The sequence below is a fragment of the Culex pipiens genome, chromosome 1 (assembly GCF_016801865.2).
Source record: "Culex pipiens pallens isolate TS chromosome 1, TS_CPP_V2, whole genome shotgun sequence".
Classification (NCBI taxonomy): Eukaryota; Metazoa; Arthropoda; class Insecta; order Diptera; family Culicidae; genus Culex; species Culex pipiens.
In genome coordinates this window covers 95363936-95485831 of record NC_068937.1, presented here as the reverse complement: position 1 = coordinate 95485831, position 121896 = coordinate 95363936, and the positions used below count along the sequence as shown (strand labels likewise).

General features: G+C 36.0%; 6 protein-coding genes across 12 annotated transcripts in view; 3 read left to right on the top strand and 3 right to left on the bottom strand.

Moving 5' to 3' along the window:
- Nucleotides 1–5761: 5761 nt before the first annotated feature.
- On the bottom strand, nt 5762–64898 carry LOC120426007 (torso-like protein). 4 transcript variants are annotated; one of them, XM_052708026.1, is made up of 4 exons: nt 64641–64898; nt 48042–48286; nt 10318–10804; nt 5762–8110 (listed from the first exon to the last, which is right to left on the bottom strand). In XM_052708026.1, exons 3-4 carry the CDS (start codon nt 10570–10572, stop codon nt 7280–7282), a joined length of 1086 nt encoding a protein of 361 aa, XP_052563986.1. In that variant the 5' UTR covers nt 10573–10804; nt 48042–48286; nt 64641–64898; the 3' UTR covers nt 5762–7279. The 4 variants fall into 4 exon arrangements, with proteins under 4 accessions (XP_052563986.1, XP_039446613.1, XP_039446608.1 ...); XM_039590679.2 differs by having other exon boundaries at nt 48042–48267; XM_039590674.2 differs by having other exon boundaries at nt 64659–64898.
- On the top strand, nt 37976–42840 carry LOC120426008 (uncharacterized). 2 transcript variants are annotated; one of them, XM_039590680.2, is made up of 3 exons: nt 37976–38728; nt 38790–38969; nt 41962–42840. In XM_039590680.2, the coding sequence occupies exons 2-3, from the start codon at nt 38967–38969 to the stop codon at nt 42505–42507; spliced, it is 549 nt and encodes a 182-aa protein (XP_039446614.1). In that variant the 5' UTR covers nt 37976–38728; nt 38790–38966; the 3' UTR covers nt 42508–42840. The 2 variants fall into 2 exon arrangements, with proteins under 2 accessions (XP_039446614.1, XP_052564197.1); XM_052708237.1 differs by having other exon boundaries at nt 37976–38969; nt 41962–42839.
- Nucleotides 64899–80810: 15912 nt separating the features above from the next.
- LOC120425996 (uncharacterized) lies at nt 80811–81658 on the top strand. The gene is made up of 2 exons (XM_039590655.2): nt 80811–81012; nt 81134–81658. The coding sequence occupies exons 1-2, from the start codon at nt 80979–80981 to the stop codon at nt 81622–81624; spliced, it is 525 nt and encodes a 174-aa protein (XP_039446589.1). The 5' UTR covers nt 80811–80978; the 3' UTR covers nt 81625–81658.
- A 160-nt stretch (nt 81659–81818) lies between these two features.
- LOC120425994 (peroxisomal membrane protein PEX16) lies at nt 81819–83758 on the bottom strand. 2 transcript variants are annotated; one of them, XM_039590653.2, is made up of 3 exons: nt 83600–83758; nt 83115–83538; nt 81820–82633 (listed from the first exon to the last, which is right to left on the bottom strand). In XM_039590653.2, the coding sequence occupies exons 2-3, from the start codon at nt 83495–83497 to the stop codon at nt 81967–81969; spliced, it is 1050 nt and encodes a 349-aa protein (XP_039446587.1). In that variant the 5' UTR covers nt 83498–83538; nt 83600–83758; the 3' UTR covers nt 81820–81966. The 2 variants fall into 2 exon arrangements, with proteins under 2 accessions (XP_052562813.1, XP_039446587.1); XM_052706853.1 differs by lacking the exon at nt 83600–83758 and having other exon boundaries at nt 81819–82633; nt 83115–83556.
- Nucleotides 83759–91104: 7346 nt separating this feature from the next.
- LOC120425993 (glutamate dehydrogenase, mitochondrial) lies at nt 91105–117911 on the top strand. 2 transcript variants are annotated; one of them, XM_039590651.2, is made up of 6 exons: nt 91105–91265; nt 95759–96208; nt 111326–112080; nt 112143–112347; nt 115642–115680; nt 116831–117911. In XM_039590651.2, exons 2-6 carry the CDS (start codon nt 95773–95775, stop codon nt 117100–117102), a joined length of 1707 nt encoding a protein of 568 aa, XP_039446585.1. In that variant the 5' UTR covers nt 91105–91265; nt 95759–95772; the 3' UTR covers nt 117103–117911. The 2 variants fall into 2 exon arrangements, with proteins under 2 accessions (XP_039446585.1, XP_039446586.1); XM_039590652.2 differs by lacking the exon at nt 115642–115680.
- Nucleotides 117912–121313: 3402 nt separating this feature from the next.
- LOC120426011 (uncharacterized) overlaps nt 121314–121896 on the bottom strand; it is an 11370-nt gene continuing 10787 nt past the window's right edge. The window contains exon 3 of the mRNA XM_039590683.2: nt 121314–121896. This exon is cut by the window's right edge and continues 353 nt beyond it. Coding sequence (XP_039446617.1) covers nt 121708–121896 — 189 coding nt within the window. The 3' untranslated portion in view covers nt 121314–121707.

Here is a 121896-nt window from a genome sequence, read left to right as displayed (position 1 = left end):
TATCAATGTTAAAATCCCCAGACACAACAATCTGGATGTCCTGCTTTGCATACCAGAACAAATTCCGGATCAAGAAAGAAATTTTCTGTTTGTATGTTGCACTTGGCGAAATATACACAACAACAAACAGTGTTTGAATCCCATTTTCTGAAACTTTTGTGGCACAAATATCCCCAAACGAATCAGCCTCGAGTAAAATTGGATCATGTTCCTCACTTAACTGCTCAAGATCGTGAGGCATGGCCGTCGAAGAAGACGATTTTTTCTGGAAAATTGCAACCCCCCCGGCCCTTACATTGGCACGTTTAAACTCAGCGATACAATGGTACCCCTCAATGCCCACATTAGAACAATTGTTCAACCAAGTTTCACTCAATGCCAGGAAATCGACTTTGGTGAGCAAGAAATCAGTCGAAACATCCAAATGATGAGCGTTTAAACTTTCAACGTTGAAACTGATAAGACTGGAGCTATGGTCCGTCGAATCCAGAAACTCCTCCAAAAAAATCGCTGTGCGTTACAAGTTGGTGATTATTCAGCCTTTGCTGTTCCGTCCTCAGATCCACCATTCGAGGTGTGTTGCACTGCTTGGCATGATAGAATTTATGTTCCCCTGATTAGGATTAAGTGTTCAGAATTGATCAAGGATAACTCTTTCGTGATTATTTTGGGTGGTCCTAAAAAGGATCAAATTTCTGAAAGAAAAGTTGAAGATTATTGAATTTCTGAAAAGAAGATTAAGTTATGAATGGTTATAAAGTTCTACGCCCTGGCATCCCAAGAAAACAAACGCCTTGGACGACTTACAACACTGGAGGAAACCATTTATAGACAACTTACAAACCCAAGGCGACAAAATCCTTAGACAACTTGCAACCCGGGAGGAAATCATTTATAGACAACTTACAATCCCAAGTTGACAACATCCTTAGACCACTTTCAACCCACCCAAACGTTTATGGACGACTACTCTACCAACTTACTTTTGAATTTGCGCTTTTGGACGACCCTTCAAGACGCACAACCGAATTTCAAACGCTGAACCCCCGAACACGACAGACTGGCGAACGCTGAGGGAGCCAAGCCTAAGAGCAAGAGATCTTCCCAGATTTGTTACTCTTGCAAACTTGCTGGTTTTAAATCTGGGTTGATCTCTTGCTCTTAGAGCCAAACTCCCCAACCCAACAGAACTTACACACCCTTAGTGCCAAGACCCGTGCCGACCCCTAATTGGACGGAACACCCATTCGAACGGCAAAGAGAGAAAAGAAAGAGACGAAGGAATTTTAGCGAGCCGAATGGGGGGAGGGGTTGGGGGCGAGAGCAGCCTCAGAAAGCTGTGCATTCCGTCGCCCCCCCAGACCAAAATTTGTTCCTGAAATTTAAATTCAAATTAGCTCGCTGCCTCGTCCCGGGTGGAACGAGGGATGAGGGCAACTCTTTCAACAGTTTGGAATTGGACACGACGAAATTCTTTCAGAAACGCTCGCCGCGAATGCGACGAGCTAGTTGTTGTTTCACAATCACGGCTTGACCCACGAGAGGCTCTTCAGCGGAAGGCAGCAGGCGCGCGCCTCATCTCGTTGATGCCTCGTCCCGGGTGGGACGAGGGACGGGGAGTGAGGCAACTCCGAACCACGGCAACCACGAAAGATCCAAACGGTCCGGCCATCGAGAGGCAACTGGCTGACGGTGACGTCGAGAAGGCGATGCGCGCTTCTTTTCCAGTTCTGGTCCCTCTCTCCTGCTGCTCTGGTCTCTCCTGCTGCTGCTGCTCTGGTCTCTCCTGCTGCTGCTGTTCTGGGCTGAGCTTTCCTGCTGCTGCTGCTGCCGGTCCGACGTCTGAGACGTGAATGATAGAATGGGCTCTGGCGCGCGTTCTTATATAGCCTTTCGGTCCGCTACTTCCCCTCCTTTTTCGCGGCCGACACTCGGTCGCGTTGCTCGGATGATTTTCCCCTCAAAATAGGTACTTGACATTCCCGTCCGTGAGTGGGAAGCGCTCATTTTGCTTGCAAAATCTGTGCATTTTGAAAACATTTTAAAACATTCAATTGTTTCAATAGTTAAACTATTTTGCCAACAATGAAAGTTTTATAGCAAATTGCTGAATAATTTTCGAATCGAATGGCACATAAATCGTGTCGATTCGATTAGAGGGAAGGAAGATATAAGCGTTTGACGGATGACGCAGTAATCCAGGGCCTTCGGCCCGGGTTTTTTGGAATGACACCCCAGTACCTTCGACAAAGACGTAAGTCTACGTCAAAAATCGCAATTTATGATAGAATATGCAATGGGGGTAATTTGGACATGGCTTGTGGGGTAATTTGGACATACCTGAAAGTCTACCTGTCAGGCAACAAAAAAGTAACTTTCATGGTTGGATGAGTTTTTAAAGGGATTTAGATAAATTTAGAGGGATTTAATATGTCAAAACAATCAAAAATGAATGTGAGCAATGAGAACTTTCACAAAACCCATATTTTTAAATTTAGATAAATTTATTCCAATATTCGAATTGATGAAAATCTGATTACTGCACATTTGGCGTTCAACAAGACTCTAATGTTGATTGCTTTTAATTAATTTCTTTGACATTTCTAATTTCTATGCTGGTTTACAATAATATTTAAATTTGAAGGGCTACAGAATATAAAATTAAAAAAAATATGATATTTTCAGGCTAATAAATTCTATATAAAGATTGATTTATATAAACATAAACGATACCTTAATCACTAAAAACAAGTATAGTGTGCCTGATCCAGAATCAATGTTTAAATCATTTCAGTATTAATGATTAAATTATGTATACTACACTGAACTATTTGTTATCTTCCTATTGAATAATAGTTCTATCACAAAATCATTATTTAAACCTTTGATGAAATATTGTGAGCAACACTTCAAAATATAAAGCAATTACAAAACCAGGTTGAAGGATAAAAAACATGCTCAAAAAATCAAATGTTAAACTTATTCTTCAACATGTGTCCAAATTACCCCACAAAAGGTGTTCATATTACCTCACAAGGTATGTTCATATTACCCCACAAGGCATGTCCAAATTACCCCACAAGGCATGTCCAAATTACCCCATAGGGGTGTTCATATTACCCCCACACAAAAATGTGGGGGTAATTTGGACACCTTTTAACTTTTGCGATAAAAATGGGTTTTTAATCAAAATTTATCGAAATGAATGACATTTTTCCATCAAATATGGTCTCTATTATCCTCTGGTGTCATCCACATTCCTTTAAAATATCCATACAGCCCGTAACAGAGCAATTTCCTTAGGGTGTCCAAATTACCCCACACTCCCCTAAGCTTTTGAAATCTTTTTCCAGATAAACTTTTTTCTCGTTTCCCAACAACCAGTGTGATTAGTAATAGACCAAGTGACGGAAGAAATGGTCGCATGTTGATGGAAAATTAATACATGATTTTCAAATCACCACGAAAAATCAATTACCCCAAAATTGGTCAAGCGAGAAGAAAAAAAAAACTCTAGTCTCAATATTTAGTTGTGAGGTGATTTTCTCCTCTCTTGCTAATTACTATATTTTTCGTCCATATTAACATGGATAGCTGAAAAAAAAACACAGTTAAAATAAACAGAATGGCTTGAGTAGGAAACGAACGGAGTGAGCTTGGTAGAGAACTGTTCAAAGTTCCACAAAAAGTGTTTTTTATACATTTGTTTAAAAATTTAAGTCTAGGGTATTTTGTAATGGTCTAGAATTTAGAATCTAAAATCTATAATGGCTAAACTTTTGAGATTTAGCAACTCTCAAAATGTCGTCAATTTCTTAATAAAAATGAGATAATATTAGAGAACGGACTGTCGAATTCGTTTGACAAATTTCTACCTTTTCCATGTTTTTTTTTTTCAATTTCAGGTTTCTACTGTACTGTTCTAAAATATTTTCAAACTAGGCATTTTAAGTTTACCCCTAAAGTGTCCACGTGGTTTATGGATGGTCCCTTTTGGCACGGAAACAACTAAAACCAAAGGATCCCAAAAAGTATATCATTATCACTTAAGTGGTCATAACTTAAGACAGGGTTGCCAGATCGTCAATATTGAGTCTATCCAACAATAGGTCGGATGATTATTCCGGACCTATTTTTCATACAGACAATTGAGATCCGGCTTTCAAAAAGTACATAAATATCATTTAAGTGGTCATAACTTAAGCCAGGCTTACCAGATCGTTAGTATTTTGGACTCATTGGGAAGGTCTTTCAACCTATCAAACGATACATAACATAATTATATTTGGTACGATTTCCGGCCATTTATCAAACATCTGGATATATGCGAAAACTTATTTTCATACATAACCTTTGAACTACAGTGTATCAAAAAATTGTCCGTACAGCCCTTTACGGAAACATTATTCGCTGTTATACTTCCTAAATTTTTAGGTAAGTTCCAATTTTTATATATCAATCGACGCGGGAGAATGTCCTCATTACGACCCTTACATTGATTTGTCAAAAAAAATTAATCAAAAAAATACAAAATCAATTTACTAATAAAAGTCCCAAATTTAGGCCAAAAAATTGTTCGTACACCTCATTAATCTACTAAGTTTGATTGATTTCTGATAATCATTTAATTAAATGTTGTCAGTTTGACATTTTAAAGTGCCTCCAACACACTTAAAGTGATTTTGAACTTTTGATAACTTTGTACAGTAAGTTTATATGAAAATTTAGCATAAATTTCCTTATTTATTTAAAACTTTAAGAACATGAGTATTTCAAAAAACATTTTTTTAAATTGTTTTTTAGTGTAAAAGGAAGATCAACTTAACATTTTCCAACAAAAACCGTCGAAAAAACATTCGAAATTTTAATGAATGGTGACTGGACGCTTCACTTCACTTCATCAACCTGACAACCTGACTAAGCGCAACGCAAAGTCACTCACGCGGTCTTGGACTCTCATTCGGCACTACGCCCCCCGGGGCATGGCCTTCCTCTAACGTGGGATTTCTGCTCCAGCGGTTCTGACGAGACAGGAGAAACCGGGACCGACGTTTTACTTCACCATCCGATAGAAGCTCAGTGGATAAGGCGGGAATCGAACCCGCGTCTCATAGCATCATCGGGATCGGCAGCCGAAGCCGCTACCCCTGCGCCACGAGACCCACGTTTGCATTCTACCGAAATTCCGATCACCTTCCCAATGACTGCACTCAAGTGATTGCTGTCACCACGCAGCACCGCAACAGGCAAACAAAAACGAGAGAAAAAAAAGAAAAAAAAAAAGAGAAACAGAAACAGAAAGAGTGTCGAGTTCCACATTCGTTCGTTTCAACTTCGTGTGCGTTCACTGACGGGCTCTTCGGAATGACGATAGTAACAGTATTCCTAATTCCAATTATAGCTCACCAAGTCGCGATGGCCTAGGCTAGTGGTTAGCATTTTTGCTTACCGATCCAAAGGACGGGGGATCGAACCCCGACTCGAGCGACTTTGATTTTTCGTTCATGTTCAGAGTTTCAAGATTTTATATTTCCTATACTTTCTCGTTGGGAGCAGATGGGAATCGAACCCAGGACCATTCGCTTACAAAGCGAACACCGTAACCAGTCAGCCACGGCCGCTCCTTGCTTATTTGTTTTTTCTAAAGTTCTAGTAAAAACTAGCTGATGAGATTCGGAAGGAATTCGTTTGGTGGTATAATTAATGAAATTATTATGGGATTTTTTCTTTCATGAAACCATAAAACAATGTTACTATACAATTATATTATTAAAGCTTGTTTTTATTATGTTTTCCATTAAATTATATTTACACTTATTTTGCTGGCGACTAACTGAATGCATAATTAAAATTGGTCTTAAATATCTATACACTACAATCTACTCATGATCCACTGCTCATCCTTCTCTTTTGTTGTTTATGGTGGCTGCGGTGCAAACTAAATGCTCATCCCCAATTAAAGAGTGTTGTTCTACCTATTAGAAGACTATTCGTAAACCTAACCGCGGTTCATGTGCTTAAGGTCTAAGTCGGGTGAGGAACGTTTCATTATTTGTTTTGTCCAGTTGCACTTGTTTAAAATTGCACGATTCTCTTCTACTTATCCGTCGTCTGTCTTGTTCCGTTCCAATTAGTGTCAATCTCGGAAGTGGGAGACTCTTCTTCCGGCACCCCGGAAGGTGTCCCCTCTAACGTCATTAGATAATCTTGTCATGCGCCGCACACACGAAACCCAAGGTCGTCGTTTTGGTCAGGTGGCGGGGGAGAATCTTACCTTTATACATCAGTTACTATCTAATCTATCACAGCAGTGAAGTAGTTGAATTGATTGCTCATATGTCCACACGTTGTAGTTTGTAGTTTGTTTTTATTGTCTAAGTTAAATGTTAACCTTGCTCCGTTCGATTGTTCTGTCTGTCTCGGAGCTTTGCACGATTTGAACTCGGAGATTTACCTTAAAAGACTGCGGCTCGCTGCGCTACAAAATGGCCAATTAGTTCAATTAGTTTAAATGCTCTGGATGGGTAATGGTAAAGGTTTTAAATGTCGGTAAAATTGATTTATCTTCAAATTTAAAAGGTTATGAAATCGTGGGACATCAATCTAACGTCACAGCAAATCATTTACAGTCAAATAAAATTTGAATTCTATGCAAGTCAAGTCGAACTATGTCCATCGATTCCTTTGTTCAAATAATCAATTTTGCATCATTGGTTTCTCCATACAAACTAAGAATTCAGAAGTTATTTCTATCTCGAAAAATAATGTGAAACTTTTGAAGTGAAACATCAAAGACGTCATAAAAATTTTAAATCTTGAAAAAGACATTCAATCCAAAAAGTTTATTTTTAAGTTGAAATTTGAGCTTTTATCCAATTAAAGCACTTTAAAAAAGGGGATTCACTAACATTACCACTGCTCTTGAGCACGTGTCGTGGAAATTTGTCTTTTGTTTTTGTTATTCGCGCTCGCACACGTGCCCGGCTTTCGACTTCCAATCTCAGTTGGCCAATTCGTTCCGAACGAGGAAGCCTCCTTCGACCAGTAGCGATTTTTCTTCACATTCTTTTGCATTCTTCGGCCCATTCTTCAAGTCTCACTGGGACTGGCCAAGGTTATTGTTGTTGTTGTTGTTCAGCAACTCTTCTGGTCTAGATTAGGGATTATCTTGGCGTGTTGGCCACTTTAGGCCTTAGCACCGTCACAGTTCAGCTCTGTCTTTGAGTCTTTGAGTCAACTACGTTACACCCCGAACTTCCACTCCCTCCCCCCATTCCTTCTACATGTTCACCTCCCACAGTTTGAGATAGTTGTCGAGGATTTCCTCGAACCAGGCACGTTTCGCCGGTTCCTTGAAGATGACACTGAGCGATTTGAGGTCCAGCTGCAGGATGGCCTCGTTCTGGAGCAGTTCGCTCAATATTCGCAACAGCGCACCATCTCCGTGCAGCTTCAGCAGACTGCTGTACGTGAACACGTAGTACGATAGCCGCAGCTTGCGCGAGGCCCACGCTTCAACCGTGGTGTTCCCGCTGGCACAGCGGATCTTGCCCATGTGTTCCACGTACCACGGGGCAAAGTGGTCGTACAGGTCCACCTTGGACAGTGCCAGCACTCCCCGGGACTTGAGCTTCTCCTTGATGTGGGCGTAGTTTCGCTTGTTGAACACAAACACCTGGTACAGCGAGTTGCCCGTCACGTACGAGTTGATGTAGTGCGTGCCGTACTTGTTCATGAACTGCACCGCCGACGTCGTGTCCCCTATCGTAACGCCCTGAACGCGCCTCGCGACGTCACTCTCCAGCACCTGGTTCGGTGGAATGACGCGGGCGAACTTGGCGCTGTCCCGAAACCGGGACACCCGCACCAGCACGTAGCAGTAGTCGTCCCGCTCGAGGTACTTGCTTTGGATGCCTAGCTTTTTGGCCGCGATCTCCGTGTGCCAGCCCTCGGTGTACGCCCGCCAGGGGCTGTCCAGCCGCTCGATCTGGAAGTCGCGGAAGTACGCCTGGAACAGCTGCCGCTTGTTGTCGCAGAACTCCATGTGGAAGTCCCCGTTGAAGATGCCCGGTTTCACCTCGTACTCTTCGGTTTTTAGTAGATCGAGGCCCTGTGGGTGGAGAGAGAAAATCGCGGTTAGATTACTTGATACGGTAAGGGCATCTCCACCGCAAGGATTTAATAATGTCGGGAATTTTCCAATATCCTCGAAAAATCGAGAATGCATGATTTTTCGTAAAAAAATCGAGACACTTTGGGAATCCCAAGCATACTTTTTCTTAGGGACTTTTAAAATATTTTCTAAACCAACATCACATTACTTACTTTTAGGTTTCTTTCACTATTATCAACGCAATAGATTTGCAATAATTTATATTTTAAAGTGTCAAATGATATTATTCAAGTTTGGTAACATTTTTGGCAAAATTTATGATTTCTTTCAATGCAGATTAAACTTGTTCATGAACATTTCTAGGGTTTTTTGAATAGGTTCTATACACATATGAAACAGAATAGCTTATAGGACCATTAAAAAAAAACTGATTTATTAAAAAAATAACAGCTAAATAATCAATCAATTTTTTATCTATTTCAAATTAAATCAAACGTCCAAAACAGGAATTTTAGGAACTTTTTTACTCGACACATTTCCGATTTTAATGAAACAGTGTAGAAATATCGAAGTCCTTGAAGTTAAAAGGAAGACACTAGTGGTTGGTACTAGCAATGGTGGCCGACAGCTATAAAGTCAACTTCGTTCGTCTAAAAATATTATTCAAGGCTTATATAAGCCATTTTAGTGCAAATGGAGCCAGTTGCACGCGAGCATTACTTTTGAGAACCGCTTATGTTATTTTGTGTTGTATTTCTTAAATTAAATATTGCTGTATATCGAAGCCGTTGCACCATATTTAAAAGTGGTCCGAATTTGTGTTTTTGTTCATTTCTGTATCTAAACTTAATTTTTCACTCCCGACAATGTTTTTACCGGGAAGCTCGTCTTATTTCCCATAAGTTTGGCAGCATTTCAATTAAACTCGTTTTTTAGCATTTAAGTACAGTCCACATTCGATTAACCGAAGTTTTGAATATCCGAAGTGTAATTTTTCCGAGGCCTTCGGATTATCGAGTCTGGACTGTATTTTAGTATTTGGGTAATTCTCCGCCAACTCACACAGCAGTTGCCCCGACCCCTCTCCGATTTGCGTGAAACTTTGTCCTAAGGGATAACTTTTGTTCCTGATCACGAATCCGAGGTCCGTTTTTGATACCTCGTGAAGGAGGGGCGGTATGACCCTTTTCATTTTTGAACATGCGAAAAAAGACATGTTTTTTAAATTATTTGCAGCCTGAAACGGTGATGAGATAGAAATTTGGTGCCAAAGAGACTTTTATGTAAAATTGTACGCCCAATTTGATGGCGCACTCAGCATTCCGATAAAACGTATTTTTTCATCGAAAAAACACTAAATTTCTTTTAAAGACTCTTACTTTGAAGAACATTGTTACACTCAAAAAAATAACCCTGCAAAGTTAGAAAAAACAAAAAAATTTAAAATGAAATTTTTTGTTCTTAGTGAAGAAATGACCCTTCTGGGTTAATGTAGATTCGAAAAGATACATTAAATTTCCCTAAAAATGAAATGCTCCAAAAAAATTTACGGTTTAGTCACGGAAAATTGCGGAAAATAAAACTTTTTTAGTGTTTTTTTCGATGAAAATACGTTTTGTTTCGGAATTCTGAGCACGCCATCAAATTGGGCGGCTAATTTTACATAAAAGTCCCTTTGACCCAAAATTTCTATCCCATCACCGTTTCAGGCTGCAAATTATTGAAAAACACCTCTTTTTTGGCATGTTCAAAAATGGAACGGGTCGTACCGGCCCTCCGTCACGAGATATCAAAAAACGGACCTCGGATTCGTGATCAGGGACAAAAGTTACCCCTTAGGACAATGTTTCAAGCAAATCGAAGAGGGGTCGGGGCAACTTTTCCCGATTTCGTGTGAGTTGGTAGAGAATTACCCATCTGAAAATTATTTTTTTAATGATGTTTGACAATATTTTTCTGGGCTATTCACCCTTCTGTGGACCCCCTTAAAGTGTCCATGTGGTTTATGAATAGCCCCAATTTTTCATAAAATCATATGCCTTTTTCGTCCCCTAAAAATGTCAATGAATTTCTAATATTAACAAAGCCCATTTTGACATAGGGAATGCATGGACAAAAACTAAAATTGTGTACTTAATGCTAAAAGTCCATGAACCTTGCGTCTCCATAAGTCTTCATTGGGACGCTCGGTACTCAACACCAACCTTGAAGATGTTCTTGGTCGGCTCCTTGAACAGCCACGTCTCGCTATCGTTGTACGAGATCACCTTCATCGAGATCGACAGGTAGCCGTACCGGATGAAGATGTTGATCGCCTTCCCGAGACGCAACTGTGACTCCCGCTGACCATCGCAACTGTCCGGGTGGGTCGTCAACAGCAGCAGCGCCAACAGTGTGGCCACCAGCGACGGCCCCAGCAGTGTGCCCAGCACGTTCGGCCATCCGCCGAGCTTCGTCATGCCAACTTCGGCCGGGCACGCCCCCGTCGTCGTCCTGCCTGGGGGGTAGATCGTTCAGAGGTATCGCCGGTCCATTGGCGTTCACCGTGGTCAAGAAGAAGGGGCACCGGGTCACACCTTCATCGACGTCGTCGTCGTCTGCGTCGTTTTCAAAGTTGACGAACAGGTCTACAAAAAAATGGTCGACCTGTGTCAAGGTGATGACCACTCGCCGGGCTCAGGTGGTGGTGCTCTGAAAGTGGAGAAGAAGAATTCGAATTAATTATGAGAGGAAGGTGAAGATGAAGGTAAACCGATGACGACGAGTTAGTGCTTCCAACCCTACGCCGATGACGATTGCTGCAGTGGAGAGCATGAACAACAATAGCTTGTAGCATTCGCCTTAGTGTACCGTGTATCTGTATCTGGAGTTCAAGATCATGGTCACGAAATGCCGGCAAACCGGCCTGCAGGCAATTCAATGCTTGCGCTCATAGCTATTATGATACGTATACACAGTTCCTCTTTCAATGGAACATGGTGGTGTCAACAAGTCTAAGCAATATTTGCAATGGTGATGATTAGGCTTAGTGATTTTTCACGCTCCAAAATTGCAAATTTCACGGGGACGGTAATATCAAAACACAAAATTTCACGGAAATTTCGCGGAACGTGAAAAATGTAAAAATAAGTCTGAAAATCTTATGTTTATATCACATAAACTACTTTTTATGCTTTAGTTTATATTTTTCTTCAATAAACTAAATAAAATCTTCACTAAATTTGAACCTGACACAAAAATATTTTTTCTTAATTTCCAAAAAAGTTTGCATCTATTTTATCTTTTTACATTTAATTTAATTTTATATCAAAGCAAGATTTATTAATATTGTCCAGCCAGAATGATTGAAATAAATTTTATTTTCTGCGACATTTTGCTCAGTGAAAATATTTTTCAAGGTTTTCATCTCACTTTTCAAAAAGTAAATTAAAAATCAATGGGCGAAATAATTTATTCTGTAACGAGATATCCAAAATTTTATTCAAAATCATAACAGAAAACAAAAAAGGTGGGTTTTTGTTTAACTTTAAACGGAAGCCATCCACCCAAATAATCAAGTATCGTTAAAATTAAACAAAAAAAAATTAACAGAAAAATATGATTTTTTTTTAAATAAATCAATTCAATTTAAAAGTAAACTTTGCAATCTTCACAAAAATCTCAATGTATTTGTTCATTCAATTTTCACAAGTCTGGTTGAAAAAGCCAACATTTGTAAAAAATAAAACTGTTTTGATATGAGAAAAGCTGAAATCAAATGATTGATGGTATCTTCCTTGGGGTAACTTAAAGATTTTGAGAATATGTTTTTACCTTGAGTGATTTTTGTTAACATGATTTAAGTATTCTCAGCATTCACGCTTCAATTGAAAACTAATAAAATTTACTTTAAAAGTCTTTTTAGATGAATTTTCAAAAGGACGTAAGAGCATTGGTAAAAAAGCCCTTTTTTCATCGGTCGAATACTAAATACAAAAAATCAATTTCTTTGAGATTGTTCATCTACACGTCCTTCACGTGCCCTGAACTAAAAACAAAAGAAATATTGTTTAATTTTAAGAAAAACGAATATTAGTGTCGGAGGTCACGGTGGCTCTTTCGGCAATTGAAAACTCATGCGAGAAATATTTATTATATTGTTATTTTAAAGAAGTGATTTGAGAAAATTGATAAATTTCACGGGATTTCACGGAAATCTTCAAATTTCACGAATTTCACGCTGTCCGCGAAATCGTGAAAATTCACTAACCCTAGTGATGATGATGTGACGATAACTGAACGATCAAACAGGGGATTAAAAGCGTGATGACAAGTCACGCGGAATTTACTTAGACGACTGTAAGTAGCTGCAACAGCTGTTAGGAATCGATCTCCGGTTGTCGAGTGGAGCAGGTAGTTTGAGGAAAAGTCAACAAGCTGCACTTGAACGGTAGCAGAAGCAAGTGGTTGATGATAATATAGCACATTCGATGTTTGTGTCGTACTTTGAACAAGCAAGAAGGAAAATATTGTTCTGTACAGCAAGAAATAAATTTCAATCCACACTTGAAAATGCTTTACGTGGAATATCTGGGAGAATCAGTTGACTTTTATGAGCCTTCTGAGTCTCCATTTTTTTGAGAAGCTTAATAAAAATAAAGCCCATTGCCAATATTTTTCAAATGTTATGTCACCCTTCCTTCAAAGGTTACTCTTAATTCTCCGATTAAAAAAAATCGTAGAAAAGAGCGGAAATTTTTCCAAAAAATAAAGATAAATTATGTTGAAAAATGAGGGCTAATTAGATGACACTTAGAAAAAAACTCATGAAATAAAAAAAATATAGGCAAATTTCCCAATCTTTCATGTTTTTAAGAGTGCTTTTCCTTCATAAGGTATTTTTAAAAATGGAAAAATAATCAACAGTTCTCGAGATCTCTCTACTACTATTTTCATTTTAATCTGTGAAGTAAATTTTGACTGCATATTTTTACTTTGTTTGCAAAAATTTAAGATTTTTTTCCAAAAATCACGTTTTTAATCACAATTCTGATACCAGATTTTGCACCATTTAAAATTGTAGTGCAACATTTGCATTTTTAATTCGCTTTACCCTTTTAGGCCCGGTGGGTCATATATGACCGAAATATCAAAATTTCCAAAACTGGCCTAACATTTTCGTATGGTCATAATAATCATTTTCTTATCATTTACTACAAACATTCAATATTACGCCCTTTTGAAATGTTAGTCTTGATTAAAAAAATGAAAGTGTTTTTTCGAAAAGATCAGAAAATTTCACGAATGTTTCATATTTTAGCATTGAAAATCGGACCATTAATTGCTGAGATATCGACATTAGAAAATGGTGGGTTGTTTGGGTGAAACTTATAAAACAACAATTTTCCTGTTTTTAAGCCTTTGCATGGCAATATCTCAGCAACTAAGTGACGTATCAACAAAGTTCAAAAATGCAAAATATAGAGAATTTTCTCAGCTTTTATTTTTTTTTTCAAAAGTGGGCAAACATGTGCACTAATTTAAAAATTTGAAAAACTGCGACTATTTTCAAAAAAAGTTACCTAAAAATGGCTTTAACTTGAAAACGGCGCACTTTATCAAAAAATGAAGTTGAATAATGTTTGCGACTAATATTTCATTTTTTTGAAAAAATCATCATTGATTCAAAAATTCATAACTCGGTCAAAGATTTTTTGCCTATTCTGGAAATTTCTGAAATGTTGGCATTTGATGTCCCCTAAAACATATCAGAAAATACAAATAAAAAAATAAAAATTGTGTTTTTTTTTTTGCAAATCAAGTTTTAGTGACAAAAAGTAAAATAAAAAATCACCAATTTTTTTTACCGTGTATCATTTGTTTTCAGTGTAGTCCTTATCCATACTTACAACTTTGCCGAAGAAACCAAATCGATCAAAAAATTCCTTCAAAAGAAACAGATTATTGAATTTTCATATATCATTTTTGTATGGACAGCTGCCAAATTTGTATGGAAAAGTATATGGACAAACAAATGATGCAAAATGGCTTCTTCGGGCATACCGAAGGCACCAAAAAAGTTTCAGCCGGATAAAAAAATACAAAAATTAAAATTAAGAAAAAAAGACCGATTTCGTAGATAAATGCTCAGATACAGATTTTTAAACATTCACATGTCCATTTTGTTGGACCAGTCCGCAAAATTGTATGAAAATTGAAGACTTGTTTGAAAAAACGATTTATGAAAAATGGGTTCTTTTGACGTAGAGAATGCAGGGACAAAGTTTCATCCAAATAATAAAAAAAAAACAGAGAGATGTCGATTTACTAAAATATTCAACTCTAAAATATTGAAACTATTCCCTCGATTCGCTACTTTGGGTGTAAACTGAAATGATCTGGCAACCTTTCCTTATATAAACGAGACATAAAAGAAAATTATGGAATCTTAAATGACAGTTTCTTCCGAAATCGGGAACTAATATTCTTTTTCAAAGATTATACAATAAGATGATCTGGCATCCCTGTCAAACTACAATTGATGCTTGCCATTGTCATTGGCTGAGAATTTTGACAAAATAAAACCAAAAAAATCACTAATTTGGCCTATTTTCCGTAATTACTTTTCAATAAGGCGTACCTACCCTCTGTCAAAAAGGGCAAAGTTACACCCTATTGAAATGTTATAACGGACTTGAGGAAATCAGAATCGAGAAAATCATTTCCAAACTAGTCAGGTTCTACGGTGCATAGAGTTCCACTGACCCAGTTCTGCTCGTGCGGTACTCCCCGTTTAAATGACCAAATATTTTCCCCCACAAGAATCGAAAGTGGTGGTCACCTGCACGGTGTTGGTCGGTCAGTTGCAAAGTTGCGCTTGATCGCGTGCCCCTTCTGTTTTTAATTTTTATTTTGTTTTGCATTTTTTTTTGCAAGATTCAATTTCGCCCAATGAAAGGGAAAGGCTGAGCAGTGTGCAAAATGGAAAGGTGTCCCAAATTGGGCCCAATGGGTCGTAACGAAATTGTGACGCCACCCGAAGGCCACTCGACGGTGGTGTCTCAAGGTCGGCTTGATTGGCCAACGGGGTAACGTCATGATTCGAAATCCGGACACTTAGTACCATATTACTTTTGTTATAGCTAGAAAAAAATCATGTAATAAGTTGGAAATGTAGAAATATCATCAGGATGTAGTATAAACAGTCAGTTTCAAGAAAATGCATGCAAAATATGTCTTTTCAAACAATTTTTCATCAGAATTTCAAAATTAAGATGACTTGTTGTGCTTCGAATCCCGGACACTGATAAAAGCTGATTCGAAATCCGGACACTTTTGCTTCGAATTCCGGACACTCGATTTTACTTATGAATCGCACAAATTTGGACTGAAATGTTACTGAATTGCATTCTTTAGGTCTCAAATAAGCTGTTAACATCAAAACAATCGATAGTTTATATAAAAAATTGCTAGAATTTAAGGAAATCGTAACCATAAATTTCTGCTTTGCCTTCCCGGTGCATCGAACGCCTATGAAATATTTCAAGTGAAATGTTTCGCATTTTTGGTAAATTTATAATTTTATTGTATTTAATTGTTTTGGCATTAACTACAGCGTTCAAACAAACTTTAAATGAAAGTTGATGTTGGAGTTCATCAAATAACACCGTTTAGACATTCATAATGCGAACTTATATCCAAATAATTGATAAAACAAGATGAAGTGTCCGGGTTTCGAAGCGTCCGGGAATTCGAATCATGACGTTACGATGGGATGGTTTCACTGGTTTTGGGAGGGATCGTAAATGGTGGGATGGCATTCGAACGTGACACGTGATTTATTGTAATCTTTATAGTTGAAAGCATTGTTAAATACTATCTTAATTTAAGATTTGTAACATAAGTTCGTGTAATTTAAGGCTACAATATTGCAATATTTTTCCAAGTGCAACATTTCTTGACTTTTTTTTGATAAGGTCCTATAAACAAATGTAAACATTGAGTGTATCCCGCTTACTCCGATGGACTTTGACATAAGGTGTGAAAGGGATACACTCAATGTTTACATTTGTTTATAGGACCTTATCAAAAAAAAGTCAAGATTTTTACTTCGACACAGTTGTCAATTCAATTTTGTACCTTTTTTCAGTCTCGTCAACTTTGTGTCGAGTTGGAATTTTATGATACTACTTATTTGCGCAAATGCGGGTCATTTCAAACAGCTTTAGCGGGCATAGGTAGTAAACAGTAGGCTGTGGCGGCTCTGGCTGGCTGCCCGGCTGACAAACTGTCCCCAAGTAGGCGAATTTCAAGTGCATCTCGTGCGCAGCTGATCTACGCGGTCGGTCGGTCGTAGCCTACTTGATGTTTTGCCGTTTTGTGTTGACCTTGGCTTAGCTCTTTCTATCTCTGTGTTTTAGCATACGTATCATTTTTATGCCCGCACCGCGCAGGTAAAGTAGCGGTCTACTACACGGAACGACTAAGGCATTTTATTACCTGATGGACGATCTGTTTGTGTGCCGTTAGTAGCGGGGTTTAAAACAACTGAGTAATAGGACACTTTGGCCCGGCACGGGTGGCATTTGTATAAAAGCCGGAAAGGTCGCCGAACGACCGGTGAATCAGTGATTTGAATCAGCTTAAATTCCTGCTAAAACACAGTTATTCAAACTACACAACTGTGTTAGCAGGAATTTAAGCGTTATTTTTAATCAGAACAAAACCAAAGACGAATGACTGAAGGACAGCGAAGTTTATGATTAAAAATAATTTCAATTTCAATGAACATGTAGTTCTCGGTATAGCAATAGACCCAAAAAGTGTCCACATGGGTTATAGATGGTCCTTATCCAAGAATGAACAAAAAAGTTAATAGTTCCGAAAGTCATTTTTATCAAAATTTACTACTTCCAACCTGTTGAGGTTATTTGTTCCCGTTTTTCAAAGTAATTTTAAAATAAGCATAAGAGCAATTGGGTCCTAAAATGAAGCTTAGATTCCTGATATTATTGTTTACAGCGATTAAACTTATTTTTCTGAGTACACTGACCCTTTGTACGACCACAAAGGGTTTAAAATGGATTTTTAAATCAATTTGGAAAAAATAACCTCGCGGTTCTTCTTGACAGAAAAGTTCCTACTTGACAGCTCATTCCAAGGGGACCATAGTTGATCCATCGAAAAAATGTTGTCTTGTCAATTTTTTTTTGCATTAAAATTTAAAAAAGTGATCAGAAATGGTTTTTAATCGTGTTTTTTACCGTTGTACATAAAAATTGACATAGGGCTTTAGTACCCAATTCCAGCCCAAATCAGGATTTTTTCTGGTACTTTTGTACCCGACCCTCTCCGATTTCAATGAAACGTTGTACACATGTTATCCTAGGCTTGTATAAGCCATTTTTGGGTATAAGGAGCCAGTTGCACTCGAGAATGACATTTGAGAAGGTTGTAAGTTATTTTTTTGCATCGTATCAAAAAGTGCTAAACTGGTAGAAAATGGATGGGCTTTCTAAAAAAATTACACTGAAAGAAAAATACACGCCCCCTCTATGAGATTGTACAATTTTTAAGTTTAAAAGTTAAATTTTAAAAAAAAAATTTTTTTGAGAAAATAACCAAAGATGTTCACATAAATGTCCCATATGCAAAAAAGCAAGCTGAGAAAAACGCATTTGAAGTTTGTCCAACACATAAGGCATAACTCAAAAATGATGAAAATGCATATGGGACATTTATGCGGTCAGGGGCAGTACAGCGCCTTTAAAAATAATAATGTTGGAAAACAGGGGTTTTGGCCATTTCTATATGACAGACTTGATTTTTCAGTCTCGTACATATCTTTACCGAAAAGCTCTTCCTATTTCCCATAAGTTTGCCTTTGACAGCATTTCCATTGAATGTGTTGGCTCACAAATACAAGCCTTTCATAAAATCGTTTGGGTACCCAAGATGACAGAAAATCAAAACCTTGGGGATCATGTCCGGTACAGTCCGCAAAAATGAGCGATTTTGTTACAGTTTAATGCCTATATTCAAATCAATAGCTGAAAAATTAATCTTTTAGATATTGTTTTTGAAAAGTGCCTAAAGAATTAGCTTTTCATCACATCAAGAGTTTCAAATAAGTATTTTATGCAAAATGATTTTTTGATTAACACTTGTGTTACGTAACGAGGCTCTGTCTAGTTCGTTAAATTGACGAGTGCTGAAAAAAATAGGTTGGCAACTAACTGCGTACGATATTTTTTTTTGAAATATTAAGCTTAGTTTGCATATAAAAACATCAAAAATTACAACAAACGATATTTAAATACTCAGATTCCAAGGCGAACAAGAAAGATCACAAAAACCTGTCAAAATTTCAAGGTTTTTCCCCAGTCTCTTTCCGTAGCACCCTTAATTTTGCGCCATTTTTTTTTGCTCAAAACTTTTGCCAACAAAGGTCCACTGACCGCCAATAAATGGGGCTTGTTTACTTCGATTTTTCAGGTCTGTTTTTTTTTCTCTGTCGAGACGAGGGTTTGTTTCAATTTCAGCGCTAAGCTTTTGTCTGTGGTTACTTCGATGACGGTGGCGGTGAGCAAACCCCAAAATGAAAGTGTGTAGGTCAGGGGTGCTCAAAGTTTTTGGTAGCCGGGCCAAATTTGAAGCTCAAATGAGCTTGCGGGCCAAATGTATAAAATTGGATATTTAATAAATGAAATAACGTTATTTAAATTTAAAAGACTAAAAAATTCATGTATCAACTGATGTTTTTTTTTTTTAATTTCTGTTATTTTTTGGGAAATGTTTGGAAATTAAATATAATAGTAACCAGAAAATGACAGCTGTCCTTCAATTTTGTAGATTTTATTTGTATCTTGTTGTTTTATTGGGTACGATAACTTGTTAGTTAAACTATGATCAAGTCAAAGAGGGAACAAGCCGGAAATTTACATTTGATCCAAAATATAATTGTATAAGGTATTTGAAAAAACTTTATTTCTTTCTAAAACCGACTTAATTTAAACATAACATGTGAAAAATTTAAGAATATATTATTGAAAATCTAATAAATAAGTTTCAAAGTAAAATATGTACTCAAAATTGTTCACAAAATACCGTATTTTTTCGAAAGTACTCAGATTTTCATAATTTGCAATATGGGTATCAAACGAAGCGAATTTTTGTATGCTATTTTTCACAAATTACTGTATTTTTTCGAAAATACTGAAATTTTCAAAATATGCTATATTGGTATCAAACAAAATGAAGTTTTGTATGCTCTTTTCACTTTATATCAAATTACCTTTTTTTCAAAATTAGGCTGGTACAAATATTTTTAAAAGCTTTTGTCACCCCCCCCCCCCTTCAAAATTGGCCCTAAAAATCAGGGGGCAAAAAAAATATTTTTACAATAAACTTCAAAATTTCAATGAAAATTCAAGTGCAACCAGCTGAAATCAAATTAAAATACATTCTCCTGTGTTTAAAATCATTTTTAGCATGTTTTGGTTTATTAAAAAATCTTAAGATTTTTTGAAAATTTTCGATGCAAAATCTTTTTTTTTTCGATACAATTTTTGTTTTTGTCAGTTCTTAGATTTTTTGAAAACTAATGTAGCAAAACAACTGAACTAGTGTAAAATGAATTTTAAAAACTTTTTTCATTTAAATGTGAAGACTATGGCTTGTTATTTAAATTTTTATTTTTTTTTTATTTTTTTGCCCCCCCCCCCCCCCCTTGACCTCGGCCAGGGCCGAGGGACAAAAACTTTTTTAAATATTTGCATCGGCCTTACTGAAATTTTGAAATTTGCATATTTTCAAAATTTGAGTATTTTTGAAAAAAAAATTGGTAATTTGTGTAAATTTTAGTATTTAATTTTTTTTTAAATTGAAAAAGCATTCGAGATTTCAATTCGTTTGTTTGACAAATTATGAAAATTTGAGTATTTTCGAAAAAATACGGTATTTTGTGAACAACTTTGAGTAAATATTTATACTTTTAAACTTACTACATTTTAAAAAATATATTCTTAGTGAAAGCATTGAAAATTCAACATGATATGGTTTAATTATTCGATTTGGGAAATATTTCAAAAAAATCGTTATTCTTTCATTATCGGCGATAAGATTATCGTGGAATTATCGAAATAACAATAACCATTATCGTTATCGTCAGACGATAATATTATCGATTAAAATCCTTGATATTTGTGTCGTAAAATGAGGCTCGAAAAATCTATAAATCCTGAGTCTTTTTTATTTAATAATAATATTTAAAAACAGATAAGCATAAAATGTTTAAAATAAACATTCATTTTGAAAAAATATAAAAATATAAAATCATTTTACAAATAGTCAACGGGCCATTTTACATCATCATTCAAAATGGGTCTGCGGGCCACAAAAAATCACCAGGCGGGCCACGTTTGGCCCGCGGGCCTTACTTTGGTCACCCCTGGTGTAGGTCGTCGCGCCAATTGCAATCGTAATGGGGAGGGCGCCGTTACGAATTTTGCCCACGTGTTCAGGGCGTATGGCTGTTTGTGGCCAAGCAACGACATTTGAATGTTTGATTAATTGTAATAATAAAAAAGCAACTTCCAGTGTGTCAATGAAACGTAACTGTACCGTGCGTTCAAAATTACGATCGATCAGAACAAGAGTAAGATCTGACACCAGCTTTAAGAAGACAGCTACCAATTAAGAGCAGGTTCTCCGGACCGGATCCCGCGGTTTTCCTTGGGCACGTTCATTAATCCTTTAACCCTCCTTTTTTGTGTTGTGTTCCATTCTCACGTGTGCATGTAGAACAAATGAGATAATTATCGTATGTGACGAAAAATTGTTGAAAAAAAAACGGACGATGAAAAAACTGAACGAGTTTTAAAGTGATATTATACGCTATAAACTGGAACGACCCCGGCCAGCCCCAAGATGGGCTTGACTTTGTTGAATTATTATTCGTTCTGGTCCAGTGTAAGGGTATGAAGACTTTTGAAAAAATATAAAAATATGAAATCATTTTACAAATAGTCAACGGGCCATTTTACATCATCATTCAAAATGGGTCTGCGGGCCACAAAAAATCACCAGGCGGGCCACGTTTGGCCCGCGGGCCTTACTTTGGTCACCCCTGGTGTAGGTCGTCGCGCCAATTGCAATCGTAATGGGGAGGGCGCCGTTACGAATTTTGCCCACGTGTTCAGGGCGTATGGCTGTTTGTGGCCAAGCAACGACATTTGAATGTTTGATTAATTGTAATAATAAAAAAGCAACTTCCAGTGTGTCAATGAAACGTAACTGTACCGTGCGTTCAAAATTACGATCGATCAGAACAAGAGTAAGATCTGACACCAGCTTTAAGAAGACAGCTACCAATTAAGAGCAGGTTCTCCGGACCGGATCCCGCGGTTTTCCTTGGGCACGTTCATTAATCCTTTAACCCTCCTTTTTTGTGTTGTGTTCCATTCTCACGTGTGCATGTAGAACAAATGAGATAATTATCGTATGTGACGAAAAATTGTTGAAAAAAAAACGGACGATGAAAAAACTGAACGAGTTTTAAAGTGATATTATACGCTATAAACTGGAACGACCCCGGCCAGCCCCAAGATGGGCTTGACTTTGTTGAATTATTATTCGTTCTGGTCCAGTGTAAGGGTATGAAGACTTTATAGGGTTCTCAGAATAGAACAGGCGAGAGACAAAAAGCACCTGTATAGTTTATTACAGGTGACGTACGTTTAGGGGTTACATACATGTAGAAAATCAAAAAATTTCATAGATATGACATGATTAAACTGAGTTAGAGACGATTTTAAGCTCAAAATTTTGCCGTGCGCAAAGCGGACTGTCAAACTTTCTGAGCGTTTTTTCTCGAAATACCGAGTTGATTTACGAATGCCACGATATCTCGAGATGGGATGGACCAAATTGGCTGAAATTCGGGGTGAAGACTCTCAAGACATATCCCGTGTGCATGACGAAGCCCGATTTTGAAATTTTGCCTTTAAAAAAAAAAAATACAAAAATCAAAAACTGCCGATTTTTTATATGAAAAACACAAATATTTATTTTATATTTAAGTTTTTTGAAAATCAGCCATCGTTATGCACACAAGACCGATTTAACGAGTCTTCACCAAAATTTTGAGCCGATTTGGTAAAGGCAGTGTTGAGATATCGTGGTACCCGTTTTTTGAAACTGCTAACTTCAAATAGCTATATCTCGGCAATGATACAACCAAATGTCTTCAAAATTGTTTTGATAATAGACGAAAATGTATATTTTAATTCCCTGAAAACAGATTTTAAATAAAATTAAGTTTGTGCTCACACCAGCCTCTGACTTTTCTGTCGCTTTACATGTATGTAACCCCTTAAAAACAAACATTTTAATTTTTTGAAAAGTTAATTTGAATATAAGGATCAACAGTTTCAGCATGGTTCACGATTAGAATGTTTTAGAAGTTCAAACATGGTCCCTTTTGAAGGCAACCTGGCGCTTAAAATTTGGCCTGCGCTTTTTTGAGATATCTGAGTTTTATAATTGCATCTTCGAAACCTTAATACGTTTAAAGGATGCAATTTTAAAACTCAAATATCTCAAAAAAGCGCAGGCCAAATTTTAAGCACCAGGTTGCATTCAAAAGGGACCATGTTTGTATTTCAAAAACACCCTAATCATGATCCACTTTTCTGGAGACACCAAAGCTCCAGAACGGCACCATTTTCGGAAAATCCATTCTCCACTTTATTTGGCTATCTGGACCACTGTGTAATGATGCTGAGAAGCTTCTTTCATCAACTTTCACAAAGTTTTAAGCAAAAAAATAATAATAATTGGGTAATTCTCTACCAACTCACACGAAATCGGGAAAAGTTGCCCCGACCCCTCTTCGATTTACGTGAAACTTTGTCCTAAGGGGTAACTTTTGTCCCTGATCACGAATCCGAGGTCCGTTTTTTGATATCTCGAGACGGAGGGGCGGTACGACCCCTTCCATTTTTGAACATGCGAAAAAAGAGGTGTTTTTCAATAATTTGCAGCCTGAAACGGTGATGAGATAGCAATTTTGTGTCAAAGGGACTTTTATGTAAAATTAGACGCCCGATTTGATGGCGTACTCAGAATTTCGAAAAAACGTATTTTTCATCGAAAAAAACACTGAAAAACGCAAAAAGTAACTTTTTCAAAACTTTTTTTTGTAAAATCGCAATAACTCGTGATGTTTGTAAGTAAACCCCTTATGTCTATATATTATTTTTTTTGTAATTGTCTGCTCTACAACTTTGTAGAACATTGTTACACTCTAAAAAATAACCCAGCAAAGTTAGAAAAGACACGAAATTTTAAAATGAAAAATGTTGTTCTAAATGAAAAAATGACCCTTCTGGCTCAATGTAGATTCGAAAAGTACATTAAATTTCCCATAAAATGACAAGTTCCAAATTTTTTTACAGACAAGTAACGGAAAATGGGAGATTTTTTAAAACTTTTTTAGTGTTTTTTTCGATGAAAAATACGTTTTTTTGGAATTCTGAGTACGCCATCAAATCAAGCGTCTAATTTTACATAAAAGTCCCTTTGCATCAAATTTCTATCTCATCACCGTTTCAGGCTGCAAATTATTGAAAAGCACCTCTTTTTTCGCATGTTCAAAAATGGAAGGGGTCGTACCGCCCCTCCGTCACGAGATATCAAAAAACGGACCTCGGCTTCGTGATCAGGGACAAAAGTTACCCCTTAAGACAAAGTTTCACGCAAATCGAAGAGGGGTCGGGGCAACTGTTGTGTGAGTTAGCGGAGAATTACCCAATTAGGTGTCATGCAATTGGCCGATTTTGTAAAGGGATATTTATACATTTTTTTTTTTTGGTTTGATTAACATATAGTCAAAAAAGTGACCTTACCTTTTTATAACAATCAATCAGACAATTGAACGTGCACAATTTGGCGTTTTTATAACTTTCATAACTTGTAACTTGATAGTTTCACTAAAACTACAAGTTTTTCTTCTTCAACTATGTTAAGTCACCACGCTGCCTAAATTCAAATCAGAATTGAAGTGTTTTCGCTTCCACTTCAAATTAATAACTGTTGCACTAGAAGAATATTCGCTCTAATTAATACGAAATCGATCTTCTACTTGAATCACACTTTGTATTTGTTGAGTAATTGGAACTTCTTGAAACGCCAACATTTACCTCAAACACAATTATTCACTACCAACAGACACACCAAGAACCAAGAACTTTTCCGCCGAACGATCGCACTACCTGGTGAACGGTAGTTGCACGACTGCTGCCCGATGTCCGCCGTCGGTTATGATAAAAAGGTTCAAGGCTAGCGACGCGAAGTTCAAACCGACTGCCGCCGCCACCGCGTGGTACGTCAGCACAGAATTGCGCCAAGATGAGCAAACTATCACGAACTCGTTGAAGCACGCAGAAAAATAAGGCATATTCGAATCAACAAAACGTTTTGTTGATTTGAAAATCAAAATTTTTGTTGAATCAACGCTAAACGTCAAAGCAGCTTTTTCAAAACAACAAAAGACTTTTGTGGAATCGATAAAATCAAGGTTTGTTTCAACGCAAAATCGGCGTTGATTATATTCAACAAAAATTTTTTTGATTCAAACCTCGTACAGGCTGATTCTACAAAACTTTTTTCTGCGTGAGTAAGTGAGAGGAGATCAGCACACGGCGGCGGTTGCTGAAGAGGATACACTCGGACTTGGGCAGATCTCCGAGACTGATGAGATGTACCTGCTGCAAGCAAATCGAGCGAGCAAGCAAAAAAAAAAAGGCTTAAAACTGGTTACGAAGCGATGATGACAGACGCCAGGCAGGTTCCGTATATTGCCTCAGGTGACATTTTCACTGAGGCTAATCATCGTCATCGTCGGCAGCGGGCAGCAGCAGCCGCACAGGTAGAGTCGGCAAGCGTTCTGAGAGATGAGCACGTATTTGACGCTGTTCTTCGTCTGGAGAGGGGATAATTAGCATTGAACAAGCGGCAATTTTGTGCTGCTTGAAACTATCTTCGGAAACGTCGTTTGAAGAAGGTTACCTTTTAATTTGAATTAATCCTTATAAAACAATTTTAACAATCATGTTTGACTGTAACGCATTTCCGTTGATAAACTCATTTAATTTTCAAACATAGTATTATAATTTTTTAAAAATTGGTTATGTTTCAATTTAAATAACGTATTTAACGGTTCACATCAACCAGAACTTTTGCACCCAGATTTTTGTTACAGACATTTTAGTATCTTCAAAACCACGGGAACTATAGATATAACTTTTCATTCATCCCCTAAGCTACTTTTCCCATAAACATATACAACAAAAATTGTCAATATTTATAATCACATTATTTCAGGATTGGGTCCGTAAGTTCAACAATTTTGGAATGAGAAGATAACAACTTCCTTGGTTGCTGTGTACCCTTAAATGTTTGAATAACATGACAATGTTTGTGACCCTATACATCCTAGGGTTAGCCTAAAATACTTAACAATTGAATTGAAAACAAGTTTTTTTTTTTTTAATATATCCATCCACTTTTGGCAAAAACGAGTTATAAGCACCAGGTGGTAGAGGATGTTCCAACGCATCTTCTGAAACTTGAATTTCACTAAAATTGTGTTTAGATTTGGCTGCCGATGCGAAAAACCAAACGGCTAGTAGGGGAAAGTGGGGCAAGTGTAACAAGCTAAGGAAATGCACGTTATAACCCACTTAAACGTTAAAAAATCAGTTGGATTTTTTTATAATCATCTTATTCCAGGTCTTGACTAAGTCTTTGATAGAACAAGTTTTTTTAAAATCCTGTTTTTTAATGTAAAAATTGATTTTAAAATTTTTGATTTTCCGTACGTTCTAATCAACTAGTGGGGCAAGACGAACAACCCGTTGGGGCAAGAGGAACAACAATGAAACAACATGTTAATTTGCTAACTATTGAACTGTTATTACTTAGATACATCAGATTAGAATATATTTGAAACGTTTCTTTCATTTTTAGATTAAATAACAATAGTTTACTAAAAAATTGATCGTGTTAACGAAAAAAAAAATTAGTTAATAATAAATAGTAAATTTTCATAATATCACTATATTTTGAATGGACAATTTTTTTAACAATTGTTTATCAGTTTTTATGTACTTTTATGTATTTTTTCCCCAATAAAATATGTTGTTGCAGCTAAGCCGAGCTTCCGTGGCCGTGAGGTTACGGGTTTCGCCTAGTAAGCGGAAGGTGATGGGTTCGATTCCTGTCTGGCTCGGCAAAGTCAGATCCCTTAAAAGAGTAAATATGCTCACTGGGAATACTGACCGGTAGGGGATGGGTTTCGACTTGCGGCGTGCTGGGTTTCCAATCCAGAGGTCGTGAGTTCGATTCTCGTACCGGGATGATGAAGTTAAAAAAAAAAAAAATTGTATTGTTTCCATACTAAAAATCCATTTGGTACACTTGCCCCACCTTATCAAGATTTTTTAAAGGCTCTCAACAAAAATAACCAAGAGTTAAATCATACTTTATAATAGGTGCAAGTCATTGGTAGGGACACTACTGATCTAGGAAAAATAGCATTTTGATAAAATGAGCCTTAAAATAAACCCTAAGCCTTATTTTGTACTTTCCAAATATTATAAGAAAACAAAGGTTTTGAAAAAAAAACTTCATTAAATCTTATGTCCCATGGCGTTTCCGTCGTTTTGGCGTTATGGGATAGTAGAATCAGCTAATTGCATTGCTAGCAACAATTCCTCATACTGGAAATAATCAAAATTGCAAAAATTACGGCCGTACGAACGATTGTTTCTCTTGCCCCATATGGTCGTCTTGCCCCACCTTCCCCTATGCCACTCTTATGGGAAATTGCCTTGACGGAAATTTGGTGACAAACACTAAAACGTGTTTTTCTCGGAATACTTGATTTGGCATAATAGCCGAATTTTCAATTATGGGCAGAATAACAGCATGTAATTCTACTGAGCACCTATTCTTGGCATACAGCACTTTTACGTCCAGTTTTAAAAGGGGGTTTCAACTGAAAACGAGTAATAAACAGCTCAGCAGGAAGTGAGCAGGCAAGTCTGTAGATAGTGAAAAATAGTAAATTGGAAAGGACTTAGGAACTGCCTAACATATGCGAAAATGTTTGAATATTCCGAAGAAAAGTAAATACAAATTTGCCCGCTTATTTTTTGTTGTTTTTGTGACATTTTTATTATATTGACTTATTTTTTTATACAAACTATATGCGGAATCACATTATAAATGCATCTTCAAGTTTTTGGTCTGAAGCCCGGCTTCTCTAAAATATGATTACAGTTAGATTTGAGACAAAAGGTCAAAATACATGACCTCAAAAAGACAATAAGTATAATGACAAAAGATTGAAAAACAGAAAAGGTTAAAAGTGAGCAAATGTGAAATAGTCCACATTAAAACATATTCAAATAATATTTCAAAATATATTTTTCGTACCAGTTCTGTGAGTCTGGAGAATATTCCTTAATATTTTTTCCATCTATTGACATTTTTTCGAACCTGACATGTTTTTTTTTAATAATTTGAGGACTAAAAGTCCATTTTCAATAATTTTTGCCTTCCTCACTGAGGTAAGGCTATAATCCTGCTCTAAAAAAGAACTTTTTATTTAAAGCTCCAAAACCTACCTTAATGTACACATATCGACTCAGAAACGAAAGCTGAACAAATGTCTGTGTGTATGTGTGTGTGTATGTGACCAATAATGTCACTCAGTTTTCTCAGCACTGGCTGAACCGATTTTGACCAAACCAGTCGCATTCGACTTGGTTTAGGGTCCCATACGGTGCTATAGAATTGTTTGAAGTTTCGATAAGTAGTTCAAAAGTTATGTATAAAAATGTGTTTTCGCATATTTTTAGAAGTTGAATAAATGGCAGTAAACTGAACCAAACATCATCAATGAGTCTAAAACATTGAAGATCTGGCAACCCTGTCTCGAGCTATGACCACTTAAGTGATATTTATGTACTTTTTTGTAGCCGGATCTCACTTAAATGTATGTCAACAATGTCCGGATCCACCATCCAACCCATCGTTGGTTAGGTAATCAAAAGACCTTTCCAACGAGTCTAAAAAATTGAAGATCTGGCAACCCTGTCTCGAGTTCTGACCACTTAAGTGATATTTATGTTTTTTTTTGTAGCCGGATCTCACTTAAATGTATGTAAACAATGTCCGGATCCATCATCCGACCCATCGTTGGTAAGGTAATCGAAAGACCAATGAGTCTAAAATATTGAAGATCTGGCAACCCTGTCTCGAGTTCTGACCACTTAAGTGATATTTATGTACTTTTTTTGTAGCCGGATCTCACTTAAATGTATGTCAACAATGTCCGGATCCACCATCCAACCCATCGTTGGTTAGGTAATCAAAAGACCTTTCCAACGAGTCTAAAAAATTGAAGATCTGGCAACCCTGTCTCGAGTTCTGACCACTTAAGTGATATTTATGTTTTTTTTTGTAGCCGGATCTCACTTAAATGTATGTAAACAATGTCCGGATCCATCATCCGACCCATCGTTGGTTAGGTAATCGAAAGACCTTTCCAACGTGTCTAAAACATTGAAGATCTAGCAACCCTGTCTCAAGCTATGACCACTTAAGATGCCACTTATGAGCCCTTGAGTGATATGTGTGTTTTTTGTATTCCGGAACTTAACGAAATCAGACGAAATTTGTGTCCAAACCCATCATATCACATATCACCCATTGTTGGAAAAGAGTGAGGAAGGCACCAACCACATAGGTGGATTAAGTTAGTTTTTGAACATAAAAACCTGGGGTTTTCAACGCGTCGCGCGCAAAAACGGGAAAATGAAGAAAACGGGTAAAAAATAACGTTTTTCACTAAAACTGCGATTACATGAAAATTTCAGCGATGACCTATACATGCTTGGCTACCAAAATTTTCTTTATTGAAAGACGCAACTTTTTTATTAAAAACGCGCCAAACTCTATGGAAACTCGTTGCCGCAAAAACTCTCCATTTGACTTGGGAATGCGAGATCAAAGTTTTTATAATTTAAAAAATACATGGAAAACCTAACTTAGGACTTGACATAGGATTTCTTACGAATCATAGAGAATCAAATCAAATAATAATTCTTTATCTTGGACCCTTTGATCACCGTAAACAGCAGTTCAAACTTCCGGAAAAGACCAATCTAATCCATCGATACCTTATAGAATCAATCACGTAACCACCTCCCTGGTGCAAATCCGAAAAAGGCAAACACGATTTAGCGATACCGTCAATTATCACAATCATCTGCCGCTAATCAAAAGCCAGCCAGCCAACCCCACAAACCGGTATTGTTCCACCAGTAACATCGCCGATCAAAGTTGGGTTGAACTTCATGCTCTACGATTTCCGCCCTTGGAATCAGAAATTGGCGGCCAACTAATAGCAAAAAAAAAAAAAACAGGCGCAAATATTTGCCCTCCCGCCGCCGGTGGCGGCTCCCACGCGGCACCTGCCGAGACCTTTGAGAAGGTCCGGCGAACACAAACATCCATCAATGGAAGATAGCTGTTTTTTTTCTCTCTTCCAATTGTTCCTAATCCGTGGGAGATTTTTATTTGCGATGTTTGTGTATAGCCGGTAGTTTCAGGGTTAATCGCAGCGCAGTAGCTCTGAACTTGGGGGCTCGCTTCCAGGTGACCTTTGGAGGGGGGCGTATTGTTTAGTGTTTTACTTATTCGGAGGAAGATGAGGAGTTTTCCGTGCATACGATACGGGTCGGTTTGTTCGTTTAGTGCTCTTTATTTCGATTCGATTTTTTCAATGTTTTCGAGACATTGCAGTATTATTTTAGTGTTAAGCATTGAGCTTGTGATTCATACTTTATGAATCAAGTAAAGTTTTTGCCCAGTATTAAGATTAATCCTCAGAAAAATATGTTTTTTGGTGAATGTTTTCATTTTGATTTTCATTCTTTTGACATTCGATGCGGCGGCGTTTCAGTTTCCGTCGTTCCGCATACAGTTTTTTCAATGGGCATGAGTTGCACAGAAGTTTTTGTCGTAACTTGGATGCAAGTTGAAGCGACGCGATCTTGTTTCTGTACAGGGGGTCGCTATTCTTGCTTTTTTTGTGAAACTCGAAATGGTGAAATTGTTGAATGTTTTGCAATCAATAGAAAAGCGTGAGAAATAACGAAGCTTATAGTGGATCACTGTTGAGCTATTTTCTCGGTGGTGCAACATAGTGCTCAGTATCATTGAAGGATCATCATCAACGAACTCGGTGAGGACTTTCCAATTGCATATTTTTATATTATATTATATGTTTTAATTATTGTATTATTAGTATCATCACACTTGACACATTCTACACAACTAATGCAATCATAAATTGGAGCGTTTGGTACGGTATGTCCACGCATCCTTCCTCCCCTGTAGATTCTGCGAAATGTGATCCGTTCTCAGAATCCTCTCTGCGGTAAACACAACGCAGTAGGGCTGGCCGCTTTAATTTTTGCCATACATTTTTGGGTGTTCTCGGATGTACTGCAATTATTAATACTGACAAGAAAAGTGCTTGGGGCGTAATCTAATCGCAAGACTTTCCAGCATGCTTTCATCGGACTGGCTGCGTTTGTGTTAGATTAGATTAGATTAGATTAGATTACTTATTCGGAGGAAGATGAATAGCTCAGATTCTAATCGAGGTGATTTAGTTTATTGGGAAAAGCGGGTAAAGTTGAAATTTTCAGGCAGATTACTAAATGAAATTTGGTATATTTGTTTGCTAACCTATCCTTTTCTTTTCAATACAAACGCTAACATTTTGTAACATAAATTCAAAACGGAAACGATGTCCTCATTATGAAATCCTATCTCTTCAGTAACTGGGTAAGTGAAAACAATAACATTTGACTAACATTTCTTATGTCAATTTCTATAAAAAGTAATAAAACACTGCTACAAATTGGTGTCTGGTATTGATGTGTTTTTTATAACATGTTAATTATTTCCTTCACAAATGTTTTAATAAAAATAACCAACATAGAAAATTTATTAAAAATGACACTGCTAGGTGGTTTCACCTCTGTGTCACTTTGTAATGTTTTTGTTTAACTTTTGGGCCAGTCTCAGCACGCGCCAATTCACCGCAACCGTGTTTACAAACGGTGTTGGGCGTGTTTTGGCTTTTTTCTTGCTGCTGCTCGATCTCTATGGCTGGATCGCAGGTAGGAGCATAGACTTGTATTTAATACACAGCTCAAACTCAAATATCTCCGTCAAAATTACTCGTTCAATAATAAACTGTGAACTTGAATATAAATCAGTAAAGAGCTTTAAGGGAAGGTTACAAAAATGGCAAATGTGACAATTAATATTTATTATATTTGGTGGAATTGTAAAATGCATTCAGCCACTTTTATTCAAATATTTTTTTGAAACTGAACTCAAATTATTCCCTAGGATGATCGTAAGGTGGTTTGAGTTTGTTCAATTTAAGATGGTGGGCAATATGGCAACAATATTTTTTTTAGAATGTATTTACGTTGAGTTGAGTTGAGTTTTATTTCAGAGATTTAGTTCAACTACTTTAAATTTGGGGTTTTAAAAAGGATTCACAGGATCGCGTATGATAAACAAACAAAAAGCCTCTGAGCAATTCTTCCAAGATTAAGATTTTTTTGCAGATGAATTTTTCGTATTTTTATACCTGGATTTAACTTTGTGTGTACCTTTTCTATGACCAATTATTATTAGTTCGTTCATACTCCATACAACTTTAGAAGCTGTTTTAAAAAAGGCTTTTTTGGAATTGTTGCCAAAGAGCAAAAAAAAATTAGAATTTTAATTACAAGCATGAATTTCAACATATCAATACTTTTTTTTGTAAATTGCATTATACACCCGTTTAGTTGATTCCCAATCATTAGTTTAGAAAAATGAAGCAATTTTTTTTACGATACTGTGCATCGATAAATTAACTAAAATTCAAATGATTTTTAAATAAACCTAAACATGCTAACAATTATTTTAACAAAAAATATTTGCATCGGCCAAACTATTTTTTTCTGACTAGTCATAAGTCATAAGGGTGACTTTGATAGGTTTGCGATTTTTCCGCAAAATGAAGAGTACATTTAAAATACGTAAGGAATGGTTCAGAAACATACTGACCATGGTAGAGAAGTGTTCAAAGTACCTCAAGAAGAACTTTTCATAAATTTTTGAAAGGTTTATAAAGTTAGTTAACTATAGTTAAGAAAATGTTGATGGAAGTCATTATTTTAAACTTCTCAAAGTGTCATGATTTTCTCAATGATCATGATTTTTAATCGGAAAACGGAATGAATTTTCGGATTCTTTGGACAATTTTCCACTAGGAGAAGGTTAAATAAGTTTGTAAATAATAATTAATATGGGTTTTTGAAACACAGTTAAAAAAAACTCAAAATTTATAGGCACTTTCAGTTGAACAAATTTCATGTAAAATGTGAAAATTTGTGATTCGTGCTTCGAATTCAGTTTAAAATGCAATATAAATCGATAATTTTATAAACAAAACTAGTTTTAACAAATTTCAGGCAAAATTCCGACTTTTCAACAATTTTACCTAAAATTTATATGTATTTTGTTAAAAAGCTTATAAACTTAGTTAACTTAACATAAACATTGATTTTTTTCTTACAAACTATATCAGCTACTTTAGTGATGGTACATTTAACGTACAAATAAAGTTTGAACATCTTAAATTTGATTTTAACAAGAAAAACTAAGACTTTCAAAGTCACCCCGGAATTAAAACTAAGAATTTTTAACGAAACTATTTTTCTAAACACTATTGAAAAAACTTTTTTTTCCAAAATAGTGCATGGACTTTGTGTGGCCTACCCCAGTACATGTTTTAAAAATAATAATCTTGAGAAAAACCTTACCTGTTGGAAAATATTCTAAAAACAAATTGAATCCTATCAAAGTCACCCCGTTTTACGGTACTAGCAATGGTGGCCGACAGCTATAAAGTCAACTTCGTTTTTTATTTCTGGGCAGTAAGCTGACAAGAAAAATGAAATTTTTTGAAAAATCTTAAGAGATACCCCCTGGTTCAATTCTTTAGGTAAAAATTAGTAACTGTGCCAATTTTGAGCCAAATCGGTTAAGCATTAAGGATCATTTTTAATGGTTGAAGTTTGTATGGGAAAATTCGAATAAATGTATGGGGAAAAGCAAAAAATTCAAAATTCCGCCAAAAGGTGGCGTTTAATGTATCGAAGCATTATCAAGTGTGAGATTATGTAAAGTTTTATGACAAACAACTTGGTTAGAGACAGCAAAACAATCCGAGTTAACCCTGACAGCTTCCAAAACTGCATGAAAACATGTACGGACGAACTAATGATGCAAAATGAGTCAGTCATTGAAAAAGTAAAAGTTTCATCCAAATAAAAAAAATAATAGAAAATAATCGTTGTTCGGAGTCTCCGAGAGTTTGTTTTAGCTGCAGAGATTTTAATCAAAATTTCTAAAACTCCATCCACTAAAAACGAAGCATTTTTTTGGAGATGTTAGAATTACATACTTCATTTTTCTTCTGAAATGTTGCTTGAGTATCAGGCTAAAATTTACACAAAAAATTACAATTTAATAATTGACGTTGCTTTTGTGCAAGCAGAAATGTTTAAAAAAAAGTCGTGTTGCCAACAAACGGGAAGGCAGAACCGTCAATCTTAAATACAAGTCTATGGTAGCCAAGCGTTGCAAGCTTATTGATATGCACTTTTCAAAGCAAAAACGTTTTTTGAGAGGTTTGCAAAAAAAAAAGTACATTTCGCGAGACATGGCGGCAACAAAATGAATATTTAACAACAATGCCGCATGTGAGAAGCATACATTAATTAAGCATCGATGTTGAGTAAAAAAAGGCGAATGATTGACCAAACGTGAAGTAGGAAGATGGAGCATCATTTTAATTAAGAAAATATCAAATATTCCATAGTTGGCATGACCTCATCACCTTTGAAGTAACTGTCTATCACATTTTGTTTATTATCATTTGTTTAAACAATTTTAATTGCCCGCTTCAAACAAAAGGATCGACTTCCGCAATTGTTTTTTGTTTATTCTGATTGGAATAAAAATCAAATAAAAAAGCTCTTTTGAAGTTTTGAACAGTCAAGTCATGCCCATCTTTTTTTTATTCTTACTTTTAAGTTATCAAGAATTCTCCACCTCCAGCTTGCTTTGAGCAACAGGAACCGTGTACTTTACAAACAGTTAGCTACTTTCCGTTTTTGCTAGAATTTGCATATCGCCGTGATGAATGGCTTTACAGGCGCATTATTTCTCGCTGCTGTAGAACACTCGGTACCGTTTGTGAATTACAATTTGGTTCTTCTGAGAAACTGACTTGCTCTTTCTTCCGAGTTTTATTTTTGTTTGTTTTTCAACCGAATTATTCAATAAAGATTTTAAATTTCATTCCGTTGAGAGGTTCCAGCTGCAATTGCACTTGTTTTGCATAATTCAAGTATGGTTTGATTGCTTGATTGGCTTGTTTATTTATTAGTAGATTATTCAATCTAAACAAGAGCAGCGCAACTGTCGTCGGCTAGCAGCGTCGTTGTGAGATCAGAACCTGGACCCTGATGTCACGGCATCTTACTACTATAGCGAGATTCACTCCACTTTGTTTAGGACGCAAATTGAGCCTGATTGTTGTGATTTCAATGATGATGAGAAGATGTTCTGGTAGCTTTTTGGTAGTTTTTATTTGAACGATAAAGTTTTGTAACAAAAAACATTTCTATTTTTTGGAAAAAAAAACATTGAAAACACTCTTAAGCTTAGTAATTGCTAGTGATAAAATATGACAGTTTTATTTTCGGATTTTTTCTTAAGCAAAATTAATTTTAAGTTAAATCACACAATTGTAAGTATTTGTGAAAACTTTGAAAAAACAACACCAATTTCACCAATTTTCTATCTTATAACAGCATTGAAGTTACCGGGCATCCACCACCAAGTCACGACGTTCTAGCAGGATTCTAGCAGAGTTCTTACAGAGATGGATATTCTTACAGCATTCTAGCAGAAATTTTCCACCGTTCTAGCAGGATTCTGACAGAACCAGCTCTGCTAGAATATTTCGTGACTGGGCAACAGCTCAATGATGTTCAAAAGGGAAAAACCAAGCATGGCCAACTGGGTGCAGTACCGTTAATTTTGCAGGCATGGAAAATGGCACAAATTATGAACTTTCGGTGGAACAACCATGAACAACTCATTTGGTTGGATGACAATAGTCCGCTTAGAAAAAAATATTCAAAATGTTATGTTTTTGTTGCGTTACGTGTTTAATATTATTTAAACCAGGGATGGCCAACTGATAATTCGTGACCCACGATTTTTTTTTTCATCACAAACTCAGCAGAAAATTAATACCACTTTGTTCAAAATCGTATGCTCTTTCAGAAAAGCCTTAAACATCCAGTACTTTGTTCTAGAAAACCTCGTAAAAATCAGTACATGCATGTTTGAGGTTTTTTTTCTGAAAGTGCACATGATTTTGGACAAAACTACATATTTAACTCAATGATGATGATAAAATGATGAAAATGCATGTGGGACAGTTGCAGCGTACTCATTTTTCAAAAAATCTAAATTTTTTTGGACCCTATCTTTTTGTTTATAATTAAAAAAAAATAAATCATTGGACATCACTAGCGTGCACAGGGTGGGGCAACATGGGGCAACTGCCCCACCATCCTCAGAAATTCGTTCTAAATTTGGTCAGGGGGTGTCCACAAATGACGTATTTTTCAAAACGTCCATATTATTGCCCCACCTCCCTCAAAGAGCTGGGCACGCTAGTGTTGGACATTGTCGGGGTTGTAAAAATATCAAGCTTTAGTTATCAGTGACTACAATTCTAGAGTAAATTTTCAAAACAACCTATGAGTACATATCCGAACGAATGAGCGCAACGCAAGTCACTCACACAGTCGTTTGATTCTCGCCACCTCTTTCAATCGCGCAGGGCTCTTTCGTTAGAATTGTACCGAAATTCCTACCACTTGGCCCATGACTGCATTCAAATGATTGCTGTCACCACACAAGAGATAGGAAAAGAGAGAGAGAGCATGTGTCGTCGTGTCACCCGGCTCTTTGAGTGTTAAGCTCGGCATTCTCTCCACTTTGTGTGTATCAACCGACTGTCGCATTCAAATGACGATCACGACTGGCACTGTCAGTGAACATTCAACGATCGGGCCGATGATGATAGCTGACTCCCGAGGTCTTTCAAATATCAGCAATTTCTGTCAGTGACTGATCCGTTTCAAGCATTGATCACAAGCCAGGGCTGTCAGAGATAAATTACTGTTATGACGAGGGTAGGATTTTCAATTACCTATTCAATGAAGTCAAAATTCATGACATTCAGCTATGCGAATTTCACATAAAGTATTCATATATTTAGACAGGGTTACCAGATCTTCTTTATATTTCATTTATCGAACAGACTTTACTTAAAACGAAACAATAGCACAAGAAAAGTGTCAAGAGAATTTATCAATCTGCACAAGTGGCATCGTGACACTGCTCTGCCGTGTCACATGTCACAGCCAATTAACAAACAACAATTATCTTTCAATTTCGACCGAATGTTTAACGTGCCACCGACTTACCTTGCGCTCTCATATGTATATTAGCAGCAGTTTGTTAGTTAGCGCGCTGCGGTGGTGGCAGGTATTAATCAAACACTAACATGGCGCTGGGACAACTTGTCACCCATTGCGACCACTGCGACGGACGATGCTCCGGTCGACATCACGCGTCAATTGAATGTCACAGCGATTTTTTTGTTGTTGTCGTCGATGCCGCGTTATATAAGGTTGGCATTGAGAGCGCTCGATTCGCCATAAATGTGATCGAACTAGGGTCAATCGAGCAGATGATTGTTCTGACATTTCACGATTGACATGGCGCCAATAAAAACAAATCTAGGCGATTAAAAACAGATTTGTGTCAAATCCAACCAAATTTAACTGTAAATCAAAAAACATGAAAACATCAATCAAAACATTGTTTAACAACAAATGAAAAACACACTATTACACAGTGACAACTGCAAGTCACCAAATTGCTGTGCCTGTTATTGTTGTGGTCAACAGAGCGTGATACGTTTAAAACAAGTAAGTTAATTTGGAAATTGTGACCAACATGATTAATGATCAATGATTCATGGTTGAGTCTCATCCGTACTCTGTGAAGTTAGAGTACCTATTTTTCGAAAAAAAAATCTTTAAAAATGCCAGAAACTAGCATATTAAACATTATTAAACATAATATTTTTTTAAAGTCTTAAAACACAATAACATAATAACAAGCCGATCAAATACTAAACAGCTCAACCTGTTCCACTTCACCGGCCGTCATAATGTGGCACATTTTGAGTTTAAGGCCGCCGTTCGGCATTAGATATCAGCTGGAAGTGTCAGTTCCATCTCTATATATCATCTTCGCCCCGCATCGCACCGGTTATAGAGCCCGACAGATCATTACTGGTGCGTATAATTGGCCTTAACTGACTCCAAAAGTCACTGCCAAGGTAAATACACCGCACCGGAGTCAGGTTGCGACGTTGGGGCTTGGCTGGTGGGAAAATGAGCAAGACTCAGTTGGAAAAGCAAAACCAATTTTGAGAAGTTCATGTACAACAGACAGAACAGATATTCTGACAATAATCAAAGAAGCTTTGATTTTTAAACATTAATTTAAGTGAAGGTCCTTTCCGTCAGGGGTACTTAGATCGTGTGTTCAGTTTTTTCCTTTTTCATAAAATTTTTCACTGTGACACTTCTACACACGGAACAAAATCCGGTCAGCGGATCCGAAAAAATTTCGCGATGAATTCGAAAACATTGGCTGTTTGCGAAATCATCAAAAATGTTTCCGATTTTGAAAGAATTATTTCCGCATTTGGAAAAAATGTTTGCGATATCGCAAACACCAAGTTTGCCGTGCCCTTTTCTGTGGCGCCCGACGCAGCCAATGCGTTACGCTGCTGTCAAAATCAGCAGTTCGCGCCGCTCGCGCAAACCGCTCAAACATAAACAAACAAAAATTGTGCAGCAGCATTTTTTTTTGTTCGGCAAATCGCGTGTGAAATGTTTGAGCGTTTGAAAAAATAATAGCCTCGGCGGCCAGGGAGTGCCCCGCCATAAGATTTGTGTCCATTCGGTCTAGGGCGTGGACAACGAGAAGCTGCAGCTGTTTCTGAAAAAGTTCGGCGTCAACATGATCCCAGGCATCGAGGAGTTCCAGCACCGAGCATAGCGAGAGGAAGTAAATTACCGGAATCCTAGCCGAGCATCATCTCCCAGCTAGAACCGGAGGCAGCTGGTCACCGGTGCCGTGACGGAGGACGACCATGGCGTGCCGAAGCTGACGGTAAACTTCGGGGAGACGGAGTGTTATGCAAAAAGTACACCAGTCATCTCTCCGGCGGTTCTTCCGCCATGTTACGCTGACAGTGATACAAGAAACTGGGATGCCGGTTCCAAATTTTAATCTGAATAGTTCAGTCCGGATGAAACTAATCAGACTAAGGTTAGTGTCCAATTTTGGCAAAGCATTTAAACAAAACTCAAAAGCTTCTTTCCAATTCCAGCCGGCGGAACTTGCCACCCCATCTATACATTTCCGACGATGATTGACACGGGTGTCCGGTATCTTTGTGACTCGCTAAGCGATTCGAGCTTGGCCGGAGCATCGTTGGTGGAGGCCCACGGCCATACGACTTCAACAGTATTACCCGTTGCGTACGCCACAGCACCGACGACAACCTATGGTAAAGACTTTTTAATCGCCGTTATAAAATAGTCGGCGCCCGAAAATTCTGAGGCACCCGCGATAGCAGCTCTTTTACAGCATTACCTAATCGGCCGAAATTGAGTACTCGTTCAACAGTGCGTACAAGACTAGGTAGTTGCAGAGTTCACGTGTTCTGTCGAGGACCTAAGACCAACTTACGCGAGTTTTGCGTTTTTTGCGCTTAAAACCCCGACCAAGCATAAAAACAGAAACAAAAACCAATGTAAAAAACACCAATGATACCAGAAAGAAAACAACAGCACAAACATACGAAAAATAAAATACACAGAATAAATACAAAAGAAAACTAAATAACAAAACACAAAATACAGAAATACTAAAACAACTAAACTGAAAAAAAAATTAAATGCTAAAGTAAACGACAAAATTCAAAATACAAAACAAATATACAAAAATTGGAAAATACAAAAATACAAAAATACAAAGAAAAACAAAAAAACAAAAATACAAAAATACAAAAAAAAACAAAAATACAAAAATACAAAAATACAAAAATACAAAAATACAAAAATACAAAAATACAAAAATACAAAAATACAAAAATCAAAAATACAAAAATACAAAAATACAAAAATACAAAAATACAAAAATACAAAAATACAAAAATACAAAAATACAAAAATACAAAAATACAAAAATACAAAAATACAAAAATACAAAAATACAAAAATACAAAAATAAAAAAATACAAAAATACAAAAATACAAAAATACAAAAATACAAAAATAAAAAAATACAAAAATACAAAAATACAAAAATACAAAAATACAAAAATACAAAAATACAAAAATACAAAAATACAAAAATACAAAAATACAAAAATACAAAAATACAAAAATACAAAAATACAAAAATACAAAAATAAAAAAATACAAAAATACAAAAATACAAAAATACAAAAATACAAAAATACAAAAATACAAAAATACAAAAATACAAAAATACAAAAATACAAAAATTCATTTTAAAATTAGTTTTAAAATAAGATTTTTTTTTAAATTTTTAGAATATTTAAAATCTAAGAATTTTGGAATTGAAGAATTTAAGAATTTTAGAATTTTAGAATTTAAGAATTTTAGAATTTTAGAATTTTAGAATTTTAGAATTTTAGAATTTTAGAATTTTAGAATTTTAGAATTTTAGAATTTTAGAATTTTAGAATTTTAGAATTTTAGAATTTTAGAATTTTAGAATTTTAGAATTTTAGAATTTTAGAATTTTAGAATTTTAGAATTTTAGAATTTTAGAATTTTAGAATTTTAGAATTTTAGAATTTAAGAATTTAAGAATTTAAGAATTTAAGAATTTTAGAATTTTAGAGTTTTAGAATTTTAGAATTTTAGAATTTTAGAATTTTAGAATTTTAGAATTTTAGAATTTTAGAATTTTAGAATTTTAGAATTTTAGAATTTTAGAATTTTAGAATTTTAGAATTTTAGAATTTTAGAATTTTAGAATTTTAGAATTTTAGAATTTTAGAATTTTAGAATTTTAGAATTTTAGAATTTTAGAATTTTAGAATTTTAGAATTTTAGAATTTTAGAATTTTAGAATTTTAGAATTTTAGAATTTTAGAATTTTAGAATTTTAGAATTTTAGAATTTTAGAATTTTAGAATTTTAGAATTTTAGAATTTTAGAATTTAAGGATTTTAGAATTTTAGAATTTTAGAATTTTAGAATTTTAGAATTTTAGAATTTTAGAATTTTAGAATTTTAGAATTTTAGAATTTTAGAATTTTAGAATTTTAGAATTTAAGAATTTAAGAATTTAAGAATTTAAGAATTTAAGAATTTAAGAATTTAAGAATTTAAGAATTTTAGAATTTTAGAATTTTAGAATTTTTGAGAATTTTTGAGAATTTTCGAGAATTTTTGAGATTTTTTAAGAAATTTTTGAGAATTTTTGAGAATTTTTGAGAATTTTTTGAGAATTTTTGAGAATTTTTGAGAATTTTTGGGAATTTTTGAGAATTTTCGCGAATTTTTGAAAATTTTTGATTTTTTTTTAGATTATTTGAGATTTTTTGAGAATTTTTGAGAATTTTTGAGAATTTTTGAGAATTTTTGTAAAATTTTAAAGAATTTAAGAGAGTTTTTGAGAGTTTTTGAGAATTTTTGAGAATTTTTTGAGAATTTTTTGAGAATTTTTTGAGAATTTTTGAGAATTTTTTGAGAATTTTAAAGAATTTTTGAGAATTTTTGAGAACTTTTGAAAATTTTTGAGATTTTTTGAGATTTTTTGAGAATTTTTGAAAATTTTTGAGAATTTTTGAGAATTTTTGAGAAATTTTGAGAATTTTTGAGAATTTTTGAGAAATTTTGAGAATTTTTGAGAATTTTTGAGAATTTTTGAGAATTTTTGAGATTTTTTGAGAATTTTTGAGAATTTTTGAAAATTTTTGAGAATTTTTGAGAAATTTTGAGAATTTTTGAGAATTTTTGAGAAATTTTGAGAATTTTTGAGAATTTTTGAGTATTTTTGAGAATTTTTGAGAATTTTTGAGAATTTTTGAGATTTTTTGAGAATTTTTGAGAATTTTGTGAGAATTTTTGATTTTTTTTGAGAATTTTAAAGAATTTTTGAGAATTTTTGAAAATTTTTGAGAATTTTTGTAAAATTTTAAAGAATTTAAGAGAGTTTTTGAGAATTTTTGAGAATTTTTTGAGAATTTTAAAAAAAATTTGAGAATTTTTGGGAATTTTTGAGAATTTTTGAAATTTTTTTGAGATTTTTTGAGGTTTTTTGGGATTTTTTGAGAATTTTTGAAAATTTTTGAGAATTTTTGAGAATTTTTGAGATCTTTTGAGAATTTTAGAGAGTTTTTGAGTATTTCTGAGAATTTTTGAGAATCAATAAATATGTTAGAATTTTAGAGTTCTTTTTTTCATTCTAGAAAAGTCGAGAAACGATAATATTGAAATTTAATTTGGTGTTCTCTTTCGCAGTCTACGGCTCGCAATTGCACCGTAAGTTCGGCAAACAACTTCACAGATCCGACTGATGGCGGAGATTCTGGGGACTTGTTCCAGGCAGACGGTCTTCTAGTGGAGGTCACTCCGCTCAAGTCGATTCTCGAGGTGAAGTTCGGCGGTCAACCTCCAGGACGAGCAGAACTTCTGGCGGTACGCGAATCCGCTCAAGGGACGTGCAAGCTCGTTGCGCGACGCTGGAAATCAGCCACATCGACGACCCGAGCACGCTGCACCGGTCTCAGCACCTCTATCCGGGTGGCCCCGCCGCCGACGTCACCGAGCATGAGAAGGACCTGTACAATCTTTACCGAAAACATAGTTGCCGCGGTGCAGGCCACAAAGACTTTGGCAAGTAGAGCAGCAACGAGTGCATTTCGGCCACGCCACCTTCTTCTCCTACTGCTAGCACCGGGACTCACGTCACGGGGAGTAACATGCCAACGGCTGCACCGACGCCCATCAGTAACCTGCAGCCCCGCGGACATCCAGGACGACCAGATCAGAACAATCGACGACTGATAGAATCAAAATTCCGTAGTAAACCACTCACCCCATTGCTTTGATTTTGTTTGGAATTATGAATAAATAAATAAAAACATTGAAACTTCTTCTTCTTCTTATTTCCATCCAAAATTTTAAAAGCAACGGTCAATTCAAAACAGTAAATATTGTAGTGGCTGCGTGCTGCGTACTTTTGGCAGGCATGCGTTACGGCGTTACGTTTGCGATATCGAAAATCACCGTTTGCGATATTGGAAGCAATGCTTCCTGCTGACGGGTGTAAACGGAGGTTTGCGATTGGTAGAGCAAATCGGAAGCAAAGTTTGCGATCCCGCAAACCGGATTTTGTTCCGTGCACGCACCAAGTTTCGTCACTTGGAAAAACTCATAACGCAGCTCGTGCAGCAGCGTTTCATTCATGTTTTACACACAGGTGTTCAAGCACGTTGTACAGCGCTTAACCCTCGATCGCCGGCTAAGCTCAGGTGTGCAGCCAAGTTGTGCAACGCCTGCAGTTTAACTCGCCCCGTGTCGATGGTCATCCGATCAAAATCAACGCACCACCGTTAAATCGGTACGGTTAAGGTATGGCCACGGCCAAGGGTGACGCAGGCTCGTGAAGGTGAACCTGCTGGGTTGAGATCATCTATGCGATGCCATCTTCGCGCACGGGGTGCTTCTTAGTCTGAATCGCTTAAGGATGCACCGCCGGTATAAATTAGATACGGATTAGTGCTCCCCATTTTTCAGGGGATGCGCCACTAATCAGTATTCGTCTAAGCTGCGAGGACACGGCTGGTTAATGACCACGATTCTTGTTTTTTGTTTTGTAGCTATCCCCCAAGTTTCGTTCTTGAATCGATAAGACCACATCAAAGAAACCAAGTGGTTATCCTTGGACGGAACCACCCTCAGATCGGCGTGTAGAACATGAGCGAGGGGTGCGTTCAACCGGTTCTACTGCAGCCGGGTTGGCGGGCGTTGTCGGTCGGATTGAGACTCTGTATCTTAGCAAGCCATGGTGGGTGCGTTGCCATTTGAAGAGGGTTCGCATTCTGGCGGGCTGTGTAGCCTGCTGTGATAAAGGAATCGTAAAACTCTTCACTTTGAGACTACAGTATGGCCCATAAAAAATGTGACATGTGCATTTTTTCACAGAAAAAGTGGTGCCATTCTTAAATTTATTTAACAATCTGATTTTTTATGTATTATGTTGTTAGTTTATTATGTTTTGAAGATGTCGTCATGATAGTTTTTTGCAGTTCTCCAAGACTGTGTACAGGCGGTCTACAATAATGAATGTATTTTTGGAACAATATTTACCGTAATTAAATAATTTATATTTCAAAAACGAAACAGTTTAAAATATCCGACAATGTGCCGAAAGCATCATTAGAAGTCCTTCTAAAATACGCCCAATCAACGAAGTTTTTTAATTTTGTTAAAATTGATAATTTGTGTGAAAAATGTCATTTTGGTTACTATTTTGTGTGATTCTGTCAAAATAAATCGATAACTTAAAACCGTTGTCGATGGCTCAAAAGCGTGCCCAGCGGCTCTATATTGTTAAAAGTCACATCAGAGCATCTGTTAGTATCAATTACCATCATTAGTAGCATTTGTTTTTTTCGTTGAAACATTGCAGGCTCCACAAAATCCCAAAAATTGATGCATTTTCAGAATCGGGATATTTTTGAAAAGTTCACTATTTTACTATAACTGGTAAATAGAATGCGTAAAATTCAGTGGAACTAACTCTTTCAACTCTCAAAAACAGTAACCTTGAAGGCTGTATACTGTTTAGTCCATAAAATTACCATAATAGGCTATCCAGATCGACCAACATGAAAAAAGTATGTTTTTCTTTATATGGCCTGGGCGTAGAGCAAATTGGAAAATTATAAATTTCAATGAGCTATAAATTATTTTATGCTAAGGGAATGGTTTTAAAGGCATTGATTGTTTGTTTTGAACCTTTTTAACATGTACACATGCTACATACATCATAAATAGTAAAAATAGTCCCGATTCACACCTAATAACAATGTCGCATTTTTTTATGGGCCATACTTTAGATGATTAGAATGAGAGCTAAAATAATTATGTTGATTTTTCACAAAAGGAATTGGAAAGAGTTCTGGAAATACCAGAACATAGAATTGAGCATGAGCATGAGCATGAGCATGAGAGATCACCCATGGTTGTCCCTCCGTTGCTGAACAGAACCGTAATATCCTTTCAGCACTACTGATTATAGGCTTCGACAATCTAGTGGTGTTTCCCTTATCAACAGCATGTATGAATGCGCTGAAAAGATAAAACACCATGATTGCTAAAGCTAGATCAGTTGCGAATAGGTAACAGTCATTGGCCACCAACGGCGCCCGCCATGTCAGTTTGTAGACCTCGATTTTAAAGGGACGGGAATGTTAGTTAGCGCAGGTTGCTACTAGGGCAGCTGATTTACTCTGTGCTTACACCCCACAAGCGCCAGGAACCTGAAAACTTGTTAGTAGGATAGGGTGTTTAGTCAGGATTCATCATAGAAGATGATGATGCGACCCAAAATCATAGTGTTTGTTGAAAGGTATTTTGTATTATTCTCAAGGCAAGCAATCGGATGCTGCGGATGAGACATTTCCCGTTTATCGGTTGTTAAATTTTAAATGAAATGGTTTAGTCTTAGACAGCCGGCTGTGGAAAGATAGAACCAAAATCATTTGTAATTAAAAAATGAAGGATTGAACAGTGCAATTTTTAACTTGAGATGATTTTACGAGTTTTAAATGATTGATGTTTAGTGAGGTACTGGTTAACGTTGCGAACGACGAGTTACAATGTTTATCGAGCTGAAATGGTATGATAGGGTTTTGTTGTTGTTGCACACCGACAACGAACGCGAAAAAAATTGCGACCCAACTAAAAGGCATCGCAAATCGAACTGGCTAGCTGTCATCGGGACAGCCAAAGCCAGCCGCACCTTCACACACACACACGCACGCGGAAAAAAAACGAAAAGCACACTGCGACGGACTCGAAAAAAATTTGCGAGCCAACGAAAAGGCATCGCAAATTGAACTCGCTAACTGTCATCGGGACAGCCAAAGCCAGCCGCACCTTCACACACACACACGCACGCGGAAAAAAAAACGAAAAGCACACTGCGACGGACGCGAAAAATTTTGCGACCCAACGAAAAGGCATCGCAAATCGAACTCAATACCAGAACATTGATTTTTCACAAAGGAATTGGAAAGAGTTCTGGAAATACCAGAACATAGAATTGATAAAGGCGAAAGTTTGATCTCAATTTTGTTGTAAAATACTGAAACCAGACTCAATTATAAAAGGATTTGCGGAATGGAGCGTAAGCAATTTGCCTTCAAATAACCGAATGAAGCTTTGCAGAAAAATGCTTCCATCCCAGATTGAAGTTAAAGGCGTATACATCATTCCGCCGTTAAACGGCTGTTTACTGTTCAGGAATAAATAATTTTCTACCTAGATAATTCAAGCAATAATCTAGCATTTCTTGTTGTGTTTGTTTCTTATTTCCTTAAAACAAGACAGACGATACATTTTTTTTTACAGTATCTTCCATGTGAAGACTAAAAATCTGCTCAAAATATTTTGAGAGTGAGACAGTTACAACATTTTAGGCAAATGAAAAAACTTTATTTCTAATACGGTGAATTCTGTACAAAGAGATTTCGATTACAAATTTTCATCAAAAAAAAAAATATTTGAAGTTGGCAACACTGCTACATATTAGTTGATCTTACTAGAACTAATGTGTGCAAAAAAAGGCTAGCCATTTTTTTAACATCAAAATTTTAGATGTTTAATCAACTGAAAACAAATTGAAATGCAGTTTCCCGCGTTGATAATCGTTAAAAAAATATTTTGACTTTTGTGAAATTCCGGCGTACAGTACCACATAGAGTTTTTTTCGCGTTAAAATGGTTTATCCATGCTTAGATATTTTGAAGATTTCTGATTGCCAGACAACTGGACTTGTGTAAAATGCATTTTAAACACTTTTTTTTTTGTTCAAATGTTGATACCATGGCTTATAGTTAATTTTTTTATTTTGTTGTTTTTATAATATTTTGTAATATTTTCTTTTTTTTTGTAAGATTTTCTTTTGTTTCAAATTTGTAAGATTTGCAATTTTCTTTCAAACATAAAATTATTTTTTCTTGTAATATTTTTATGAGTTTTTGCATTTTTTGAAATGCATTCTTTCACATGTCAATCCTTCAAATTGTTTATTTATAAAAATCTAAACATACTTTAAGGAACTTTTTTACTATTTTTTTTATATATTCGACTATTTTTCATCCACTTTTAACTTTAACTTCTTGTTCATTCGACCTTTTGTCATACATTTTGCTACGACAAAGCCCAAAAGTTTATTTTTTTATTTTTTTAAAGTTTTTTGCCGCCCTTCTTTTAATATTGTGTGTTTTCCAATCGAATTCCAGCTGGCCGGCAGTGAAATTATGGGGAAGAATAATGTGTAGACTTAGGCTAGGGGCCCGAAAAATTCAATTGATTGTTTTAAAGGCATTGATATTTATTTTTTTTATGCATGTTTGAAATCATGTAAACATTTTTTTATTTTTTATATTTTTTTTTAACTGTACCGCAAACTATTTTTTCTTTGCAAAACTTATATATTTTAAGAGATTTTAAAAGTAAAACAAAACATTATCTCGATGTACTGGTTTCGGGAAGAATTCATCGTGTTATAAATTTCTAAAAAATCAATACTCAACTACTTAACATATCAATGTCTTCATAGGTTCATACTTGCTTTATTTATAAATGATATGAGCAATTCTCTACGAAATTTTCTGATTTCCACCATTTTATTTGTTTTAATATTTTCATGTGTGTATCATTTTTAACTTATTCTGATTGGTTCATTGCAAAATTAAAATGTTTGTTTTTTATGTTAAAATCTTTTTGTAAACTTACATTTTATTGATGTCAAATATTTTGTTTCATGAGAATTTTACAAAACCGTTGCCGTTGACATGTTCAACATTTAAAAACATTAATAGTATTTTGTACATTACATTTATTTTTAAAAATGACAAAAGTTCCAACTTTCTACTGCCAGAACATTTGTGCAAAAGAAAAAAATCCCGTGTCCAAAAAGCCATTTTTTACGAAAAACTTGTATTTTCTTGATTTGGATTTTCATCACAGTTCCAGCTGTTTTTCAGTTTTTATTTTATTTTTGTTTGCTTTAAAATGGAACATCGTTTGGGAAATAACACAACTAATTGCATACTTATTTGACACGAAAAAAAAGAGAAGAGTTGTTGAAACAAGGCCAAATTTGACCCAAAAATATAAATGTTGGCAAAACATTGCAAAATCACATAAAACAAGATAAATCATCCTGGAAATGGATCAAAAAGGATGTTTGGCGATTTTCAAATTTTTAGAACGAAGCTCGTCTATAAAAATCTTAAGATTAATGATTTAATAAATTAAAAATAAATAATTTTTTTATGTTATCTCACGATTAAATTAAAACTCACCTTCAATTTAATAGCTTAAGTTCATCCAACCAAAACTCTTCCAACAAATTTAAATGCAGTTCACTGACCAACTTCCGTGCCCAGCTTCACAATCACGTGGCCGTCGTCACTTTGCTAGCTGTTATTCGTTGTCACCGCTTGCTACCGTTTTTTCTGTCACAGCAACTCCTCAAAATTATCCCACTCACGTTCAAAGCACCATTTCAGCTTCTTCACAACTTCAATTCTGCTAATGACACACGACACTGGGGAGGTACGAAGAGAACCACTTTTATTTTTAGCCACCCTAACCAAAATAAAGCAAAGAAGAGGCACTTTCTAAGGTTTGATCCTCCCGCCTTCAAAAACTCAAAAACTCTAGGAATAGCTATTTTGTAACACAGCACAGCACTTCACCTAGTTTTCAAGCTATCCACTTTCTTCCACATTTCTTCGAAAAAGATGGCCAAATTGATGCGTCGTCGAAGTCGTCGTCGTCTATCGACTTAAGCCGTCTACTCTAAGTAGCTTGACGTGCTGATGTTGTTCCTTTAGTGCATGACACACCTCTCTCTATCTTCCTGACACGCACCACACCGACCGACTGAACTTCAACGTTCCGATCTTCACTGTTGACTGCTGCTGCTCTCATAGTTCACCGTTCAGACTTCCTAATTCTGAGGTGGCGAAGTTCACCCGGACGACCTTACCCAGCAGCAGGTCCGAACCGATTAAGTAATACCTATTATGTGCAAAGGGGGGCAGAATCTTTCGGTTATAATGTTATACTGTTTCCGCTACCGGTTTTTGCTGTCGGCGGCGGTGCTACGAATCTAATTAAGAGTGTTCAAAACTTGATGGGAGATCGGAATCACTGCACAGCGGCCTTTCGGAGGAACTTTGTATCGTTCAACCTTGTGGTGGTGGTGGTGGCGCACCTGTTCGACCTATCTCGTGCCAAGGGTTAGACGGAACAGGTTGATGGACCGTAAGGGCATCATCATCATTATCATCATCTGCGTTAATGGAAATTCTGGAGGGAGGAGGGTGCGGGATGTACCCACGAGGAGGCATAGCTATCATTATGATTGAGTTAATTTTAATGCTAATGGGTAACATTGTAATGTTTGTTCTGAAGTTGAGTGATTGCGATGAAAATAAGTTGAGTTGCTGTGAAAAATAACGATTTGAGCAATTCTCCCAAGAATGAGCATATTTTTTGCAAATTTAATTAAAAAAAATGTCCACGTGGTTTATGGACGATCCCTATGAAAAAAAGAGAATTTTCAAAAATGTTTCTTTCGCCCAATGATTTTTTTGTGTGTAGCTTTTTTCTGAAAATCCATTCTCAAGATAATCATGTTTGTATTTAGATATTTTGCGTCTTCGGAACAAATGATCGGAGTTTATACAATCTTTTTTGTGATTTTAGTTAGGGTTATTCTGTGTGTGCAACCAACCAAACGGAACCACGCGGTCGCTTCTTACAAATTGAGTTGTTTCCATGTATTTTTATATTTTAATAATCTATACATGCAAATAACTCGCATAGGCATTTGGAAGGTGTTAGCTCTGCCGAGCTTCGGAGACCCATAGGGGGATGGCGTCGCTATTTTTAGACCATGTTTTCCACTTTTTCTCATCGAAACCGACTACTTTATCGACTTCATTTTGCTGGGCGAGATAGGACGCCGTCTATTTTTAGACGATGACTCAGCATTTTTCCACTCTTGCACTTAAAAAACCAGATGGCCGCACGATGTAACGCCACGTCCCTATTTCTACGCTGGCTAGCCGAGCGCGAGGTACCTTAGCTTTTATCGACAAGCCCCGCCCTGAAGAACGTTTGCACCAATCGGATTCAAACGTTATTTAGAACTTCCGAAACCCATCGCGTATATAGTTGGTAGTAACAGTATTCAAAATTCCAGTCATTGCTCACCAAGTCGCGATGGCCTAGTGGTAAGCATTTTTGCTTACCAATCCAAAGACAGGGGATCGAACCCCGACTCGTGCGACTTTGATTTTTCGTTCATGTTCAGAGTTTCAAGATTTATATTTCCTATTCTTTCTCGTTGGGAGCAGATGGGAATCGAACCCAGGACCATTCGCTTACAAAGCAAATACCGTAACCAGTCAGCCACGGCCGCTCCTGATTTTAGTTAGGGTTATTCTGTAGAAAAAAGTTTTTTTGATTAGTCAATTTAGGTTTACGTCGCACAGTGGTCGGAAACGCAAATTTAGCAGGGAAAGTGTATTCTCGCTTCAGGGATGCATTTTCGAGCTTCGGTATTTAAGAAGCATTGGTTAAGATCCAAACGATACCAGGGTGGTCCAAAAATTTCAATATTTTCAAAAATTATCTTCGCTCCTAGACGAGATAGAGGTATACTTTCTCTACAGTGTTGTAGTACTAGCCATTTCAAACAACTTTGCCGATGACACAAATCCTCTATGGGTAATTCTCTACCAACTCACACGAAATCGGGAAAAGTTGCCCTGACCCCTCTTCGATTTGCGTGAAACTTTGTCTTAAGGGGTAACTTTTGTCCCTGATCACGAATCCGAGGTCCGTTTTTTGATATCTCGTGACGGAGGGGCGGTACGACCCCTTCCATTTTTGAATATGCGAAAAAAGAGGTGTTTTTCAATAATTTGCAGCCTGAAACGGTGATGAGATAGAAATTTGGTGTCAAAGGGACTTTTATGTAAAATTCAGAATTCCGAAAAAACGTCTTTTCATCGAAAAAAACACTAAAAAAGTTTTAAAAATTCTCCCATTTTCCGTTACTCGACTGTAAAAATTTTTGGAACATGTCATTTTATGGGAAATTTAATGTAATTTTCGAATCTACATTGACCCAGAAGGGTCATTTTTTCGTTTAGAACACAAATTTTCATTTTAAAATTTCGTGTTTTTTCTAACTTTGCAGGGTTATTTTTTAGAGTGTAACAATGTTCTACAAAGTTGTAGAGCAGACAATTACAAAAATTTTGATATATAGACATAAGGGGTTTGCTTATAAACATCACGAGTTATCGCGATTTTACGAAAAACTGTTCATTCTACAGCATTTTATATGAAAAGCTCTAGGGTGGCCCATCAAAAAAGTGTTTTTATTGCGTATCTTTTTGCCTTCCTCACCTTAATGAGGAAAGGCTATAAAATCACTCGAAAAATTAACTTCTTTATTCGACCTCGTAGACCCACCTTCACGTATACCTCTCGACTCAGAATCAAATTCTGAACAAATGTCTGTGCGTGTGTTTTTCTGTAAGTCCGTGCAACGAAAAATATGCACACGGTTATCTCCGAACTGGCTGAACCGATTTGGACCGTTTTGGTCCTATTCGATCCGTCTTGGGGTCCCACAAGACCCTAGTTAATATTATGAAGTTTAGAAAAGTACTTCAAAAGTTATGCTAAAAAAACGATTTTAGCTAAACTTCGGAAGATTGTAAAAAGGGTGGTTTTTGTGAAAAAAAACCCGTCATGCTATATATTGTTAGAAAGGTATTTGAAAGACCTTTCCAACGAGTCTGATAGATTGAAGATCTGACAACCCCATCAAAAGTTATGAGCACTTAAGTGTTATTTATACACTTTTTTGAGGCCGGATCTCAAATATTTTGATGAAAATTTGTCCGGATCTATCATGCGACCCATCGTTGGATAGGTAATCAAAAGACCTTTCCAACAAGTCCAAAAAATTGAAGGTCTGACAACCCTATCAAAAGTTATAAGTACTTTAGTGTTTTTAAAACACTTTTTGAGGCCGGATCTCAGATATTTTGATAAAAATAAGTGTTATTTATACACTTTTTTGAGGCTGTGTAGTGTATTCACTTTATGAATGCGAGGAAGGCACCAACCACCTAAAGGTGGATAAAGTAACGTTTTTTTTGGGAAGTTCAAAAATATTTTCAAACTAAATTCAGATTTTTTTTTTTAGATTTTCAATTGTAAATTTGAGTTAGCTAAATTATGCTTTTGCTAGTCAAATGTACCGTCAACTGGGGTGAATCGGGACACATGGCGCGAATTGGGACAGCAGTTTTAACCATGATGGAGCACAATATTTTGATTTTTTTATTGGTTTCGATTAGAACAGACTCAGGCCAACAAAATGTACATCTGTTTCCAAATTTAAAAGCTTTAAGTGCTCTGAAAACTGCTGTCCCTTTTCTGACTGTAGTCCCAATTCGCCCCAGATGACGGTACTATTGAAATTATTTAAACATTTTTGATGAAGTGCACCGTTATCATTATATATTTGCATTTTTTGTTAAAAGATAAGTATTAAAAGGAGCCTTGTATTGACATACTAATAATGCCAAATGGATTCTTTTGAATGTAGCAAATGCATGCACAAAGTTTCATCCAAATAAAAAGACACGTAATAGAGAATTGGTGTCTTCTAGACATTTGAGGAGCTCATAAAAAAAACATTTTTGTTTCCAAGAGAACAAACCCGAGCAGGGGTAAATAATACGGGAATACCTAATTTTGGTATTACTTGGGCAAATAACAGGCACCAAAATGTGCCCTTGGTTGCCCAGTAACAGATGGTATAATACCATTAAATCATACCAAAGTCTTGTATGTGGAAGGGCACAACAATACCAAACCATGTTATTCCAAGGGTAAAATAATACCACAAAATAAAACCATTTCAATACCAAGTTGAGGTCTTCTGGATTTTTGAACATTGCTTGAATACCAAAACATGGTATTGCCATGGTTTTATTTTTAGGTATTCCCGCGCCCTTGTAAAATCAGATTTTGGCATTCCTGAGGTCTTCCACATACATGGTTTTGGTATGATTTCATGGTTTTTTACCATCTATTACTGGGCAACCAAGGGCACATTTTGGTCGCTGGTATTTGCACAAGTAATAGCAAAATTTGGTATTTTCATGCCATTTTTTAGTGCAGTAGTTGCAGTTAGTGAAAAAACGGAAATGGTCCATATGCAACAGCAAAATTTACTCACCTGATGATTCAATGTTGTTCTTGGTGATATTCTTTACCACATCGAATACATTTGTCATTGATGAACGGCTTGTGCTTAAATTGGTATGATACCCAATTTTGCTCTTGCATAATCCTTAAGACAAATTTTAAAGGGTCCAGGAATACCAAAATTTGGAATTGATACCAGAGAAAGGTATTATTACACATTTCCCTTGTTATCTACCCATGTTCGGGAATATCAGACCATTTAAACGAAAGTTACAGCCAACAAACTATGAAAAGCGCCATTTTGAAATGTTGATAACTTGAAAAGGTGATTGAGTTGGATCTCGCTCTTGATAACATCTGCTCTCAAGTCTGCTCTACAAATTTGTAGAACATTGATACACTTAAAAAAATCATCACCCAAAATAACAATGCTGAAGTTCAACTATTCAGCACTTGTATTAAAAAGTAATTCTTTTCGACACTGTTTTCGGTTTTGAGTTGACCAAATACCTGGACGCCAAACTAAAGCGAGGAATCAAAGCTTTCAGTTAAAAATCTAATTCAAAAGTTTTTCGGAATTGCACAAAATGTTGTCTGTGATTATTGGATTGTTGCCTTCCTCACCTCACTGAGGCAAGGCTATAAAATCACTCAGAAATTGAACTTTTTAAAAAAGCCTCCAAGATATACCTTTACGTATACATATCGGCTCAGAATCAAATTCTGAGCAAATGTCTGTGCGTGTGGATGGACGTAGAATTTTTTTCTCACTCACTTTTCTCAGAACTGGCTCGACCGATTTTGTCCGGATCTATGTTTTTGGGTTCGCCTCCAGGTTCTTTAAGTCTTTTTTAAATTTCATTCGGTTTGTTGCAGTACTTTAAAAGTTATGTTCGAAAAACTGTTTTGGTTGATACAAAAAAGGGTCATTATTTACATAATTTGAAAGCTCCGGCGGATAGCTGTCGGAACTTTCCACTCAGTGCACGCACACAAACACTGCAGTGCTTTCAAATGGTTCATCAAATTTATCATAGATGGCAGCACTCAGATGTATAGTGTCTTTACTAAGTAAGCGTTATCCAAAGCTTACGTAATGTGTGGTTGCAAGGCTTTTAGGAGGAAGGCAGCAACCACCTTCTGGTGGATTAAGTAACGTTTTTTTCATAAAATTATTTTTATTAGGTCCTTTTCGGTACTGGGACCTGGTTAGGACCGAGTGCTTGCCACAAGTTACAGGAAACTCCTTAAAACTTTCAATCAGTCCCGTACGTGTCCTCCAGCGCACCCAAACACGGACACGTGGTTTGAAACTACCGGCAGAGCCTGGCACACTGCCTACTTAGATTAACGTCGTCGCGACTCCAAGTCATCATCGCCAGGCCGGAAGGTTGGCCCCAAAATAGGGTGCGTTTACATGAAAATATTTAACTTTTATTTTTGTGTGTGCTCGTCCACTATGTTTACTATTTTGACGGTTTTTGTAGTCTGCTGAATGGGTTCAGTCAACACACACTTACAGACCATGGCACGTGGACACGCGGGTTTCCGCGTTTGACGCCACATGTGTGTGAGTTTGTGTTTACTCACGCAGAACAAAGCACACAGCTAAGCAGTTTTCCGAAAGTGCGTACAAATAACTTGGAAATTTTGTGGATTTTGAGTTATTTCAGTGTTGTCAAGTTTGTCAGATTATCAATTTCAAAACAATATGGATTACAAAATTACAGTGTTTCCAGCAAAGAGTTCTACATTTCAAAAGAATCCAGCTGGCACCATTCTAAGCAAATTACGAAAAGTAGGCCTTCTGCGCACTCTGTCCCAGCCAAAGTCATTCAATTCTCGCGGCTTGCTGGGGGTGAGTTTGAGGTTATGTGGCGCACCGCCTGGCTTAAAACAAGCAAGTATTCACGCTTTGGTCAAAAGCGTTGCTTAAATTGAATCACTGACCAGAAAATTGGCAAAAGTGGCGGCGGCGACTTCAATTTCAAGGTGCCAATAGTGCCGTTTTGGTTGCCATTTTGGCTGATCGTGAGACTTGACTAAGCTTGGCGGTCTAAGGCCGCCGCCCAATTCCGATTCCGATTCGAATCTTATGTGTTTTGTCGAATGCCACAACGCTGCGCGTTCAATGGATTTTGGAGGGGCGCAAAGAACTGGACCGGAGAGTCTGGTTCGTTAGATGTGGATAGATATTGTTATTCAAATTGTATTTTATTCGATTAACCACCGCCAGTGCAGCCTCGAAAGCGAAACCAGTAATTTTGTGGTCGATGGACTCGCCATAGACACTTAAACGGTCGTTTGGCACCACTGCCAATTTGACAGCTGGCCGGGGCGGCCATCTTTGTTTGGCTCGTCTCCAAATTCGGTGCTCACGCCAGTTTGCATCGTTCTAGCCAAATGAATTAATAACTTCCGGAAAAACTGATCATTGCGGAATGCAGCTGCCACTCCGACAACCGTGGAGGTCACTTTCTATGCTTCCGAAATAGTTTGTTGAGCGGCTTTGTTCGGTCGTAGCACCTTAACAAATCATTAAGGGGAGGAGGAGGGGGGGTTCAGCATGATGGTGGTTTGAATTCTATTGTGTGGTCGGCGGAGTGGCCGTAGAATGCCGCGAAAACCGGCCCGCGCGACGTTTCAATGTTGAACATTTTGCAACAACACTGACGACGCAAGTGGCGGAGTGAGGCATAAAACGCCACGGTCTTTTTTTCAGGGCTTCATGATCGTTTGAGAGGTTTGTAGATCCGGCACCTTTGCAGGTGGGGCAACTTTGGACATTTAAGCAGAATGTTCTGTTTTTTTTTTTTTATTATAAGGTTTGTCAATTTACTACTTAAACTGGCAACACTGTTCTTGAAATGGAACCTTGAGAATCAAATCGAAGAAAAATAATAAAAATATTAATAATTAAACTATTATTTTTGTCCCATGAACTTTCCAAATCGTCGCCGTCATGCTAATTTGTCGTACGTGCATTTTGGGCCGAATTGAGTTAAGAACGCCATTTTGTGCAGATCACAATGCCTCATCTTTTGACCTGTACAGATCCCCAGAATTCGATTTCAATCCTGAGATATTCAATAAAAACCAAAAAAGCTTCGAAATTTTTTGTCACTTTTCATATGAAAGTAGTTTCAATCTTGTCGTGCTATCTTGTCACTCCCTGAAAATTGATGTAAGTGCGACAATTGGCCAAAGGGATTTCAGGTCAGAACGCGTTTGACGCACGTACAAGTTAGACTACCGTAAACATTTGTAATTATAACTCGAAACTCCAGCAACCAACTTCAACAAAACTTCGGGACAATGCACAGAATGGTCAGCCAAACAAAACGTGTTTGTTATTGTTTACATTGCGTGCTCTAGTTTTTGTTTCTTCAAGGTCAAATATTAAAACGCGTTTTGCTCGGAACGTCGAAATGACGTTTGTCGCACACGACGACGTCGAAATAACCTAAATTAGAGTTTTTTGAAATTTTTCAGAACTGCATAACATCATAAACGATTAATTATTAAAGTTTCGGCCTTGATCATCTGATTTGTCAAAAATATGTTTATGTCATCATTTTCAAGTGCAATTCAATAGAGCTTTATGACGTTTCGCGCACACACACTAGCGCACCATTTGATTTTGCTGGCCGGACAAATTTTAACCTCACTTTTTTTCGTGTACGTACACGCAATACATGCGCACGTAGATAACTCTATTGGCAACACTGTTACCCTAATAAAACCGTAACAAAGAATACCAAAATCAGATAAATTTGCAATTTTTTACCATTTCTCCGTTCAAATTTCCGCCTCTATTGAGTGAACTCGAATCAAGTGTCCCCGCTACCCTTAGTAGGCCACTTCTCGCATACCAAAGTGCCAAAGCTGGGCCAAAGTATGGCCTACTGCCCAGTAGTAGTACACGTTCACGCCGATACTCCACCAAAATGAAGGAAGAAAATATCACGTTCCTTCACTCACTAAACCACACAGCTCGACCGTGGTGGTACGAATGTTTTTTAATGTAATTCACCTAGTTATTGAGGGGCAACGCGAGCCATAACAGCGCGATTTTTGAACCATTTGTTTCTGCCGGCCAACTTTATAGGTGGGCCCGTGCCTCTCCTCATATAATAAACGATAGAGCCGTTGGAGAACACCCTTCAGCGCTGAAAATGCACCGGATTGAAAGTAAAATCTTTTAAACTCAATTTAGCGATTGCATAACGGCTTAACGCTGTAGTCCGGTGTGTTTATCAATGGAGGCTGCTACCAATGTCTGGAGAATGGACCTTTTTTGTCTAACAGGGGGCAAGAAGACTGTTTGGAAAATGAGCTTTTCTTGAAAATTTATTTTAGGTATTGCAGGAATATGTTGATCACAACAATATCAAAGTTAACTGAATTTTAATCTCAATGAAATTTCCCAAAAGAATTCAGCATAAATTCATTGGAAGAAAAGCAAAAAAAAGTATAAGTTTTAGTTTTATTCCAATGGTAACTGAAGTTTAATATGATGGAATGTATCTATTAAACTTCACAATCCAGAGGTCGCCGGTTCGAATCCCGCGGCGGGTGCTCTAAAATTCTTTGTGTAAATATGGGTATTCGGCGCCGTCGCTCCGTGCCATACTTTCATACACTTAGGAGCCCAGGGCGGCGAAGTCCTTGTAGATAAAAAGGAAGACACTAGTGGTTGGTACTAGCAATGGTGACCAACAGCTATAAAGTCAACTTCGTTTTCGTATCTAGAAGTCGTAAAAGTATTCCAAGCTTAGTAAAAAAGGAATCATAAGTATCGAGCTGTCAATCTTCCGGACTTTAGCCAAAATCGGTTGCAAAAAGGTTGTAAAATGCATTGTACATGGTTACAGTTGGAATTATTGATCTTTAGATTTTTTTTTACCGAAGTTTTAACAAAAAAAAGTGCAAACTGTAGTTTGTAATTGTCTGCTCTTAAAATTTGTACTGTAAAAATTTTTTTTGCAAGGTTTCATAACAAAAAACACATTTTTAAACCACTTCCGTGATTGATGCCTTCTTCACAATCAAATGCAAAAGCTTTCCGGGCAATTCTTCCACACGGCGTGGCTGGTGCAATTTGTTTAAACCGAGATACCCTAACGTAGATTCATCTGTATGAATGAAATCTGGAGTTTTTTTTGTTGAAAATTCCAGTTTTTGCTTTTTGGGCGTTTTTGAAACCACCTTGAGTCAGGGGTATTAAAAACACTCAAAAAGCAAAAACTGAAAATTTGGTTTATTGGACCTTTTCAAAAAAAAAACTACAGAAATATTCTATCCAAATTCTATCGGTCTGGGTTCTTGATTTTTTGTACGAATTTTTAAATGACCTGGACTAATAGGTGGATCGATATCTTAAAAAAATGTTTTAACAGATTTAAAGAGAAAATTCTTACTTTAAAATCCTTTTTTAAGGTTTGTTGATCTAATTTGAATGTCAGAAGTTATTCCAATTTGAAAACATATTTTTTTCATGCAAACTTCGGGTGACCTTGATTCTCTAGGACCATGTTTGTCACTCAAAAAATATCCTCAAAATGGTTGTGTTTGCATTGGAATATTTTTTGACAGTCAAAATCGATTTAAAAACATTAAAAAGGGTTTTATAAGTAAGAATTTTCTCTACCAATCTGTTTTAACAAATATTTATTCCAACTATAAGGCCAGGTTACTTAAAAATCTGTACAAAAAATCAAAAATCTAAATCCTAAATATTTAGAAAAATTCAAATGCATAGAGATTCTTATTTAGTTTAGCATTTTTTGGAAATTGAATTATTATGTTTTTTGAATTGGATGGAACTTTGTGTGAACCTTTTCCAAGATCAAAGATGACCAGGATAGTTTTCAAAAGGTCCTACACGCCAGTTGTAAACTTAGCTGTATTTTGATCGGTTATCTACCAATTTACGAATTATCAAATTCAAAAAATGCTTTGAATAAATCATCTGCACGACCTTTAAATGCTCTTTACTGAAAAACAATGAAAAATGGATTTGTGTCAGAGAAATAATCCAATAAGAGTCGGAGTTCGCGAAAGCTGTTACGACGTATTGCAAAGTAACCAGAGATTTACATCATTAGTTTGTCAAAATAAGCCTCCATACAATTTTGGCAACTGTCCATAACATTTTCAATAATCTGTATCTCTAGAATGGTTCAGCAAAGTTGTAGATATTGCTTGTTAGATCTCTGAGAAAAAAATTACTCTAAAAAAATTACCCATTTTTTAAATTTAACTTTTTACACAATATATTAAAATGCACAAAATAAGCATTAAAAAAACATTTTTGGGCAGGTTTTAAGCGACAAAAAATTGCATCTTTTGAGAAATGGCACAAGTTGATCAAAATTCTTTTGGCAGTGTTTTTTTTCAGTTTAAAAAGATCGCGGCATTTGAATAACGTGGAAAAAAGTCAAACAACTTGTTTGACTTTATTTTTGTGTAAAATTAAATTTGTACTCAAAATGTACTTTTGACCGAGCCACGTAGCTAAGTGGTAACGCTTCCGTCTCGTAAGCGGTAGATCGGGGTTCAAATCCCGGCTCGGACCAACACAACTGGGTGATCTTTTCCCTTCGATTCGATTCGAGGGAAGGTAGTGTATCGTCACAGACTGGACCTTATCAACGACACCTTAGGAAGGCGACCTATGGAATGTTAACATTAACCTTAACATGTTAACATTAGTTGAGTGAAAAACTGCCACTGAATCCGCTTTGTAAATGCCGGCCCCGATACTCCTCAAGGGTGTTCCCCTCAGGAACTGGGAAAGATAATCTCGAAGGTTAATTTTTTTAATTTTTTTATTTCTCTTGCCAAATCTATTGTTAGAATATCCAATTACATCTAAATGAATTATAGTGTAAAGGAACTCCAAAACTCTATTAGGTTATAAGAAACACGAAATTGTAAATTGATTATTTACTAATAAACACTAATTGAATTGAAATTGAACTGGGAAAGATTTATTTTACTTTTACAAAATGTACTTTAAACAAAAATTTATATCGTGCACCGTTTTAATGAAGTTATTTTTTAAAATTGTGACTTTTTTTAACGTGTAGAAGGCATAACCAAGCTTAACCATCTCTAATAATATAATTTCTAAAAGGATTAAATTTCCTACAAATTTGCTTAAAAAAAAGATAGCTTCTCTAAGAATAGCAAACAGGAAAAATATTTTTTTATGCATCACCATAATAGCGTTGAATTTTTATGCCGTTGCAAATATTTTTTCATGTTTATGTCCCTCGCATATGACCAAAAAAGGGCAAAAAAAAAAGCTTAAAAATTGAATTTACGAGCCATGGTTTCAACATTTGAATGGAAAAAGTGTTTTAAAGTGCATTACAGTTACCCGAGCATGGGTAAATAACAAGGGAAATGCGTAATAATACCTTTCTCTGGTATCAATACCAAATTTTGGTATTCCTGGACCCTTTAAAATTTGTCTTAAGGATTATGCAAGAGCAAAATATGGTATCATACCAATTTAAGGTATTGTTTTAATATTGCAAAATTGCAGCATTTGTCAATGGTCGAACACCACATTTTGGTATTCTTTTGGTATTACAGTATTTTATCAAATTCCTCTGAAACTATGGGAAAATTTTGACCAATTTTGACAAAATAATTAATTTTGCACTAAAATGATGTATCAAAGCAAATGCTTTAATTGAAAACCGGAAATTTCAAACTTGATTTTAAACATTTTTGATATACCCCCTAAAGAAATTACTTGAAATTGTGGAAAATTTTCTAAGTCAGGATGCCACATTTTGGTATTATTTTGGTATTGAAAGGTTTCATCAATTTTCTCTGAAACTATCGAAATTTTTCAAAAATTTTGACGAGATAATTAATTTTGCGCTAAAAGGACTTGAAACCCAAAAATGTTAAAGCTGATTTAATTTTTTTTGTGATATGCCCACTAATATTTTTTTCAAACACGTTGAAATTTCTCTAAGTCGGGATAACCAAGTACTTTGAAAAACGAATCAATCAACAGATTATTGAATTTTGGTGAATTTCAATCCAGTTTCATTTTAATAATACTTATTTTTCAATCTTGTTATTTTTTCAGAAGCTTCAAGAACTTCAAGCACAGGCCGTTCATCAATGACAAATGCATTCGATGTGGTGAAGAATATCACTAAGAACAACATGGAATCATCAGGTGAGTAGATTTTGCTGTTTCATATGGATCATTTCCGTTTTTTTCACTAACTGCAAATGTTGCACAAAAAATGGTATGAAAATACCAAATTTTGGTAATACTTGTGCAAATACCAGCGACCAAAATGTGCTCTTGGTTGCCCAGTAATAGATGGTAAAATACCATGAAATCATACCAAAATCATGTATGTGGAAGACCACAGGAATACCAAAATATGATTTTCCAAGGGCGCGGGAGTACCTAAAATTAAAACCATGGCAATACCAAGTTTTGGTATTCAAGCAATGTTCAAAAATCCAGAAGACCTCAACTTGGTATTGAAATGGTTTTATTTTGTGGTATTTTTTTACCCTTGGAATAACATGGTTTGGTATTGTTGCGCCCTTCCACATACAAGATTTTGGTATGATTTCATGGTATTTTACCATCTATTACTGGGCAACCAAGGGCACATTTTGGTCGCTGTTATTTGCCCAAGTAATACCAAAATTTGGTATTCCCGTGTTATTTACCCCTGCTCGGGTAAACCTCGCATATGCAACTCATATGGGGGTTTCTTAAGGGGTTACATACATTTAGAAAATCGCAACATTTCATATTTCAGAAAATTTATTAAATCAACTTAAAAGATGATTTTCATTACTCCTGAAAGTTTCATGAGGATATTTTATAATTAAAATAAGTTACAGACGATTTAAGCTGAAAATTTTGCCATGCGCAAAGCGAACTGTCAAAATTTGCGAGCGTTTTTCTCTGAACACCGAGATGATTTCCGGATGCCACGATATCTCGAAATGGGATTGACCAAATTAGCTGAAATTTGGGGTGAAGACTCGTAAGACATATCCGGTGTGCATGACGATGCTCGATTTTGATTTTTTGCATTTTAAAAAAATACAAAAATCAAAAACTTTTGATTTTTTATATGAAAAACATAAAAATATTTTTATCTTTTTCAAAAATAAACTTTTTGAAAATCGGCCTTCGTCATGCACACGGAACCGGTTTAATGAGTCTTCACCAAAATTTTGAGCCGATTTGGTCAAGGCAGTGTTGAGATATCGTGGCACCCGTTTTTTGAAAATGCTAACTTCATATAGCTGTATCTCGGCAATGATACAACCAAATGTCTTCAAATTTATTTGGTTAATAGTTGAAAATGTATATTTTAATGTACTGAAAACAGATTTAAAAAAAGTTTAAGTTTGTGCTCAAATCAACCTCTGACATTTTTGCCGATTTACATGTATGTAACCCCTTAAGCGAAGCACGCATATGCGAGTCACGGGGCTTATGGGAATTTAGCTATATGGGAGACATGGGCTATATTCTTATACAAAATCATCTATACTATACAAATGTATAGTATTTTGGAACCGTTATGAAGTCAGCTATTTAGCTACACCAAACTTACATGGTTAACGATGTTCATACACCTGTCCAGTTGTTTTGCATACATTAGTTTCCAAAATATCAAAGTACCTATAGACAAAAAAATTATTTTTTGCGAAAAAAAAAGTTTTTGCGGTGCTATGCATTGTAATTTCGTAAAAAATCAAAATATTTTTAATCCAGCCCAAACATGCTAAATATGACTGTCAATGCAGAAAAATGCATTTTAGATTGTTTTCAGTTGATTTAACTTCTATATTCATTAAAATTTTAAAGTTTTTTGAAAAAAAAAAATGTTTTGCCCCCTGATTTTTCGAACAAATTTTGATAGGGGAGGGCGACATAAACTTTGAAAAATATTTGCAACGGCCTTACTCAGCAAATAAGCGGACCCTATCAAATGTTTTACGTTTCCCGTTGACACCAAGATTTCAACTCATAACTATTTTGATCTGCAAATTATTGAAAAACTTTTAAGAAAAGCTATGTTACATTAACATGTGAGCATGATTTAAACTGCCCATGTTCGTATAAATGTCTAATATGCAAAAACAGCAAGCTGAGAAAAACGCATTTGAAGTTTGTCCCACACATAAGGCTACGTGTTAAGTTTTCGCGAAAAAACTGGATTTCCTCCTGATTTCCAGAACAAAGAACTGGATATTGTAGGCTCTTTTAAAAGAGGACACAATTTTGAATTGAACTGCATAATTAACTCAAAAACGATGAAAATGCATACCGTCAACTGGGGTGAATCGGGACACATGGGGCGAATTGGGACAGCAGTTTCAACCATGTTAGAGCACAATATTTTGATTTTTCTGGTTGGTTTCGGATAGAACAGACTCAGACCAACAAAATGTGTACATCCATTTCCAAATTTAAAACCTTTAAGTACTCTAAACACTGCTGTCCCTATTCAGACTGTAGTCCCGATTCACCCCAGATGACGGTATGGGACTTTTATGCGATCAGGGGCAGTATAGGTCTTCCGAAACTTCCTCGTATTTTGAGTTAAAGGCTTAAAAAAGAAACAAGTTGATGTTTCAACATATTGACACCGACAACTACATTGCATGATTGTAACAACATCTTGGAATGTTCTGAGTTATCCAAGAAGTCCTTGGAGTTGAGACCTGTAAGTCTAGTGCCGTAATACGCACGAGGTCAGTGGTTTTTTAACTCCGGATAATACCCGCAAAGCTTCAGTGAGTATGGGAGACTTCTTTGCAAATGTGTTGGGATACCCGAAGTTATTTTCATTCAAATCAAAAACATCTGGCTTAGTAAAGTTCACACAATAAAAAAAATCAAATAGAAATCTGTATTTACAAAATGATTCTAAATGCTAATGATTTCAGTCATTTTACAGATTTTTTCACGGTAATAAGCAATTTAAAAAAAAACTTGAAATTTTTAGCAAAAAATCACTTGAGAGTTCACAAACAAAAACCAACAAACAGTAGTTAATTGTGCAGTTTCGAGCATCACCCACAGGCTTAATTTCCACGCCAAAGCACGTTTTCCTCTCACGTGGTTCAATGAGTATCGAGCCCGTGCTGGGGGTAGGGAAGAAGCGCTGCTGATTATGGCTAACCCTCCATCAATCCACTCCCACCCTGCATGTAATAGATCTTCGTTAATAGTGCACATTAATTTCAGTTTACACCTTGTTTTTTACATCGAATTTGAGCTACGCCGGCGCCACCGTGTTCATGTTCGATCGCAGTCAGCCATGCACCACTGCCAGTGGTGCATTGCTTTTGTAGGTCACTACGCCAAAATCGCACCTTCGCCACAAGAGTCGTCGTTTCACGCTCGTACAACTTGTTTCTTGCGCTTAAAAAGTGCAACCTAAGCTCACTTTGGTCACATTTTCATCACAAAACACTCAAAAAGCCACATTTGCATGTGATCTCTGATCTTTACTGATCAGCACTTGGGGACTCGACTTCTGGCAATCTGTTCAACGCCTGCTCCGACGACGACGACGACGACGCATCACCAAAAGTGCAGCAGGCCATGCCGTCATCAATCTTAATCTGCTATTAAGCACACTCACACTCCCCCTCGCACTTACAAAGGCCACTTTCCCGGTCACGCCGAAAGTCACAAAACTGTCGCAACCGTTGAAAACCGCAACTCCCCGTTCAAAGTCACGTTCTCGTGGTTCAGCTGGCTGCAGAACTTGCAATAGTCACTGAACACGCGCGCGCCCAAACTCCGACTGCTGGGGGAAAAGCCGTTCTTGCTCGAACCGCTGCCAATCGAATACTGGTCGGTTGAGCTGGGCCGACTGTGCGACGACTACCGCGCTCAGAACATCAATGACGAAGGCTGTGCACTAGACTTAACGCGGCAGTAGGCGCACGAGTGAGCGATCAAAGCATGCGGGCTTCCGAGTTCTTTGCGCAGCGGCGCGTTCGGCAAGGCAGTGATGGAAAAGTACGCTGTGATGAGGATCGTGGAAACGAATCACTTCAAGCGATGACATTTTCAAAATTTCGTTTCATAAATTAAATAAATATAAAACTGTTCAGCGATGGTTACTCGCGATGCATCACGATAGTCTCCAGCTCCGAAGGTATCACTGCTGAAAACATGGTTTTAACGAGAGATTCGCTCAAGACTGAGCGTTAAATGAGAGAGTTGTAAACAAACTTTGTAACAATCCGGCAGCAGCATTCGGTGGGCTATGTCGATTACAAGCCTCTAATCTGAGAGTACTGGTACGGCGCGTGCGCGCGAGTTTCTGCGCTTAAGCTCAGTGGATGAGCGGCAGCAGTTGCTTTTTACTTCTCTCACTTTGCAGCATGTGTGTCAATTAGGGTAGTTTGAGAAATTACTGGTTGGCCAAGTAATTAAAGCTATTTTAATTACCAAAGGGAATTTAAAAGCGTTACAAGAACGCAGATAATCTTTATTGAGTTTCAGCGATAGATATGATTAATTAGAAATACCTTTTTGTGATCATTTATCACGCAAGGAGAGGGGATTCTTTGCCAAATCAACTTAGCAATTATTTTGCAGTTCCGCAGATAGTGCAGATATCTCTCAATTTACTTAGGGGTTTACATATACGTAAAATTTACCAACAAATAAGGTATGGTTATCATTTGGTCCGTAATTTCACTTCTGAAAGCTATGGCCTATCTACAATTACTTAAGAGAGAGTTTTTCACCAGTATGTAACAGGTCGTACCGAGGTGCTCCGATTTGGATGAAACTTTCAGCGTTTGTTTGGCTATACATGAGGTGAACTCATGCCAAATATGAGCCCTCTACGACAAAGGGAAGTGGGGTAAAACGGACATTAAAGTTTGAATTCCAAAAAACATGAAAAATCATAAAATTGCTCCCATTTGCGTAAAACTTGATCAATTTCAACTCTCTTAAATGCATTCGAAAGGTCTTTTGAAGCACTTTAAAGTTTGCTATTTACATCTAAGATTGGTTTGAATTTTTTTCATAGCTTTTGCAAATTACTGTTAAAAATTGTTTTTTTTTTAAACCTGAATATGCCCTGCCCTGTAGCCCTGTCGACGGTACTTTTTGGCTCATTTTTTACAGATTCGGAATCCTCGATAAATTCCACGTAAGTTTGAAGTATTCGAGTCGTCAATTTGATTTTGAAAAATAATTAAATAAAATATTTTTGAAAAAAAAATAGATTTGGTTTACTCTGTGATCCATACGTCAAATGATACCAAGTAGGCGTATCTGTTTTACCCCTAATCTGACAAAATGTTAAAAAATATTTGGCATTTTTTTCAATCAAGTTAACAACTTTTTTACTTCAAACTGACGTGAAATTTCCAGAGGAATCCGAATATATAAAAATTTTGCCCAAAAAGTGCCGTCTTCATGGGCTACAGTGCAAAAGTTAACGTTGTAAAAAGTTTGTTATAGAAAAATCGTAAATCTATGAGTAAAACTGTGATTGGCCAAAAAGTTAATACCGTAGGCTTATATACAATTACTAGGCTTAGTGATTTTTCACGCTTGAAAATTGCAAATTTCACGGGGACCTTAATTTCAAAACACCAAATTTCACGGAAATTTCGCGGAACGGGAAAAATGTTGAAATAACTCTGAAAATCTTATGTTTAATTCACAGAAACTTCTTTTTATGCTTCATAATATGTTATTCTTCAATAAACTAAACAAAATGTTTACTAAATTTGAACGTGACACAAAAAAAAAACTTTTAATAATTTCTTAAAAAGTTTCCAAGTGGTTTATCGATGGGCTCTATATATATTTGGAAACGAAATGTAGGGCACACGAATTCTCATTTATTGAACTGCCTTTCTAATATTCGACTAATATAGCTTAAAAGATTTCGCTGATTTGCTTCTGTTTTATCATTTTACTTTTTATTGAATTTCATTTCTTAGCTAGATTTAACAATCTTGTCCAGCCAAAATGATTAAAATAATTTGAATTTTCTGCAACATTTTGCCCAATAAAAATATTTTTGAAGATTTTCCATCACAATTTAAAAAAAACTAAATTAAAAATCAATAGGCAATAATAATTTAATCTGTAACGAAATCGCCAATTTTTTTTTCAAATTCAGAACAGAAAACAAAATAAGGTAATATCGTGAAAATTAAACAGGACTCAGAAAGAAATGTTTTTAAAAAGTGATTTCAAAGGTAAAAAATACTATTCATATTATCTTGAATCTTTTAATTTCTTTTAAAATTATACTTTTCAAATAAAATAGTAGTCAAATTGTTATTACAGCGATTGATAATATTACTAAATTCAGTTAGTTTTCTAGAAAAAAAATTAACAAATCATCAATATCACCCTTTTCAATTGAAAACTAATAAAATTTACTTAAAAAATCCTTATTGATGAATTATTTATTATTTTTGTTATTTCAAAGAATTGATTTGAGAAAATTGATAAATTTCACGGAATTCCACGGAAATCTTCAAATTTCACGAATTTCACGCTGTCCGCGAAATCGTGAAAATTCACTAACCCTAACAATTACCTATATTTTGACCTATGGGAGTATGGGTGTTGGAGGCTGTTGCAAAAAGATATTAAGGTTTAAAAAAAATCCATTTTCACCAGTAATTTGCAAAAGCTATGAGAAAAAGTCAAACCAATCTTAGATGAAAATAGCACACTTTAAAGTGCTTCAGAGACCTTTTGAATGCATTTAAGAGAGTTGAAATTGATCAAGTTTTACGCAAATGGGAGCAATTTTATGATTTTTCATGTTTTTCGGACCTCAAACTTTAATGCCCGTTTTACCTCCACTTCCCTTTGTCGTAGAGGGCTCATATTTGGCATGAGTTCAGCTCATGAAATAGACAAAAAAACGCTGAAAGACCTCTCGACCTCGATACGACCTCTAGAACAAACCGTGCAAAATCTACAAATACTGCCTCTTAACTTAGAAAATTGTACGTACCGTCATCATTGGGTCTGGGGATTGAGATTGGGTCATACAAGAATGCTGAAATTTCTTTGACCCAATGTCACCCCTGATGGCGGTAGCGTAGGAATTCGAGTCTATAGAAAAAAATCTGATCTTCTTCAATGGAAAATGGTACTTTTTCTAAACAACTCATCAGTTCTAACCAACGTAATCATTCTAAGTTAGGTGATTAAGGATAGGCGACCATCACTAAAGTATCGATACGGAGAGCAGAGCAGTTATCTTTGGGGCATGAGTAATCAGGCGTGATAATTGTAGTTGCTGAGAGCTGATAGTTTGATATTTTTTCAACACTGAATCTCAATCAAAAGTCTCCCTCAATGATTTAAGGGGAACGTTCAGTGACAGTGATTGCTCGAAATTTGGGGAACCTTGCCTGTCATGATTGTCATTACGAAGAGACCGCCAGTGACCGAACACGAAGTTGAAACAAACGAATGCTGAGCTGGACACTCAAGCAGCCGTGCGACCTGAAGGCACATGCTCTTTCGCTTTCTGCCTTTATCTCTCTCTCTCATTCTTGCTTGTGCGATTTTACGTGGTGACAGCAATCATTCGAATGCAGTCATGGGGAAAGAGATCGGAACTTCGGTAGAATTCAAACGAACGATCTCTGAGATTGACTGTGTGAGTGATTTTACGTTACGCGCATTTGTTCGTGTGTGAACGAACGAAATAATGTCTATGTAAGGATAAAGACGGTGGGTTTTATGCCTATTCGAGAGTGGCGAATTTAGCGATCCAACTCGAACGGGCTTTTACCACCCAGTCCATTAAGACAGATAAATGTCGGATGGACAATAAAATAAAAATAACAAAATAAAAATAACAAAAATAACAAAAAGGATGTCTTATTTTTGACTGTCGAGTTTAAGTATGACCCCTAAACTTCCATAAAGTCATTCCCAATTTTTAAATCGAAACAATTTTTTTTTTCGATGTCTTATTTTTGATTGTCGAGTGCGGTGGAGGAATATTGAGAAAATTCATTTGGTAATATAATAGACAATCAACCTGTAAAATTTTACTAAAACTGGGTTGCAGAAATTTATGTCTAAAGTAAGAAAATAAACAAATACGAAGTTCAAACTTCGAATAATCGAGTCTGGACTGTACTTTGAAGTTTTCAGCATTTGGAAAAATAGAGAAAATTCAATTTACGAACATGTAGAGATTTATTCCAATGTCTTATTATCGATGCGCACCTACGTAAGGGGTGCGCATGGTTGGTTAAGAGGATTCCATAGCATTTACACGCAAATTTACAATTTTATTTATTGGCAGGGAATTCTCTAAAATATAATTCTGTCGATCAGAACTTGTTCAGAGAACCCATCATACTTTGACGAAACTGAAGCGTTTACTGACATCAACTTGTCGACATAAGAGTTGAATTTATTTGTGACTTGGGGCAAACTATTTCTCATGTTTTTATTTTTCGATTGACAAAATCATTTCTTCATACTCGTGAAAATTTTAAAATTTTAGAAAAGTTACGCGGAGTTTTAATTATTTTTGTTGTAGGAGAAATATTACTATTCGGGGTGCCTATTCTAGGCTTATCAGTACAAAATGGCGTCATTACTAAATTTTGAACAATATACACTACAACAAATAATCCGACATTGATCAAGAGCCTCCAACACTATCACAATGCAACGCTCAACCGTACACTTGAACCAACCCTTCAACCGGTTCAAGTACAACTCGGCATTAGTATACCTGTCCCTGCTTCTGGTCTATCCAATTAACATTGAACCCGATGTGCATGCGTGCGTTGGATGATGAAGTTCATCTTTGTCGAGTTGTGTGTTCCGATCGGATTTTGTACCTGCTGCTGTAGAACTGTAGTAGAACCATGATCACAACTCGACTCACGTGCCATCGTGGCGCAGATCAGCATTTATAACGTAGGTAGTTCTACCACGTATGAATGGGATGCAACTTTGGTCATTCATTAGGCCGAGCCCACTCGGTTCTAGCTCGGCGATTGCGCTGACCACAGTTCAAAACCAGCAACACTTTGACTTGCGGTTCTAAGCTTCTGAACAACAGTAGCTCCAGTAGTACGATATATAGGTTACGACAAGTCGCGTAAACCGTTCGTTCGTTGGTTGCTGCTGACTCAGGTGTTGTGGCTGTAGTCTTTTGGTTCTAGGGCACTCGGACGGGGTATGACTTTGTGGTGCAGCGCAGTCGGAGGAGGAGGAGGAGGAATATTGTCCGTACGAGAGGTATACACACTTAGTTAGTGTGGCTGAGGTGAATAATAAAATAACGAGCTGATTATGCAATAATGTCACACCGCCACCGCACACCGAATCAGACGCGACGGATTTGGATTCGGTGACATCAAACTGGTCGACGGCGGACTGACGATCGAAAGGTTGTAGATCAATTCAACGGTGGTTACCGATGCGATTGGTATCGCTCTTTCTATGCTTATTATGCGTTTTGTGCATTGACTGTAGCGACTATGCATTAGATTCATGCACATAAATGCTATGCATTCAAATGAAAAGAATTATTTTTCTTTTTTTTATCTTTTCTGTAAATTTTTATTTTGCCAAAAATTAAGGAGATACATACATCCTGGTGTGTTTGAATTAAACATTTAATTATTCATTTCTGATTAATTTATTCCTTGACACATTCGATAACCTTCTGTAGACTTATGTTTGTTCATAGTTCAAATAATTTGACACTTTCCCTCAGTTTTAAAGGATGCATCAATTAAAACTGATTTTGTTTTAGAAAAACGTGAATCTTTTAGTTTTTTTTTCTAATAAGACTAAGAGCTGACTCTAATTCTAATTGAGCTGGACCAGGGGGGCGACATCTATATCTCACTACAGGCAGCTCGCCCGTAGCCAACACAAGCTGTCAACTTCGGCACCAGAACAAAAGGGAAATGTCAACTTCGGCTCCAGCACAAAAGAACAGCTGTTCGTTACGGAACCAAAACAAAGCAACTGCACACTGTAAAAAAAAGTACAAAAACTGCAGGCATAAAATGGAAATAAAGTAATTATTGTTTCTATGTTAAATTTTACCGCAATGTACGTTTAAAAGTTAGTGTATGTTTGTGAGGTGATTTTTATCAATTTTTTGCAAAATAAACTACTAAAGTTGGGATTATTAAGCACACATCGGGCCGAAGACCTCATTTAAAGTTGTACTTTTATCACATGAAACGTTTAACTTAACTACTATGTAATTTGACTTTTACTTAAGTAATTCTTATAACAAAATTGAATTATTAAAAAAAGAAATATTTTTGTTTTCACTGTGCGCAGTTTGCGCGCGTTATCAATCTCAATCACCCAAGATGGATGCCGTTAGCATCCCCCTGAGCTGGACTGAGAAACCTCCAAAGATACCTCTCGTATATAGCAATAACTTTCGGCAATAACCGTTTCAGAATTCTAATAGAACTGACTGGGATTTCTAATACCAATTCGGCCAAGATGTTTGAGCATGAGCATGAGCATGAGCATGAGCATGAGCATGAGAGACCACCCATGGTTGTCCTTCTCCCTTGCTGAACAGGACCATAATATCCCATCAGCACAACCGGTCACACGCTTCAACGATCAAATGATGTTTCCCTTATCAACAGCATGCATGAATGCGCTGAAAAGATAAAACATCACGATCATCAAAACTAGAGCCGGTGCGAATAGGAAACAGTCGTTGGCCACCAACGGCGCCCGCCATGTCAGTTTGTAGATCTCGAGGGAATGGGACGGGAATGTTAGTTAGCACAGGCTGCTACCAAGGGTGGGTTCTATACGACGGGTTCTATACGATATCCACACCCCCGCGTGTGCCGGAAAACTACTTCTACTTGGGATTTTGTTAGTGGGTAAGGGTAATGGCCAGGATTCAACATAGAGGATGATGATGCGACCCAATAATCAATAAATTTTGTTTAATGGTGTGATGTATTATGCATTCTCAAGGCAATCAGTCGGAGTATGCGGATGAGACTATTCCCGGTTATTTGGTGTTGAGTTTAGCATAAATGATTTAATCTTAGACAGCCGGCTGTGGAAAGATAAAACGAAATAAAATGCGAAAACGCGAAACCGCCCGGATCGAAATACACACACAATCGGAAGGACAACAAAGACGGAAACGGCAACGAAAATCCTGCGTGAGGACCGCGACGCACACCGTTCAAATTCTCCAACTCAACTGTCAAACATCCCGAAACCGCCCGGATCGAAATACACACACAATCGGAAGGACAACAAAGACGGAAACGGCAACGAAAATCCTGCGTGATGGCCGCGACGCACACCGTTCAAATTCTCCAACGCAACTGTCAAACATCCCGAAACCGCCCGGATCGAAATACACACACAATCGGGGGGACAACAGAGACGGAAACGGCAACGAAAATCCTGCGTGATGACCGCGACGCACACCGTTCAAATTCTCCAACTCAACTGTCAAACATCCCGAAACCGCCCGGATCGAAATACACACACAATCGGAAGGACAACAAAGACGGAAACGGCAACGAAAATCCTGCGTGATGGCCGCGACGCACACCGTTCAAATTCTCCAACTCAAATACCAATTCGGCCAAGATGTTTGTTATCTTAACTAGAACACTTCAAAATTAATTTATGAAACTGAGTGTGGCCACAAACCTTTCAAAACCAACTCCGATGATCGCATTTTTAACCCAAAAACTGCCATTGAGTTGTTCAACAGGTCGGAAAAAAATGCATCGGCATAACTGCAACCAAAAACATTGCCCAGAAAAGTGCATTTCTCTTCCCTCAGCAGGAAATTTAAATTTCGCTGGAAGTGACCCTGTTAAAGCTGGCTTCATTTTTAAGGTGGTACGCCACTTGTTTGGTTGACCAGACACAACAAACAAGCAAGCCTGAATGAAAATAGATCCGAATTTATGCTGAATCTTTTCTTGCAATGCTCAAAGGCTTTAGACATCGCTGAATTAAATTAACGGCCAATCTTGCATTGTTCCCGAAGCAATTGTCCGGCACATCTAATATTCAAACTCAGAAGAGAAGATGCCACTTGCGCTGGGAATGATCACATTTCTAATCAAATTCAACGACCAATTGACCTTTGCATCGCTAGACCGGGGATGGCATTCATTTGTTGCACTGATTGATTGATTGTTTGATTGATCGAGGCATTTTGGAAGTTAGCATTTATCTAAGAATCACTTTTCTTGTTGGTTTATTTCACTGCTGGAATTTACAGTTTTCTTTGTTTTAATTAAAAAGAGGCTTGAATAACAGGGCAGATTGTTCGAGGAAATAGTGATTGTAGTAACAGGAAGGTCAGCCACAAATCAAGTGGGTACAATACACTCATTTTCACAAAACTGGCTCAGCCAAGTTGCCAAGGCACATACCTGGATTATTTATTTTAACTAATCGATACTAGTTCAATGGCTTCAAGTATTGGCTTTCAGTCTGTTGTTTTATACAAACAAATTCCTGAGTTGACTACCTGGTAGCTAATCGAGGTGCTAACAATTTTGAACGACATTGATAACATCACCGAGCAAGGCTCTCTGACCATGGGAGAGGCCAAAAAGCACGCGCGCGCGTATCTAAACCAACAACACTTTGCTAATTGGCAGTGTATCGAACTTGACTTAGGTCTAATCCATCTGACGCCAGAATGGTTTAGTTCCGGAAGCGTTAAAAGTTAAATATTGTTGAAGAGCAAAAATAAACAAAATCGGAGCGACTGATTCAAACACAACATGATAAAAATCACAGTTTCTGTTTGAAATACGGGTACATTTTACAATTTATTATAGATTTATTTTGTATCAACTATGAATTATCATCATAACCGGTGTTTTTCGTAGAACAAACTTCAGATTAAAAAATTCGGAAAGTGTGATATTTGGCTCTATAAATAAAGAGCTCTTGCCAGACATCGGGGTGAATCGAAATATTTTGTCGGGTGAGCCAGAGCATTTTTTAACCGATTTTATAAAAAAAATATATCCGAAAATTCACTGAAATACGATTGATTCATGTAATATTCATTAAATTTCTTATGAATATTCCTTGTAAGAGTCTATATTACATATTTCACCTGAGTCTGACCTCAAATTAAAAGTTTTCGATGCAAAATTAACCAGATTGCTAGCAGGGTTGGAAAAACCAAGAAGACCGAATAAAAATGTTTTTTTTTTGTACAATTTTCCATGAAACAATTCTAATTTAGAGTATATTATTGAAAACGGAAACGACGTAACACCTTATAAAAATTTTCATTAAAAAGCTGAAATTTTCAAAGCAATCAGTTATTACCCACTGAGAATTTTGGCTCGAGCCTCGAGTCGATCTGGCTCGAGATCGAGCCTGAATCGAGTCGAAGCTCGAGCCAAAATTCTCAGTGGGTATTATTATTGTTTAAAGGGAAAGATAATTACTATGATTTTAATCCTTTCCAGATTTTTACTACACGGAAAAGAGTTCTATCCAAAATTTAACAATTCAAATTAGCTGGCTTCAAATTGGTGAAACAGTGATTTTTTTGGTTGAATCAGCTAAAATTACAGCTAAATTTACCAACCTGATTGGTGAAATAGCTAACCCTGATTGCTGATTTGCTTTCCAAAACTGACAGCCCAAATCAAAATGACAGGAGAGGGTTTACCAAAAATAATGGTGTTTCAGCACAATTTTGCGTAATTTTACCGAAAAATTAGCTGGAACCGGCAGCATGGATTTTTTGACAGGTCATCAGCTCGAGACCAAAACAAAGCATCGTCTTGTATCGTGTTCGATCCTGTTTGAGCCGCTCAGTTCGCGTAGTTTTTTGATGGTTATGTGTGCTGTTTGAGTGCAAGTGCAAGTGCAAAAGGTGATAGAATGTGTTGTGTGAGTGAATAAATCAAAAGCCTGGAAGGTTTTCTGCGGATCGACACCTGAAGGTAAGTTTCAGTAGATAAGGTGAGAAGTTTTTTGTGTTGAGGGAAAGTGGTTAGAAGTTGAGCCTCTCGTTATTGTTTGCATGATGCGTAGGTAAAAACATGTACTTAACATAAAGTGGGAGCATCCCTAAACCACGTGAACACTTTGGCAGGGGAAAGGGGAGGCTGGCGATTGTCCACAGTATACTTTTTTGTATGGACATCTGTCCACCTGGAGGGGCGGCGGGTACAGAATGTCTAGACATAGATTGGCCAATGTTTGACAGCTCCGAACAAATAGGGTACCTAATGCCTTTTAAGCACATCCATAAATATTGTTAAATATTAATAGAAATGAAGTTAAATTAAGTTCAATTAAGTGAATTAAGTGCAATTAAGTGAAATTAAGTTTAATCAATTTAAGTTTAGTTAAAATAAGTTACATTTGGTAAAATTTAAATAAAAATGTAGAATTCAGTTAAAATCAGTTAAATTGATAAAATTTAGTTAAAATTAGTTAAATTTAGTTGAAATTAGTAAAATTTCGTTAAAATTGCTAAATTTAGTTTAAATTAGTAAAATAAAGTAAAATTTAGATAAGTTTGAATAAATTTTGTTGAATAAGATGAATTAAAAAAATAGTTAAATTAAGCAAAATTTAGTTAAATTCAGATACATTCAGTTGAAATTAGTTATTTTTTGAGAGATTTAGTTGAATTTGCCCAAATTTGGTTAAATTAAGTTGTGTTAAGTTAAATTTAGTAAAATTTAAAAAAAATAAGCAAAATTAAGTAAAATTAAGCAAAATGAAGCAAAATTAAGCAAAATTAAGTAAAATTAAGCAAAATTAAATAAAATTAAGCATAATTAAGTAAAACTATGTAAAATTAAGTAAAATAAAGTAAATTTATGTAAAATTCAGTAAAATAAAGTTAAATTAAGTAAAATTGAGTTGAAATTATGTTAAATTCAGTTAATATATGTCAAATTAATTTCAATCAAGTTTAATTAAGTAAAATTAAATTAAATCAGTTAAATTGAGCTTAATTTAGTTGAAAATGGTTATATTTAGAAAAATGTAGCTGAATTTAGGTAAATGTAGCTGAATTTAGGTAAATGTAGTAGAATATAGGTAAATGTAAGTACATTTATTCAAATGTTATTACATTTGGTAGAATTTAGTTAAATTTAATGTTATTTGGTATAATTCAGTTAAATTGAGTTTAATTAAGTTAAGTTAACTTTAATTAAATTAAAATAAGTTTAATTAAGTTGAATTAGGTTAAACTAAGTTAAATTCAATTAAATTAAGTTAACTTTAATTAAGCTAAAATAAGTTTGATTAAGATAAATTAAATCAAGTTAAATTTAGTTTCATTAAGTAATATTAAGCTAAATTGAGTTAAATTGAGTTAAATTAAGTTAAATTTAGTAAAATTGAGTTAAATTATGTTGAATTAAGTTAAATTTAGTTACATTAAGCTAAATTAAGTTAAATTGAGTTAAATAAAGTTAAATAAAGTTAAATAAAGTTAAATAAAGTTAAATAAAGTTAAATAAAGTTAAATAAAGTTAAATAAAGTTAAATAAAGTTAAATAAAGTTAAATAAAGTTAAATAAAGTTAAATAAAGTTAAATAAAGTTAAATAAAGTTAAATAAAGTCAAATAAAGTTAAATAAAGTTAAATTAAGTTAAATAAAGTTGAATCAAGTTAAATTAAGTTAAGTTAAGTTTAATTAAGTTAAATTAAGTTAAATTAAGTTAAATTATGTTAAATTAAGTTAAATTAAGTTAAATTAAGTTAAATTAAGTTAAATTAAGTTAAATTAAGTTAAATTAAGTTAAATTAAGTTAAATTAAGTTAAATTAAGTTAAGTTAAGTTAAATTAAGTTAAATTATGTTAAAGTATGTTAAATTAAGTTAAATTTAGTTAAATTAAGTTAAATTAAGTTGGATAAAGTAAAGTTATTTTGTTTAAGTGAAAGTAATTTGATGTTATATTTAAACTTTGTTAAATGCAAAACATAGTTTAAATTTAACATGAATTTACTATAATTTAACCAAAATAACTTTTTGTAAGTTTTTTTTTGTATTTTTGTATTTTTGTATTTTTGTATTTTTGTATTTTTATATTTTTGTATTTTTGTATTTTTGTATTTTTGTATTTTTGTATTTTTGTATTTTTGTATTTTTGTATTTTTGTATTTTTGTATTTTTGTATTTTTGTATTTTTGTATTTTTGTATTTTTGTATTTTTGTATTTTTGTATTTTTGTATTTTTGTATTTTTGTATTTTTGTATTTTTGTATTTTTGTATTTTTGTATTTTTGTATTTTTGTATTTTTGTATTTTTGTATTTTTGTATTTTTGTATTTTTGTATTTTTATATTTTTGTATTTTTGTATTTTTGTATTTTTGTATTTTTGTATTTTTGTATTTTTGTATTTTTGTATTTTTGTATTTTTGTATTTTTGTATTTTTGTATTTTTGTATTTTTGTATTTTTGTATTTTTGTATTTTGTATTTTTGTATTTTTGTATTTTTGTATTTTTGTATTTTTGTATTTTTGTATTTTTGTATTTTTGTATTTTTGTATTTTTGTATTTTTGTATTTTTGTATTTTTGTATTTTTGTATTTTTGTATTTTTGTATTTTTGTATTTTTGTATTTTTGTATTTTTGTATTTTTGTATTTTTGTATTTTTGTATTTTTGTATTTTTGTATTTTTGTATTTTTGTATTTTTGTATTTTTGTATTTTTGTATTTTTGTATTTTTGTATTTTTGTATTTTTGTATTTTTGTATTTTTGTATTTTTGTATTTTTGTATTTTTGTATTTTTGTATTTTTGTATTTTTGTATTTTTGTATTTTTGTATTTTTGTATTTTTGTATTTTTGTATTTTTGTATTTTTGTATTTTTGTATTTTTGTATTTTTGTATTTTTGTATTTTTGTATTTTTGTATTTTTGTATTTTTGTATTTTTGTATTTTTGTATTTTTGTATTTTTGTATTTTTGTATTTTTGTATTTTTGTATTTTTGTATTTTTGTATTTTTGTATTTTTGTATTTTTGTATTTTTGTATTTTTGTATTTTTGTATTTTTGTATTTTTGTATTTTTGTATTTTTGTATTTTTGTATTTTTGTATTTTTGTATTTTTGTATTTTTGTATTTTTGTATTTTTGTATTTTTGTATTTTTGAATTTTTGAATTTTTGTATTTTTTATTTTTGTATTTTTGTATTTTTGTATTTTTGTATTTTTGTATTTTTGTATTTTTGTATTTTTGTATTTTTGTATTTTTGTATTTTTGTATTTTTGTATTTTTGTATTTTTGTATTTTTGTATTTTTGTATTTTTGTATTTTTGTATTTTGTATTTTGTATTTTTGTATTTTTGTATTTTTGTATTTTTGTATTTTTGTATTTTTGTATTTTTGTATTTTTGTATTTTTGTATTTTTGTATTTTTGTATTTTTGTATTTTTGTATTTTTGTATTTTTGTATTTTTGTATTTTTGTATTTTTGTATTTTTGTATTTTGTATTTTGTATTTTTGTATTTTTGTATTTTTGTATTTTTGTATTTTTGTATTTTTGTATTTTTGTATTTTTGTATTTTTGTATTTTTGTATTTTTGTATTTTTGTATTTTTGTATTTTTGTATTTTTGTATTTTTGTATTTTTGTATTTTTGTATTTTTGTATTTTTGTATTTTTGTATTTTTGTATTTTTGTATTTTTGTATTACAGTATTTCATTTTTTTTTTATTTGTCAATAGAATATCGCAACAAAGCCGTACAATTAGAATGATCAACTATAACATAGTTTAAAAGCCTGGAAACTATTGAAACATCCAAAAAACTTGCTGGTCTACCAAAAAACGTACCAAGAATAGCGGAAAATCATGCTACACCAGCAAAAGTATTTTTGAAAATAAAAAACAACTTTACAGGCAGCAAGGGATTTTTAAAAATGATTTCGAAATTACCAGTTAAAACAGTCGGAAAATTAGCTGGACTTTACGAAAAACGAAAAAAACGAAACTATTGGCACTACGCCCCCCGGGGCATGGCCTTCCTCTAACGTGGGATTTCTGCTCCAGCGCCTCTGACGAGACAGGAGAAACCGGGACCGACGTTTTTACTTCACCATCCGATAGAAGCTCAGTGGATAAGGCGGGAATCGAACCCGCGTCTCATAGCATCATCGGGATCGGCAGCCGAAGCCGCTACCCCTGCGCCACGAGACCCACGTACGAAAAACGAAGCAAGAACAAAAAAGAAACGAGCTAAATCAGCCAAAAGGCTGGGTGAATAATGCGTGCTTTGCAGGCAGCAACGGAGGCTTTTGAAAGAAAACTTGTAGAAATAGTGGAAAAATTAGCTATTCCAACCAAAACACCTACCAAGAATAGTGGCAAAGTTAGCTAAACTAGCTAAAGAGATGTGTGAAAATACCTGGCTTCGCAGCCATCAATGGAAAATTTTGAGAATGATTCCAAAAAAACTAGTTGAAACAGCCTAAAAACTCGCTGGGCTAACTATAAAACTTCCAAGAATACCATAAATCTAGCTAAAATAGCTAACAGACCTTCTCAAAACATACAGCTTTTGAGACTGACAGCATTTTTCCAGCTTGTAAATTAGTAAAATTTACAAAAAATTTAGCTAGATTTATCATTTTTAGGACCTGGATCCAGCTGTCAAATCCAGGACTTTTTTTTAGGATTTCCAGTTAAAAAAAATCGTGGTTGAAAAAACAACCAATTTTTTTAGGGTTTTTAACCGAAATTTAGTAAGATTCACGATAAACCTTCTTTCCGTGTAAGACACATTTTTCAGGGATGTGTAGCTCGAAACCGTGAAACAAAAAAAGAAATTTGGTGTCAAAGGGACTATTTTGTTAAACTGGACACCCTATTTTTCCATTCCCTGTTAATAGGTTTGCATGTATTCTTCACTACACATTAGGGTGCCCAGAATATGGGACTTTTTCCCAAAACCTCGCTCCACAAGCTGAATATTGTTCCTTGGGCTATTTTTTTGGGACTCTGGACTAAATATGAGCAAAATCGGTCAACATTTACACATTGATACTCGAAGGTGAAGTTTGTATGGAAAAAATCGAAAAAAGGATGGAAACCCCAATTTTCTTACGGTTTGGTCTGCACGATGCGCTTCTTCCATCCAAAATTCCCAAAAGTGAGATTCTTATTGAAAATTTAGTGCTCTACAACTTTGTAGAACATACCAAAGTTGTAAAACTTGATCCTGAAAAGTTATTAGCGATTTAAAAAAGTCATTTTTGTATGAAACACATTTTTTTACCAACTTTAGGCTCGGGTATCAATGGGTTAATCTCAATCAATTTCAATCCACTTTTGGCAAAATCGATATTTTTGCTCCAGGTTGTAGAAGATGTTCCGACGCATCTTCTGAAACTTAAATTTCACCAAAATATTTTTGAATTTTGGCTATTGATGCGAAAAACCAAACGGTTAATATCCTATTCCCCTTTGAAATTGCCGTGGTGAAGATTTGGTGACAAACACAAAAGCAGTTCACGAGTAATTATAATTTTACGAAAATGGTTTTTTTAAGGTTGATTTTTACCATTTTGTTTTATTTAAGGTGATTTTTACCATTTTTGATTATTGTAACCCCTAAAACTCTATCATGTTCTTTCAGAAGTATTTTTATCGGAAATTTTAACATATTATTCGTGTTTGTTGTTGCTCGTGAACTGCTTGAATGCCTTGAATGTGGTGTGGTGTTTATTCGGTTTATTCTAAAATAAAGGAGCAAACCAGATACTGTCATATATTATGATTTTGTTGTTTTCGAAATTTGCTGAAAATTCCACTTCTAAACACAGATTCACACTCATTAAAGTCAAAATTTTCAAAATAGTCGGGTGATTGAACTTACTACAACAGGCGTCAAGGGGGTTGTGGTGTCCGTAGTTCGTCGTGTGTCTTATTATGGCGAGAAGCTGGTAGTTCCGAAGTACTCTTGAAGGAGCTCGGATGTGGACTTCCTCGGGTATATATATACCTTTTGGTAAGTGCAGATGTCAAACACAAATAGTCGTTGAAGGAGAATTCTTCTGTGTTGGAGTGTTGGCAAGCCGACCAAAGCGCACAGATTCGTGTAGGATGCCAGTGTAACAGGGTCGTTCCAGGGCAACACTCGAGCAGCAAACCTCACGAACCGACGCTGGATGCTCTTCTGTTGATGGACGGCGTAATGCTTGGCGTAATGCGGCGCCCACACCGGTACGGCGTACTCCAACGCAATGCGAACCAACGGGAAATACAGCGTTTTAAGGACCCTTACGTCGGTGAAACCAGCAGCATTTCCTCGAAGGAAACCGAGCATAGCGTACGATTAGGCCACGGAGATGGAGACGTGCTGGTTGAATTCCATCTAGCAGTCAATCGTGACGCCCAAGACAACGATGGAGTGAACGCGTTCGATAGTGGATCGGCCCATGTTGAACTCTGCAAGATTTGGACTCCGAATCCTGTGGAACGAGATCAGCTTGCACTTTTTCTCGTTCACTTCCAATCCGTTCTGAACGCACCAGCGAAGCAGCACGTTGATGTCTTCCTGAAGAGCACGGACATCGTCAGAATAGCCAATTCGCTGGAAAATTTTAAGTTCTTTAGATAACTTGTGAAGAATACATATAATCTACGTCTTTATTTTGGCTGTTCAACTTTTTTTTGCGATTTCGTGGAATTGGGGTGGAATGGCCCATTTTGTTTTTAAAACCAAATTTGAGAATTGAAAACACGATTTGTTAGTTAGTATAATATATTAAGCTTTATTGTTTTCGTTACCATTTTCCACCTCGTTTAAAAATGCCTAAATAATAATTTATCGAACCAGCATCGATTTTTCGATAAAAAAAAAACTTTCCATGCATGATAACAAACTCCACAGCCCGAATTCATCCCTCAAAATCATAGCTAAAATAATACATTTACAATTAGTGCACGTGTCCTCCCCTCTCTAGGACGACCACATGTAAAAGTACGTCTCCTGCCAGTGCGGAATGTACGACAAAATCAAATTACTAACGGTTCCCACCAGTGGCACATTGTTCCCGATCGCCGTCAGCAGCCCGGCGATCTTCTGCTTGCTGTACCGATCGTAGAACGGCGACCGCATCAGGTACAGCAGCATCGATACGCACCGCCGGGACAGTTCCTGCTTCTGGTCACGGGACAAATCTTCTCGCTTCTTGTAGTACAACCTCAAACTGGCGACGTCGATGGCCAACGCCACCAGGTACGACTTCCAGCTGTCCATGCCGTACCGCCGGACGCACTCCAGGTGTACTATCGGCTTCAGGATGTACATCAACTCGGCGGATCGGATGAACCGACCCTCGTACTGGGCCGGGTAGACCGCCGTAACTTCGTGCCGCAGTGGTTTCCACGAGCGGGCTACGACCGGAGGAGCTCCGTCCACCTTGCGCATTACCCGTCCGGAGCGCTTCAGCAGAACGGTCTGGTTGTGGTCATGGAATGTACCGGCAGCGGCGGCAGCCGTCTCAGCGCCGTTTGCCTCTGGCAAGGACTCGGCCAGGTTGCGGCGGTCCAGCGCCGGAATGGGAGGGTTCTTGACGATTTTGTTGCCCCGACAGCAGAGCGTTAGGATGAGGCGGCCGATGCATCTGGAATGGGATGAGGTTCGGATTGTTCAGTTGCTTAATCATATGAATTTTGAACAATAAATATTTGAAGAATATTGACTACACCTCAACAAATGATGCAATATTTTCGATTTTTTTTTTTTGGTTTGTATTCTATTTTTGCTATAGACTGAGTATTCTGACTATCAGTCGATACAGACTAGGAACTAGGAGTCACAGCAATCCCTTGCTTCCCAGCTGACTGCTTGCTTATCGTGGGTGTGGGGATATCTCCATAATCTGCTAAGCCACTGATGCCATTTTGGTTCTTCGTGTTTCAGGTGTTCACCGAAGCGCTTCTTTCTATTTTTATCTACACCCATTTTGGCACGCGACATGAAACCTTTCTGCCGGGTTCCGTAAAACTTGTTGCAACTTCAAACTTCTTATACCACTAGATTCGTCAAATTGCCCGACGTTCTTCGTCGATCCAGTTAGTATAAAAAAAAATCCCCAAACTTACTTGATCGTCTGCACCACTACGATGAAGAACCACCTTCCCCGAGCTCCCCACACCTTCTTGGCCGAAAGCTCGATAAACACCTCGCAGTACTCGAGCGTCGTCAGAGCCGTCTTGATGTATTTGGCCAGCTGAGAGGAATCGGTCCCGGCAACCGCCGCCACGGCCCCCAGATTGGCCCGTTCGATGATCCGATCGTTAAAGAACACCAACAGATTGGACAGCGAATACACCAGCTCCGACACGGCGGAAGATTTGTTGATTTTACCGGCGATAAAGTAGGACAGCCACTTCACAGTCATCTCCACGTCGCCCAGGGCGGACGGATTGCCGGACACCCATTTGACGTACTTTTCGTACAAATTGCGCAGTTCGAGCGTGGCCATCGCTGGGCCAGTACCTGGGACAAGTGGTTCTGCGAAGCCGTCTGGAAGATTGCAGTACCGATGTTAACTTGCAACGAAAAAAAAGATGAATATTTTGACTACCTCGAAGAAGCCTGTCCTGAAGTCGCACTGATGATGTAGTTCAAGGCAGAGAGCAAAGGTGAAAATGGGGTAATGTTATGTATTTACATGCGGGGACGATCTTTTCGTCGTGAATGACAGAGGTAACTAACGGTATACGACGCTGGAGAACGTAAAGTTGTTCTTGAATGAAGCGATTCTGTCAGTCGTACGGTTGTGGTGCGGTTTCCTATCCCCTGCCTGGTGAACGCATAGCGGGAACACGTGTTAATTTGAGGCACTTTTCGTATCTTTTCAACTTTAGATACAGTATTAATAGATCTCCTTCTCTATTATACCAAATTTTGTGTATGTGTGTATGTAATTTCTAGCAAAATTATTGCTGCCTGATAGTCAAAAATACCGTTTTGCCATTCTTACTAAAGAAAGGTATAATTTTACTTTAAGGCTGGACGTCATTTCCATCTTCGTAATTATGTCGATTCAGCATGAATTTTAATCGGAAAAATCGTCAAAAATCACATTGCATCGATTTTCGACGCTCTATCGATTCACCTTGACAGAACTCGTCTATCTCCAATCCTCGAATTTTGAGAAAATAAATTCCGTGGAGGTCGAGTGATGTTCGTATGTGGTAAAATTTTGCAAAATTTTGTGTCGCGTCATTCTCAGCTCCCATATATCCGATTTCGATTCTTCTGAATGCAGAAGAAAGCTAGTGTGCTGAACCTGGGCGAGTTGCCGCGCAAATTTCGAAATATCCATCTGTTTTCGGATGCGGCCAGATTTTTCAACAAAATACACAGTTTTCAAATGAAAATATGGTAATTTTTTTTCATTTGCATATCTTTTATTTCTCTCAAAAATTGCATTTTTTGAGCTCTACAACCTCCCAAATTTTCATCCAGATTCATAATATGGTTCTGGAGTTAGAGCCGTTTGATTAACCTACCATAAGAAAAAAAATCCATAAAAAAGGTAAAAGCCCACCTGGTGACTTTCGCCAGCATTTTTCATTTCTGATTTTATTCGAAATTTCTTCCGACATTCATAGTACAGACCATGAGTGAGCATCTGAAACAAATTCGGCATCTATCGGCAATCCCGATCAATTTTTAGAACGATTAACTTTTTGCCTTTCTTACTAAAGAAAGGTATAGGTTTTACTTTAAGGCTGGACGTCATTTCCATCTTCGTAATTATGTCGATTCAGCATGAATTTTAATCGGAAAAATCGTCAAAAAATCACACTGCATCGATTTTCGACGCTTCGTCGCCTAGTAGTCAAGTTGAGCTTCAAACACTAACGCGAGAATGCTGGCGCATATATTTTGTGGCTCGACTTATACTCGTTTTGTAGTAGCTTGTCTACCGATGTTTCCTACAACATGTAAGACATCGTAGCTTTTCATTTTCTTTTGCCCTGTCCGTTTTTGCATAACTGTCCAATGTTTATGCAAAAACTTTTTTGACATAGGACATTCATCCGGCTACAATCAATTTGTTTCCCGTGCGCTCATAAAATCGCCTAAATGTAGACTTCATTTTCGTAATTTTATTTAACAGGGTTCATTGGATTCCAATAGGAGCTTTCCAAGCTTTCATCGTTTATATCGTTTTCAAAGTTTTCAATGCTGGCGACGCCAATGGCTTTCTACCTGAGGTTCTCGCGATTGAGTGTGTAGTGGTGCGGTAGTTAAAAATAGCTATCTCTGACTCTGTCACTTTCGTAGAAGCTGAATGGCTAGCTTCCCTGCACCGTCCGGCACACGCGGTTCACTTGTACCTCGGTTTTGCTTGGCTTGGTGCGCTGGAACGATGAATCAAAATATTGCGCGTATTCCAGTAAAAGACACGCGGCATACCAGCCTCGAAACGACGCTCCGCACTTTCGGCAAATGCGCGCTGTCAAATCACATACTGCGCGTTTTGTTTTTGTTGATCTTCTTCTTCGAATTGCATGGCATTGTTGCCGGGTATGTATTTTATTGCACCAAAAGTGCAAAAAATCGCTGGCAACAGTGTCTGCGGCACATTCTGAAATGCCGCGCGGCATGTACCTTTGAAAGAAACGGACAATACCAACACACAAAAGGGCTCGTACCGAAGCTAAAAAATGAAAACCGCGGTGTGCGTTGTAACTGGCGTATGGGAAGCTTGCTATGATCGCGTTTGTCATAAACGCTTGTTTGATTACAAACTTACAAACATATTGTACGATTAAAAATATTCTTTTGGTGAAAATTGTGTTTTTTATTTCTTTTGGAAATCATATCATTTATAATACATTGCTTTCATCATAAGACTTTCTTTTGTGCTGACATTATAAATAAACAAAGTCGATGTTATGAATTGAAAAAAGTTCTACCATTGTTATATTCTTTAGTAAGAAAGGCTCTTTCTCACCCCAGGTGGGATTAAATCGGGTTTTTTAGACAACTGTCCCATAAGAAATCTATAACTTAGTAGTTTATGCAACAAGTTGCAAAAAGAGGATTTTTTCAGCACGAGTCGTAGATTTATCCAACGAGGTTCACCGAGTTGGATAAATACGAAGAGTGCTGAAAAAATCAAGTTTTGCAAACGAGTTCCATACAACATTTTTTGCAATTCCGAAAAACACCCATTGAGTGAAATTTTAAGTCAAATTTTCATGTATTTTGTCAATAAATCGTTTAAATCAAAAAAATGTTGAAAAGTGTTACTTTTCGAAACAAGTGCTGAAAAGTTCAACTTTTCAGCACCCATTTCAGTGCTGAAAAGTAGAACTTTTCAGCATTTATTTTGAAAAGTGTTGCTATTCGATTCTGTTATTTTTGGTACAGAAAAGAAGGCTATTTCGTCGTTCAAGAATGACAGGAAAAGTAAGTAGTTTCACGACGGAATTGCAAAAGAGTAGTTTATGCAACAAGTTGCAAAAAGAGGATTTTTTCAGCACGAGTCGTAGATTTATCCAACGAGGTTCACCGAGTTGGATAAATACGACGAGTGCTGAAAAAATCAAGTTTTGCAACGAGTTCCATACAACATTTTTTGCAATTTCGAAAAACACCCATTGAGTGAAATTTTAAGTCGAATTTTCATGTATTTTGTCAATAAATCGTTTAAATCAAAAAAATGTTGAAAAGTGTTACTTTTCGAAACAAGTGCTGAAAAGTTCAACTTTTCAGCACCCATTTCAGTGCTGAAAAGTAGAACTTTTCAGCATTTATTTTGAAAAGTGTTGCTATTCGATTCTGTTATTTTTGGTACAGAAAAGTAGGCTATTTCGTCGTTCAAGAATGACAGGAAAAGTAAGTAGTTTCACGACGGAATTGCAAAAAAGTACTTTTCAATGCGCAAATATATTTAAAACCAAAAATCATGAAAAAGTTAAATGCAAACTCAAATTTATAATTTCAAAAACTAGATCAAGTAAAAAGTTTATTTTGCGGAGATGGGTTAGTGTGGGAATGATTTTCACACATATCTTGCATATATAAAATGCTTTAAAATCATAAGCTTTTACTATTTTTTTCTGTTTAGTTGAAATGCTGAAATTTGGTCACGTTTTTTTCAATTTTCAATTCATTTTTTATTTCATTAATAATCAATAAACAGTTTGTTATTCTAATGGGCTTAAATAGAGTTTTGGAGTTCCTTTCAGCTATGAATTCAAAAATTTACATTTAGTAGTACTTAGAACTAGCAAAAGGGATTCATCTAAAGTACGATAAATTTCAATAAAAACCTACTACAATGGTTATAGAAACGGGGATAGAAAGAGGATAACTTAAAGTAGAGTTCTAGTTTTTTCAATGAAGAAATAAAACGAGTAATCTAAGAAGGACGGGAAAATTTTCAGACTGTGTCTATAGTTTTTGTTAAAGCCTTCTAGCATATTGTAAAAGTACGGCCAATTGATTTAGAAGGCATTGCCAGCAAAAGATTGAAATTTTCCATAGATTAGAAGACCGGAAAAATTGAAACATCATATCAACTGGGAAAACTAAGCATTTGGAAAATTAGTTAAACCTCATAACTATAGCTCCCCGAGCAGCAGGTGTAAATAAAACAGGAATATCAAATTTTGGTATTACTTGGCAGATAACAGGGACCAAAATGTGCCATTGGTTGCCCAGTAATAGATGGTACAATACCATGAAATCATACCAAAATATTGTATGTGGAAGACCACAACTATACCAAAACATGTTATTCCAAGGGTAAATGATACCACAAAATAAAAACATCTCAAAACCAAGTTGCGGTATTCTGGATTTTGGAACATTGCTTGAATACCGTCATCTGGGGCGAATCGGGACTACAGTCTGAATAGGGACAGCAGTGTTTATGGCATTTAATGATTTTAAATTTGGAAATGGATGTACACATTTTGTTGGTCCGAGTCTGTTCTATCTGAAACCAACCAGAAAAATCAAAATATTGTGCTCTTACATGGTTTAAACTGCTGTTCCAATTCGCCCCATGTGTCCCGATTCACCCCAGATGATGCAATACCAAAACCTGGTATTGCCATGTTTTTTTGTATTTCCACGCCCTTGGATTTTGCTATTCCTGTGGTCTTCCACATACATGATTTTGGTATGATTTCATTGTGTTTTACCATCTAATACTACCCGAGCAGACGGAAATAACCTGAGAATAACATTTTTTGATATTTGAAAATACTAGGCTAATAACATTTTATGTTATTTATAACAAGATTTGTTATTCGTCGTTATGATTTTTTTGTTATTGGATTGTTATTGTAATAACAGACTAATATCATTTTTATATTTGTTATTATTTTTTTGTTATTTTAACAACTAATCCGATCATCTCAATATCAGTTAAAGGTTTTCTTCCATAACAAAAAATGTTATTCCAAAGTTGTTTTGGCTTTCAACCAATATCAGTCCAATAACAAATTTTGTTATGATAACATAAACTGTTATTAATCCCTTATGCAAAAATGGATTTTTCAAGAAAAATCCATAACACATAACACTTTTTGTCCATACAAAACGATATATGAAAATTCAAAAATCTGTTTTTTAAAGAAATTTTTTGATCGATTTGTTGTCTTCGGCAAAGTTGTAGGTAGATAAGGACTACACTGAAAAAAATGATGGGTGTCATCCATTAGGTATTAAATTTAAGACTATAGCTTCAAATTTAATTGTTCACAATTCGAATTGATATTATGCATTCATAAACAAACCTGGCGTGACGTCACAGTCTCGAAACCCACCCTCCCCCCATCGTCATATTAACATCTACGGTAACCCCCCCCCCCCACCCTAAGAGCGTACGTACTTTATGGATGACGCCATAAAAAGTAAAAAAAAATTGGTTATTTTTAATTTCACGTTTTCAAGTTTAGCATTTTTAGGTAACTGTTTTGAAAATAGTCGCAGTTATTAATTTTTTTAAACTAGTGCCCATGTTTGCCCACTCTTGAAAAAAATATTTTTGAAAAGCTGAGAAAATTCTCTATATTTTGCATTTTTGAACTTTGTTGATACGACCCTTAGTTGCTGAGATATTGCCATGCAAAGATTTAAAAACAGGAAAATTGTTTTTTTCTAAGTCTCACCCAAACAACCCACCATTTTCTAATGTCGATATCTCAGCAACTAATGGTCCGATTTTCAATGTTAAAATATGAAACATTCGTGGAATTTCCCGATCTTTACGAAAACAATATTTTATTTTATTTTAATCAAGACTAACATTTCAAAACGACGTAATATTGAATGTTTGGCCCTGTTCCACAATTTCAAGTCATTTTCTTAGGGGGTATTTCGATAAAATAAAAATCAAGTTTGAAATTTTTGGTGTTCAATGAAAGCATTTGCTTTGAGACATAATTTTAGCGCAAAATTAATGACCTAAAAAACTGTAATACCAATATAATACAAAAATGTGGTATCCGATCATTGACAAATTTTACAATTTTGCAATTTAAAAGCAATACCTTGAATTGGTATGATACCACATTTTGCTCTTGCATAATCCTAAAGACTAATTATAAACGGTTCAGAAATACCGAAATTTGGTATTGATACCAGAGAATTATAACAACCAAAAAGGTGTTATATTGAATGTTCAGACAAGTGGCCCAGAGTCAAACAAAAAAGCCTCAAAAGTTTCTCAGCTACGACGTTCTAACATGATTTTAGCAGAGTTCTCACAGAAATATTCTTACAGCATTCTAGCCGAAATGATCCACCATTCTAGCAGGATTTGACAGAACCAGCTCTGCTAGAATATTCCGAGACTGGGTATTAGCAATAATAAACATTTATGTAATGAAAATCGCAATAATGTTACTTAAATTAATGTTATTAGAACAACCATAATTTAATTTACTTGACTTAATTTTACTGTAATAAATGTATTAGATTTCTTTCAAATTATTGGCAAAATTCGCGAGCCACGGGAATTTCCAGGAAATAGCAAAATTCAACTCCCTATTCCCGGGAAATTGAAAATCTCGAGAATCTTCACCCTTTACATATTTTGATTGAATTTGTGAAAAGAAAATTTTAAAAGAGCTATTGATTTTGATTTTGTGTCGGATTCCGAAGATATTTCAAAACCTTCCCGCGGGCCACATAGAAAAATATTTGATGTAAAAAAAGGCACAAAAATTTCAGAAAAAAAGCGAGATATATAAATATGAAGTTAAGTTTTCCGAAAAAAAAACATGAAATACTTGAACACGAAACAGTTATAAAATAGTTCAGCTTCAAAACAATGATTTGATTCTAGACTGAAATTGCTCTGACCACTCAATTAACTCATTGTTGTTGAGAAAATTATGGTTTTCAGATTGAATCCATCGCTACCCGATCATTCTGGCAGCTCTGTGTCCTCACGTTTGCCACATGGCCGGTGGCTGGCGAGAGCAAGAGAAACTGCGCGAGAGGAAAATGGAAAGTGAGAGAAAGGAAAACATGACACGAAAGAGAGAGAGCGACGCCAGTCGTCGGCATGACATGACACGGAAGGAAAACCCAAAGAGAACGAGAGTGAGAGCGCGCTCAGGAGAGAAAATCCCATTCATTGAAACCGCGCGCGACAACACACGTGCACGGGGAAAATCCTCTCTCGTTCTTTTCGCTCTGCGTGTGTGTGCCTTTTTTATTGGTGTGGTCAAGCAGGCCGGTATTTACCTTTGAGAGGTAATAGTTTAGAGCAGGTAGGGTCGTGTATGCTGTAGGTAGGTATAACATTAGAAAAATAATGTTATATTATTGAAAAGAAGAACTTTCAATTAAAAAATTAAGCCATAAATTACATAAAGCCAACAAATTCAATTGTTAACAGTTTTCAAAGAATTTTTCAACGAACCGACGTCAGAACATCCGACTTTGTTGACATATTCTATCAAAAACTGTGTAAAATGAAGGCAAACTCCGCTCACCTGGTGACAGGTAACGTCCCGCAACACAAATAAAGTACCGGCCTGGCCCTCTCTTAGCTGCCAACGTGACGCGCTCCAATGGGATGTGTAAATACGTGTGCGGGCCTGTTTTTCGCATAAATTCGCTCTCTCCTGCCTGGTCGGGCCCAGTTCCCGAGCTTCGGCGGACAAACACAGCGCGCACTGACAGAAACAGTTGTGTTCCGACAGTCACCAGTGACGGTAGCAACAGCAGCGCGGGATCGATCGTGTGTAGTCGTGTGTGTGTGTTTTGCTGTAAGAACTCTTTTTTCTACTTTTTCTTCTGTGTCTTTGTGTGTGAAAACTGTGTGAAATCATCTTTTTTCGGCTGAAATTTATCGCGATTGTACTCTTTTTTTTGGCATATTCTTTACGTAATCCTTTTTTAATAAAATAATTGAAACCTTCTTATTTTTATTATTCAACTATGGTGTTAAATTACCTAAAAAAATCTTTTTCGCTAGTTCAACTACAGCCAACCAGGAATACCAACGTTTGTTATATCACACTGAGAGTGTAGTGAGAAAATCTAGGAAGAAGTGTAGCAAAGTGTGCGGAAATAAGAAGTGAGAGTTATAAAAACAGACAGAGTGCCACACCAAAAAAAGGCAAGATCGGAAAGAATCAAAGAGAGTGGCGAAAAAATACTTGGAATAATGATGATTTTTTCGGAGGTTCTTTCCCTTTCTTGCAAGCTACTGCTTGATGGAATATCTGCTTGTTTTTTGCCTGCCTGGCAAATGTCAGGGAATTCATGAGAATATGCAGTTGGAATGTCGTCATTTGTGGACGGACTGATTTCTACATGATTTGTGAATTCCGCTGTACTGCCCATGTTCGCATAAATGTTCCATATGCAAAATCAGCATGCTAAGAAAAACGCATTTAAAGTTTGTCCCATACATAAGGTTACGTGTTAAGTTTTGTTAAGTACGGGATGTTGTATGCTCTTTTGAAAGAGCACATGATTTTGAACGAGACTGCATCTATAAAAAAACGATGAAAATGCATATGGGACATTTATGCGATCAGGGGCAGTATAAATATTAATCTTATTGTAGGAAGAATAAGTTCTGGTTTATTTATTACGTAAAACTGAGATTATCTACAATCTTTGGCGTTTAATTAGATTTGTGCAAAACGCTGAGAAATACTAAATACACTTTTTTGCATCAAATGTCATGAGCAAAACATTGTGAATCAGCAACTATTTTCAATAAACATTAGAAATTTGTAATAAAATGCATTGTGTAACTAGTTAGAAAAATGATTAACACTTTACAACCCAACCCCGCCTTTAGGCAAACTTCGACCTAAAAATTCGCAAAAAATATGTTTTTCTACCAATTTTCGATCTTTTAAAGCAGTGGAAAGAAGAACTCTTAAAATTTTAGAAAAATTAAGGGTTGGAAGTGGGACTTGTTTTATGTAAATTTTCCAATGTTTTAAAACAAAATTTCTTGGGTCAACTTTGGCTGTGTTTTTCACTAATATTTTCTTTATTATATGTAAAAATAAGTATGCCGTTATTTCTGTATTGTTCCCGACTATGCCTCTAAGCATTTTTAATCTTTAGACAATATTGTAACGTTTTTTTTTTTTTTTTTGCAAAAATATCTCTTCTATGACAAAAATAAAATAAAAATAATTGCAAAACTAATGTGAATGGGTAAAACCAATGCTATTACCATTTTTGTCTAAAAATTTAAAATGACGGTGTAGAAATAAACTCTTTGTTTTCGATTTTTTTAGATCTAAAACTTACAGCTCGTTGCATTTTATTTCATTAATTTTTTGGATAATTATCCCTTTTTTGTCATAAATTGTTTCCGGAGAGCAATTCTATTTCCAAAAATGAAAATATTTTGCCTCATTTCCTAAATATTTTGAGTTTTTTTCTTCTTCCAAAATGCTTTTGATTGCATTGAAAAAATGCAATTGATAGTAAACTGACCCACTTAATGTTTGTCGATTGATTGATTAATATAAAAAAAGTAATCTCAAATGTTTTCAATAGTTGTGATATCGTTTATCACAAACATATTTATAGTAGAAACGAACATTTTTACAAAAAAAAAAATCAGAAATTTAATGCAACCAAAAACATGAAGTAATATCATGAGTGATGATTTGAAACAACTTGGGATTTGAAAGTTTTTTTTTCTAGGTCAAATATAATCAATGTTGTATTAAAAATGTCTTATTAAAATGTATTCAACAAATCAAGCAAGCATTGGATTAAAGCACCAACAAAACTCCTCAAATTTGTTTCAAGTGCGTACCGTAAACAAGGGTGGCATTAAAAGGGTTATTTTTTCAAACTTGTACTGAGGCTACATAATTTCCATGTACCATTCCCAAAAAAAATTCAATAGTGTTTTAAAAAAATAGTTGCGTTGGAAATTGGTAATTTAAATTCAAGGCAGACTTTGCTAGTCACTGTGTTTCTTGCAAATTTCAGACTAGTTGTGTACAAAATAAATTAATCACGGCAAACGGACCATTACTAAGACTGCAAAAATATCCCATTTAGGTTTCTGATCAACTGTTTTCTATGTTTTATTAAAATAAACATAAAAAGAGCTTAAATTGATAAAAAGTTATAACTTTGCTTAAAATTCATTACAGTATTTTTTGTGGAAGTATCGCTTTTTCTTACAATAAAGTCGAATTTTAAAGCATATTTTTTAACATTTTCTACATTTATTACCGTCATCAGTGAAGACTTGGGTCTGGGGATGAACTTGGGTCATAATCATTTTTTCCCCCAAGATCCAATATCACCCCTGATGACAGTAACGAATTTGTTCTACTTAAAAATTGGCTCTAAATTTGAAGATATTGTTGAATCTTCTCCAATAACACATAATAGATTTGTTAGGATAATAATTTGTGTTGCTTTTTGTAGAAAATTGTCAAAAATAAAATCTGGAAGTAAACTAAATTTTCTAATCCTAGCTCATTTTCATTGGGAACATGTTGAGTAAATTAACGTATTTTTAAACACTCCCGTGGTAAATATTTATTTGCTGGACCATCTGAATTGTAAATATTCATTAAATTTTTGATTCCTTTTCATTCCTGAGAAGGGGGAAATATCAAAGTTGAAATATTTTTTTTTTTTCAAGAGATTAGTTTGATTTTTTCTAAATTAATTACGTGAAACGTTGAACTTATGTCATATGGGTAATTCTCTACCAACTCACACGAAATCGGGAAAAGTTGCCCCGACCCCTCTTCGATTTGCGTGAAACGTTGTCCTAACTTTTGTCCCTGATCACGAATCCGAGGTCCATTTTTTGATATCTCGTGACGGAGGGACGGTACGACCCCTTCTATTTTTGAACATGCGAAAAAAGAGGTGTTTTTCAATAATTTGCAGCCTGACACGGTAATGTAAACATAAGGGGTTTGCTTGTAAACATCACGAGTTATCGCGATTTTACGAAAACAAGTTTTGAAAAAGTTACTTTTTGCCATTCCGTCGTGAAACTACTTACTTTTCCTGTCATTCTTGAACGACGAAATAGTCTACTTTTCTGTACCAAAAATAAAAAAAATCGAATAGCAACACTTTTCAAAATAAATACTGAAATGTTCTACTTTTCAGCACTGAAATGGAAGCTGAAAAGTTGAACTTTTCAGCACTTGTTTCGAAAAGTAACACTTTTCAACATTTTTTTGATTTAAACGATTTAGACAAAATACATGAAAATTTGACTTAAAATTTCACTCAATGAGTGTTTTCGGAATTGCAAAAAATGTTGTATGGAACTCGTTGCAAAACTTGATTTTTTCAGCACTCTTCGTATTTATCCAACTCGGTGAAACTCGTTGGATAAATGTAAGACTCGTGCTGAAAAAATCCTCTTTTTGCAACTTGTTGCATAAACTACTATTATGCGTTTCTCTTTGTTTCGTCGTCCGTGTCTGTCGCGGGTGACCATGAACGGCCATGATCAACGACGACCAACTTTTTCAAGACTTTTTTTCGTTAGGTCGTAAGAACTCGTGAAGTTTGTAAGCAAACCCCTTATGTTTATATATCCAAATTTTTGTAATTGTCTGCTCTACAACTTTGTAGCACTTTGCTACACTCTAAAAAATAACCCTGCATAGTCAAAAAAAACGAAATTTTAAGATGTATTTTTTTTTTCTTAACGAAAAAATGACCCTTCTGGGTTAATGTAGATTCGAAAAGTACATTAAATTTCCCTTAAAATGACATGTTCCAAAATGTGTTTCAGTTAAGTAACAGAAAATGGCAGAGTTTTTAAAACTTTTTAAGTGTTTTTTTCGATGATAAATACGTTTTTTAAGAATTTTGAGTACGCCATCAAATTGGGCGTCCAATTTTACATAAAAGTCCCTTTGGCACCAAATTTCTATCTCATAACCGTTTCAGGCTGCAAATTATTGAAAAAAACCTCTTTTTTAGCATTTCCAAAAAAGATAGGGGTCGTACCGCTCCTTCGTCACGAGATATAAAAAAAACGGACCTCGGATTCGTGATCAGGGACAAAAGTTACCCCTTAGGACAAAGTTTCACGCAAGTCGAAGAGGGGTCGGGGCAACTGCTGTGTGAGTTGGCGGAGAATTACCCATATATTAGTGTTTTTTTAACCACTTGTTTAGCTTTTTTGTTATTAAGAATATGCCAAAAAAAAAAACAAATAAAATCTGTTCACGACCACAACTTCGTTTTCGTTGACCTCGAGCCCTTCTTTTCACACCTTGCCCCCCTGCAGAGATCGCCCTCAAAATGTTCCACCTGAAGACGATCGCGAAGAGTGCGGCCCTCAAGCAGGAGGTGTCCACGCTGGTCAAGGCCGTTACGGCGACCGCTTCCACCAGCACCAGTGGCCAGTCCCAGCCCCAGCGCAGCTACACCTCCCAGCACCAGATTCCGGACCGGCTGAAGGATGTGGCCACGGCCGCCAACCCGCGCTTCTTCGACATGGTCGAGCTGTTCTTCCACCGGGCCTGCCAGATCTGCGAGGAGAAGATGGTCGAGGACATGAAGGGCAAGGCGTCGGTCGAGGAGAAGCGCAAGAAGGTCAAGGGAATCCTGATGCTGATGCAGCCCTGCGACCACATCATCGAGATCGCGTTCCCGCTGCGCAGAGATTCCGGCGACTACGAGATGATCACCGGCTACCGGGCCCAGCACTGCACCCACCGCACCCCCACCAAGGGAGGTAAGTGACCTTTTCTTCTGGGGTTTTTTTTTTTTTTTTGGGGGGGTGCCCAATTCTGTGAAAGGAAAGTTTTCGCGAGAGAAAGGGCGATGGCCTCCGTAATATATGATGGTACAGTCGAACCTCGAGTACGACGGCATTTGAAACGATTTTTATGCTCATGTGGTAAAACTTTTCTGTAAAAATTTAACTTAACTTAATAATCAGTAACATTATCCTCAATTTTACCGCATTTTCCAAAACCTCTCAACTTTTTTTCCTGTTCTGTCACGCGGTTGGTTGTTGCTGCGCGGCCAAGAAGCGCGTAGACGGAACTGTTACGTAACGCCATCAATTGCCGGGGGAAAGGAGGAATAAGATTTTCCTCCTCCCACTCTTTCTTTCTTCTATTTGAGCTCGCTTCCCTGCTTTGGGCGATGGAGGTTTTTTTTCTGTGAACTCCTTTCGTCCGAGTGGAAAATTGCTGGCTTCAAGTGGGCCAACGGGGGCACGCTCTCTGTATAGTTGACTTGAAGATTTTGATCTGAAAACGTTTGTGGGTCCCCTCCCTCGTTAATCATTGTTGTGAAGGAAACTTAATGAAGGCCAAAGTGCAATGGGTCAATTGGATATTTTATGGGCAGTAGTAACTTCGGTTGTGTTTTTTTTATCTAATTAGTAGGCTTAGTGATTTTTCACGCTCAAAAATTGCAAATTTCACGGGGACCCTGATTTCAAAACACCAAATATCACGGAAATTTCGCGGATCATGTAAAATGTTAAAATAACCCTCAAAATCTTTTGTAAAAATTACAGAAACTACTTTTTATGCTTCATTATATTATTTTTCAATAAGCTAATAAAAATGCTTCACTAAACACGTTCAACGTGACACAATAAAAACCTTTTCTTAATTTCCAAAAAAATCCATTGCTTCATGGATGGGCTCTGTAAATATTTTCAAACGACAAAAATAATGTAATCTGTGACGAAATCATCAAGTTCTTATTAAAAATCAGAACAGCACAAACAAAAAAGGAGATTTTTTTAAACTTCCAAAGAAAACATTCACCCAAATAAACAAATATCGTAAAAATTAAACAGGACTCAGAAAAAATCTGAAATGTTCTTTAAAGATCAAAACTACTATTCATTTAATCATTTATTTGACTTCTAAAAATAAATCAATTAATTTTAAAAAATCTGAGCGATCTTTCAAAAAGTAATCACAACATGTTTTGGTTAAAAAGCCTACATTTGTAAAAAAAAATATCTTTTTGGTATCAGAATAACTGCTTGATGATTACGAGAATATATTTTTTACTTTGACTGATTTTAACATCATTGAAGTATTCGTAGTATTCACTTCTCAGTAAACGTTGTAACAATTTTATGCTAATGTATGTTTTGCTAACAATTCTTCAAATGGCTTTTCAATTGAAAACCAATAAAATTTACTAAAAAAGTCTTCGTGGATGAAATATTTATTATGTTTTTAATTCTGAGCAATAGTTTGAGAAATTAACAAATTTCACAGGATTTCACGGAAATCTTCAAACTTCACGAATTTCACGCTGTCCGCGAAATCGTGAAAATTCACTAACTTTGAAAATTCACTCTTTACTAATTAGGTTTGAGAAAAAGCACTTTATTTAAATATTGTAAGATTTCAAGATCATTTTGAACTCATCAAATGATTGAATGTTCAACAATTTCTCAGAAAAACATCAACAAATAATACAAAAAAATCGATATCATGAGTTTTGGCTCAAAGGTGGTTTGGAGATGTCTTTACTGGAAAATTTGTTTTATTTTATCTGAATCTAATCTTTAATCTGAATGAAATCGTTTCTCATGGTTTCCACAGAAGCCTATGTTTGATAAATTTCGAAAACAGTAAAACATCGTTTTTACAATAAAATCAAAGTAAATCCATACCATCACCTGGGTTAAATTGGGACAGCTGGGGTGAATTGGGACAGCTGTTTTAGCAATGTTGCAGCCTAACATTTTAATATTTTTAGGTGGTTTCACATTTTAATATTTTTGGGTGATTCAGAGCAACCAACTGTGTTGTTTATCATGGGTGTCATTCCAAACGTGCTGTCCCTATTCAAAATTTATTCCCGATTCACCCCAGTAGGAGGAATATTTTTTTGTCAATTCATCAAAATGTTTTGCATTTTTTGTGTTTTGTTTAACAAAAAGTCGAAATTGAACACGGACAAAAGGTTGAATGTGGAACAAGCTATACAAAATTCAGTAATATTATTGTGAATTTTCTACACGGAGAAAAATGAGTTGACTAAATCGTGAATAAGCGTTCATGCAATTGTGTTGATTCCATGGTGTACGTTTTTGAACTATGTACTTTGTTCGTGGTTCCCATTTTCATGAACGCTTGGTATTGAATTCATGTCATGAAACATGTGAGCAGTTCTCTACGGAATCGGTCTTTTTTCTTTAATTTTAATTTTTGTATTTTTTAATCCGGCTGATACTGTTTTGGTGCCTTCGGTATGCTCAAAGAAGCCATTTTGCATCATTAGTTTGTCCATATAATTTTCCATACAAATTTGGCAGCTGTCCATACAAAAATGATATGTGAACATTTAAAAATCTGTATCTTTTGAAGGAATTTTTTGATCGATTTGGTGTCTTCGGCAAAGTTGTAGGTATGGATATGGACTACACTGGAAAAAAAATTATACACGGTAAAAAAAAATTTGGTGATTTTTTATTTCATTATTTGTCACAAAAACTTGATTTGCAAAAAAACACTATTTTTAATTTTTTTTATTTTTTGATATGTTTTAGAGGACATAAAATGCCAACTTTTCAGAAATTTCCAGAATGGGCAAAAAATCTTTGACCGAGTTATGATTTTTTGAATCAATACAGATTTTTTCAAAAAATCGAAATATTGGTCGCAAAAAATTTTCAACTTCATTTTTCGATGTAAAATCGAATTTGCAATCAAAAAGTACTTAAGTGAATTTTTGATTAAGTGCACCGTTTTCAAGTTATAACCATTTTTAGGTAACGTTTTTGAAAATAGTCGCAGTTTTTCATTTTTAAAAATTAGTGCCTATGTTTGTTATTATTGAAAAGCTGAGAAAATTCTCTATATTTTGCTTAATTGGACTTTGTTGATACGACCCATAGTTGCTGAGATATTGCCATGCAAAGGTTAAAAAACAGGAAAAATTGATGTTTTCTAAGTCTCACCCAAAAAACCCACAATTTTCTAATGTCGATATCTCAGCAACTATAGGTCCGATTTACAATGTTAAAACATGAAACATTCGTGAAATTTTCCGATCTCTTCGAAAAAAATATTTTCAAAAATTTTAAATCAGGACTAACATTTCAAATGGCCGTAATATTAAATGTTTGGCCCGTTTGAAATGTTAGTCTTAATTTTAAATTTTTGAAAATATTTGTTTTCGAAAAGATCGGAAAATTTCACGAATGTTTCATGTTTTAACATTGTAAATCGGATTTATAGTAGCTGAGATATCGACATTAGAATATGGTGGGTTGTTTGGGTGAGACTTAGAAAACATCAATTTTCGTGTTTTTTAACCTTTGCATGGCAATATCTCAGCAACTATGGGTCGTATCAACAAAGTCCAATAAAGCAAAATATAGAAAATTTTCTCAGCTTTTCAAAAATATTTTTTTCAAAGGTGGGCAAACATAGGCACTAATTTTTGAAAATGAAAAACTGCGACTATTTTCAAAAAAAGTTACCTAAAAATGGTTATAACTTGAAAACGGTGCACCTTATCAAAAATTCACTAAAGTACTTTTTGAATGCAAATTCGATTTTACATCGAAAAATGAAGTTGAAAAATTTTTGCGACCAATATTTCAATTTTTTGAAAAAATCTGTATTGATTCAAAAAATCATAACTCGGTCAAAGATTTTTTGCCCATTCTGGAAATTTCTGAAAAGTTGGCATTTTATGTCCTCTAAAACATATCAAAAAATAAAAAAAAATAAAAATAGTGTTTTTTTGCAAATCAAGTTTTTGTGACAAATAATGAAATAAAAAATCACCAAATTTTTTTTACCGTGTATAATTTTTTTCCGGTGTAGTCCATATCCATACCTACAACTTTGCCGAAGACACCAAATCGATCAAAAAATTCCTTCAAAAGATACAGATTTTTTGAATTTTCACATATCATTTTTGTATGGACAGCTGCCAAATTTGTATGGAAAATTATATGGACAAACTAATGATGCAAAATGGCTTCTTTGGGCATACCGAAGGCACCAAAAAAGTTTCAGCCAGATTAAAAAATACAACAAAAAATCGAATGACCGTTGCTCATGTGCAAAAATAGTCACCATATTTTTGTAGAATTTATTTTCGTACAAACAAATCAGTATGTTTCTATGAGTTTTTCCACGCTTCATTACGAGCAGTTCTTCTAAATAAAAAGCAATAAATAAACCACTAATATTGGTTATAATCTGCTACCGGCAAGCCAGCAAACGAAAAAATAATCCTCCAAAAATTCAGGAGCATGTTGTCCTGAAATTCTAAATTTTAGTGAAAATATAAGTGTAAATAACTTAAACCGTACAAAACATCTTTTCATGACTGTTTCTTTTTCATATTTATGCATTTTTGCAATTTTTATTTAATATTCAAAACAAACTTTTGACAGTTTGTTATTTCGACGTTTCATCCATTCTACCTTATATGTTTCGACCTGTTGTCATACATTCCAACTCTTTTTTTTATTGTGAAAAACATGAGGTTTAGGACCCAATAAAATCCTTGACATTTTTTCATGCTTTCTGCAGATTGATTTGCTGATGAAAATCAAGTATTATTTTGACAATTTTGAAGCTAAATATATTGCAAATTTCTCAAGACATGATAATAAAACTCAAATTCGGCACTAAGCTTGCAAAATAATCATTAACATATTTTTATGAGGATTTGTTCGTTAATGAGCTGTAAACATAAAATAAATAAAAATCAACGTAAAATGATAAAACAATTGTTGATAAAAAGAAAAAGACATTTTTAGAATCGCGTTTTTCTTAGTTGCAAGTTTTCGAACATGAGACAATTTTGCGTAGGTCGGAGTTCGAGAACATTGTAAAGTTCAACCCAAATGACTCATCGCCCCAAGTCCTTTTGACGAAAACAACACATTGTCTGCAAACTTTCCACTAAAAATAAGTACCACCAAATTCGCCAACAACCAAACTACTACCACTATCACCGATGACGGTTGACTTAAGCTTGCGTGTTACTAAGCTCGCTTAAGCCGGCCGGCCGGCTCAGACGCTCCGCGCGATCGCCGTCGTCAATTTGTCCAAGCTATTTATACTGACTTTGATACACTGATGGTCTTGTTTGCAACTCAGACACACACACAGACAAATATTTACTCTTCCGATTTGACCGGTTTCAGTCAATCGAAGTTGAGCAAAACAACTCTTTTCGAGTGGTGTCGCGAGGTGCACGATTTCGCCCAACCGATTCCATCGAGCAAATATTGGAACACCCTAATCAGGTGACCAATTTTCGAGGATGCTCTAATTTCGTCTGCAACGGTGATCTTTCCACCGGTTGATGGCCTTGTTTTGGAGCGATTCTTATCACCTCGCCTCTTTTTTTGGGCAGACAATAACCATAAATCCACAATCGAATGATGGAAGTCGGCCATCAAATAATGACTGGGGTAGGTTGTTACAGGCCAAAATCGGGTTTCCAAGTTGTTCGCTGGACACAAACAAATTTTATGGCTGCCTGAAGTTCTGAAGTCCTGACTTTTGGCTCCGCCACCAGTTGAAGTGTTAGAAAGAATAAAAAACAACAACATTTAATCACAATGACGTCATTGCACTTTTGGCAAACACAAGTGCTGTCCAAAATGTGTTAATTCAGGAGCAAATCTCCCCGTGGATGTGCCAAACCATGGCAAATTGCGTAACGCGCTCCGGTTGATATGGTACAGATAGGTGATTATTGCTTGCGAGTACAATTACGTACACGATAAGGTTTGTCCACTTGAAAAATAAGAGTGCTGCAACACGATTTGGTTGTTACCAAGAGGGTTGCTCATACCACCAGCAACGCCAGATTATCTTATCTGGCGTGTACGGTCTTTTTTGGGGAAGCAGGTGACGAGCGATGGAAGTCCGTGAAGCAGTCTTAAGCCTGTCCGTTTGTTGTTTTACCCACCAGATATACGAGCCTTTTTTTGTCAGGGGAGAGACGAAACGAATCAGGTGACTCGAGCTCGTTTCAATGATCGAAATTAAAAATTCTACCAAACCGGTTCCCCACTGAACCATCGAATGCATCATTAATGACCCACTCACACCGGTGTAGTCATATGTGCTGTTGCTCTCTGGATGATCTCAGTCTGGTTTCTGGGCGAGTTCAAAACAGCTGCGCGAAACGGAATTGCAAAAATGAGTTGTGGAAGACCGGGCAAATCCGACCAGCCAAACGGAACCGGTTTTTGAGGTGGTCGAAACAGCATGACCGAAAACAAAAATAAAATGAATAAAAAAGGATTGAACTTAAAGAAAGTCTGCCAAAATGGATGATTTCTTATCGGTTCGTGTTGAGTCGCGCCGTACACGTGCGTGAGCTCAATTAAATTATTGTTAGTTTAGCCTTCAAATCATATGGTAATCATGCGATCAAATGGGGCAGACTTTGAGGTGATCTTAGTTAATTAATGCAATATCTTACGAACATTTAACACGAGTTCTATAGAACTTTTGTTGGAACTTTGGGTTTTGTCGCCCTAAAATATTGTTTCTACTCTTGCAATAAAATAACAAATTCTTAACGATTGTTTATCAACATTTTTTTATGATCTACTTGTGTTAAGTAGAATGCGAAACCTTATTAAAAATATAAGTTTAAATTATCCTTCACAAACTGTTCCATTATTAAGAAAATTCAAATAATCACAGTTTTACTTCAGGCGTTTCAACGAAATGTTCATGCTAAAAACAAAATTAAACAGTCAAACATCTTAAAGAAAAATCTCGAAAAAAAAGTTCATAATCGAAAAATCCCCTAGCCCGAGGAAATTACAAATAATATAATTTAAGTACTGCTCATGTATGAAAGAATCTCAATGAATTCTGTATCACAAACATTAAGTACTGCTCATTTTTGAAAACTAGCACAAAAATTTTCATGACCAGTTTTGTTTCAAACAATGTGGAAATTCAGAGCAATTTATTTATAAATTTAAAGTTTTTGCCAGTTATTAAACCTTAGACATTTTCAAAGCTAAAACCGAAGGAAAAAAAAATTTCAAGGAAATTCACACTTTTCACAAAAAATTCAAAAATCATTTTAAGCATTAAACTTTTGAGGAAAATTCCACAGAAGGATTTAAGTTTTTAACAAAAACTAACTGAATGCCTTCCTCACACTACAATTAATTAATCTAGTTGAGATAAATATTAAACAATAATTTGATAGTCGCAATAAATACATCAATATCACTTAAGTAGTCATAAGTTTAGATAGCGAGACCAGATTTCAAAGTTTCTGACTCGTTTTTTCAATTATCAATTCAAGTATGCGTCACAAGTTAGATCCGGACATTATTTTCATCAAGTTTACTGAGATCCGGCTTCAAAAAAGTACATAAATATCACTTATCTGGCGATACCTTTCGATAGGGATACCAGATCTTCAAAGATTATGACTCATTGGATAGGTCTTTTGACTATCTTTCTAATGCTATATAATATGATGGAGTTTGGTGTTAAATATGGTTACCTTTGTGACATCCGGACATTTAATAAATCACATATTTATGGATAACTTTTGAAATACTTATCAAAACTTCAAAAAAAGTTAAACTTGATCTGTGGGACCCTAAACCAAGTAGAATGCGTCCAATTTGGCTTAAATCGGTTCATCCAGTGCTGAGATAATTAAGTGAGTTGATTGGTCACATACATACATACACACGCACATACACACAGACATTTGTTCAGTTTTCGATTCTGATTCGATATGTTGGATATGGTTGGTTCAGCGATTGTCCACGCTCCATACAAAAAAAGATTTGTTTTGTATAGAAATTGTCCTAGAGGGGGGGGGGAGGGGAGGGGTCTGCTATTTCAAAAAAATGTGTCCACGTGATTTATGGAGGTCTCCTAACCAATGATGGAATGATGGATCTGGTCATAGTTTACATACATTCAAGCAAGATCCGGCTTCAAAAATGTACATAAGTATAACTTATGTAGTGGTCATAACTCGAGACAGGGTTGCCAGATCATAAATGTTTTGGACTCGTTGAAAAGGTCTTTCGATTACCTAACCAACGATAGTTTACATACATTCAAGTGAGATCCGGATATTTCTAAAAACATTTTTTATACATTTTTACATTTTTATACATACATTTTGAAGTACTTATCAAAACTTCAAATAATTCAATAGCGACGTATGGGACCTTAGTGTGTAATATGGTTGTATGGAAAAAATAAAGTTGTCCAAATTTAGCTAGCACAGCAACTTTTTGGTTCCTTATAGGGTCCTTAACAACTCCCCAAAGTTTGGAAACGATTGGTTAAGTCCCCACTTTGCGCAAAGCGATTAAATTTTCCATATAAATTTGTATGGGAAAATCATTTTTTTGAATTATGATATTTAAAAAATCCACGTTTCACGCTATATCAAAACCGGATTCATATTCGGATACTCTGGAATGTGCTCTACAACTTTTCCGAAGAGAGTATGGTGCTAACTTGTTCCTATAAAAAGATACAGCGTGTTCAAAACTCGTCTAAAACGTGTTTTTTGATCGAAAATCACGTTTTAGACGAGTTTGAGGACGCTGTATCTTCTTTCAGGAGCAAGTTAGCACCATACTCTCTTGGGGAAAATTGTAGAGCACCTTGCAGAGCATCCGAATATGAATCCGGTTTTAGTACAGCGTGAAACTTGGATTTTTTAAATATCAAAATTCAAAAAAAAATATTTTTCCCGTACAAATTTGTATGGAAAATTGAATCGCTTTGCGCAAAGTGAGGACTAAACCAATCGTTCTCAAACTTTGGGGAGTTGTTTAGGACCCCAAAAGGAACTAAAATAATGCTGTGCTGGAAAATCGATTTTGATATTACACCCAAATGGGACCTTAAACCGAGTCGAATGCGACCAGTTTGGACAAAATCGGTTAAGCCAGTGCTGGGAAAACTTAGTAAGGATTTTGGTCACACACATAGGGGCAGGGGGGGGGCATAATGGTCCGCCTAAGTAAAATTCATCAAAAACCATAGAAATACATACAAATTTATGAATTCAGTGTAGTAGGCTTATGCTTTGGGATGTTCCCTACAATGTTGCAAAATTGCAATGTTGTATGCTTGGTTGATGAAAATTTTTAGCTTTCCACTATTTTTAATGCAATTTAAAAAAAAATGTTTTTCGACTGCTTTTCCAGGGTGCGGGGCAGAATGGACCACCTTAGAAAACAAGCCATTTCGTCTAATACAACGTTGACGGGGAGATAAGAAATGACTTAAGGGACCTTTCTAACAAAGTTTCCATGAAGTTAGACCACTTTTATAAAAATAGTCACTTACCAAAACAAACCTTTTTGAAAATAGTGTAAATATGTCGAAATAAGACACTATTTTTACAAATAAGCATCAAAACAATTAAAAAATCACCTAACGTTGCATAAACGTGATTTGTGAAGTTATCGGGAGTGAAATAATCCATTTAGCTCAAATTTTGTATCTTTTGATTGTTTTTATAAGGCAGGAAAAGGGTGGTCCATTCTGCCCCCAAGTGAATTTTAATTTAACACTTCCACCACCAACACAGAAAAAAAAAGTTGAATTTTGGAATGTTGAAAATTTGTTAGGTTGAATATTACCTCTTTATTTGTGTAATATTACATAAAAAATGTGTAAAAATGTGAACCTGATGAATATTCATCAAAAACTGATGAAAATTCATCACCCCAGGTAAAATTTATCATTTATTTTGCCACAAAATCTGTCACCATTTCCTGATGAATATTACCATCATTTTTTTTTTCTGTGAAGCCTCTTAATGATTTAAAGATTCCGTTGTTGTTTGTTTACCTTGGTAGTAACATCTAGTAACATTATAAACATTGAACATACTTGTTCAAACAATTCAACTTTTCAGAAAGCTTATTTAAAAACCTATAAATAAATTTACATTTCTGCTCATATCTCGCAAAATACAGTGAATTCACACGTCGTATTTGGTGTGGTGATGCTGAAAGACTTCAAGTCTTTTATAAGACCCTTGCCTTATAGTTGGTCTAAGTCCATTCTAAAGACCAAATCCCCCCCCCCCCCTGCCCTTACACACAGACATTTGTTCAGTTTTCGATTCCGAATCGATAGTTATACATGAAGGTGGGTCTACGACGTTTCTGAAAGAAGTTCATTTTCCAAGCAGGATTGTTGCCTTGAGGAAAGCAAAAAGTACGAATTCAAAATCGACATCTTCTGATCAAGCTCAAATTTAGCGCAGCTGTTTACACTATTGAAACATGCAAGAATCTCGAATTGTAGCCAAATTGGACCATCCAAAGTTTTGCATCCAAAGTTTTGCGATGCTCGACAATTTTTCAAAAAAAAAACTCTGTTTTCAAATGGCCATGTTTTGGATAGTAAAAAACTCGACTGCTATTTTTTAAGGAAAGGGGACGCTGAATTGAATGGCGTCATCAGATTTTCGATTAGATTGATAAGATTCAAGTTTTGGTGCATTTTGCGCAATTGAACCCTTTACATACATTTATTATTATTATTTACATGCGATTAAATTTTAAATTAAAGGTGATCATCGTGTTCCACGGACGATTTTACATAAGAATCTTCTTTTTTTTATTTTTGGGCAAATTGAAATCCTTTGAGATACAGATTTTCAAACTTGCAGTTTAAAAATTTACCTACGATTCTTGCATGTTTCGATAGTATAAACAGCTCCGCCAAATTTGGTCCTTCTGGAAAGGTATTTTGAATACCTTAATCTCAAAAATAAAGCCTGAACGCCTAACATAAATCACGAAAAATGACTTAGGTGCATAACCTAAAAAGCAAGATTTTAAACATTCGGAATATTTGTTCTGAACAATTCAACAGAAAATTCATATTGTTACAAGAGAATCGAGGCCAGCGTACAAACCCAATGTGATTAGCACAAACAAAATTGGTCCATGTCATTATGTAACTTTCGATTTCATTCTGCTATTTTTTCACAAATCTCGTCACATGTTTTTCACGCAAACTTTTTTTTTTGTTCATCGCGGAGGTTGCGACTGCAAGTCTCACTCCCCTTCGGGAGAACCAGCTGTTTGCGTAGTAGAACCTGACGGGCATTTCAGGCGGCAAAAATAGAGAGGCAAAGTCACTTGTACTGGTGCTACTACGTGGTCGCACTGTTTGTTTTCGCTGCGACAAATGCTTATTTTTAGCCCGGAAAAGTCCGCAGAAGACACCGGTTTTGTGGTGTTCGTTTTTTTGGTTCAGGATGAAAATTTAGTATAGATGCTAAGCCACTAATACGGCATACAGTGAGCTAGAAACGTGGTTCGCCGACATATACTAGCTAAATTCGGTGACGTAACCGACACACCCCCTGAAGAGAGAGTTGGTTGTATTTTGTTGGTTTAACACTTGACTTGGTTCAATAAATCTGCTCGATGAAATGAAGTGAACTCGTGTCATACATTATATTTCAAGGACTTCAAGTCTTATCAGTCACTCATTGTGAATGCAACCTTCTCATGATAATGTTATTTAATTGCTCGCTTTTTATCACTTGGTGAATATTTTTCGTCACAGTCAACCTACCAACGTCCACTTGTTATCACTCTTATCTGCCTCAGCGCAAGAGTACTATAGTACAAGAATGACTTGAACAAACAAGAAAAGCAAGATCCACATGACACTGCATCAGATGACCACTCGATTGCAATACTCGATCGGAAACACGGACTAGTAACTACAGCGCTACCGGCACATTAGATTCACATGCTAAGTGAAGTGTCAGCAACCGGCTTTTATTAATTGCCAACACAAACTACTCCCTGATGGGAGGCCACATCGGGCCTAACAAAATAAATAAACATTGAAGGGTGTTTTAAGCTGATAATGGTTCTTCGTTGCGGGAATCGCATTCGTCAGACGTGAAAATATTTACGTTAGTTGCGAGCCTAACCACGGCGGGAAGTTACCGGATCAGCTAAAATGATTTGATTACTAAAAGAAGCCGATGGTCTCCGGTTGCATCAACAAATAGGGGGTGTGCTGCAGTCTAAACAGTGATGATTGCAGAACTAATAATAAAAAATATAATATTTCAAGCATAATTTTCGATTAAACTTTATCAATGAATTTATGAAAAAAAATCCCGCTCAGATCTTCAAAATTCATGGCTGATTGTAAAGGTCTTTAAATTTTCACCAAAATCAGATTTCAAAAAGTGTATAAATAACACATAACTGCTCACAAGTTTTGATAGGTTTTTAAGATCTACTCAGTCTTTGGGATCGGTAAAAAGGCCTTTTAATAACGTTCAGTTAATTTCAGCAACGAGCAGGTGGGAATAACAAAACGGAGGTCGTTTCAATAACAAGTACTGTTAAAATATATCTTATTTTGTTATCAGAAAATGATGATCATTGGTAACGAGAAGAAAAAATAATAACATCCCCACACTTAGTCTTAGTCTAAAAATTGTTATTGAACAGATCTTATGAGAGAATAAGACAATAACAACACAAGCGTCCAATAACCCGGGGTTACAAAATTCCCGGGAAACGGGAAATTTTCAACAAATTTCCCGGGAAATCTGAAATTTATTAAAAATTGTCCTGATCCAGAATTCTGTTTAATATTTTGCAAAAATATTGTATAGAATAGCAACTTAAATGGTCAAAATAAGTGTGAGGATCAATTAATGCCTGACTGCTTGTAAAAAAATACAACTTCAAGAAAATATATAAATTTTCTAAATTTATAAACTGTCTTCGTCAAAAATATCATAAAGTGAATAATAGTTTTTTTTGTTAAGAACTAGGTATTATTTTTCAATCACATTAAATTAAGTTGAAATGGGAAAGAGTAATGCAGTAATATGTTTTTCATAGCAAATATTTTTTCCGGTACAAATCTTAGTGATTTGAGCCCATGAATAAATAGATAAGCATTGTTTTTTTTTTTCACTTGATATACCACTTTTATGCAATCACAACTAAAAGTTTTCGAATATTTGGAGCGAGTTTTTCAAATATGTTAGCATTTTTGGGCACATTTTATACGAAGTAGTTTTTTTTTATGATTTTATGATTCAGCCTAATAAATGACTTCGATTAAAAGATTTTCATAGCAAAAAATATATTTAGTGGTTTCATATTTAAACCTCTTACGCCCTCGGTAGCTCTAGTGCTCTATAATTTTTCAACTTCTAACTGTAACTTATCGAACACTTTTAAACAAATTGTTCTAATTCCTCTTGCACAACCCTCTTTGATACCAATTCAATTTTCATCCAATTTGTTCAGGATAAACAAAAACGTAAAAAAACTCAAATTTGATCTTGGCGGGAAGGAGTACCTTATTTTCAAATGATATAACAAGATATTTCGTTTAAAAACTTACCAAAATTATAATAGTTTATTTTCATTCCATAACATCGTAATTTTTGTTGCCATCCAAATAAACAAGATCTATTCCCAGTTGTGAATGCTTCAGAAATTGATATCATCTGAAATAAAGGTCAGACAAACTGATAAATTCAATAAGATCTATAAATTTAATAAAATAAAATAAAATTGAACGCTTCCATTATTTTTTTATCTGCAAATTATTTTTTTTCCAAAAATTAAAAAAATGTATACTTCCGCTTAAATTTCCGGAATTCCCGGGAAATTTACAAATTTCCCGGGAAACGGAAAAAATGTTTTTCGGGAAATCCCGGGAATTTTCGGGATTTTTTCCCCGGGACGGAAAATCATACAATCATTGATCGCGTTATTTGTGTAATATTCCAACTTTTTTTAAACGCTCTCCTTCATCTTTAAGAGCCCTTCCCCCTCGAATGGCTTCATCATTTTTTTGGGTGTATTAAAAAATTGATCTCGACTGCATCCTGTAGACGTTTCTATTCTAAATCAATAGAGGAGAAAAGCAACTCGCGACAAAATTTTGAGGCTAGGAATTTTGATAGGTATGATTTTCATAAAGTATTCGCCTCCTTTTCTCTACCACAGAAAACCTGGGAACGAGGTAGCTGTCAAACTAGGCCAAAATGTTAAAGTCACTCACAAAATGAACTTTGAGTGATTTGAGTTCATTTCTGACGTCACGATTTTCTCTGTCTGCGTAAATCCAAAAAAGCAAAGCAAACCACTTTAACGACCCCCGGGTCTTTTGTGGGCTCTGTTGCAAGTTTCTGCTCATTTCTAGGCGTCCGAAGGTTATGTGTGGTGAGTCACTCAAAACCTCTTTTACGCTAATGGACCGACGTTTTACTTCCCCATCCGATAGAAGGCGTGATCAGGCAAATCTCGTCTCGAAAAATGCCACCGGGTCCGTCTGGGATTGAACCCAGGCCATATTGGGGTGAGAGGCTACCACGCTAACCACTGTGCCACCGGACCCGGCGTAAATCCAATAAACTGTAAATTTAGAGCATTTTTTGCACCTCCAATAAAGTTTCTATAATTATTCAATTTCCACCCAGCTCAACCTTCCATCTAAATCATCCGCAATTGACCCGGTAACCGGTCCCGTTGAGCCACCGCAAAACAAAAATCAATATCAATGGACGTGACTCATTGGGGAAGAGAAAGCTTAAAACGTGACTTCAAAAACGGGGAACGTGACACGGTCCACGCCGCGTCCGAACAGGGTGTTGTTCGTTAGTCAATTAGAAAGGGCAAAGTGCAACCCCCCCCCCCCCCCAATTGCCGGTGGGGGTGTGTTTCTGTTCCGTTTTTTTTTTTTCTAAATTGGGCATGCAATTTTTGGGTGGTTGCCATCGCGTCTCGCCGAACCATCAGACATGACACGCGAATCGAGTTCAATTGGTTGCAATTGATATTAATTTTACCTTTTTTCCCCTCTCCGCACAGGTATCCGTTTCTCGCTTGACGTGTGCCGCGATGAGGTGAAAGCCCTGTCCGCTCTGATGACCTTCAAGTGTGCCTGTGTGGACGTTCCGTTCGGCGGTGCCAAGGCCGGTATTAAGATTGACCCGAAGGCGTACTCCGAGCACGAGCTGGAGAAGATCACGCGTCGCTTCGCGCTGGAGCTCTCGAAGAAGGGCTTTATCGGGCCGGGTATTGATGTGCCCGCTCCGGACATGGGAACCGGTGAGCGCGAAATGTCCTGGATTGCGGACACTTACGCCAAGACCATCGGCCATCTGGACATTAACGCGCACGCTTGCGTCACCGGCAAGCCGATCAACCAGGGTGGAATCCACGGTCGTGTGTCCGCCACCGGTCGGGGTGTGTTCCACGGGCTGGACAACTTCATTCGGGAGGCCAACTTTATGTCGATGATCGGAACCACGCCCGGATGGGGTGGCAAGACCTTCATCGTGCAGGGCTTCGGTAACGTGGGTTTGCACTCGTGCCGGTACCTGTGCCGTGCCGGAGCGACCTGCATCGGCATCATTGAGCACGACGGTTCGATCTTCAACCCGGCCGGAATTGACCCCAAGGAGCTGGAGGACTACCGCAACGAGAAGGGCACCATTGTGGGCTTCCCCGGCGCCAAGCCGTACGAGGGCGAGAACCTGATGTACGAGCCGTGCGACATCTTCATCCCGGCCGCCGTCGAGAAGGTCATCACCAGCGAGAACGCGGGCAAGATCAACGCCAAGGTAAGGGCGAACAAAATACCCAAAAATGCAAGCAAAACTCAAAAACCAAGTTTCCTCCGTAGATTATCGCCGAGGCCGCCAACGGTCCGACCACCCCGGCCGCCGACCGCATCCTCATCGATCGCAACATTCTGGTCATTCCCGATCTGTACATCAACGCCGGTGGTGTGACCGTGTCATTCTTCGAGTGGCTCAAGAACCTGAACCACGTCTCGTACGGCCGTCTGACGTTCAAGTACGAGCGCGAGTCCAACTACCACCTGCTCGGTAAGTCTACCCCCTTTCCTTGCTAACCTCAAAATTGGCCCTCGATATCTTTTGCTGCTCCCTTCAACTCTTGTACAGTACGACGCGCTACGCTGCGAAGAATCGAGCCAATCCCGTTTCACTCTTTCTATTTGGTTGATTTGAGTTTCATCGTTTTAATTACGCCCACATTACGCTTCTTTTAGTTTCGTTTCTTTATGATTTTGTTTCTGTTTTCGTTTCTGGCGGTGTCAGTTGTCGGGTGATGGAAACCTGCAAATAACTTATTTTTAAAACCGTCATCCCGTAAAACACACGTGCAACTACCGACAGGGAAGCACCGATTCATCAATCATCATACAAACCTGGGTTTCGTTTTTGGTTTTTGATTTTTAGTTTTTTGTCCTCTTGGCAATATCAGTTCGTTAATTGACTTCCTTACAACCCTTTTGTTTTTTTTTGCGTTTTGTTTAGAATTTAATTGAACTGGACAGATTCTTTATTTTGAATTACGTTTTCAAAACATTCCCAACCAACCAATTTTTTTTTTTAAACAAAAGTATAAAGAAAATTTTTGCATGTTTTAAGTTAACTTTATTTGCTCACAAGTTTTGCTGAAATTTTGAAATATTTTGGTCTAATTTTCTGACAAAATCTGAAGTTGAAAAATCACCATCAGTGATAGTTTCAAAATCGCCAATCATCACTACTAGAAAATATCAAAAGGGAGTGAAGATGTTTTTTACCATTAGAATAGCGAGAGAATAACTTCACCAATTTTGTTGAAAGAATACTACTCTGTGCGAGAGAATGACTCTCGCGAACGCACATCATCACAAAACACACAACATAGTGTTCATTCGTTGAATGAAAAAGTTCATCCCATTGAGCGGCTTATATTGACAAATGACCTTTCCGTATTAATTGTACCGTGGTGGTCGATACTTGAAAGGCAACAATCTGTCAACGATTTTGAGTTTGATTCTATTTTTTTGGTGAGTGAACTTTTCGGAGAATGAACCTTTCATATTTTATTAATTCTCTCAGTTCACTCAGTATTTCCTCGCAGATGGGCGCTTTGCTGCTCTGGGTGTAGATTTGAAAACTAGGTTGTTTCTAATCGATTAAGGAAGGAAAACTGCTGCAGAAGAAGTGAGAAATCTAACACTCAACAAATCAGACCTACTTGTAACGCTCATCAAGATAAAAAAAATCGGAAGGGAACATGACTCTCCTCTCTCACACAAGTAAGATCGGTAAAAGGAAACACAAAAAATCATCGTCTGGATTATTCGGCGGATCACCGATTTCACTACTACACTTGCAGGTGTAACTTCACACGTCGCAAAATGTCACTTTTTGTAAAAAGAAAATGTTTGTAAACATAAGAGAAATTTAAGGAGGTATTAGACTATGACAAACAATCAAACAAACAGATGTTACAGCAAACAAATGCAGGAAAACTGTCAAAAAGTGCGAGTTTGTTTGTCATAGTCAAATACCTCCTCTAAAAGAATGATTTTCTTCGAATAGTTCAGGAGCGATTTTCCTTTCCGTTTTTCGGCTCCTTTATCTTTTGCTGGAATACATATGTAGCAAAAAATAATGATGCAACTAAATATAAACTTTGTGAACAACGTATGAAATAAGAATTTGAAATTAAATTCTGGAGTTTTTTTTTTAAAGGTCCAGGACCTTTTAAAAAAAAATTTCTTAATCCACCATTATATGGTTGGTGCCTTCCTCACATTTACAAAGTAATAATGAAAATAAGTTTATGAAAAAAATATATACCTGATACAGACTTTTCCAGAAAACATGCAGACTCTCATTTGAAGAAATGTGGCAACCGGGCGTTTCGCATCTGGCGCGTCTCTCGCACGAAAACAAAAATACCCGGCCATTTGAGGTTATGCAAAAAATCACCCTTTTTTGCAGATAGAAAAATCTTTTTCTTAGCATAACTTTTTAAATACTTTACTAAATAGGGTCTTATGGGACCCCAAAACGAATCGAATAAGGCTGACCCGGCCAAAATCGGATCAGCCAGTTCTGAGAAAATCGTGTGGAAAAAAAATCATGTCTACACACATCCCCACAGACATTTGTTCAGAATTTGATTCTGAGTCGATATGTATACGTGAAGGTATATCTAGCAGGTATATTTAAGAAGTTCAATTTTCGAGTGATTTTATAGCCTTGCCTCAGTGAGGTGAGGAAGGCAAAAACTCCAGAATTAATCCTTAGTTTGCCTCGAGTGATAGTAACTCACAAAAAACAAATTTATCATCATTTTCGCCATTTAATTTAAATTTTTATTGCATATTTGAGCTTTTAATATTTTAATTCATAATTTTTTTTTATTATTGAGTTTATTTTTTTTATATTTTTAAATTATCATCTTTGTGATTTTTTTTAAGATTTTTAAATTTAAAAAAAAAATAAAACTTGATTGGGTTGTCAGATCTTCAATCTTTTGGGCTCGTTGGAGAGGTCTTTTGATTACCTATCCAAAGATAGGTCTCATGACAGATCCGGACAACGTTTTCATCAAAATATCTGAGATCAGTCCTCCGCAAAGTGCATAAATAACACTTAAGTGCTTATAACTTTTGATAGGGTTGTCAGATCTTCGATCTTTTGAGCTCATTGAAAAGGTCTTTCTAAAAATGTATAACATGGTGGGGTTTCTTACAAAAACCAGCCTTTTTACAATCTTCCGGACTTTTGTTAAAATCGTTTTTTTAGCATAACTTTTGAAGTACTTAACTTAACTTTATAATTTTCAATAGCGACTTATGGGACCCCAAGACGGATCGAATGAGACCAAAACAGACAAAATCGGTTGAGCCAGTGCCGAGATAATCCTGTGCAATTTTTTATCAACATCCCACCACACACACAGACATTTGCTCAGAATTTGATTCTGAGTCGATATGTATACGTGAAGGTGGGTCTAGGTATTCAAATTAAGAATTTCATTTTTCGAGTGATTTTATAGCCTTTCCTCATTGAGGTGAGGAAGGCAAAAATATTTCAGTAATTTCTTCAATGGCTATAAGTTACCTTCAAAGCTTTATTTATACACTTTTGTAAATATTTTACACTTTTTGACATTTTCACACCCGCTTTCATTTGCACAAAATTGGCAATTTAACAGCACTAATTGAGCTGTAAATATATCAAAGAATCCCCCTGAAACAACACCCCGTGTAAAGAAAATTCTGCGAGTTGTTTTCCGTTCCGCGATAGAAGCTCCGTTACTTTTCCGTTCTTTTTACACGTTCTTTTTTTCTCTTTCTCCCACCATTTTAGCCTCTATCCAGGAATCAATTGAAAAATCGCTTCTCGACAGTAAAGTATCACATTTTCAAACCCCCGCCCCCTCAAACAATAGAGAGCGCCATGTCACCCCCTTTTCTCTTCATGCATTTGTTTTTTTTTTTCTGTTTCCGTTTGACAGTTGGCGAGTCGTTACCTCAATGTATTGGCTCACATTGAACTGCCTTCGATTCTAAGTAGAGCGATGGTCAGTCAAAATTGAGGTAACTTTGACTCGCAAACTGTCAAAATGACCTCAAAACACGATTTTTTAAATTTATAAATTACAATTTTTGGCAGAAATTTTAAATTGAAAACCACATCGTGTATTGGTTCATGCTCCTCTTTCCTTTTTTTTCTTATTTTATGTTGTTTTCATAGTACAAAACATAACTTTAGTTGAGTTTTGTTTTTTTTCCTACACGCAAAATACCACCCGAACACTTTGCATCACCCCCTCCTCATTTAGATGTCGGTACATTAACACACACAACAAACACATTTGGTTTATCTTTTGTTCTTTCTGTGAAATATGTGATAACACTGTCGTGGCAACAGCTGATTGCTTTACTTAGAGTTGCCCACATGTATAGTTTATAGTTTGGGTGAAAACGTTTTATAATAAGCAACATTTTGTTTACCGTGCACCTTTTTGACTAACTTGTACTATAGAAAAGTTAGTTTAAATGGGTGGCTTCGCTTACAATTTCGGCCAAATTCGTCAAAAATTGATTATTTCTAAAAGCAGTCGTCAAAAACAATTGGAGGTTTATTTATAAACACAGCACAAATCTGTCAAATTTCTTAGAATAAGTCAAATTGTGACAACCCTGCGTTTGACAGTTGTTTCCTAGATTGCGTTACCTTTTACATTAGTAACCTTGGTGGCGTTCAATGCTTGCGATCGGGAAGGTGCGGCATCTGTCATACGCAGGGGTGGGGTTGTCAACTTCGTACATTTGGAAGGGAAATATCACAGGTTTTAGTTCAATTATTTTACTTTAAGTTGTATTCTAATTTCGCCACATTGTTTGCATGGTTTTTTTTTCTCTGTTTTTGTTTCGCTTCCACCCCGTCACCCTGAATGCTTACCTCGCCCAAAACAGCTTCGCAAGAATCGATCTCTGACTAACCGGAACCTCAAACCTCGCGGTTCCGTCCAACTATCTTTCTCCCCCTTCAGAATCGGTCCAACAGTCGCTGGAGAGCCGCTTCGGTAACGTCGGCGGCAAGATCCCGGTGACGCCGTCGGCCGCTTTCCAGAAGCGCATTTCCGGTGCCTCCGAGAAGGACATTGTCCACTCCGGCCTGGACTACACCATGGAGCGATCGGCCCGTGCCATCATGAAGACCGCCATGAAGTACAACCTGGGACTGGATCTGCGCTCGGCCGCGTACGTCAACTCGATCGAGAAGATCTTCGAGACCTACCGCGATGCCGGTCTGGCCTTCTAAGGAGCGAGCAAGCATGCAACGGAACATCGGCGCCTTGGGGACAGGACAGGTTTAGAACAGAACAGAACAACACAAAACAACGGAAACTGCCACAAATGCCCGATAGTTCAGCCGTTACTTAAAACAACAACAACAACTATTTGAATGTAAGGAGCCTACAACTAAAGTATCACGTCTCAAATTAAGCATGTTTTAGTGGCCAGCAGCACGTATGAATTGTAGCGCGAGCACCCAACTTACGCAGTTTCCTTTTTAACGTGTATCGGTAGATAAGTCGTTGAATTGAATTGTGTTAAATTCCCCCTCTTCCTCAAAAAGAAAACTCCCACTAGTTTACAGAGATTTCAAATGTGTGCTTAAATGTTGATTTTACCTCAAAAACTCCAAGTAGTTTTTTGTTTCAGTGTACCAATTCCCATTACATTCTAAGTTACTACAGTTTGACTTGTTTTTAACTTGTGCTAAAGAAGAAACATCGGTAGAAGTACCCTAGCTAGCGTTTAAAAGGCAAAAAGTACATTATCAAATAAAAAACAAACAATGTGTACTTACAACAACCCAATCCGATACCAATTTTGCAGTTATTGAATGTCACTTTTTGTTGTAACAAATAAATGAACACACACACACTTGCTAACACAACAAAATATTACTGTCTAAGCTTAAAGTGAAATTGAAGAAAAAAAATGTTTAAATCGAAAAGCTACTTTTCCAAACCATGAAATAAGTCAGCGAGCCTCGGCTCTTATGTCCAATTTCAGAACGAAACTTAACAGCACTTTAAAATAAAAATTATGAATGAAACAACACTGACAGAGTTTTTTTTTCATTGGTAAGAACTAAGAAAAGAAATAAAAAATAGCCACTGAAAAAATACACCCCATGATTCATCAATGAATGATTTTGGTTTAACTTTTCTCACATTTGAGCAATTCTCTATTAAAACCGGAAATGAATTTTATTTGTATTTTTGCAATTCCGTTGTGAAACTTCCTACCTTTCCTGTCATTCTCGAGTGACGAAACAGCTTACTTTCCTCTACTAAAAATAACAGAATCGAATAAAAAACACATTTCAAAACAAATGCTGCAAAGTTCTACTTTTCAGCACTGAAATGTTTCTGAAAAGTTGATTTTTTCAGCACTTGTTTTGAAAAGTCATTCTTTTCAACATTGGGTTGATTTCAACGGTGGATTGACTAAATACATGGACATTGACTTACAATTACATTCAAAAGGTGTTTTTCGGAATTGCAAAAAAGCTGTATGGAAATCGTTGCAAAACTTGATTTTTTCAGCACTTGACGTAGTTATCCAAATGTACGACTCATGCTGAAAAAATCTCCTTTTTGCAACTTGTTGCATAAACTGCCTCTTTTTTATTTGGCTCAAACTTTGCTGGGGCCTTACCTATGACCAAAGAAGCCATTTTGTGTCATTGGTTCACCCATACAAGTGTCCATACAATTTTGGCCGCTGTGCATAAAAGAATGGTACGTAGATATTCGCAAATCTGTAACTTTTGAAGGAATTTTCTGATCAATTTGGTGTCTTCCGCAAAGTTATAGGTATTGATGCTGACTGTTCAGAAAAAATAGGTACACGAAAAAGAAAATCTTGCCGATTTTTTAATTATTGGTATTTTATTTTATTTTCGAGGTTTGTTACATGTTTTAGAAGACCAAAACCCGTGATTTCTGAAATTATTTAATTTTTGAAAAATTCAGAAAATTTGCTTTTTAAAAAATAGATAGTTTGACATTGAAGATTGGACCTCTGGTTGCTGAGATACAGCGGCAAAATAAATAGGAAAATTGAAGTTTTCTAGGTCTAACCCAAACAACCCTTCCTTTTCTAATTCCGATGCCGCAGCAACTAATGGTCCAATTTTCAATGTTAAAAAATGAAACATTAGTGATTTTTTTCGATCTTTTCGAAAACAATATTTAAAAAAAATTGAAGCAAGACTAACATTTCAAAAGGGCCAAATATTCAATATTACGCCAGGGAAAAAAACTTCCGGGATTTCTCGTAAGGGACCATCCAAAAACCACGTGGACATTGGGGGGGGGGGGGTTAAGCGATTGTCCACGCTCCATACAAAAAAGTTTTTTTTGTATGGACAATTGTCCACGAGAGGTGGGGGGGGGGGGGTTGAGAATTCCAAAAATGTGTCCACGTGGTTTGTGGATGGAAATATCGTTTCCCGTTTCCCGTTAGTGCTTAACTAAACTCAATCGTTTTAAACAGGAAGTTATAAGACCCCAATAATTTATTTTCTATTCGATTTGTATACTTGAAGGTGGGTCTAGAGCAAGGATGCCAGATGCACAGATTTGTCTGTGTTTCACAGATATTTGAGCTTGGGTCAGAAATTTTTAGAGGTGAACAGACCTTTAAAAAACTACATTAAATTAATATTTTGTAAAAACATCAACCCAAACTTATTTCGTTAGTCTCCAAATGCTTATAACGCATTTTCTGATGGATTTCTATGACCGTAAATTGATATATTTGAATTTTAGACAAATGCACAGACATACACAGACTTCTTTACAGACATCACAAAAAACCATGTGGCATCCCTGGTCTAGAAGGTCTAATTGGGAAGTTTATTTTTGGAGTGATTTTTAGCATTGATTTTATATGCATTTTCGCTTTATTTAATATTTTTTTATAAAATACTCAATTTTTTTGCATTTTTTGAAAATAATGAATTTTTAATAATTTGCAATGCGGGTATCAAACGAAGTGAAGTGAGCGTATCCTAAACCTTATACCTCCCCAAAAACCGTCCAACTCCAAGCGAAACTTAGTTGGGGACACCGTGGCGATTTTCCCTTTTCCCCTTAAAAAAAGTGGAGCATCAACACTTCCGGTCTTCCAAATCCCTTCCAAATCCCTTCCAAATGTCCCTGGTACGCGGGGGAGGTAGGATCGGCCGTCAGTGGATGGCTGGTGGTGAGAATCTGGCTCAGATGGAATTGCTTTTAATCCCAATTATCAATTTCTAGGCAACCTGTTTTGGAAAATCATCATATATACACACACTAAGAAAAAGCCGTGTAATATTCCGTCTAATTTGATGCACATAACTGGAGCGTCAAAAAAGACGTAATATTACATAAGAATGTAAAATTACACGATATTGAAAAAATAACCATGACAGTGTAATTTTACATTTATCGGTAGAAATGATGACGTATGCTGCAAAACATTTTCTTGATAGTCTCAGGAATAAATCAAAATTTGGTTGTTATGAATGATTTTATTAAGTTTTCATCGTTATTTACACTTCCACATTTATCAAGTCACCAATTCAACGATTAGCACATAAACTCTTCCTGCTTGTTCTTTTCACCACCTTTAATCAGATTCCGCCACAAACATCACACTTCTTTAATTGGCTGCTTAGAACATCGGATGTTTGGTTTCCCCGGCAGCAGTTCCGCGGCTACTCTTCCGGATAAAAATGTATAACTGCAACCTGAAACAAAAAGAAAACAAACAAGCTGCACTTTTCATTGGGACAGGACCGCGCACATTAAAACTTACCTCTGTCAGCTTTTTAATCATGCAATCCAGGCCTTGTTGTGGTAGATTCAAAACTTTTTGCGGTTCCCCAGCGGAAAAAAAATATTCTCCTTGCCAAACATGCACAGCGGTTTGACGTTTCAACTTCAGGCGCGTGAGAAATAAACACGTGCTATTACATTATATTTGATGTAACGTTACACCTTAAAACACGCTCCAGTTATGTGCATCAAATATAATGTAAAATCAGGTCAAAATAGATGTATTGTCACATCAGAAGTTGTGCTTCACTTTTCCAATAGAAATTTTGACATTTTGTGTCAAATCAAATGTAAATTCACATCATAATCTCGTTTACATGATTATTTTTTACATCGAATAGTAAGTTCCGTTTTTAGTGTGCATGGCAAAATCCAGTCTGCAATCTGCTTAAATCACCATCTCTAAGTGAAGCGACTATTTACGACTTGTAGTTTCCAAGATATCACAGATTGAAATTCGAGGTTTTCCAAAGGGTTTTCACATTTTCCGCGAAAAAAAAAACTGAAAATTTAGGGTGGTGTCAAAAAAGGAGGAAGTCAGATTTAGATGAAAATAGTAGTAATTGCTCGTTTTGAGGCTTGATTCGGTGCAATCAACGCAAAAGTGAAACAATATTGTTAGAATTAAAACACCAAGTTAATCTATTTACGTGGTAATCTTTATTTCAAAATTAATAGTCCTAAGATTAGTTACTGTTTCACGTTTAGGCACATTGTCTACACTTTTTAAAGTACGTCTTTAGTACATAGTTTCATCTCACTTCTCTTCTTCTTCATAAGGAATATAGTTGATCACTAGTAAGTTTCACATATCAATTGCTGTTGTTTCCTGGCTCTCTTATTTTCGACTTCTCTTCCGTGTTGTCTCACCTAATATCGTTGTTTCATTCGCTAAGTAGCATTTTATTTAAGATTAATGTTTTTTTTGTCTTCCCTCAATTGCGAATCCGAGATCACATCATTCCACGTTACAATATTGAGCAATAAGGTTTCCTGTGATGTTCAACGATGCTTTTCAAGATACTTCCCTCTTACGACTCCAGCAGCGACTTGGGGAAGTAGTTGGACTCGACAAAGTCGCGCGCAATTTCCTCCAAACTTTCGCGCGTAATCTTCGGACGGCGCAGCTGGTAGCCGTAGCCCTTGAGCTTGCCGTTGTCCAGATTGAGATGCTTGTGGAGCAGCAGCTCCTGGTCCATGTACGGCGTCAGCGGAGTGTT

What these genes read in the sequence shown, in the direction of transcription:
- LOC120426007 (XM_052708026.1), bottom strand. Translation starts at nt 10,572, where the DNA reads ATGACGAAGCTCGGCGGATGGCCGAACGTGCTGGGCACACTGCTGGGG. An exon ending in CGACCAAGAACATCTTCAAG is followed by an intron (nt 8,111 to 10,317) that starts GTTGGTGTTGAG and finishes CTCCACCCACAG; the next exon opens with GGCCTCGATCTACTAAAAAC.
- LOC120425996 (XM_039590655.2), top strand. Translation starts at nt 80,979, where the DNA reads ATGTGGACTTCCTCGGGTATATATATACCTTTTG. An exon ending in GGGTATATATATACCTTTTG is followed by an intron (nt 81,013 to 81,133) that starts GTAAGTGCAGAT and finishes GGGTCGTTCCAG; the next exon opens with GGCAACACTCGAGCAGCAAA.
- LOC120425994 (XM_039590653.2), bottom strand. Translation starts at nt 83,497, where the DNA reads ATGGCCACGCTCGAACTGCGCAATTTGTACGAAAAGTACGTCAAATGG. An exon ending in GTAGTGGTGCAGACGATCAA is followed by an intron (nt 82,634 to 83,114) that starts GTAAGTTTGGGG and finishes ATCCCATTCCAG; the next exon opens with ATGCATCGGCCGCCTCATCC.
- LOC120425993 (XM_039590651.2), top strand. Translation starts at nt 95,773, where the DNA reads ATGTTCCACCTGAAGACGATCGCGAAGAGTGCGGCCCTCAAGCAGGAG. An exon ending in CGGGCAAGATCAACGCCAAG is followed by an intron (nt 112,081 to 112,142) that starts GTAAGGGCGAAC and finishes TTTCCTCCGTAG; the next exon opens with ATTATCGCCGAGGCCGCCAA. An exon ending in GTCCAACTACCACCTGCTCG is followed by an intron (nt 112,348 to 115,641) that starts GTAAGTCTACCC and finishes CCACCATTTTAG; the next exon opens with CCTCTATCCAGGAATCAATT.